Source organism: Phocoena phocoena, chromosome X (genome assembly GCF_963924675.1).
Source record: "Phocoena phocoena chromosome X, mPhoPho1.1, whole genome shotgun sequence".
Taxonomy (NCBI): Eukaryota; Metazoa; Chordata; class Mammalia; order Artiodactyla; family Phocoenidae; genus Phocoena; species Phocoena phocoena.
Window position 1 is genome coordinate 114,582,252 of NC_089240.1, and position 120,066 is coordinate 114,702,317.

General features: G+C 42.5%; 1 protein-coding gene across 1 annotated transcript; it reads left to right on the top strand.

Moving 5' to 3' along the window:
* Nucleotides 1–8,268: 8,268 nt before the first annotated feature.
* Nucleotides 8,269–83,604, top strand: ADGRG4 (adhesion G protein-coupled receptor G4). The gene is given in 30 exon segments (XM_065900270.1): nt 8,269–8,419; nt 8,896–9,510; nt 24,357–24,815; nt 24,818–24,977; nt 25,201–28,574; nt 28,577–28,861; nt 28,864–29,390; nt 29,432–29,730; nt 30,075–30,173; nt 31,404–31,458; nt 31,884–31,947; nt 33,785–33,829; nt 35,012–35,057; nt 36,531–36,694; nt 37,886–38,018; nt 39,995–40,113; nt 40,684–40,700; nt 47,633–47,678; nt 49,864–49,967; nt 52,279–52,400; nt 54,910–55,178; nt 58,339–58,417; nt 61,468–61,521; nt 61,671–61,728; nt 61,731–61,879; nt 62,127–62,158; nt 66,208–66,280; nt 67,369–67,571; nt 69,853–69,914; nt 83,467–83,604. Coding segments are annotated over 30 exon segments (8,001 nt in total).
* The last annotated feature ends 36,462 nt before the right edge of the window (nt 83,605–120,066 follow it).

Genomic DNA, 120,066 nt, shown 5'->3' on the forward strand with positions numbered 1-120,066 from the left:
GATGCAGGGCAGTGCACCTAGAATCTCAGTCCCCTAACCTTTGAAATACTTTCACATTTCAAGGAGAATCTTTGCCAAGAGAGGACAGGAAAACAAGTATAGAATATATCTGATGATTACTAATGCTGTCTCAGAAAATAAAGGGACTTTACTGAAAAAAAGTCATGCAAATTATCTATCTCTTAGAGTTCTAAACGTCTTATTCACTGCCTTTAATTTAATTAATTTATTTGTTTGTTTATTTATTTATTTATCAGCCACGCCTCGCAGCTTGCGGGATCTTAGTTCCCTGACCAGGGACTGAACCCGGGCCATGGCAGTGAAAGCCTCCTAACCACTGGACCCCCAGAGAATTCCCTCACTGACCTTTATTTTTTTTTCATGGTCCAAGTATGTGGCGATTTTTATTAAGAACAACTTTGGTTCTAAGAATTCCACCTTGAATTCTGTAATGCTTTCCTTTAAAAACAATTATACAAGAGCAAATACAAAGAATATTAAATTATGAAAACAAATCCATTAAGGCTCCCTTTATATATATTATATACACTCAAACAAGTCAAGATTTTTCAGAGTAGAAGAATAAAGTCAAATGTGATAGCTTAGAAATCAACACTACTTTACGGTGACTAGAAAACACTGAGCTATTTTAAGAAAACCGCAGAGTGGAAAAATGGAGCCATTTTTGTCCAAAAATGTGGCTCAAAGCACTGTCCATGAGTCCTAGGGGTTTGGACTGTACAGCATTGAAGTGTGAGGGGAGAATGATGCCTTTTTAAACTCAGGCTTATGAGCCGAGCTGATCTGGCAACTACAAAGAGCTTCTCTATCTGTACGTTCCACTGTTCACTGAGGAGACATCAGTGAACACTGATTCAATACAATGAACACTTGACACAATTTACAAGTCTTTTGGCCAGACCTTGGACCTAATCACTAATAATTTTGCAGATTTGCCTCACTGACTTTTTTTTTTTTTTTTTTTTTTGCGGTACACGGGCCTCTCACTGTTGTGGCCTCTCCCGTTGCAGAGCACAGGCTCCGGACGCGCAGGCTCAGCGGCCATGGCTCACGGGCCCAGCCGCTCCGCGGCACGTGGGATCCTCCCGGACCGGGGCACGAACCCACGTCCCCTGCATCGGCAGGCGGACTCTCAACCACTGTGGCACCAGGGAAGCCCAACCTCACTGACTTTTAAAATGGATGTATTTGTTACTTTTGGGGTCTGATGGGGAGAGGGAACTATCTCCTGATCTTTTGCCAAAGGTTCTCTAAAACAGAGGGCAGGGCACAAGTTCCGTCTGTAGTTCAGAATTTGTCATCCTATGCCAGATGCTTCACCCACAGCACTGATACTTTTGCACAAGGGACAGCCCTCCATATGCTCACCTGTCAGCTTCCAACTCAGTACCCTAATATAGGGAACAATGATTATATTCAGTAAATAGCAGTAAAGTACCTACTACGTGCCAACCATTATGCTGAGCACTGGAAACTGGCAATAGTGGCCAAGACTCCAGTTATACTACTGCCCAGAAAATCAGATAATACAAAAGTAGGAGCATTCTGGGAAAAACTGGCATTGTTTTATGCTCAGTGAATTCAATTCTGCTTTAAAAATTGCTTAAACTTGGCATCCTCAGGCAAAGCAGTTTTAGAATTTAGCAAAAAGCAAAATAGAATGACATCTTGAGTGAGTATTGTGGCAATATGGCAAGAGTATTATTTTCCCTCTGGCTCCGCCAGAGAAAGACCTGGGGCACATTCTCTTGCTATATCAATCTGCTAGAGAGTTATAAAATGGTAGCTGGCAGATAAAGATATCATGAGAAAAGAAAACTACACACCAATATCCCATATGAATCTAGATGCAAAAATTCTTAACAATATACCGGCAGACTAAATCCAGCAGCGTATTGAGGATTATCTACCCTGATCAAGTGGAATTTATATTAGGAATGCAAAGGTGTTTCAGCATATAAAAATTCATCTACCAATGTAATACACTACATTAATAGATTGGAGAGAAAAAAACATATGATCATCTTAATTGATGGAGAAAAAACATTTGACAAAATCCAACACCGTTTCATGATAAAAGCACTCAACACTCTAGAAATAGAAGGAAACTTCCTCAAGCTGTAAGGGGCATCTATGAAAACCTAATAGTGAACATCATACTTAATTGTGAATAGGTAAAATCTTCCCCTAAGATCCGGAACAAGACCAGAATGCCCACTTCTGCCACTTCTATTCAGTATTGTGCTGGAAGTTCTAGCCAGAGAAATTGGACAAGAGAAAGAAATAAGACATCCAAACTGGAAAGAAAAAGTAAAACGATCTCTGTTTGTAGATAATACGATCTTACACAAAGAACATCCTAAAGAATCTGAAAAACAGATGATTAAGTTAACAAACAAATTCAGCAAATTGCAGGATACAAGAGCAACACATAAAAATTAGTAGTACATTCTATGCACTAACAATGAACAACCTGAAATGAAGTTAAGAAAACAATTTCATTTACAATACTTTCTAAAAGAATAAAATACCAAGGAATAAATTTAACCAAGTAGGTGAAAGACTTCTACACTCAAACCACGAACATTGCTGAAAGAAATTAAAGAAGACCTAAGTAAATGGGAAAAACCCCATGTTTACAGATTTAATATTAAGATGACAATATACCTCAAAGAGATCCACAGATTCAAGGCAAACTCTATCAAAATCCCAATGGTCTTTTTTAGGGAGTTCCCTGGTGGTCCAGTGGTTAGGACTCGGTGCTTTCACTGCCGTGTGCCTGGGTGCAATCCCTGGTGGGGGAACTAAGATCCCACAAGCTGTGCAGCGTGGCCAAAAAGAAAACATTTCAATAAATAAAAAAAATTCCAATGGTCTTTTTTACAAACATGGAAAAGCCAATCCCACAATTCACATGGAACTGCAAGGAACACTGAATAGCCAACACCACCTTGAAAAAGAACAAAGTTGGAGGACTCACACATCCCGATTTCAAAACCTACTACAAAGTGCAATAATCAAAAGCAGTGTGTTATTGGCATAAGGATAGACATAGATTAATGGAACAGAATTGAGAGTTCAGAAAGAAACCCATACATGTATGGTCAATTAATTTTCCACAAGGGTGCCAAGACCATTCAATGGGGAAAAACAATCTACTTAACAAATGGTGATGGGAAAACTAGGTATGTAAACATATATGCATGTATACATACAAATACATGTAAACACATGTAAAAGAATGAAGTTGGGGCTTCCCTGGTGGCGCAGTGGTTGAGAGTCCGCCTGCCGATGCAGGGGACATGGGTTCGTGCCCCGGTCCGGGAGGATCCCACACGCCGCGGAGCAGCTGGGTCCGTGACACATGGCCGCTGAGCCTGTGTGTCCGGAGCCTGTGCTCCGCAACGGGAGAGGCCACAACAGTGAGAGGCCCACGTACCACAAAAAAAAAAAAAAAAAAAAAAAAAAAGAATGAAGTTGGACCCCTACTTCACACCATATATAAAAATTAACTCAACATGTATGAACAATCTAAATGTAAGAAGTACAACTATAAAATTTTAGAAGAAAGCATAGAGGTAAATCTTCATGACCTTGGATTTGACAATAGATAGATTCTTAGAAATGACACCAAAAGAACAAGCAACAAGGGCAAAAACAGATAAATTGGACTTCATCAAAATTAAAAACTTTTGTGCATCAAAAGACACTATCAAGAAAGTTAAAAGACAGCCTACAGAAAGGGAGCTATATGCAGGTCATATATCTCATAAGGTCCTAGTATCCAGAATACATAAAGACTGCTTACAACTCAACAATAAAAAGACAACCCAGTTAAAAATGGGCAAAGGGGGCTTCCCTGGTGGTGCAGTGGTTGAGAGTCCGCCTGCTAATGCAGGGGACACGGGTTCATGCCCCGGTCCGGGAAGATCCCACGTGCTGCAGAGCGGCTGGGCCCGTGAGCCATGGCCGCTGAGCCTGCATGTCCGGAGCCTGTGCTCCGCAACGGGAGAGGCCACAACAGTGAGAGGCCTGCGTACCGCAAAAAAAAAAAAAAAGGGCAAAGGACTTGAATAGAAGATATGCAAATGGTCAACAAGCACATGAAAAGATGCTCAATGTCATTAGTCGTTAGGGAAATGCAAATCAAAACCACAATGAGATGTCACTCACACCCTCGAGGATGGTTATAATACTAATTTAAAAAAACCCAGAAAACAACAAGAGTTGGCAAGGAGGTAGAGAAGTTGGAACCCTCATATGTTGCTAGTGGGAATGTAAAATGGAGCAGCCACTGTGGAAAACAGGTCAGCTGTTACTCAATAAGTTAAGCATAGAATTACTATATGACCCACTCCTAGGTATATACACAAAAGAAATGAAAACATGTGTTCAAACAAAATGAATAACATGAATGCTCATGGCAGCACTGTTCATAATAGCCAAAAGGTAGACACAACCCAAATATCCATTAATACATGAATTAATTTTTAAAATGTGGTATACCCATACGATGGAAATTATTCAGCCATATAAAGGAATGAAGTACTGGCACATGCTACAACATGGATGAACGTTTAAGACACTACGCTAAGTGAAATAAGCCAGACACAAAAAAGCCACATTGTATGGTTTCATTTATATGAAATGTCTAGAATAGGCAAATCCACAGAGACAAAAAGCAGATTAGTGGTTTCCAGGGGCTGATGGGAGGGGCAGATGGGGAGCGACTGCTTAATTGGTACAGGGTTTCCTCTGGGGGTGATGAAAAGTTCTGGAACTAGATAATGGTGATGATTGTACACCATCGTAAATGTACTAAATGCCACTGAATTGCTCACTTTAAAATGATTAAAATGGTGAATTTTATGTTCTGTGTATCTTCTCGATACAAATACAATGATGCCTGGCACTCCTGGGGGCTGTAACATAGTCATTTAAATGGGGTTTATGATAAGGTTTCCCCAACAGGGAAAACACTTATGTCATAATGTTAAGTGAGGAAAGCAGGGTACCACATTTTTCATACAATATGATCTCAGCCACATAGAAACGAGCAAAACCCATGCACAGAACCAAAACAGCAAAATAAATATTGTAAAATGTTAATGGTGGTTGTCTCTGGGTGGTGGAACTCTGGCTGAGTTTGTTCTCATCTTTTTACTTTCTAATACTTTCCATTTTTTTCTTTTAAAAAGCATGTACAGTATCACTTTTATAATGGAAAAAACACCTCTTTTTTTTTTAAAGTGGGGGAAACAATACATGTAATTTAAAACAAAAGGAAACAGAGGATAGAGGCGAAGAGACACAGAGGATGGCCAAATCAATTGCTTCAGGGGAGCAATCATGCAATTTGAACTTGAAAATTGCCAGGGAACAGATGGCAGCGTTCAAGCAGACATCTGCAATGGATAGTTAAATCATATGCAAAGACACAAGTGGCTTTTGAAGTGGGCCCTGGAGAGGCCCGCCAGAGAACACTGGTTGCCTGGCCAAACAGAAGGGCAAAGCTTCTGTCCCAACTCATCACAGCCCAGCCTCCTCCAAGCCCTGCTCAGGGCCTGGAGGCTGCAGCAAGGGCTCAGCGCAGACGTGCTTGCATGTGTGAGGGCGCAGAAGAGGTTGTGGAAGAAGAGGCCTCTAATAATGACAATGGCAAACATGGCAGCTGACATTTACACGGGGCTTCGCAGTTTATCAACTTTCTCACAAACGTGACCTAAACATTAGTTGTTGCATCAGTTTGTTAGTTATTGCATCAGCTTTCATAACGTCCCTACGAGGTAGGTAATTATTACTCCCATCTTACCGTGGAGGAATGAGGTTCAGAGAAGTGACGTGAGTTTAACATTCATATAGTGCTCACTGTATGCCAGACGCTGTCTTAAAAGCTTTCACATGGGGGAGGGATAAATTAAGAGTTTGGGATTAACATGTACACACTACTATATACACATTACCATATGTAAAATAGATAACCAACAAGGACCTACTGTATAGCACAGGGAACTATATTCAATATCATGTAAAAACCTATAACGGAAACGAATCTGTAAAACAATATACATATTATATATGTATATATATTATATATGTATACATAATATATATGTATATCCAAATGACTTTTGTGTGCACCCGAAACTAACACAACATTGTAAATCAGCTATACTTCATGAAAAAAATTTTTTTTTAATTTTAAATGCTTTTACCTGCATTCATTTCCCATGTTCACACAGCTAGGAAGGGGCAGAACTGGGACTTGAATCTGGCCTTTTTGGATTCCACTACACCACACTTCTGCTCAGATCTAAGCAAGACTTACCTCTGTCTGCAGAACCTTAAGGATGGCCACAAGTGGTTTCTATCTATCTGTCCTATGTATCTATGTATGTATGTATATATGTATGTATGTATCTATCTATCTATCTACCTATCATCTATCCATCCTTATTTTTCTGATTATAAATGTAACACATTGTTTATTAAAAAACGCAAATATTACTGAAATAACATAGAAAGTAAAAATCTCCCTAAATCTCAAACCTGAAGATACTCATTCTTATCTGGAGTGTATTCTTTCAGATTTTTTTCTAGTGTATGCCAGCACACACATTTTTCTCTTATTTTTGAAATAGGATAATACTATATCTATACTTATGTAACTCCCATTTCACATAATAGTAAACCTTGGAAATCTCTCCATGACTCTATACATCTACTCTGTTTTACTATTCCAGCGTATAGAGGTGACAATTAACTTCTTGAGACATAGAGATTCTCCTCTTTTTTTCTCAATTACAAACAATGCTGCAATAAATATCCTTGTACTTGCAGCTTTGTACACATGTATGTTTGTCTAGAATAAATGGATAGAAATGGAATTGCTGGGTCAAAAGCATATGCACAATTACGTACAATTAAAATTTTCATAGATATTGGAAGGCAAAAAATGGTATCTTATCGTTGTTCTAACTTGTGTTTTAAAAATAGTGAGAGCCCATCTTTTTATATTTCTGATTTAGTTACTTGCTTGTTCATGTCCTTTGGCAACTGGTTTTATACTATCTTACTGCAGAGAGCAGAGGCCCTTGTAGAGCATGTGAAATTATGATACATTCTCTTTTAAGGGACAAGTAAGCCCTGGAGATTTATGTTCACCATAATAACCATTCTTAAGTGTTGTATTTGACGTCATTTTGGAGGGCTGGACAGAAAAGCAATGTTAACCAACCATAATTGAGACTTGGGTTTCACAGCAATTATTGCCATGTGGGATTAACTCTTGATTTATTAGCCACATGAAAGATGATGATACTATAATCACATAAGCCAAGGACAGAAAAGAGTACTTGCTCATCCACCATGAATGGTTCAGAAATAGCTCCCTGGCAGGTGGATGCTATGAGTTCTGGCGTATGGTTCTGTGTGTGTGTGTGTGTGTGTGTGTGTGTGCAGGCGAGTATGTGTAGGCAGACATGTATTTATTTGCTTTTGGAAGATACTCAGTGGAGGAATGGAGGGAGAGAATTATGTAGGGCTAGGGAGTATCTAGAAGCTTTCATATGGGGACATCTTCCCAAAGCAGGGAAGTTGTCACTTCCTGCCAGCCTGTGTAGTGTGCTCTTACAGCTGTCAGTTCTAGAGTGGCGGTCCCAACATTACACCCCTAATTCAGAGAAAGGTTAACATTCCATTCTGCCATAAAGCTCTTTTTGCTTTGTCTTGGGCTGTGCTGGGAGTGGAATTAGGTTGATGTTCGGCAAGCCTCAGATATTTGCCTAGTGCCCTGGGTTGTGAGGTATGCGATGGTGATAGTATCATGATTCATTAATAGCTACCTATGAAACAAAGGGCATACTCAGTTTATACTTTCATAGATATTGCCAAATTGCCCGCCAAAAGACTGTACCAACGCGCATGTCCTTCAGCAACATTTGAGAGCACACATCATGTCACTTAATCTTCAAACAATCTTGCAAGGACAGCAGGTAGGGGTGTTATTTGGCGTAGACTATAGTGGTGGCCCTGGGTTGTGCATTCATGCAACACTGTGGCCCTGAATTCCCATTTTACTGAAGCAAACGGTGAGGCATCTGGAGGTTAAGTTACTTGCTCAAAGCGACCCACCTGATGAGCGTCAGAGCTGGGATTCCAACCCAGGTTGCCTGACTGCAGAGCCAGTGGTAACCAGGTACGTGGCCGTCTTGAGCCTCTTAAAGCTGCAGCCCCCTTAGTGAGGAAATGGAAGGGAGGAATCAGGATACACTCCGGGCAGCGCCCTTTCTCCCTTTCCTGAACGCAAACGGAAGCCCTGCGGCTTCAGCGTTGTCCATCCTTCAGGCCCCTGTCAGTGCCTCAGTGAGAAGCCGTCTCCAGAGACAGAATAAATCAGGTAATTTGGCTCAGGAAAAGGCATTGGGGAAATAAATTGCTGTTGCACCGTGAATACAAGAAGGCAGTTAGGTAGATGGAAATAGTCACCTTTTGATTATATGAGTGAGGATTATGTACAGCAAATTTTAAGTCCAAGCTACCTTTTCCTTGGTCTCCCCCCAACCCCACTTCTAACCGCCCCCTCAAAGTGTTCAGTTGGTGTGCGCTCTGGGAACACTAATCTAACTTTTCTTATTAGCCCAGGCAAAATATAATTAGGAAGAAGCTCTTCTGCCAAAGTCAAGTCACATGCTAACGTCAAATAGAGATGATTTTTGTATATCAACTATTTTGGCTTACTTGCACCGGTATTGACTCATAATAGTATTGTATAATCTGGATTTGGCTCTATGGCTAAAAAAGATGTTAAAATTGATTTTTTTGTTACAAAAAATTTCATTTGTTTTCTCTTTTCCCTCCCCCAAATGTGGACAGGTGCACTTTCACTAAAAGGAAAAAGGTTGGATTTTTATGGCAGAGCTGACACATATGTGAGCCTGACCAACACCATTCCCGAACTCAGTCGATTCACAGTATGCGTTGACCTGCGATTTGTGGGTGCCAGATCAAATGATTGGATGGCCTTCTCCTATATTACTAAAACTACTTTCCTGGGTAGAGAAGACATAGACCTTGGACTTGCAGGAGACCATCAGGAGCTAATCGTGTACAACTTGGGCAAGACCTTTTACATCCGTTACCACCTGACTCCATTTCAGTGGCACACAATATGCTTGATATGGGACGGTGTGAAAGGCAGATTAGAGCTCTTCCTGAGTAAAGAAAGGATACTGGTAATGATCGATCAGCCACAAAACCTGGCGCCTAATGGGACGCTGGTTCTAGGACATTTTCGCAAGAAAGGGGATGACCGTGTTAAAGACATGGTTCCTAGGTTCACCAGCAGCTTGTACTACTTTCAACTCTGGGACCACATCCTGGGAAGTGAAGAGTTTATGAAGTGTTTGAGCGGAAACGTGGTTAGTTGGGAAGAAGACGTTTGGCTCATCAACAAGATCATTCCAACCGTTGACATGAGAGTGCGCTGCGGTGAGTAACTGATGAATTGTCTTCCTTAGCAAGGGTAGTGGTGGTGTAGAACTCTTCTGCTTGCTACTATAAATAACCCACTCCTAGGCCCAGGCTCTGTCTTCCTCAGAGGGGCCCAAGGTTGCCACAGTTTTGTCGTCTACTTTTTAACGTAGAGCAAATAGTACTTTTTGTCTTGTATTTTGATATGATTTCAAACTTACAGAAAAATTGCAAGAATAGGACAAAATTTTTCTATATATTCTCTACCCAGCTTCACTGTTACATTTTCCCCATATGTTTTATCATTCTCCCTCTCTCTCTGTCCCCTTCTCTTTCCCCACTCCATACACACACACACACTCTCTCTCTCTCTCTCTCTCTCTCTCTCTCTCACACACACACACACACACACACACACACTCACAAATTGTTTCTTAATAATTTAAGATTAAGTTGCAGACATAGGGCCTCATTTCCCCTAAATATCTCAGTGTGTAATTTCCTGAGAATAAGGACATTCTCTCACATAACCACAGTACAGTTGTCAAAATCAGGAAATTTAACATTGATATGGTACTAATATCTAATTCATAGTCCATATTCAAATTTAGCCAATTGTACTAATAATTTCTCTTATAGTTATATTTTACTTGGTCCAGGATCCAATTCAGGATCATACATTGCATTTAGTTATGGTGTCTCTTTAGATTCTAATGTGGAACAGACCCTTAGTTTTTCCCTGTCTTTCATGATGCCAATTTGTCTCAATACCGGTGACGGTAACTTTGATCACTTGATGTTAATGATGACAGATTTCTCCACTGCAAAGTTACTCTTTTTCCATTATAATTGAGTAATTTCCTGAGAGATATTAGGAGGCTATATCAATATCCTCTTCTTATCAAACTTTCACCCAGTAGTTTTATATCTATCGACGATTCTTGCCTCAATCACTTATTACTATGATGACTGCCAAATGACGATTTTTAGAACTCCATCATTTTTCTACATTTATTAGTTAGCATTCTATTGTGAGGGAGAGTGTTCTCTTCTACATTTACTTATTTATTCCTTCAGTTGTTTATATGTTTATATCAGCATGAATTCATGGACTCTTAGTTTATTCAATGGGTTGCAATCTGTTGCTGTCATTTATTTTATCGCTCAAATTGGCCCAGATTTGGCCAGTGGGAGTCCTTCAGTCTGGCTCTTGTGTTCTTTTGACACATTCCCATTATTTTTCGAGCACTTCCGTACTTTCTAGCACAACAAGATGTTACAGGCTCATCTTGTAGTCTTCCCACTCAGCCCAAGAATCAGCCATTTTACCAAAGAGCCCCAGTCTTTGGTATTGATAATTGATAATACCAATATTTGATATTGATAAACCAATTCATTTTTCTTTTGAGAGCAATGACGTTGTGGGAGAACTGTTAGATGGAATTCTTGTAAGAAAACTGGGTTTTTGGAATTACACATGTATTTCCTCCCTTCTTTCCAGTTTTTAGGGGGAAATATAAGGTTGATTTTCTCTGTACAACCCCACTCTCCCGTCAGATCCAATCTTCTCCATCGTCAACAGCTGCAGTCCTGAAGCGTGGGTAAAGTCACTGATAACAGCAACAAGATAGAATTTTTTCTCATTTCCTGAAATGTTCACTTATTCTTAGAAGAATAGTATTTACTGTTCTTATGGATTTGGGAGGGGGTAGCGAGGGAAGGGGGGCTAGATCCATGCCTAATAGGACTCCTGCAGACTATGGAGATAGGTTTTCACCAACGGTCTGGATGCTGTTTGAGTTAATGGCAGAGGGTTTCTGTGTTTCTTTGAGCTCAGACTAATGCAAAGGAACAGGAAAGCCATTCCTTTGAGCTACTACCTGAAGGCATTTGGTTTTTCTCCTTTCTGAAGGCTTGAAAATGAAAGAGAAAAGTCCTAGCTGGCTCTGATTACAAAAGCGAGCTACTAGGTTAAGCCTGAACAGCTCGCTCAAAGCAGTTTAAGGTAACTTTATCATTGATGGAAGGAACCAGAAGTATGGCTCTATTAAATCCATATGCTTAGCAGTGGTCTTTGAAAACCTAATCTGGCCAGTGAATTGCCATGGCCTTTCATACCACTTTGCTGGTAAATGACTAAATCTAACTGAAGTGATAAAGTGTTAGATGACCCTCATTTATTTTGCTCTTTTGTACACTTTTTAATGTACAATCTATCCTCTTGGTCTGATTAAGTCTTGGTGGGCATAATATACAAATAATCCAATACAACAAACAAGCCAAAGAAAACATAACCTAAAATGACAATCAGTAAAAGGAGTAGAAAATGTTATTTCTACTATTCAGGTTCCTTCAAATGTTCTTTCCAAACCTTAGACAGGGTTTCCTAACCTGAGGTCCAGAATGGCCTTGACAGGTGAGCAAAGCCCTTGAGATGGTACGCGCCATTCTAAAAATGCAAGATGAATTTTTTCCTCCGGAGGACAGTCTATAGTCTTCATCATATTCTAAAAAAATGTAATCGCTGCCTTTTACTAGGTCCTTGCCATGTGTCACCCATCAAATCAGTAGTGGAGCTGGGATTTGCACAAAGATCTGTCCTGTTGCAAAGCCCATTCTTTTCACCCCACACACCTTGCACGACTGCCTCGAAGGAGTCTGTGGCCCCAAAACAGTCATGAGCCACTCTCTTAGAAGCTTCCTTTGAAGAGAATTGCTGGTGTTGATAATCCACCTGGGGAAATTAAGCTACCAGCTATGGTCACTGCCTGTTCACCACTGAAGGAGCTGTAACACCATAGAATTTCTTCTACCTCCATCTTGCTGTCTGACATCTGGGGAAAATGAAGGCAGTTATCTGAATAAATAGGAGTGGTTACTACATGTCTAGCTTCAGCTTTTGCCTAATAAATTGATATTTATGGTCCATAGAGGGATTATGACCTTTCAAAACTAAATTTTAATGAACACATTGCTAGGTTACAATTCTCAATAAATCTATTTACACATAAACTATATATGTGTATATTTATGTATTCATGAGAACAAGGCTTTGGGGGAACATTTGCTGAAAACCATGAATGCTACCTGGGTTTAATAAACAAGTATTCACTGTAGTTGGAGATGTCTCAGGAATATTTAAACAGTGCAGTGATAAATAATAATCATGGCAAAGGTGCTAGTCATTAGTAATTTAGTTTTGGAGTAGTTTTTAAGCATTTTTTCTTTATTAAAAAAATCACAAATGCGATAAATGATTGTGAATAAAACAAACTCAAACAATGCAAAAATACATGAAGCATAAAGTAAAACCTACCCTGCGTCCTCTCCACAGAGGTGTCTATTTTTTTTAGAAATTTTTTTCCTATGGATTTATAATGTGTGTGTGTATGCATGGGTGTGTATGGATGTGTATAGTTAAAAAAATAAAAATAATATATGCATATGTACATATAGGTTTACAATTTGATTTATTTTAACTTAATATTATCATGGACACATCAGTAGGTTTATATCCAGCTCATCCATTTTGGGGCTTCATATATCCATTTATAGATGTACTATAATTTATTGAACTAACTCACCACGGTTGAGCATTTAAATTGCTTCCAAATTTTTGCAGTTACAAGTAATGCTACAACGAATTTTCTTGTACACACATCTCAGTATACATGGGCTTGTAATTTCATAGGACACATTATTAAACGTACAATTTTAAGAGAAAAGGATATAAGCTTTTACAATTTAAGTTGGTTTACCTTTTTTGCTAGTTATTTTATTAAGTTAACTATTCATTAAAATTGATTTAGTTTTTACAGTAAAAGTAATAGACATGCATGGTTAAAATTCAAACAATGCATAAAGATATAAATTAAAAGTCTCCTTTCTCTTCGACCCCCTTACCCCAAGTGCTTCTCTCTAAAAGTAATGATTAAAAAGTTTTTATATATCCTTGCAGAAACAATTTAAAACTTGGGTTTGTGTGCAAATATTCTTTGTTTTTCTTTTTCACAGTTGGGATCATCATCACAAGCATAGACCTCTGTATCATTTTTTTACATTCAATGATATATTTTGCAGATATTTCCATATCAGAAAGTATAGACCTACCTGATTATTTTGGGTGTAGGGGTTATGATAGAGCTATGCTATAATTTATTCAATGATCTTTCTTTGAAGGACTTTTAAGTTGTATCCAGGTTTTAGCTGTGACAAAAATCTAATGTATTTTTAAAAGGTATGGATGGTGACTGGAATTTCTTGACGTGATCATTAGGGACTGATGAGAAGCTAAAATTCCTCTCTAGGTAAATTGAGAGTAATTTCCTAATCTCAGCTCAGACACGTGATCCAACAAAGGATTTGTTCTGACTTCCTATGTATGTAGGTATGTAGATTAAATCACTCTTAGTTAATGCATTTGAGAAATCCCTTCTTGGGAAAGAATGAAGTAACATGATTTGAGTCCATTCTGCAAAATCTACCCTGTATCAAAACATAGGGTCCCTGTGTGTGTGTAGCTATCGATTTGCTAAGATTTATTAATTAATCTAATGCTCCAGCTGCTTTGAATTACTTTATGAACTAACCATTCTTAAAATATGCAGAGATTGACTATATAGTTTATGTACTTTCTAAGACCTTTGGCCCACTATTAAGCCTTCTATCCAGTTATCAGCTCTGATAGGAAAGGTTTCATTGTGATGGGCTCTTCTAGCTAAAAGGCAATTTGGTTTTGCCCCTGTACATCAGTTCTCTGTGCTATCCTCATTTTTCATCACGCAAGATAAGCAAGAGCTGTTTGTAGTTCATTCAAACCTCCTAATTTGTAGTCTCCTGCACAGGGTGACATTCGCCTATGGATTCAGAGATGGAAGCTTCTAGCCTGTCTCTCTCTCTATTGCAGGATTCATTTTTCATGTCCTTGCCTGGAAACTGAATACAGACAACATTTTGAAAACAATTTTTTTTTCTCATCATGTTAAAGATGCTCATTTCATATTTTTTCTACCCCACAGGCAGATGTGTCTGTGACAGTTTCTGGTCACCATTATCTCTCACAAATCTAATAAACACGCTCTGAATTATATTTCCAGAGGTCGTGATTGAAAGAAAAATCAGATGCAAAATGTGGGCTAGAAAAACGCAAAGATTTAATATGAGGTGATATACCCAAATCACAAGCAGAATTTGGTACCTTAGCAAATGTTCTACTTAATATTCTGTTGGCAGGTACATCCGCAACAAAATGCCTCATAAATATGCAGCTACTCTATACCTCTGTTCTCCAGCTCCCAATGATTACAATAATACAATTTGGTCTAAAGTGAAGGAGCAAATGGCAATTAAGCCCACAGGCCCCTGTGAATTAGCATGGATTATCACCACTTTAAAATACAGAGACAGCACAGCTCATGCAGGTCATTTGTGCAAGTGATCACTTGTTCACAAATGGGAACAGGATGAATGCGGCAAAACATGTTTGTAAGCCCTTCAAAGATGGAGGCCAGACTCCATGGCTTCTGTGGTCCCTGCAGTACAAATGGACATTCAGTTATCATTCAACTACCTGCACGGTGCGGGCTTTTGCATTTGCTTCTTTTAAGTTGAATTTTTATTGAGATAACTGTAGGTTCACATGCAGCTGAAGATCTCTTGTACACTTTGCCCAGTTTTCCCCAATTGTAACATTTTGTAAAACTATGGTATAGCAACCAGAATATTGACATGGATACAATCCACTGATCTTATTCAGATTTCTCTAGTTTTACTTGTACTCATTTGCGTGTGTGTGTGTGTGTGTGTGTGTGTGTGTGTGTGTGTGTGTATTGAGTTCTATACAGTTTGATCACCTGTGTAGGTTTACGTGTCCACCACCACAGTCAAGATACTGAATGGGGGCTTCCCTGGTGGCGCAGTGGTTGGGGGTCCGCCTGCCGATGCAGGGGACGCGGGTTCGTGCCCCGGTCGGGGAGGATCCCACATGCCGCGGAGCGGCTGGGCCCGTGAGCCATGGCCGCTGAGCCTGCGCATCCGGAGCCTGTGCTCCGCAACGGGGGAGGCCACAACAGTGAGAGGCCCGCGAACCGCAAAAAAAAAAAAAAAAAAAAAAAAAAGATACTGAATGGTTTCAACACTGCAACCATCCATGGTGTTGCCCTGTTATAAACACGCCCACCTCCCTCCTTCCCTTTTCCCCCACTTCTGCTTCCCACATCCCTAACCCTTGACAACTACAACTAATCTGTCCTCTGTTTGTAAAATAACTACAACTAATCTGTCCTCTGTTTGTAAAATAACTACAACTAATCTGTCCTCTGTTTGTAAAATTTTGTCATTTCAAAAATGTTAATAGGGCTTCCCTGGTGGTGCAGTGGTTGAGAGTCCGCCTGCCGATGCAGGGGACACGGGTTTGTGCCCCGGTCTGGGAAGATCCCACATGCTGCGGAGCGGTTGGGCCCGTGAGCCGTGGCCGCTGAGCCTGCACGTCCAGAGCCCGTGCTCCGCAATGGGAGAGGCCACAACAGTGAGACGCCCGCATAACGCAAAAAAAAAAAAAAAAAAGTTAATAAATGGAGTCATGAAATATGTAACCTTTAAGGATTGGCTTTTTTTTCCACTTAGCATTATTCTCTGGAGAGTCATCCAGGTTGTTGTATGTATCCATAGTTTGTTCCTTTCCATTGTAGAATAGGATTCTATGGCATGGATATATCACTGTTTGTCTAGCCATTCACCTCTTAAAAGGCATCTGGGCTGATTCTAATTTTTGCCTATTACCAAAAAAAAAAGCCTGCTATGAACATTTCTGTACAGGTTTCTGTGTGAGAATAAGTTTTCATTTCTCTGGGATAAATGCCCAAAAGTGTAATGGCTGGGCATTATGGTAGTTGCACATTTAGTTTTATATAAAACTGTCAGATTGTCTTCCAAAGTGGTTGTGTCATATTCTGTTCCACCAGCAAAGTATGAGTGGTCCAGTTTCTCTGCATCCTTGCCAGCATTGGGTGTTGTCACTATTTTCCAATTTTACTCATCCTAGTAAGTGTGTAGTGATTTTCATTGTGTTTTGTTTTTTTTTTTTTTTTTGCAGTACGCCGGCCTCTCACTGTTGTGGCCTCTCCCGTTGCGGAGCACAGGCTCCGGACGCGCAGGCTCAGCAGCCATGGCTCACGGGCCCAGCCGCTCCACGGCATGTGGGATCTTCCCAGACCGGGGCAGGAACCCGTGTCCCCTGCATCGGCAGGCGGACCCTCAACCACTGCGCCACCAGGGAAGCCCTTCATTGTGGTTTTAATTTGCATTTCCCTGATGCCTAATGATGTTGAATATCTTTTCCTGTGATTATTTGCCATCTGTATAACCTCTTCAGTGAACTATTCATGTCTTCTACCGATTTTTCTCTCTTTCTTTTTCATTGAAGTATAGTTAATTTACTATGATGTGTTAGTTTCAAGTGTACAGCAAAGTGATTCAGTTATACATGTATATATTCTTTTTCAGATTCTTTTCTATTATAGGTTATTACAAGATATTGAGTATAGTTCACTGTGCTATACAGTAGGTCTTTGTTGTTTACCTGTTTTATATATAGTAGTGTGTGTATGTTAATCCCAAACTCCTAATTCATTGCACATTTTTTTCATTGGATTTTTTATTTTTAATGTGGAGTCTTGAGAGTTCTTTATATATTCTAGTCCTTTGTTGGATATATGCTTTGCAAATATTTTCTCCTAATCTGTAGATTACTCTTTTATCCTTTTCACGTGGGCTTTCACCAAGCAAAAGCTTTTAGTTTTGGTGAAGTACAATTTATTGATTTTTCTTTTTGTGGATCATGCTTTTGGTGTCAAGTCTAAGAACTCTTTGCTTGGTGTTAATTTGTATCCTCCAACCTTACTGAACTCACTTTTAAGTCCCAGGAGGTTTTTTGTGTTTTAGGTTTTTTTAGGTTCCTCGAGATTTTCTACATGGACAATCACATAATCTGCAATGCCTTTTTTTTTTAACATCTTTATTGGAGTATAATTGCTTTACAATGGTGTGTTAGTTTCTGCTTTATAACAAAGTGAATCAGTTATACATATACATATGTTCCCATATCTCTTCCCTCTTACGTCTCCCTCCCACCCTCCCTATCCCACCCCTCTAGGTGGTCACAAACCACCTACCTGATCGCCCTGTGCTATGTGGCTGCTTCCCACTAGCTATCTATTTTACGTTTGGTAGTGTATATATGTCCATGCCACTCTCTCACTTTGTCACAGCTTACCCTTCCCCCTCCCCATGTCCTCAAGTTCATTCTCTAGCAGGTCTGTGTCTTTATTCCCGTCTTACCCCTAGGTTCTTCATGATCTTTTTTCTTTTCTTAGATTCCATATATATGTGTTAGCATACGGTATTTGTCTTTCTCTTTCTGACTTACTTCACTCTGTATGACAGTCTCTAGGTCCATCCACCTCACTACAAATAACTCAATTTCATTTCTTTTTATGGCTGAGTAATATTCCATTGTATATATGTGCCACATCTTCTTTATCCATTCATCTGTTGATGGACACTTAGGTTGCTTCCATGGATCTTTAATCCCTATGGATCCTGGTTAAAAAGCTACTGACATTTGATTGGATTACCTCTATTTGGGATATGAGTGATTATTTAAGGAATATTGTTTCAGGGCATGGCTGTAATTGGGATCCACATTGGGTTTCAATGCCTAGGCTTGCAAGGGTGCCTTCATGTTTTGCTTTAGCACTGTGATTCTCTCTTCTAAAATTTGTGTCTGACTATTTTAGGTGATAGCTTTCTCTTGAGCAGTTCAGCATTTGCAGAACTTGGCTTTTATTATCTAAATTTGCTAATTCTTGATTCTTTTAGGTAGAGTCTCTTCTTTCTCCAGGGTTTGTGATGATTCTGTGTAAATTGAGGGCATGCACTTATGGGTACTGGATAATTGAAGCACTAGCACACACTGTCTTATTTCTTCTCTACATATTTCACCGGTGGAAATCTCATCTCAACACTGAACCTCTCTGGGCCTAATATCTCAATGACGGGATTGAATACAATCTCCAACACAGTGCTAAAATTCTGTGATTTAATTAAGGAAGATTTGAGTTTTTATTAATAAAGACTTTAGAGGAAAAACCTTGAGACAGTAACGTCTCTGGAAAAAAACCACTTTCATCTGAAAGATTCAATGGGAGGTTTGCTGAATTATACAAATCCAGGTTTTAAGTTAAAATGAACGTTGCATTCATTCCTAGGAGATATCTGGTACTTAAAATGCCACCTGTTTGGCAATTTTGTTCAACTCATTTGTTTTTCTTTTTCTCAGTCTTATGCTTCTTTTTGAGATGCTTACGGGAAGTGTCAATAACAATTAACATCTATAGCTCAGCCCTCTCCAGATAAAAATATCACGCCTAACTCCCATCCTCCGTGTTCTAATAAGAGTTTACTCGTTATGGATTTCTCTAACGGTGCTATTTGAATGCTGGATCAAAGAAGATTACTTAAGCTTTTGTGTTATGTAGTGTTTTATTGTCTTCCTAGAAAGTTAACGCAGCTCAATCATTAATCATTTGTAAAGGAATGGGAATTGTGAAATCTTCTCTCAACAATTAGTGCATTCATAGGGAGTGATTCAGGCCCTGGGATGCCACACTCTTCAAATGTGATATAAGTGACACTGTAACAGGTTTGCTAAGCCAGTTGGCTGTGGTAAAGCCATCTGCAAAAATGGGAGCCAAGATCCTGACAATTCTCTTTTTACTTGCAGTTATGGAAAAATTTGAATGCAGAAGCTTGAAATAAATATCGTGCTGCTGAAATGTACCGGTTTCTTGATACTGCCTAATAGGATGTGAATCTCTGATAATTGAAACGATGCTGTAAAATTAAGTAAAAAAGTACTTCTCATATCACTTTGAGTTTTCTTTTTATAAATGTGTGAACTTTTGTCTACTCATCTATACAGTTAGTTGCAGGTTTCTGATCGTCACTCATTCTACTTGCTGATGACCACGAAATCCCAAAGAATATCCCCCACACATCTCAGAATTTCTATATATGCAAATTAAAAGTAATTTTCATGCTCGAGACAGTGAAATAAGTTAGTAGATTGTCTACCACCATAATTATTCCTACATCATAGGTATTATGCTTCCCAGGTAGATAAATTCAAAATGCTAATTTCCCAACGGTAAATACGCATGATTTCATTTTGGGTGATTTGAACTGGTAAAAAATTATGACTCAGTGTTGAGTTTTACCATGCACCATTTTCACTTGGATGTTCCACCATCATTCCAAATTCCACTTATCTGAGCCTGAAGCGGGTGTTTTTCTTCCGAGTGAGGCTGCCCTCCCAATTTTCCTATTTCTATGAATATCACCACTGTTCTCCAAGTAGCCCAAAAGCAAAAGTCAAGTTCTCTGACATTTCTCTGTCTTCATCTCTTAAACCTCTTCACTAACATAAACTGTCATGTCAATTCTTCCTTTGCAATAGCTGTAGGATTAGGGTTCCCCACACTAGTCTCATCTCATTCCAAGCCTTCATCATTTCCACTTGTTCAGTTAGCCTGCAAATATTTATTGGACATCTACCACATGCCAGGCCCTGTACTAGGCACTGGGAATGTAATGGTGAGCAAGCAAAGAAAGATGAAGGCCCTACCCATAAAGTGTAGTGAGGAAGACAGGTATTAATAAGCACACACACATGAAAAACTGCATCTGTGACAAGTACTATGAAGAAGAGGTGTGAGGGTTGTCATAAGAGGTATGTCATAAGAGCCTAGAATAGATTGGTTTGACCTAGTTATGGAGGCAAAGGAAGGCAGTCTTCCCTAAAAAGTGATGCATGAGCGAGATCTGGAGGCAGAATAGAAGTTAATCAGATGAAGAAGGGTGGGAAGATCATTCTAAGTAGAGGCAACAGGACATGCAGTAGTCTTGTGGTGGGAAAATAATGCCAAGTGTTGCAGGACTAAAATGAGGCTGCCGGGCTGAAGCCCAGAAAACAAGGGAGAAGCTTAGTACAAACTGAGGCTGGAGAGGCAGGTAGAGCCCAAACCATGCATAGTTTTTTTAGGCTCTATTAAGAAAACTTTTTAATCCTATGAGTAATACAAGGCCACTAATGGGAGCTGAGTATGTGAAGGTGTGTGTGTATGTGTGAGAGACACGTGATCAAATCTGCATGTCAAAAAGATCATTCTGATTGCATTATGGAACAGATTGGAGGGGCCCCAAGAGTAGAGGCAGAATCTAGTTGGGAAGCTACTGTAGTAGTCCAGGTGAGAGATTGATGGTGGCTTGGTCAGAGTGGTAAGTGATAAAGGTGAGGCTAAACAGGTGGAGTAAAGAGCTATTTAGCAGGTAAGATCCATAGGACAAGATTATGGATTGGCTATAGCAGGTGAGAGGAAATGAAGGAGACAGAGGGAGAGGGTTTTGGCTTACACAATTAAATGTATGATTCACTGTGGGAATACTGAAAGAGAACCCAGTTTGGAGAGAGTTCAAGTTGGGGCATATTGAGTTGAGGTGTTAATGAGATATCCAAGAGATGATGTCAAGTAAGCAATTAGTTATGTAAATGTGGAGCTCAGAATAGAGATCTGATCTAGAGATATAACTTTGAGATTCATCTGTATATATGTGTAAGTTGGAATCCTAGATGTGAAGAAACTATAGAGGGACTTCCCTGGTGGCGCAGTGGGTAAGACTCTGTGCTCCCAATGCAGGGGGCCCAGGTTCGATCCCTGGTGGGGGAACTAGATCCCACATGCACGCTGCAACTAAGAGTTCGCGTGCCACAACTAAGGAGCCTGCATGTGTCAACTAAGACCTGGTGCAGCCAAAATAATTAATTAATTAAAAAAAAAAAGAAATTATAGAGTGAGAAGAAAAGAGGTGCTGGGACCAAGCCTTGGGGAGCCCTGATATTTAATGGCCAGGTGAAATAGGATGTGTCTGCAAAGGTGATAGCCAGAAGGAGTGGTCAGAGAAGTAGGAGAAAAACCAAGAGTGCGTTATGTCATAGAAGTCAACTCAAAGAATATCTTAAGAAGGAGGGAGTGGTCAACATTATCAAAAGCTGTTGAAAGGTCAAGTGAGATGAGGACTGAAAAGGTATCCATTGTATTTGTCTACATGGAGGCCATTGGTGGCCTTAGTGAGTGCTCTTCAGTTGAATGATGATGGCAGAAGCCAGATTACTGTGGGCTAAAGAATGGGTCAGGGGGGGCTTCCCTGGCGGCGCAGTGGTTGGGAGTCCGCCTGCTGATGCGGGGGACGCGGGTTCGTGCCCCGGTCCGGGAGGATCCCACGTGCCGCGGGGCGGCTGGGCCCGTGAGCCATGGCCGCTGAGCCTGCGCGTCCGGAGCCTGTGCTCCGCGGCGGGAGAGGCCACGACAGTGAGAGGCCCGCGTACCGCCAAAAAAAAAAAAAAAAAAAAAAAAGAATGGGTCAGGGGAGCATGAAGACAGCCAGTAGAGATCAATTTTCTTTAAAGAAGTTTGGGTGTGATGGGGAGCAGAGTGACAGGGCAGTACCTGCAGAAGGATGTGGTTTTTTTTAAATCTTATTTATTTATTTTTGGCTGCTTTGGTTCTTTGTTGCTGTGCATGGCTTCCTCTATTTGCGGCGAGCGGGGGCTACTCTTCGTTGCGGTGTGCAGGCTTCTCACTGTGGTGGCTTCTCTTGTTGCAGAGCACGGGCTCTAGGCACGTGGGCTTCAGTAGTTGTGGCACATGGGCTCAGCAGTTGTGGCACACGGGCTTAGTTGCTCCACGGCATGTGGGAATCTTCCCGGGCCAGGGCTCGAACCCGTGTGCCCTGCATTGGCAGGCGGATTCTTAACCACTGTGCCACCAGGGAAGCCCGGGGTTTTTTATGTTTTATTGCAACAGACTGGAACATGTTTTAAATCAGGAGGGGAAGGCTCCTTAGGGAAAGGAGGGATGACTGTTGGTGTCAGCTTTCTGAGACGGTAGCACAGCTAAGTTTCTACCTGATGACTTCCTTTGTTTTTTTCCTATGAAATAAGAGGAAAAGGTTACTTGATAAACATGTGAGGGTAAAGTTTGAGAATGGGGAAGGTTTTCAGTAGTTATTGCAGAGAGTAGGAGCATAAATTGACCAGAGAAAAGTGGTAGGCTGGATGGGCAGTGTGAAAAGCTTATTTGAAGTTGGTGATCATGAATTTATAGACATACTAATTTATCCTCCTGTGTGACTGTGCCCATCATTACATTAGAATGCAGGAAGAAAATATTGTGAAACTTCTGTTTATATTTATTTTTATCATATTCTTTTTTTTTTTTTTTGCGGTACGCGGGCCTCTCACTGTTGTGGCCTCTCCCATTGTGGAGCACAGGCTCCGGACGCGCAGGCTCAGCGGCCATGTCTCACGGGCCCAGCCGCTCCGCGGCATGTGGGGTCTTCCCGGACCGGGACACGAACCCGCGTCCCCTGCATCGGCAGGCGGACTCTCAACCACTGCGCCACCAGGGAAGCCCTATCATATTCTTTTGGCATATTTTGAGTATGTTTTTAATGTACATAATGTAAATTTATTATACATATGTATACATTATTATATATAATGTAATATATAATAATATATGTATATTTATGTAAATATATATACATAAATGGCATATGTTAAAGAAATTTTAATCTTGGGGTCCCAGATCAAAACATTTTCAATTTATAGTACTGAGATGAATAATAGGCATTTGACAACAGTTAATCATTTTTTGAGCACTTCCTATATGCCAGGTGCTATGCTAAGTATTTTACATGCATTAACTCAATTCTCAAAACAATTTTTTAAGGTCGGTGTTATTATCTCACATTACAGAGGAGGAAACTGAAACACAGAGAGGTTAGCTAACTAGTCCACGATTACATAATGAATAAATGAGGGAGCCAGGATTTAAAAATACATCTATTTGAATCCAAAGCTGGTCCTCCTTTTTTTGGAAGACTTTAACCACACAATCCCATTTCTGTCATAGATATAGGACCGTTCAAGTCATCTATTTCTTCTTAAGCGAGTTTGACCACTTGTCTTTCAAGAAATTGGTTCGTTTCCCAAAGTTAATCCTCTTACTCAGTGTGCTACTCTAGTATGCACCCCTCTTTTAGGAGTGCCTATATTTTTTTATGGAGACACGATGGAATGGATATCCTTCTACCTGTTACTTAACCAGGGCATTATGAGAACCATATATAGATTTTGGAAAGCAGAAAATCATCTTAAGAAAAACCAAGTAAAAAAAAAGAAAGAAGGAAGGAAGGAAGGAAGGAAAGAAAGAAAAAGAAAGAAAGAAAGAAAGAAAGAAAGAAAAAGAAAAATCAAGTACAGTTGGCCCTTGAACAATGTGGAGATTAGGAATGTCAACCCTCCAGAGCAGGGAAAATCACGTTACAATTTTTTTGTTTTGGCTGCGCCCCGTGGCATGTGGGATCTTAATTCAAACCCTGCACCCCCTGCAGTGGAAGCGCAGAGACTTAACAACTGGACCACCAGTGAAGTCCCCCCATTACAACTTATAGTTGGCCCTCTGTATCTGTGATTTCTCCACATCCGCTCTTCCACATCTGAGGATTCAGCCAACCGTGGATTGTGTAGTACTGTAGTATTTACTATTGAAAAAAAAATTGCGTATAAGTGGACCCACACAGTTCAAACCCTATAATTCAAGGGTCAGCTGTAATCACATGATTTGATTTATATCTGATACTTATCTCCTCTTAAAAATGTGAAAAACCATTATAGAGCTGTTTCTTAAATTGTCTCTGACTTCTAAAGTTGAATCCAAAGTGACACATGCTTTGTAATTTTTCAGTTGTTTCTGAAAATATAGCAATTCAGGCAACAACTACAACTCTTTCACAGCAAATAGATTTGACAACACCACTCCAAGTTACTGGACTAAAACCACAAAAGACAGTATATTCTTCTACCGTGGAGTCTAAAAGCATGCCTGTATTTGCAACTGATTATACAACCAGATCGTATTCCAATACAACATCTCCACCTCTGTAAACAATGACTGCACCAATTTTTAAAAAGACATCCATAGCTGAGACAGCTACATTCGCAGCAGACATTTTGTCTACTTCAGCATCCATTGCTCTGTCTACCAAGAGTACCTCCATAGGCCCTACTGCCAATTCCATGAAAATAAGTAAATCCCCATCTTCAGAGAGCACAAGGAGAACAAAAATGGCTGAATCCATTGCTACTGAGACCTTTCATCCGACAGTAGCTACTAATTTTCTGTACACGTGTGGATTTACCAAGAGTTAATTACATTCAAAACTTCAGTGACTGGATCTCAATCGGCTTTTAGGAGGACAACATATTTATTCTCATCTATTGAGTCGACATCCATGTCTACAACATCTTGACCCAAACACAAATCCACAGGTATGGGGGCACTCCCTATCTCCACAGCTAGCCAGGAGCTTCTTTTTTTTTTTTTTTTTTTTTTTGTGGTATGCAGACCTCTCATTGTTGTGGCCTCTCCCATTGCGGAGCACAGGCTCCGGACACGCAGGCTCAGCGGCCATGGCTCATGGGCCCAGCCGCTCCGCGGCATGTGGGATCTTCCCAGACCAGGGCACGAACCCGTGTCCCCTGCATCGGCAGGTGGACTCTCAACCGCTGCGCCACCAGGGAAGCCCTAGCCAGGAGTTTCTTGCATCTACAGCTGCTGGAAGTGTACCTCAGTCCACGGTGGACCAGACTTCAGCTACAGCTACTCACGTTGGGACTGGATCAGCACTGCCACCTGAGTCTGTGCTCCTCTCCACAGCTGTTCCAGTGGATTCTGTATTTCCTAGAAATCAGACGGCATCCACATTGGCAACAACTGATATGGAAATACCCTTTACAGTTTATTCAACTAGGTCTATTGAAATGACACCTGCGCTAAGAACAGTTGAAACAGAGCTGGCATTTACAGATTTCCAGGATGTCTCTTCACCCAGAGTGGAGGGCACAATATCTACCTCTGTGCCAAAAGAGGCCTCTTCCGTGGCCCTTTCTTTTAGGACATCCTCTCCATTCACCAGAGCTCAGAGTGTACAGACAGTTATTGATGCTGAGACTCCACATGCAGCCTTGACTACTGGGATCACACTTGCACCTACAGTGGCTGGAACTATGCTTTACCCCACAATCACTGGGCCAGTATATACCCAGAATACACCCCCTGGTGGTGAAAACATGCTTCCTCTGATTTCCACTAGATCAGCTTCCACATCCAAGGTGTCTGAGTCTGGTCCCACATCAGTAACTGATGAAGGTAACCATCTATCCTCCACCAATGAGATCATTTGGACTTCCAGGCCAGAACAGACCCTGTTGACATCAGCATTCCATGGGAGTACTTCTAATACAGAGCATTCATCCACAACTGCTAATATTATCATCCAACCAGAAGCATCCACAGAGAGTGAGGCCACGACCACCGCTGATGTTACTACCGACAGATATACAGCAGTTCTATCCAAATTGACATCTCCGTGGTTTGCTAATTTCTCCACAGTTTCTGGAGCCACACCTGTAACCAAACTGCCTGAGTGTAAACTTATCAGCTTACTACTAAAACCCACCTCTATGTCCACAGTAGCTGTAAATGAACTTCTTTCAACACCAAGGGAGACAGTTGTTCCACCAGTAGATAGAATATCTACCCTTGCTTATGTTGAACCAAATTTCTACTGTTCTGAGAACACGCAAACAGAGACAAATGGTACAATTGCATCTGGAGAGACAATAGCCCCTGTTGCAGGGTCTGCAACAGCACAAAGATTCAGAACTGCTGTGACAAGGAAAGAAACCACTTTCCATTTTCTTAAGGGAAAATAGACTGTAGCAGCGACAACCGAGGTTTCTCCATTTGCAACGATACTGGAAGCAACAGATGAATCTGTTTCCCCACTTCCTGATATGGAGAAACTGACTACCCAATTGGATAATACAACTGCAACTACTGAAGCGAGAGAAAGTTGGCTTTCTACAAAATCGGTGAAAACCACACCTAAGAATTCACCTAATGGAACTACAGAAATCTTTAATTCCACCCACATCTACACAGCACATTGGACTTCAGAGACTCTACCTGAGGGGAATCCAGCTCCATCTCCCACTTCTGGGAGCACAGAGACATTTTCTGAACCCCTGGGTGCTTCCAGCACAAGGATACTGAGGACGAGTTTTGCCACTATCCCTATAGACAGGACAGCTGTGTCCTTGACTGCTGGTGCCTTGTTTCCACAGCCTATAGCCACGCATTCCTCAGCAACCCCTGTGCCTATTACCCTTGTGTTCTCACTGCCGGTTAATGTCTCTGCTGTCACCTCTATGGTGCTGTCTGAGGAGACTAAGGTTACCATGCCTGGGCCTTCTACATTGGCCAGGGCTTCCTCCACATCTCTGCCCTCAGATATCTCAACTCTGTCATCAGCTGCAGTGACCACAGCATCGATGCCGCCATTGGATCAGAGCACTTCCACAGCCAGCGGTACCGTGCCTTCTCACAGAGACTCCATCCACACCACTTCAGAGGCCACAGGGATCTCTGTCAGGATGACACCCACGGCGGTTCCCTCTCTGGCAGAAACTCTAGTCCCCTCGCTGAGGCCTCCCACTCCTGTGGCAACTAAGGCTGAGACCACCATTCTGTCCCCGTCAGCTGACACGGTAACCCCTTCCACACCCACTCTTGGCTGCTCTAAAGCTCTCCCTGACAACACTCGTGTTGTGTCCTCCACTCATGTAACCTCAACTATGTCTACACCATTAGCAACCCAACCCATAGCTCAAGTGGAGGCGACTTCTACCCCTGCTCTCAGCTTTCCATACACTTTCAGTGGTAGTGGACATGTTGTTAGCTTGGCTACCGGCACCACAGACATTTCCATTGTTGATGACACTATGCCCTCACACATCTCTGCCAACAAGCTTATTACTTCGCTCTATGGTCACATTTCTCAATCTTCCACACATCTTGTAAACACACTGGTCCCCACCTTATTAGAGACTGACATTTCTACCTTATCTTCTGACAAGGAGCAGATGACCACCTCCCTGGGAAAGACCCCTAGAACTCTGAAGGTGACAGAAATGTCCTCATCAAAGAATCCTCTTATTTCAGACTCCCACAGTACTTCATCCTCGGAAATGACAAACACAGGATTTGCTGAGGGCATGAAAATTTCCAGTCACCAAACACATTCACTTTCAGAGACTCCGTTTGTGACTCCACCTAATGAGAGTCCAACTTCATCTCCCACTTCTGGGAGCGCGCACACTCCACCTACCTCAACAGCAGATGTCCACATTTCAGAAACGCCTCCCAGTCTTGGGAGGACAGCTCTCCCTTCACAAGCTCTGACAATGACCACGCTTTTGTCTCCTGAAAAAGAGAGCGTGAGTGCCCTCTCAGTATATACTCCCAGGACTGAGAAAAAGGTAGTAAGCACTACCTCTGTGACTCACCCGTTCTCACACCGCCAGGATACTTCATCTGCAGATACCATAACTTCTGGGACAACCAGGATATCAAATCCTGTAAACGATAACACAGCTCCTTCACACTTGCTTTCATCTAGGACTCAACCTGAGGTGTCTTCAGTTGCCTCTCCTATTTCTGAAAGCACACAGACCTCCTCTGAGACTCCGTCTCTTTCCACAGCTCGACTATCTAATGCCAATTTTACAACTATGTCTCCTGACAGGATCGTTACAGCCCTTTCTGCTCCAAATGTACCTACAGCACTTCTTGGGAAAACCGCTATGGCAACGTCCATTCCCATCTACCAGAGGTCCCCACGGCCAGTTAGTGTCACTGCCTTCACCTCCAAAAGCATTTCTGACACTCCCACGGTACTAATGACTGAATCTTCTAAAACAGCGCTCGCAGATTGTTTGAAAAGTCTTTCTGTAGCCACTTCTGGACCTGTGGCTGAGATGTCCTCAATGTCAGCTAATGACTCTGCGTTTCCACCTTCTGCTGTTTCTTCTGATGCTTCCACAACAGGTGGATCATTCTATACTTATTGTCTTCAACTACCCCCAGGCCTTCTATGACCGTGCAAACATTGACATTGGATGTCACACCTGTGACATATGCTGGGTCTACTTCAAAAAGCACCGTGGCTTCCTGTGCTTTCACTACTTCAGAAATAACCGAGGTGTCCTCCAGGATCACACCTACATCCTTATCCTCCCCAACAGAGCCAACTTCTCCTTCTGTGAAAACTATTCCGACCACTATAATGGCTGGGATAGTGACTACATTTGTAAGCACACCTGCCTCTCCTCTACTCAGTTCTAAGAACATGAAGGTATTTCGTCCATTCCAAAGAGCACATTTTCACCATTTCTATCAACAACACGACAACCATCACAACGATATGAGGCCACCACTCTGGGCATATTCTCTGGGATTACTAATAGCTCTCTGTCTACTGTAAGCAGTGGTAAAGTAACGGTTCTCACAAATACTTATTCCAGAATTGCCACCCCTGAAAGTGTGCTTTCATCTACTCCCTCAGAAAATCCCCATACTTCCTTGAATATTCAGGTTTCCCCCTCTTTGACTGGCTTTAAGAGCACTCCAGGACCCACAAAAAGTGTAAAATCCACCACTTACCATTCTTCAAGTACAGAAGAGATGACTTCCTTGTCAGAAAATACTTCAACAGCCGGGACAAAAGGTGCCACGTCTGTGAATGCACCTGTTTCATACCCTCCCTGGATTCCATCCAGTACAGCTCCACCCTCTTTGACATCATTTCTGTTTTCACCTCAAAGTACTGAAGCCGAGTTCTCTACTCCAAAGACTTCTTTTCCTCCTACATCCCAAATGGTTAATAATGGTTGAATGGTTGAATTGACCGCACCCGGTCTATTGGTGCCATGCTTCTACCTAGCCCTACAACAACATCTACATGGAGCAGAATCCCAGCTGCATCAGCATCCCCGACATTAGTTCCTCCTAAGCCCACACAGGACTCCGTTTTACATACAGCCACCACTACATCCACTGCTACTGGAGCCCCATCTCCACTCATACCCACTGGAGTAACACATCCTTCTACAGCAACTGTGTCTTCACTACCGCCTTCCTCTTTTGAGACAACCTGGCCTGACTCCACACCTTCCTTTTTATCTATGGAAACTTTGACTTCACCGATTGCTGTTAAGTCCAAAGTTATGTTCCGCAATATATCACAGAATGCGTGCACAATGGGATGTGTGTTCTCCAAGGGAGCCAGTTCTCTGAAGGCAGAAAGGTAAAAAGAAGGGTACAGGTATTTCTTATTTATTTATTTATTTTTTGCGGTACGTGGGCCTCTCACTGTTGTGGCCTCTCCCGTTGTGGAGCACAGGCTCCGGACGTGCAGGCTCAGCGGCCATGGCTCACGGGCCTAGCCGCTCCGCGGCATGTGGGATCTTCCCGGACCGGGGCACGAACCCGTGTGCCCTGCATCGGCAGGTGGACTCTCAACCACTGCGCCACCAGGGAAGCCCTAATCTCCTTATTTTTAATTACAGTTTCCTTCTACAATATTGAAATGAGCTTCTCTGTCTTTGATGAAGAGCTAAGGATCCCTATTACCAGGGTTGTAAAAGAATTTGCAAAAAATTGGTGAATAATCTTTTGAATATTTATGCTACCTAAAAAATACGTGAAAAAATATGACTGAGTAGATTAAAACTAGGCTACACTTTTTTTCTACCCATAATACATTTCACAGCAAATTGGTTTTGATTATTTTTGCTGCAAATTTATCCACTCTGTAATCAACACCATGAGGTTGTATGAGGTCTCTCTTTCATAGTGCAAATGCTAAAAGCTTTTATGGGATGTTATTATTTTAATTGGTTTAGAACTGTACATTTCCCTCCACTGACATGAATTCTGGGTCTTTGCCAAATTTCCCTATTTGGGGAACCTAGGAGAGCCGTGATAACATAGCGTATGCCATTATACTTAAAATATTTTTGTTTTCTGCATTTTCATTTCTTCTCTCTTTTACATAAGAGGTGTTTCAGTTATCCTTACATTTTTCTGATAATAAGAGTAATACGTAAAAAATTCAGAGACTAAAATCTGAAACCCAGAAAGTAAATATCCTCCCTAATATCGCTTCTTGTATTAACTCCTCTTACCAGTTTAAAGTATATTCTTTCAGATTTTTTCTATACATATAATAACAGTGATCCATGTGTGTTCTTTTACAAAAGTAATTAGAATCAGTAATTACGCTATTCGGCAACTTGCTTTCTTTTCACTTAACCCTGTATCTTTGAGCACATTCATGCTGGTAAATATAGATCTACCTCATATACTTCAACAGGATTTCACTGGATGGTTGTATTGTAGTATTTCTTTTTAATCCAGGCATCTTTTTGTGGACATTCAGGTTGTTTCTATTTTTTTCTCTACTTGGAAACAATGCTGACAATGATGCCCTTGCAATAAATTTGGGGGGCACTTGAGTATTTCTGTAGGATAAATTCCTAGAACTGGAATAGCTGGATCAAAGGACATGAATGTTTCACATTTTAATAGCTATCACTAAGTGACCTCCCACCAACAGTAAACGATGATGTCTGTTTTCCCTCTCTCCCCATCAGCATTTATTTTCAAGTATATACGACATGATTATAAGTGCTTGAAAATGGGGGGGTATATTCATCCACCAGGGCTGCCATAACAAAATATGATGCACTAGGTGGTTTAAATGACAGACTTTTCTTTTGTTTTCTTTTTAATTGAGGTATAGTTGACATACGACACTGGGTCAGCTTCGGGTGTATAGCAAAGTGGTTCAGTTATGTGTATGTTATTTTACAGACATTTATTTTCTTACAGTTCTGGAGCTTGGAAGTCCGAAATCATGGTGCTGGCAGGGTTGGTTTCTGGTGAGGCGTGTCTCCTTGGCTTGTAGATGGCCACCTTCTCACTGTATCCTCCCACATGGCATTTTCTGTGTGTGTGTACGCAGAGAAAGAGAGATCTCTGGTGTCTCTTCCTCTTATTATAAGGACACCAGTCCTATCAGATTAGGGCTCCACCCTTATGACCTCATTTAGCCTTAATTACCTCCTTAAAGGCCCTATTTCCAAATACAGTCACACGAAGGGGTTAGAGCTTCAACATGAATTCTGGGGGGACACAGTTCATCCCATAACAATAGGTGAAATGTAAATTGAAAAGCTGAGTGGAGAGATGGAGATGTTGAACCAACCGAAATAATGAATGCAGCTTAATGATCACATCATCTCAGGTAACGTTGCTGGGTTAAGAAAGAGCAGCAGGAATCCTCAAACTGATATGTTTTATCTTTTACAGTTGACTTCTATATTTCAGGACAGTGAATCTGTTCTTGCTAATCTGGCTGTTCAAATTAAATCAGGTATGTGAGTGTCGTCCACTGTGGGTCTGTTTCTATCCCGAGGGGATTTCCTTTGTTTTTGTCTGAGATTTAGAGACTGCTGCATTTTGAGTTTCATCTTCCCTTCTGAGTGTAAGTTCTCTTCGGAATGAGAAAAAAGTTTATATTGTTACTGTAGGGTATAAAGCCAATGGGAGAACAAAACAGAAGAAAGTAAATAGGGGAAACAGTAGAATTGGACTCAGTTACCCCCAATACCACTTTTAGCTTTAATATGCTATGATTGTGTGACTTAAGGGAAAAAAAAATCATGTCTTAAAGGGATGAAAGGCTAGGGATGGCCATTGCATGAGGATTTATAAGGCCTTTTACTTTTGGATAATGCACTTTCAGGAATTAGAAATTCCAAGGGAGCTTGAAATGTTTAAAGTGAGTAAGGAATGATGGTTAGTTCAAGACCTGCCTGGGGCACAGATTTGGAGAGGTGATTGCAGTGAAATTGGCAGGCACTGAGTAGTATCCAGAAGACCATGACAAAGGCAACTGGTCATCTGAGAACTATTTTCTCTGCTCCTGCCCTGCACGTATACTAGTCCCCTGTCAAAGGGACATCCAGAAGAATCCCTTTGAAAAATAAACATGGTTCTGGTATACCATGGTAAGCTGATTTTTTAAAACATTGAATGTGACTGCCTGTCTTCCATACCCTGGGATTTTGGTTTCTTTTGCATGTTCAAACACAAATGGGTTCAAGAAAGTTCATAGAATGTAATGGAAGTAAATCCACGATAGGTTATTAAAAGAAAATTGGAAATGTCTGGAGTATACAACATTCTTTTAAAGAACTGTGTCTATGATTTTTCTTTATCACCAAGGTAATACGTGGTCCTTGTAAAAATCTTAGAGCTTTACAGAAATATATAGCATGGATAGCAAAAATCTTCAGAAACCTGCCTTTCCCCACCTACTCTGGTTAACAGCTTATTTTATATATTTCTCTAGATTTGTTGCCATGTGTTTACTAAGAGAATGGGCTCCCACTCTACATACTGTTTTACAACTTTCTTTTCTTGTTTTAGAATACCTCATGTACATCCTCTCAGGCCAATACATACGGATCTAGCTTATTCATTTTGATGACTGCGTAGAATTCTTTTGTACGGGTGTGCCTTGGTGTATTTATCCAATTACCTTAGTGATGGACATTTCAGTTACTTCACTTTAGTATATATATTTTATACACCCCGGCCGATATAGATTTCTAGAAGTGGGATTGCTGAAACAAAGTCTTACCACCATTTTGGTGTGCAAATAATGACCCAGCTCTTTTAGAGTGTCTCTTTGGAGCCCTAGTATTATGAGAATTCCAAGCTGGGGGATGTTACTGTTCTGCCTGAGTTGTCTTTCTCCTGAACTTGTTCCCTCATGTATTTGGTACTATATTTCATTTTTCTATAATTTTTTTTATAAATTTATTTATTTATTTTTATTTATTTTTGGCTATGTTGGGTCTTCGTTGCTGCATGCAGGCTTTCTCTAGTTGCGGCGATCGGGGGCCACACTTCATTGCGGTGCGCGGGCTTCTCATTGTGGTGGCTTCTCTTGTTGTGGAGCACGGGCTCTAAGCACGCGGGCTTCAGTAGTTGCGGCACGCGGGCTCAGTAGTTGTGGTGCACGGGCTCTAGAGCACAGGCTCAGTAGTTGTGGCGCACAGGCTTAGCTGCTCTGTGGCATGTGGGATCTTCCTGGACCAGGGCTCGAACCAGTGTCCCCTGCATTGGCAGGTGGATTCTCAACCACTGCGCCACCAGGGAAGTCCCTCATTTTTCTATAATTTTTTGATGATTTTGGTACAGAGACATTACTGAGGAAGAAATAACCATGCACCGAACGTTTGTAAGTAATTTTTCAAAACAAATCTACTTGCAACCCATCCTATACCTGATTAGATATAGCTAAATAGCTCTTCCATTCAAGTGTATATTATCAGGCAAAGTTCAGTTGTGATAACTGAGGGTCAAATTACATTACTTTCTTTGGGATCTGCACAAGAAGCCACTAAGAAAACCATCCTCTGCTTTTCTGAACTGTCTATGTGGTAGTTTTTTGAGGCACATTTTTGGGGCTACAGTAGTATGGAATGATTTGGGGATTGTAAATGATAAATGGAATTTCTTGGTTGTAGACATCTGGCAAAAAAGCCTGGTTTTTCCAAGAGTGACACAATTGTTTGCAAGACAGGCATTCACGTAATAAATCCAGAGTGTGACAAAACCATCTTCCATCATCTGTTCCAGTGCCTCAAAGCTTTACAATGTTAGATTCTGAAAGAATTAGTATGCGCCCAGGGTTTAAGGTGTTTAAATCTGAGACAAATATTTTGACTATACAAAATACAGTCAAGCCTACAGTGCATTCCAAATTACCTGCCATCATTTAAAATACATTCTGTAAATACCTGAGTCAGAATTTAAAGATTGAACACAGTATAGATAACATCACATAAGTAAAATTCCTGTCAAATAATAGATGTAAAAAGCTTTTGGTGATAATATGGTCCCCAGAGTCAGGCTGCCTGGGTTAGAATCTCTGCTTTTCCACTTCCTAACTGTGAGACCTTGGGCAGCTTAATTAAACTCCCTATGCCTCGGTTTCCTCATCTGTAAAATGAGGATAATAATATTACCATTCCTCACAGGGCTGTCGGGAAGATGGAACGGGATAACTTACATACAGCGCTTAGCACAGGACATAGAGTGCAGTGAAATCTTGCTCGTGTTAAAATTATCATCGCCATGTTTGGATCCAAATCCTGTGAGCCATCAGGTGCGGGATACTGGGCAGATCATTTAAGTTCTGTGAGACTAGAAAATGGGGTGACCATCCCTGCATTACCTACCCTACAGTGTTGGTGTCAGGACTAAATGCATTGATGTTTTTGCAGGTGATTTTTAGATGGCAATGGGTTACATAAATGTAAAGTATAATTACGATCGTGGTTGTTAACGATAAGCCCCCTAGTCAATTGTGACGTTTGTTTAAAGATTTCAGTGACTACGTACTTTTCTTTTGCGTTATTTGAAACAGAGAGAAGGGCAAGGAATGGCTACAATTTCCCGTGTACCATACAGGTAGGAGCTGAGTTTATTCATAGCTGGTACATTTAGTTCTGATTTTCCTTCCATTTAATTCTGTATGTGTAGCCTGTTGGTCAGAGTTGTCAGAAGGAGATCAAAGTACCTGGTGGTTATTTTACAGATGCTGTAAATGGGCTCTTGCCTTCACGAAATAAGTTGTTTTGGTTGGTCACGGCACAGCCTAACAGCCTGCCTGCTGCCTCTTTGTAGTGAAGAGAAAATGGGGTCCAAAGTGGTCATAATTTGGGGGTAGGGCAATAAAGCATTTATTGTTATCAAAAAAGTCCAGGAAATACTGAGCAGGGAAATTGAAAAACAACATGGAAAGCAGGCTCGGTCCTGTTCAGACTCGTGGTCTGGCTCCTCCCGGAACACTGTCTATTGCTGGTCTGCTCGATGCAGCCCAAGAAGGACATATAGCCATAGGAGGCTCGTGGAAAGGTCATTAAAATGTTCAGGGTGCTAAGGGTAGAGGGTCTGTTCTACTCTTGCAGCAAGAGGAGAGGGTTAAAAAAGAAGAGTCCTCTTCAGACTGAGAAGATGAAAGCTGAGAAGATAGTCTACCAGGGGAATGGGTAGGATGAACAGGGACTTCACCAAATATGGATCAGTCGCGGGGGGTGGGGCATGGCTTCGATTGGACATAGAGAGAAATTTTAGGTAAACACAGGCGCATCTGATTTTCAAGAGCTGATAGGAAATATAGGAAATGTGTTCTTCCAAAAGATGTATCTACAAATGGAAATGGAGAAAAGGCATAGGTAAGTTTGTGAATCTGAAATGTGCTCAGTAATGGAGGAGTAGAGGAATTTAGAATGTTTGAGGACCTCGCTATAGAGATCGAGGTTAAGGACAGCCCTATTCTTTCATAACATATCTTTTAGTAGACAGAATATTCCGAAATGAAATATTAGGTCTTTGTGACCTTGGCTAAGGCTCAGTTCCTTCATCTGTAGAATGGGGATAATAATAGCACTACCTCATAAAGTTCTTGTGAAGATAACATGAATTAAAAACATGTAGAACAAGAGCTCTACAAATGTTGGCTACTGTTATTATCGTTATTATTCTATTATAGAAATAGGCCTTCTGCAGAACACAGCTTTACAGACTAATTGAGCATGTAAAAGGGTAAAAGGTTTCCTCTGAAGTAATAAATCCTGAGTACTCCATCTTCCCTATTAATTATCACAGACTCCTAGAAATCGCACGGCTAGTCAATTTCAACATAATGCAAATGTTGCTGACTGTTCTTTTGAAAATGGGTTTTGAGTTGTTTGTTTTGGATACGAGAAAATTTATCAGATGACTTCAATATGCTGTCTTCCATCATTTCTTGAGATTTGCCACTTAATAGCTGTAAAATGCTTGATATTTATGGACTACTAATTAAGTCATCTGCAACGCAGGCCAAGTTGCACTCTGTGGCCATAACTCCAACATCTTTTTTTTTGCTCTTCTTTTTAGCTGTGCTTGTCAGGTCATCATAAAGGCCAACTCTTCTTTAGTGCCCACCAAATTGATCAGCAGCATCAAAAGTAAAATACATGGCAACCTCACTCATGGAAACTTCACATCAGATCAGTTGATGTTATTAGCAAAGTCTGAACACGTTGCAGTGAAAAAACTAGGTAATTTCCATTGGGTATTTCCATATAAATTCACTCTTTGTTATAAAGCTCCAAATGCATACATAGTAAGAGATTCTGCCTTCAGAGGGGGAGAGAAACTGTCTTCAGTTTCCTTTCCACATCCTCAGTGCTCGTCTTGCCCTGGCAACCTTTCTACCTGGAAGAGCTTATAAAAACGAGTGCCAGAGGGGTTACCAGAGACCATCGATCCGCTCTGGATATTAGCAGCGACCAGTTCATCAATGGAGTGGGCGGACTGTTTCTCTTGCTTAAATACACCAGAGAGGGAGAGGAAGGCGTCTTACATCCTCACTCAGAGAGAAAACTGGGATGGTTGGGCAAGGCTGGCTGGCCCGCTTCTCCGGCCACCCTGATTTCTGGAATCAGGGTCATAAACCTCGTGGGTGGTCAGTAAAAACTGGGACCTTGGGAATTCCCTGGTGGCCCAGTGGTTAGGACTCCATGCTCTCACTGACGTGGGCCCAGGTTCGACCTCTGGTCGGGGAACTAAGATCCTGCAAACCGCGTGGCGTGGCCAAAACAACTACCTCCCCCCGCAAAAAAAAAAAAAAACCCTGGGACCTTACCACATAAACTTAGCTCAGGACATGTCTCCCTTAATGTGACAACACTTGGCAGCAAAACCTTGCCGTCAGCATCAACAAGAGAACAGAGCACCCTGGTCTGTACTACCAATGACAAACACACTGAGTTTTCTAAAACCAAATCCGCCCCAGAGCCCATTAAGAAGGGAGGCGCCACCAGAAAAAGAAGCCAGCCTTTAGCCTCCTGTCACTGCACCTCAAACTATTAACAACTGCCACTCAAAAGGAAGGCAATCGACAGGTGGGGACTGATTTGATTTTTTACTCTACATCCCTTTGCGTGGCTTGATTTTTTTCAATGCCTATGTACCATTTTAATAGAGCCAAAGCAGAAAAACCGGCCCATCAAGTGGTAGTTTTAAGGCAAAGGACCAAATGTGAGATCGTACTGGGAGCCTTATTTAAAAAAAAAAAAAAGATTCCATTTAATGTTATTTTCAGCCTGGTTTAAATTGCCTGGTAGAAAACTTTCCCCTTTTATTAGCTGATGTTTACGTGCAGGGTAATAATGTTGGGTGATAATGGATGTTCATGAAACTTTTAAGTGCCTTTTGCCCTTTCAAATGTGCATACATTTTCTCTGTAGAGCCCAGAAAGTGCAAAGCTGAAGAAACGGCCTCTAAATACAAAGGGACATATAAGTGGCTCTTAACCCACCCTACCGAGACAGCCCAAACTAGATGCATAAAAAATCAGGATGGAAACGCTACTAGAATCTGGTATGTACCAGCCGAGTTCTAATTGAGAGTTCAGATACATAAAGGTCTGCTTAATTGGGAGCATGTTTCCATGTCATTTGATCATGCTCCCTCCCTTTCTTTCTTTTACCTTGTGGACCTACTTAAGCATACACATGCCATACAATAACATTCCAGAAAAAATTTCAAAACAGAAGAGAAAAAAAAAGCACCCATAATCCCACGACCTGAACACAGCTTTTTTAAGTTGTCGTATTTTTCCATTTGGCCTTTCACCGTATGCCCTTTAAATTTTATGTAGTGGTATTCACCGTCCTTATGGCACTAATGTCATTCACCCTTTCACTCAATGGTTTATCAAACGTTTTCCATGCTTTACATTCATCTTCTTAATGACTTTCAAAAACCTGCCTCAGACGCTACCTCATTGATGGGCCATAATAATTTACTAAATCACTCTTCTATTGTTGACTTTAACATTTTCCTTTTTAAAATCATCAGCCCCTCTTTTCCTACTCTCTGCTACTGATTTATGCCATTAACTTAAGTGGGCAGGCCAGGGGGGCAGCAGGTTTTGACAAAAGTTTAAAAATTCTCTTTTGGAGGGTGACATCTTGGACTGGGTCCTACCTCTTCCTGCCTGCATCTAATCACTTAGCAAGTCATGCAGCTTTTGTGGTCATAATCAGAGCTCACATCTACCCTTTCTTCTCCTACCCCACTGCCACTCCCTGGGTGCCTACGATTAAAGTAGTCTCCTTGCCTTCTAACAGCCCACTACCCCCCCAGCTACACTCCACCAGCGTGATTTTCCTAAAGTCTGGCTGGCATCGTTCCAATCTCCCACGCCAGTTCCATATTGCTTCAAGAATTAAGTCCAAACCCCTAAAGTACTCATAGACCTGCAGGCTCCTTTCCCTAACATGCACTCCAGCCAACAAGGGCCATTGCCACTCTGGACTTGCATCTCTTTCTCTGCTTGTGCTATTTGCTCTGCTTGGTTGCAGGAGTGGGGGACACTTTCTCCATCTCTGTCCTTTTTTTTTTTTTTTTTTTTTGCGGTACGCGGGCCTCTCACTGTTGTGGCCTCTCTCGTTGCGGAGCACAGGCTCCGGACGCGCAGCCTCAGCGGCCATGGCTCACGGACCTAGCCAGTCCGCGGCATGTGGGATCTTCCCAGACCAGGGCACGAACCCATGTCCCCTGCATCGGCAGGCGGACTCTCAACCACTGCGCCACCAGGGAAGCCCCATCTCTGTCCTTTTAGCGTCCAGCTCAGCTCAAAAGTTGCAAATAAGTTCTCCTTGATTGATGGCTCAACAGATTCTGTTTTGTTTCTACACTTTTTCCATCTCATATCTTGCCTAATAAATGTAGTTACATTTACAGTCTCAAAGCACCAAGTTACAAGCTCCTCAAGGGACGAGACCTTGCCCTGTTTGTCTGTAGTACCTACTACCAGTCCTAGAACACAGAAGGTTCCCAATAAATGTGTTAGCTGATTTGAAATGAACTGGCTTGAATTGGATGGGGCATTGTGGAGGGTGGATGATGAAGGCCAATTGAGTCACAGAGGGTGCTATACTAACTGCCTTGAGTAAATTAATATGCTGAAATAGAGAACACAATTCTAACAGGAATTCCCTCTTAAAATGAGGGTAAGGGGCAAAAGTGAGGGTAGGAGTCATGTCCAGAGGGGCAAAAATCTCTGCCTTGATTCTCGGTCCGATGGATGTGGCCCTGCTCCATCTCAGCCTCTCTTGCCTGTTTATACCTCCTGCATGGGGACCCTAGATTCACTTGCTCCTCAAGAGCAAAGTTTTCTTCACTGTACAAACACTGGGCTACCACCTTTGCTATCTCAGCCAGGAGGCTGGGAATGGGCAAAGGGGAGGCATGCCAAGGGCACACCGTGTTCCTTCACCATTCGCTTTCAAAGTATTCTGGCCTCATCTTCCAACCATGAAGCTTTTTGTTATCTCTCCTCTCCTTTTCAGCTCAATCAGTATCAACACTGGCAAATCTCACTGGGAAAAACCAAAGTTTAGACAATGCAAATTGCTTCAAGCGCTTCCTAATAAGATTGTGGATCTTGCTAATATTACAATAAGTGACGGTAAGACTGTTCTGTACACGTTAGAGAAATAATGGAACTCAGTTTGCCTACTTGACCCGAGACCAGAGAGAGTACAGGCAAACCACCCGTAGGAATACCTACCTGACAACAATCCAATTTCAGAAACGAGGTAGTTACATTGGTGGAGGTGGGAGTGGAGCATGAGAAGTCAGAACTGTCAGTGTTTTTTGTTTTATACTGTTTTTTATTCTATAATTGTTGGCTAATTATTTTTGTTTTATTTTAATTTTTTAAAGGTTTTAATAGATAATACTTCATATAGTTCAATACTGAAAAAATAAAGAAATGTATGCAGCCATTCAGTTAGTATCCAAGGAGATATCTATGCATCTATAAGGAAATGTGTGTGTGTGTGTGTGTGTGTGTGTATTCTTCTTCCCTTTTTGTATGCGAAGTGGAGCGTGCTATACATGCTGTTCTGCACCTTGCTTTTTCCTCTTAACATTATATTGCAGATATTATCATACTAGTATATGATAATATAATACACATTCTTTTTTTCACTGAGTTGTATTAACTGCATGAATATGCTACAATTGATTTCTTTAGCCTGTTGCCTGCGGATGGTAATTTAACTTGATAATTACACTTTACTTTGAAAATACTGCTGTAATGGATATCATGCATGTGTCATTTTGTGCAAGTATGGTATTCTTGAAGCATAAATTCCTAAAAGTAGAATTGCTGGGTCAGTCATACTTTTCTTTAAGATAAATTATCTTTATTTGCTATGCCAAAACATTTTTGAATTGATAAAGCTGGACTTTACATTATCATTTCTTTTATTTCTTATTTGTCTTATTTCTTTTAGTATTTTTATTTTATTTTTTAATTTTTTAATGGTTTTCCTTTTTTTTCTTTTAGTATTTTTTAAATTGAAGCATAGTTAATTTACGATGTACAGCAAAGTGATTCAGTTATACATGTGTAAATATATATATTCTTTTTCAGATTCTTTTCCATTATACGTTATTAAAAGATATTGAGTAGAGTTCCCTGCGCTATACAGAAGGACCTTGTTGTTTATATATTTTATTTTATTTTTTTTAATTTTTTTTTATTTTTATATATTTTATATACAGTAGTTTGTATCTGTTAATCCCAGACTCCTAATTTATCCCTTCTCCCCCTTCCCCTTTGGTAACCATAAGTTTGTTTTCTAAGTCTGAGTCTGTTTTGTAAGTTCTTTTGTGTCATATTTTAGATTCCACATATTCGTGATATCATATGGTATGTGTCTTTCTCTGTCTGACTTACTTCACTTAGTATGACAATCTCTAGGTCCATCCATGTTTCTGCAAATGGCATATTTCATTCTTTTTTATGGCTGAGTAATATTCCGTTTACATATATATTATATATATATATATTATATATATATATACTATATCTTCTTTATCCATTTGTCTGTTAATGGACTTTGAGGTTGCTTCCATGTCTTGGTTATTGTAAGTAGTGCTGCTATGAACACTGGGGTGCATGTGTCTTTTCAAATAAATCATACTTTTGATGGTGTCAAAATGCTCTCTGTAATAATTGCACCAACTTAAACTCCCACTTGCAAAGTGTGAAAGTGCCTGTTTCAGAACATCTTCAAATCAACACAGCATGCTATCAGATTTTAGGATCTTGATTTGATAAGTATAAGTTAATCTCAATGTAGTTAAAATTTTTTATGGAGGTACTGACATCATAAAATTCAGCCATGTAATGTGTACAATTCAGTGTTTTTTAGTCTATTTGCTAGATTTTGCAACCATCACCACTAATTCTAGGACATTTTAATTACTCCTAAAAGAAACCCCATACATGTTAGCAGTCACTCTCCATTCTCTCCTCCCCCCAACCCCTGGAAACCTCCAATCTACTTTCTTCCTTCTTTTAATTTTATTTTATTGTAGTAACTACACTTTATGTGAGATCTACCTTCTTGACAATTTTTTTTTACATCTTTATTGGAGTATAATTGCTTTACAATGGTGTGTTAGTTTCTGCTTCGTAACAAAGTGAATCAGTTATACATATACATATGTTCCCATATCTCTTCCCTCTTGCATCTCCCTCCCTCCCACCCTCCCTATCCCACCCCTCCAGGTGGTCACAAAGCACCGAGCAGATCTCCCTGTGCTATGCGGCTGCTTCCCACTAGCTACTTACCTTACGTTTGGTAGTGTATATATGTCCATGCCTCTCTCTCGCTTTGTCACAGCTTACCCTTTCTGCTCCCCATATCCTCAAGTCCGTTCTTTAGTAGGTCTGTGTCTTTATTCCCGTCTTACCCCAGGTTCTTCATGACATTTTTTTTTCTTAAATTCCATATATATGTGTTAGCATAAGGTATTTGCCTTTCTCTTTCTGACTTACTTCACTCTGTATGACAGACTCTAGGTCCATCCACCTCATTACAAATAGCTCAATTTCATTTCTTTTTATGGCTGAGTAATATTCCATTGTATATATGTGCCACATCTTCTTTATCCATTCATCCGATGATGGACACTTAGGTTGTTTCCATCTCCGGGCTATTGTAAATAGAGCTGCAATGAGCATTTTGGTACATGACTCTTTTTGAATTATGGTTTTCTCAGGGTATATGCCCAGTAGTGAAATTGCTGGGTCATATGGTAGTTCTATTTGTAGTTTTTTAAGGAACCTCCATACTGTTCTCCATAGTGGCTGTACCAATTCACATTCCCACCAGCAGTGCAAGAGTGTTCCCTTTTCTCCACACCCTCTCTAGCATGTATTGTTTGTAGATTTTTTGATGTTGGCCATTCTGACTGGTGTGAGATGATATCTCATTGTAGTTTTGATTTGCATTTCTCTAATGATTAATGATGTTGAGCATTCTTTCATGTGTCTGTTGACAAGCTGTATATCTTCTTTGGAGAAATGTCTATTTAGGTCTTCTGCCCATTTTTGGATTGGGTTGTTTGTTTTTTTGTTATTGAGCTGTATGAGCTGCTTATAAATTTTGGAGATTAATCCTTTGTCAGTTGCTTCATTTGCAAATATTTTCTCCCATTCTGAGGATTATCTTTTGCTCTTGTTTATGGTTTCCTTTGCTGTGCAAAAGCTTTCAAGTTTCATTAGGTCCCATTTGTTTATTTTTATTTCCATTTCTCTAGGAGGTGGGTCAAAAAGAATCTTGCTGTGATTTATGTCATAGAGTGTCCCGCCTATGTTTTCCTCTAAGAGTTTGATAGTTTCTGGCCTTACATTTAGGTCTTTAATCCATTTTGAGCTTATTTTTGTGTATGGTGTTAGGGAGTGATCTAATCTCATACTTTTACATGTACCTGTCCAGTTTTCCCAGCACCACTTATTGAAGAGGCTGTCCTTTCTCCACTGTACATTCCTGCCACCTTTATCAAAGATAAGGTGACCATATGTGCATGGGTTTATCTCTGGGCTTTCTATCCTGTTCCATTGATCTATCTTTCTGTTTTTGTGCCAGTACCATACTGTCTTGATTACTGTAGCTTTGTAGTATAGTCTGAAGTCAGGAAGCCTGATTCCTCCAGCTCCGTTTTTCGTTCTCAACATTGCTTTGGCTATTCGGGGTCTTTTGTGTTTCCATACAAATTGTGAAATTTTTTGTTCTAGTTCTGTGAAAAATGCCATTGGTAGTTTGATAGGGATTGCTTGAATCTGTAGATTGCTTTGGGTAGTAGAGTCATTTTCACAATGTTGATTCTTCCAATCCAAGAACGTGGTATATCTCTCCATCTATTTGTATCATCTTTAATTTCTTTCATCAGTGTCTTATAATTTTCTGCATACAGGTCTTTTGTCTCCTTAGGTAGGTTTATTCCTAGATATTTTATTCTTTTTGTTGCAATGGTAAATGGGAGTGTTTTCTTGATTTCACTTTCAGATTTTTCATCATTAGTGTATAGGAATGCCAGAGATTTCTGTGCATTAATTTTGTATCCTGCTACTTTACCAAATTCATCGGTATTTGTTTTTCTCTTTCTGACTTACTTCACTCTGTATGACAGACTCGGCAGGCGGATTCTTAACCACTGCGCCAACAGGGAAGCCCCTGCATGACGTTGTTGATGATCACTATTAATTGTTGTTATTTACACTTAATATCTCATCTACTTCTCACAAGAAACCAAGACTCAAAGAGTGCTGTGATCTGAATGTTTGTGTCCCCTCAAAATTCTTGTGTTGAAATCCTAACCCCCAAGGTGATGGTATTAGCAAGTGGGTCGTTTGGGCAGTGATTAGATCATGAGGCTGGGGCCCTCATGAATGGGAATCATGCCCTTATAAAAGAGGCCCCAGAGAGCACCCTCACCCTTTCCACCATGTGAGGACACAGCAAGAAGGTGCCATCTATCAACCAGAAAGCAAGCCTTCACTAGAACCCAACCATGTAGGCATCTCGATCTTGGACTTTCAGCCTCCAGAACTTTGAGAAATAAATTTCTGTTGTTTATAAGCCACTTAATCTGGACTTTGTTATAGCAGCCCTAACAGACTAAGACAAAGAAGTTAAGTAGTTTTGCCCAAGGTCACACAGCTAGGAAGTGGCATAGCTAGGAATTAAACCCAGGATGTCTGACTCCAAAGTTCAAGTATTTAAGAGGTTCATACGTTAATGCCTGGGTGTGTTTGCATTTTCTAAGGATGCTATCCAAAGAAATGAATTTCTAATGGTCAAATTTTCACAGAGTTATTTTTGGGGAGGTTGTACTGAGCCAGCTTAAACATACCACATACCAACTCAAATATAACACATTATCTCTAGCTATGTCTGTATGATGCTCAGTTTTCCTGGAGTTCTGTAACTGCTCCCCCTCTATCTAAATTCTATTTGTTCCTGTGGGCTTAGCTCAAATTCCACCCAGGAAGTTTGCCTGGAGTTCATGAGTCCCTGCTCTCGTCCTCACCCCGCTGCTTGTATTCTTGTTTTACACCCCTGCATAGCTTCTAGACTGGTATTCCCAAGGAGGTTGTGGCATACATCATGGCTCAGGCATGTTTTATTTTCATGGCACCTAGCACAAGGCTAGGTACCCAACAGGTTTTCAGTAGCTATATATTTATTAGACTTTTTTTTTAATGGAAATAATAGGTTGGACCCAGGACAGGCCAGTTAATGAACAAATAATTTTAATAAAAATTAAGAATGTGGTTCATAGCACTCAGACCCTTTTGGTGAGCTTGTAATTTCTCTGTATCATCTCAGATGCCATTATTTTAGTCTTAGTTTCTCTCCTTTCTTCAGAGAGCTGTGCTTGTTTTGTAGAATAAAAGATAAACCTGTTTTGCATAGATTTCACACCTAATAAGTCATTTTTATTCACTAACACCTTCCACTGAAAGAGATTTAAGATCTTTGCCAAAATTAGCCTTCAGACGTCATAGTGCTAGACGAAGGAGGATTAGAAGTAGCCTACCATCAATTTCAGAACCGGAAGGGTCCTTATAATTCATCGTGTCCCATCTCCTCATTTTACCAATGAGGATATTGAGACCCAGAGAGGAAGGGACCTGCTGGAGGTGACACAGTTTATTCATTTATTCACCCAGTTATTTATTCAGTTAGGAAATATTTATTAAATTCCTACTATGTGTCTTGTGTGGTGCTGGATGGTGGGGGGAGGTTCTCACATGGAAGGGGGTGACCTGAGGCTGGGACCTGGGCCACTGTTTTGGGGGAGTAAGCACTTACAAGAGATGCCACCGTTTAACTACATCCCATCCCCACCCCCAAGTTCTGAGTCTCACAGCCCTGCTTTCACACTGCTTCTTCTAACATCTTTTAATCAAAATCTTAACTGTCATTACAACATACTACCTTAAGTATCGTTGATAAGACACCACTCCTGGAAAACACGTGCCTCCCCTTCCACCCCTCCACTAGCGGGCAGTCCTCGGGGAGAGGGACAAAGCACGAGGCAAGTACAATACGGCACAGGGGCTCTGGAAGCACGGGGATGGCACCTACCCCTGTGTGGGAGCTCAGGAAAGGCCAGCTGTAGGAGAGGCATCAGCTGAGACCCGAGGTTGAGTACCAGCTAGAAGATGAAAAAGGGTGAGGAAAGGAGGGAGGAGTGTTTCCGGCAGAGGACACTGCTTCTGTAAAGGTTCCGAAGTGAAATAGGTACAACTGGAGCCTAGAGCCAGAAGGTGGAAGAGTGAGCAATGGTTTACTTCCTTTCCCTGAACAGCCGCCATTTTGTAAGTCAAGGAAATAAAGCCAGAGAGCAGGTTAATTCAATCCTGGGTCACAGTGTGTTTCTCCAACTTTGGCCTTTTCACTACAGAAAACTACATCTCTTAGACTAAGTTGGGAGGGTTGTCGTGTGCCACAAATAAGACCCTGCACAGACAAATAAATATTTAAAAAAAAACATTGGCTACTTAACAGATGTGATTCCAAGACTTAATGAAAATTGTCCCATTCCAGGTAGCAGAGGTGTATTGTAATTGGGGCCTTCTAGAAATAATGCCTTAGCCTAAAGGGATAAATAATATAGTGGGTTTCTAGAACAATGGCAGATTGGCAGGGGAGTCACTGGGGGGCAGGTGGATCTTTTGGTTGTCCCATCACTCTAAATGATATTTAATTCCGTTTATTTTTGAGGGAGGCAAATCACTTAATTCAAAATAATGGAACATTTTTATCCTTTGATTTTCCATGAAGAGCATTAAAATATGTATTAATTATCACCAAAGGATTAAAACCATAGTCATATGGCATAACATAAAGAATATATTAATAAACGATCAAATTTAGCCATGGTATAAGAATGAATTACTATTCCATTCTTTGATGCTAATGTATGTCCAGTATGGAGTCTTACTAGCTTCCTTCATTGCCAATCTAAAGACCATATGGTACAGCATAGTTTTCATAGACCTTAATTCTAGAAGGGAAGAAGGAAGAGTGGGAGAGGGAACTTAAACAGAAATAGGTACGAAATGAAGCATGTTTCATGGGTAAGATCTCTTCATTTTGGCTGGGGCCACAGCTCTCCAAGCATCCCCCATAACCAATTTCTCATTGCCCTCCATTTCCTTGGAGATTGCAAGAGTGTTTCAGGAATGTTCACTAGGCCTAATGATAGGCAGCTCAATTTTGTATCCATAAGGCTTGACCTCAGCTGTGAGCCCCAAATTCCACAGTTCCACAAGAAACACCCACCTCACATCAGACCTGCATTGACCATCTACAGTCCCCTCCTGGACTTTGCACCAGGAGGACGTGGCAAATTCTTATGTTACCAAATGCTTTAAAGGACACATACCAGTTCACCATGCAGCAGTAACATACTATTTTCTCACTTGTAAACCCCAAGATTCTTGGGGTTCGTTTTAAAACCAACTCACAAACGGTCCGTCTGTGTGTGTGTGTGTGTGTGTGTGTGTGTGTGTCTAGTGTTTGAGAAAACATTGAGAAGAAAACACTTTGTGTGTAGTTGTCATTGTATGGTAACGATCACAAGGAAAGGTATTTGCCTCTGATTTTTCTTTTTTCTAGAATTATGATCAAGTTCACTGTGCCTTTTGGGACCTTGAGAATAACAGTAAGTATTTTTCTTAGCAAGCTTTGGCCTTGGTTCTCAATGAGACTTTGCCCCTGACCCTCAATGAGACTTTGCCCCTGCTATCTGGCAGTTACATGGGAGCGAGTTGTACTGAAGTTACTGTCTTATCAGACCCTACAGGGGACTCTGAATGACCAAGATATAAATATGGGTTTCATATCTAATTAGGGCATGGGAGTTTTTGTAAAACTTTCTTTTTGAGAAGAAACTTATTTTGGAGATCAGGAAAAAAAAAATCACATAACTCAGCAAGCTGGAAGAAACAAAGTTGCAAGACCCAGTACAGAGCAGTCCTGAGCTGTTTGAAGAAAGTTAAGGGATGAAGATCTGGCTCTCTTTATCTGTCTTTCCCATTAGACTTGCCACATTTTTCCTTCTTCTCTTCTACATTGACTGTGTGACCTTGGGCGGTCCATTTACTCTCTAGGGGCTTCAATCTTTTTATTTTTTCACCAAGGGGATAAGACTTTCTAGTTGGTCTCGAAGGGTCCTTCCTGCTTGGCTGGGTATGAGTCTTTGGGGACCATAAGAGAAGGGGTCGTGGAAATAATGCCATTTGCAGCAACATGGATGGACCTAGAGGTTGTCACACTGAGTGAGGTAAGTCAGACAGAGAAAGACAAATACCATATAATATCGCTTATATGTGGACTCTAAAAAAAATGGTACAAATGAACTTATTTACAAAACAGAAATAGAGTCACGGATGTGAAAAATTGGATTTTTTACATGGTTACCCGGAGGGAAAGGGGGGAGGAATAAATTGGGAGACTGGGATTGACATATACACACCACTATATATAAAATAGATAACCAACAAGGACCTACTGTATAGCAAAGGGAACTCTACTCAATAGTTTGTAATAACCTATATGGGCAAAGAATCTAAAAAAAGTGGTTATATGTATATGTATAACTGATTTACTTTGCTGTACAGCAGAAACTAACACAATGTTGTAAATCAACTATACTCCAATAAAAATTTTTTTTAAAAGAGAGAAGGGGTCGTGGAAGGGGATTGCTGAATGGGCTCCTCTTAAGCTTGTCATTGCCATTGGAATCTCCAGGGATATAGCCAAATCTCAGAGAATTCCACACGGAAGCAATGGCCCCTGGAATGCCAGGAGTGGCCCTGGGACCAGTCCTTCCACCTGTGGAAGCTCTGCCTGGGACTTTTCCTTTTTTTAGTATCCTCGGAGTTCTGGGGGAAATTCTCTTCCCATTCGACTCCCTGGCGTGTGGAATACTACTGCTTTCCTATAACAGAGATAGCGCTGTCCTTTTCTGGTCCCCTCCAAGTCGCCCAGGATAAGATTTCCGTAAAATGGTAGGCTTTGTTCCCCACAGCCTCCGTAACTTGATCTGTGTGTTCATAATGCCTCTTGCTGGGCTCCTCCCAGGTCATCTTTGGCCCCTACTCCTCTGTCCATGGATCCAGAACTTCTGGGATCTATTGTCATTATCCTGGATGGACAAATTTTGACCACACTTAGATGCCTGCCCTAGGATAACCCCTCTGGTCTAGTACTACTCTGGAGGTTTTACCCTAAACCTGGTCTAGTACACAAGCTCTACAGGTTCTTGAGGTATGTGGGTTAGTTCTAGAACCCTGAATATGCTTAGGAGTGAGAAACTAGGCAGGTGGCAAATAGACCAGAGGCTTTAATTGGCCCTGAGGAGTTCCAGACCATCATCTGGCTTAAATGCAAAGCACTTGAGACCATTTGAATTCTGGGTTGAGCTGGCTGTTTCAGATGTCTATTCCAGTCCCACCAAGGAGGCCCACGTGTCAGCCTATATTCCATAGCTCATGCCCTTCAAAACGTTCTAGACCTACCTGTTTCCCCTTTGTGCTCCTTGAAAAACCAGTCTTTACTCTGTCATTCCAGCATGGTGGTAGAACTGTTGTTCATCATTAGAGTCTGTCCTAATCTGTAGAAGAATGGGAAAAGTGAGAACCAAAGAAGTTATGCCATTTATGAAGTTCCCCGCAAGTCACTTTTGCCTATTAGACTTAATTTAATTTCAGTGTTCAATTACACGGCTATCCTGCTGTCTTAAATGATACTAATTATAGCACACTTCGGAAAGGTACATATAATGAAAAGTTAAACATTTCTGAGAAAAGCAAAATTGCTTTGAAATTCCCTTCTGTCGCTTGCAGAGGGGCAAGGTGGACGGAATTCGTCAGGCTGTAAAGTAAAGGAAGCAAACCTAAATCACACAATCTGTCAGTGTGACCATCTCACCCATTTTGGAGTCTTAATGGTGAGTTGTCTCTCAGTCACTCCTTGATAGAATTTTGACAACTTTTTATTAGATTACAGACCAGAAATATATGTGTGAACTAAGTTGTGGAAAAGTTCCACGCAAGTGGAAAAACAGCCCCCTACCTTGTTCATTCAAAGTAGAGCAAATCGAAACAAATATTTATTTTTCTCCTTATAAAATTAATGCCTGTGGGCTTCCCTGGTGGCGCGGTGGTTGAGAGTCCGCCTGCCGATGCAGGGGACACGGGTTCGTGCCCCGGTCCGGGAAGATCCCACGTGCCGCGGAGCGGCTGGGCCCGTGAGCCATGGCCGCTGAGCCTGCGCGTCTGGAGCCTGTGCTCCGCAACGGGAGAGGCCACAACGGTGACAGGCCTGCGTATCGCAAAATAAATAAATAAAAAATAACTTATAAAAAAAAAATAAAATAAATAAAATAAAATTAATGCCTGCTTGTCAAAATTCAAACATTCCAGAAAAGGTCCCTATAATCCCCCTCCCAAGAGATCACCACCTTTAACACCTTTATGTATATTCCTTCAGGTTCTTTTCCTGTGTGTATATTAATATATGTTTTTGTTTTATAAAAATAGGGTCAAATTATTCATACTGTTTTTACCACTTGCTTTTCACCTAACAATATATATTGGACAGCTTTCAGGCAAATACATGTCCATCTACTGAATTTTTTAAAAATACATTTATAGTATTCCACTGTGTGGATTTAACACAATGAATTTAACCAATCCCCTATAGGTAGACATTTGAGTTGTTACTGTTTTTCTCCGTTATGAACAATGCTGTAATACGCATTTTTATTTGTCTTCTAATATTGGTGTAAGCATTTCTGTAGAATAAATGGATGGAAGTAGAATTGCTTCCAATTAAAATATTAAATTGTAATAGATATTGTCTATTTGCACTGTAGGGAAGTGCATATTGTTTTGGTGCTCGTGGTACTTAACCAAACAAGAGTTATCTGATCAATTCGCATATCCAGGCTTAGAGCCTCGGAGTCATCGTTAACCTTTCTATCTCCTTCGTTTCCTATGGTCCTCCCTAACATCAGGACTTGATGCGTTTTCCTTCAGAATGGCTCTCAAATGTGTTTCCTTCTTCTCTATCCACCCTTGAGTACTTTGTTAGTTCTCCTAAATTACTTTATTGTACATAGTATATACTAGTATCTGAATGTGTTGTGTATGAGTTGTTTCTTCTACTAATGGTAAACTCCTTGAGGGCTGAGAGTCTGTTTTATATTTTTCTTTCTTTTTACCATATCTATTCAACAAATAAGAGGTGCTCCACTGATAATTATTGAACTTTAAGAATTTTGTTTACTCCCCTGCAAATTGGTTAGAACATTATGGCATGAGTCAAAAGACCAGGGCCCACAGTCCAGCTCTGTCACTAACTATCTATGTGATCTTGGTCGGGTTATTTCACTTGTTTGGACCTTACATTTGTCTTCTGAAATGTGAAAGATTGGAATAGACCAGGGTTTCTTAACCTCAGCACTATTGCTCTTCTGGGACAAATAATTCTTTGTCGTGGGTGCCGTTTTGTGCATTCTAGGATGTTTAGCAGCATTCCTGGTCTCTACCCACTAGATGCCAGTAGCACCCTCTCTAGCTGTGACAACCAAAAATGTCTCCAGACGTTGCTACATGTCCCTGGGCAGGGGCAAAATTGTGTCCAGTTGAGAACTACCAAAGTAGACCAGCACTTCTTAACCTTTTATGAGTCACGAAGCTCCATTACCATCTGATGAAAGCTATGGACTGTCTTCCCAGTACGATGCATACCATTCAAATAATTTTGCATACCATTTCAGGTCTTTTATGGTCCTCAGGTTAAGAAATTACTGGTTTATGTGATCTCTAAGGTCCACTTTGTCACTTAATTTTATGAAAATTATTTAAGGTCTAAGGGAAAGGAACATTTTTTGATGTTCTGTGCAGTGTTTTGGGACGCTCAGTACAGATAATAATTCACTTTGTATCCCAAATTCACATCTATTAGTTTGGTTATATTTGAAGTGTGGAACATGTTAATGACAATAAAACCAAGGACTAAATGTTCTCCCAGTACTGTTGATGGCTCTCCATGCCCTATACACAGTAAGTTGCACTAGGCATACTCAACCAACAATATACAGTGTTATCATATATCCATGTACATACTCTGGTTTTATAAGAGCTTTAACAGAGATGCTGTATATCCTGGGAACCTCCTGTTAGTGAGCACTGGAAGTGTTTTACCATAAACTTGCCCTGGCAAGTGTATAAAATACAACACATTGCATTCCCTAGGATTTATCCAGGTCTGCAGTGGATGCAGTGAATGAACGGATATTAGTGCTTATAACATACATCGGATGTGGCGTCTCCTCCATTTTCCTGGGAGTTGCAATAGTGACATACACAGCTTTTCAGTAAGTTGGTAGAGTCTTACTCTAAATTTAATTTGGTTTGATGGATGCTATTGGCATTGTGACCTTGTTAATTTCATGTTAGTTTCACAAAAAGTTTCTTATCACAATAGGGAGAGGCCAGATCCATTAGATTATGAAGTGGGCAGGTTAAAAACAAAACAAAACAACCAAGGCTTCTCTGAAAAAGAAAAAAGATTGTAATTAAATTTTAAGAAAGCAAGAGCTGGGGTAGGGAGGGTGGGAGGGAGATGCAAGAGGGAGGAGATATGGGGATATATGTATATGTATAGCTGATTTACTTTGTTATAAAGCAGAAACTAACACACCATTGTAAAGCAATTATACTCCAATAAAGATGTTTAAAAAAATCTAATGAATCAGAATTACTCAAATAAATAAATTAGTAAATAAATAAAAAAGCAAGAGGGTTGAGGTAGGAGAAGGTTTCTCTAACAGGATACAAAAACACTAACCATAAAAGAAAAAGTTGACAAATCAGACTTCATTAAAATTAAGAACTTCTTTTCATCAAAAGATACCATGAAAGTAGTGAAAAGGCAAACCACAGATTGGGAGAAGATATTCACAATGCATATATCTGACGAAGGATTTGTATGCAGAATATATAAAAACTACAGAGCAAAAGGCAAAAGAAAGACAATACAGTTAAAAATGGGCAAAAGAGGGCTTCCCTGGTGGCGCAGTGGTTGAGAGTCCGCCTGCCGATGCAGGGGACACGGGTTCGTGCCCCGGTCCGGGAAGATCCCACATGCCGCGGAGCGGCTGGGCCCGTGAGCCATGGCCGCTGAGCCTGCGTGTCCAGAGCAACGGGAGAGGCCACAACAGTGAGAGGCCCGTGTACCGCAAAAAAAAAAAAAAAAAAATGGGCAAAAGACTTGAACAAGCACCTCACAAAAGAAGATATCCACGTCTAGTCCTAACCTCTACCCAAATGGCTAACAAGCGTACGACAAGGTTCTCAAAATCATTACTCATCAGAAAAATGCTAATCAAAACCACAATTATACTTTTATGCCCCCACCAGAATGGCTAAAATTAAAAATACTGAAAATAGCAAGGGTCAACAAGGATATGGAAAACTACAAATGGCACAGACACTTTGGAAAATTCTTTGGCGGTACTTACTAAAGATAAATATCCATCAGCTGTTGACCCAGAAATTTCACTGTTAGGGAGAGATGATTGTATATGTCCACGGAAAGATATATACAAGAATATTCACAGCAGCTTCACTTATAGTGGCCCAAAATTGGAAACAACCCCAATGTACATTAACAGTTGACTAGTTGAATAACTTGTAGTATATTCATAAAATAGAATGCTTCACAGCAGTAAAAATGAATAAACTACCATTGGCCCTTGAACAACATGGGTTTGTTGTTCAAACAAACTGTGAGAGTTCGCTTACATGCAGATTTTTTCAATAGTGAATACTATGGGGACTGCATGATTCTGGGCTGGTTGAATCCGAGGATACAGAACCGAGGATAAGGAGGAGGGACAACTACAAGTTATAAGCGGATTTTCGACTGCTCGGAGGGTCAGTGCCCCTAACTCCCAAGGTTCAACTATACTTCTACATGATATAATGTAATATCTAAATCTCATAGACAGAGAGTTGAGCAAAGGAAGCAAGAAAAAGAAGAGAACATGCTGTATGGTTCCATTTATTTGAAGTTTCAAGTAGAGGCAAAACTAAACCTATGTGGATAGAAGTTAACTATTGGTTACCTCTAGTGGAGGGTATTGAATGGGAGAAGGAATGAAGGAGCCTTCTGAGACGCCGAAAATACTCTACCTCTTGATCTGTGTGGGGGTTCCACGGGTGTATTCATTTGTAAAGATTCAGTGAGTTGCATTCTTAGGACTTGTGTACTTACCCCAATTTAAAAAACCCATGTACACACAAAATGAAAATTGCAAAATTTAAATCAATAGACATATAATAGAAATGAAAAAGAATCAAAGGGAAAGATTTTTTTTTTAATTTGGAAAATACAGGATCAGTTTTCACAAGTACAACTGTGATCACTTAGTGAAACTTAAGGTCGTATTTCCATGATGCTAAATATCTGGATCTTTGGAAATACCCAAGTAGCTACTTGAAATGGTTTCCATAAGTCATCCTGCTATTTGGTCATATGTAGATCCAGCCTTGAGTCTGCTGAAGGAGTGGTGGGAGAACTGTAGTATCCAGGAAACTCTTTCCTTCCTTCTCTTCAAAAGAGAAAAAGAAACAGAAAAAAGGGGACTGCTTAGCTGACAGAGGCTATTATAATTCCTGTCAGTGAAGGTCACCATGTTTAGAATACTTTGACTCTACCTGGAAAGAGAGTGGGGGACTCGAAAATTCAGTACATATAAGATAATATGAATAATTTAATTTTAATAGGCAGTTCTTTTATTCTTTCACTTATTATGCAGATAAAACATGGCGATGCTTAATCAAAAACAGAGACCCTACCTAACATTGTGCCTTTTCCTTTAGCAAACTTCGAAAAGATCATCCTTCCAAAATCCTGATCAACCTGTGCACAGCACTACTGATGCTAAACCTGGTATTTCTGGTCAATTCCCGGTCATCATCATTTCAGAAATCGGGCCTTTGTATCACAGCCGCTGTGGCACTTCATTACTTCCTGCTCGTTTCTTTGACTTGGATGGGTCTGGAGGCAGTCCACATGTATTTTGCTCTAGTCAAAGTCTTCAACATATACATTCCCAATTATATCCTTAAATTTTGTCTGTTTGGTTGGGGTAAGTATACCTGCCACGGTCCTTGATGTCTTTGTTTCAAGCCTGTGTCTGTCTAATTCTAGCTCCATTAGACAAATTATTTGGGACCAAATGCTGTTATTATCATAGGTAAGGAGTTAAGGATTGCTTCACTGGTGTTTGGGTGGGCATTTCTTTTTCTGTATGTATTGCTCTATAAATTCAACTTTTAACCTCTATGGTGAGGAATCGGTCCACACATATTTACTGAGCACCTGCTTGTGTGCTGTGCTAAATGCTGGATCTACAGTAGTGAACCTGTCAGCTTTTATCCTCCCCTTTACTCAATTTACAATCCCAGCAAATACACACGGATACAACAGCCAACACTGAGGTAGCGCTCCATGTGCCTGACGCGGTTTGAAGTGTCTCGTTTAGTCTAACTGTCTCATACTCATTTAATCTTCCCGATACCTCTCTGGGAAAGGTTTCATCATTGTTCCCATTTAAGAGATGAGAATGCTGAGGCACAAAGAGATTAGGTAATTTGCCAGAGTTTACACAGCTAGTAAGTGGCAGAACTGGGATTTGAACCAGGGGGTCTGTCTCCATAGTTTGGACTTTGACCTCTAGGATCCAGTCATATTGTTTAAGGGCCAGGGAAAAGACTTGCAAGATGTGAGAGGGTGCTGGCTCAGACATGCCCCCATTCACACCACGCCTCATGACTGTCACCGTTCTGCTGCCCTGTAGAAGAAGCCAGGTAGGAACTCAGCATGAACAGTTCCTGACTTAAATGTCATTTCATTGGTTGGCTTTCCTGCATTCCTAACTGACATGGACAAGTCAGCCCTTCCCCACCCCTTGCCTATTCAAACCGGCTTTGAGGTTCAGAAAATGTGTTGGATCCATAAGGGATGTGTATTAAGTGAGATGCGTAGGATACCTGGGAAGATAGATTTTATCCTCCACTGCCTTGGTGAAGACAGTAGCTTTGCAATTAGCTACTCATCCTTTTAATGAGTTCATTAACGTAGTACATGCTTTCTTTGGATACACGGTTAGTGCTATTAGCCACGGTAATGTGGGGAGCAGAGACGGGCAAATGCTAAACAAAGCATGATCTAAGAAATGGTTTGAGTATAGTTTGGAACCCGTCAGAAATACAAAGCCAAAAGCAGTCAGAACACTCCCTTTTGTGCCTGGCAACCCTCACCTCGAGTCAACTGGAAGACTGAAAAATGTTGTGGAAGAGGCTTCATGAATAACCCAGAAGGTGGATAACCCACATCTGGCTAACTGTGCAGGGGCTGGGAATAGCACTCATTCCCCCGGCATCACTCATTCTCGGCTTCCTCGTCCGACCCTTCTTCCTTCACCTGCTCCTTCGTGTTGGTATTCCCCAGGGCTGGCTTCTCATCTCCTTGATCACACTTTCTGGGGTGCAGCGGGGAGGCAGGCAAGGCTAAGGCTTGGTAATTGGAGGCAGGAAAAACTTGAGGAGTGTCAAGTACACACCCAAGCCAAGGCCAAGCCATGGTGAAGGCCTGACCGGCTCAACCAGCAAAGATACAATGAGCCGCTTTCAGACTCAGTCGATGACTTATGTAGACGGTGAAAAGACAAGTAGCTAAAGCTGCCAGCTCCCAGGTCCTTTCTCCCCACACTACAAAGAATGACACCCAAACCAGAGAGAGCAGATGGCTGCCACACGAGTCGCAGGATTCCCTGCTGCTGACGAGCCAGCTCTCAGGTGAAGCTCTGTGGTTTCTACTGTGCAGCTCTGTTCTGAGGGCGCGGGGTGCAAAGCCCCACCCTGCCTCAGAGCCCGGGAGGCGATGAGAAGCTGCATCATGACAGCCTTCTGGGGAGAAGAGTAGGAGACGGCCTCGGAGCCCCTCCTCACAGGCCTGCCTCGTCTTCTCGAATTCGTGGAGGATCACAAGGCATTCCACCCAAACTCAGATCAGTCGTGGTACAAGCCTTTGCCTGCTTGGTCTCTGGATCCCTGCAAGGTCGGCCAGGGAGCCACTGCAGAGCTGGCCCGCTACAGGGAGTCTCAGAGCATTTAAATATTAGACAGATGCAATCAACTGTTAGGAAAATAAATATTAGTCTCTGTTTGTGTTTGAAGTTCTGTCTTCCTAATGCCGAAACAACCTGTTGAAAAGGTTTCATTCCTTTATTTAAATCCCTGTCGAAGGCAGTAGATATATTTGTCCACATTTTTTAATAACAAGTAGGCATCTTTTTTGGTTTAATTAGCAAAGTGTTAACACAGCTTGGGGACTGTCTCACGACTTTCTTCCTAAATGCGAGACCTCCCTCCATCCCTCCCTTCCGGCCCCAAACTAGTATTGTTTTCATCTGTGTCGTGCTGGGCCCTGTGCTAGGTGTGCCACACACAGAGCAGAAGGGACTGTCCTGTCAATCACAGGATAGGACGATGGAGGATTTCTTAAGATGCTTGGCACTCTGGGGTTTGAAACAGCTTTGGAAAGTGTCTTACAAAACCCCTAAAATGTGTGCAGGTGTTATGCTCTTAATTTAGGAGAAATACATTGTGAAAAAGAAAGAAGTCTTTTAAGTTTTGCAAATGTACAGGTAATTGGATTTTTAAACCCTGTGTCTATACTCATGTCACGTTTGACCACTTTGACTGAACTGATTGCTTTATTATACTTGGGCTGAATTGACTGATCGTTAACTGGTCGATCTAGTCAAAATGTCAAACTAGTAATGAGCGTGGAAACGGCTTCCCTGTCAGAAAAGCACTGAAGGCTGCAGCTGATTGCCTTTGCCCTTCCTCCAAGGTGGCCTAGACAAAAAGAGACCGGGAACTAAGGGGCAGTGTTGAAAGAGAGACAAATTGGCAGCCGATCCTCCGAGAAGAAACGCTTTATGCGAACTTGCATTCCCATGAACTAGATGTGCCAAGTTGATTTTTGGCACTTGTGCTATTTTTAATAACCAGTGGGTGCTGTACTGAAGCCATTGGCATGCTGTTTAGTTTAGCAGATTAGAGAACTCCTAGAAATGTTTAACCTGGAAGAATTCACAAACATTTTGCAAACAATGGTATTTTGATGCCCACACATCTGTGGCTCATTTAAAGTGTCTTAATGTATCAGTGCCAACACTCATTGATCGGGAGCCCTCCCGCTTCCTAATGGGATGCCTTTGGCTTGCTTTCTCGCTCTAGGAATCCCAGCGATTGTGGTGGTGATTATACTCGGTATGAAAAAAGATCTGTATGGGACTCTGGGCTCAATGACTCCATTGTAAGTACCAGCATGTCTGCTTCTCCAGTGGTAACGCTCTTGGCCATCAGGGTATGGTGAGGTGCTCCCTGGCCTGAGGCTTGGTCTTGACACTGGCTTCAGGGAGGAAATTGGTCTCAGCCTTTTTACCCTAACAAAGTCATGCGTGCACTGATACAATGGTTAGGTGTCTGCGCTCAGTATGACCTTGGTCAATCAACTTACTTTACCTCTTCCTTCCATTTCCTCCTCTGGGAAACGGGGATAATAATGTTTGCTCTCAGCGTTGGGTGCAGATTAAAATGACACCATGTATATAAAGTGCTCAGTATGTGGCCTGTTCCATCGGTGATACATATCTGGTAGCGATTATTAATTAATGAATAGTTTATTTATCTATTTAATTTTTTGACTGGTAAAGAGCTCTCAAATTTATTAAATGGGACTATAATAATGATGTAAATACAATGCAAGAAAACATAATAAATAAAAGAAATCAACATTATAGACATCCGGCTGCTATCATGATTAGAAAGCTTGCAGAACCTAGGAGTTGGAGCGGCCACTATAACGAAATACTGAAACGGGTTGGAAAACGTTTCTGTATTTCAACGACAAAGGTCTCCCCTGAAGAAGACTCCACCACTTTCCTCTGTAAATTGGCTCAGCTTTGTCGTCCTGTGGTTGTACTTTTCTTTCTTGCTTTTTCTTTGCTCTTTTTGATATATAAAGCCCATCTCTTTGGTTCTCTCAACCACAGGTGCCAGAGAGTAGCTATTCAAGTCGCTCTACCTCTCCAGAACCTTCTTTTACAGGCCTGTAGATAGTTACCATGCAGTCCTTCAGACTGCACAACCTCACTACACTTTGGATTGTTTTTTACTTACCCGTATCCATTCTCTGTACTGTAGCCTCTCAAGTTCTTTTTCACTATAGAGTTCCTCTCCCACTGGACTGGAATCAAATGCACAAGGTCTTGCCCTCCAAACTTCTTCGTCTTTCATATTGAGATGACAGTTTCCAGAGGGTCAAAATTATATTGCCCCTGCCAGCAGATGCCTTGTAATTATAATTGCTCCTTATCCTTTCTCTTTCTCCCTTTTCTCTTCCCTTCCTTTTCATCTCCTCCTCCATCCTCCCTCCTTGCTTGTTTTGTGACTTAAAGGGTCCCCAGTGTGTATCTAATGGTGATTCTTCTTCAAAGATCAAAAGCAAAAGCAAAACCAGAACAAAACCAACTCCACTCCCGCTGAAAAAGCCCTTTCATGTGTGAATTGGTTAGTAAGAGGCAGACTGCTCTAAGAGCTTTTAAAAAATAATTATATTTTGAAGAAGTAATACATGCACACGGTAGAAAATTCAAACGTACAAAAGGGTAGAGGATGAAAAGTGAAGTCCACTCCCAACACCAAGCTTCCCAGTTTCCGTCCCTTGATGCAACTCTTATTGCCAACAATCGAATTTGTGGAGATATTCTCTTGTACACTTTGTCACCCAAATAGTAGATATACACTGCTTCGTACTTAACAGTATGTCTTGGAGATGATTCTCTAACCAAATATATAGCGCTGTCTTTTTAAAAGAGTTTTCTATAGCCTCTTTTAAGGCTGAAGATGATATTCAGGGAAATTAAGTTTTTCTGGGTTTTTTTTTTTTTTTGACCACGAAGTTGAATGTCTTTATTGTGATAAGCCACAGACATTTTGCAATGAATGCCCAATTCATTGCACTTCAGATTGGCTAATAAGCATGTGCAGGAACGCAGCAGCAATATTTATTAAATCTAAAATCTTTTTGAAAATTTATTTTTAAAAATATTTATTTATTTATTTTGGCTGTGCTGGGTCTTAGTTGCAGCACGCGGGAATCTTTAGTTCCAGCATGTGGACTTCTTAGATGCAGCACGCATGCGGGATCTAGTTCCCCGACCAGGGCTCAAACCGGGGCCCCCTGCATTGGGAGCGTGGAGTCTTACCCACTGGACCGCCAGGGAAGTCCCGACAATTTATTTTATTGAGGTAAAGTTGATTTACAGTGTTGTGTTAATTTCTGGTGTATGGCAAAGTGATTCAGTTATACATATGTATAATAGTTTGCATTCGCTAATCCCAGACTCCCAATCCATCCCTCCCCCATCCCCCATCCCCCTTGGCAAGCACAAATCTGGGGAACCCTAAGTATTAGATTCTATTAGGGAAATTAAATGCTTTACCCCTACTCCCTTGAGACCCACACAAACACACACAAACTCACATACAGATGAAAGTATCCACACCAACGTGAACAATATGACCACAGGGGATATTCCTAGCTCTGGAAAAGAGGTCTCAGCTAAGTTGACACACAGTTAAATTAGTGAAGCTTGTCTATGTTCAAAAATCACAGGTAATGCATGTAGTAATTGGAAATGTTATGAGATGAAGTATCTGTTCCTATAAATCACTGCATAATTCTTCTTTAATAGAAACTGTAAAGCCGTGAATCAATCCAGTGACCAGTGTTGCCTTTTGGAATTCAAACCTGTAGCTGTGGTGCGGGGTTGAAAATAAACATCACGTTTGAAAGCAATACAGTTAGAGCTGTCTTCTTTTTGTTGAATTTTCATTAACTCTGATGATCTCATCGCTATTTGATATAGCAGTCCAAAAAGCCAGTCATCACCCGTGTCCTTTCACTGTGAAATTTATCATGCGAAGTAGAATTTATCCTGCAAATACAGGTGTAAGCCACTTCGGGGGGAATTACATAATTTGTTTTTCTGCTATTGAGGAAGAGAATAGCTTCCCAGGGAATTGGACTGAGAGGTTTCTGCATGTGTAGGGCAGAAATATCCTCTAGGATTTTTAACTTGACGCTGGGAAGAACCCTGGACTGGGGCTCAGGAGACTGGGGTTCTGGTGCCAGCTCTGCCTGCAGAGAGCATGAGAGAACTCTGTCGAATTGGTTTACACCCTAGGCCTAGGTGTTCTCATGTGAAATGAAACTGACTCAGTGATCATCAGAGTCGCATTAAAAATAGGAGTTCATGTTTCTCTACCTCAAAATGGCCTTCTCTCCTTGGTCTCTTCCAGTTGTTGGATTAAAGATGATCCTATCTTTTACATCGGTCCGGGAGGATCCCACGTGCCGCGGAGCGGCTGGGCCCGTGAGCCATGGCCGCTGAGCCTGCGCGTCCGGAGCCTGTGCTCTGCAACGGGAGAGGCCACAGCGGTGAGAGGCCCGCGTACGGTAAAAAAAAAAAAAAAAAAAAAATAGATGATCGTATCTTTTACAGTTCATATGATTGCCTCATATTTCTCATGAATCTCCCCACGTTCTGCACTGTTCTTTTGCTCAACCGAATTCCATGAAATCCCAAAGCCAGAAGACTCGACGGAAAATGATGCTGCATGACCTCAAAGGCACAACCGGCCTGACGTTCTCGCTTGGCCTCACCTGGGGGTTTGCCTTTTTTGCCTGGGGAGCTGTGAGGATCCTTTTCTTGTATCTTTTTGCCATTTTTTTTTTTTTTTTTTTTTTTACTTTTTTTTTTTTTTTTTTTGCTGTACGCAGGGCTCTCACTGTCGTGGCCTCTCCCGTTGCGGAGCACAGGCTCCGGACGCGCAGGCTCAGCGGCCATGGCTCAAGAGCCCAGCCGCTCCGCGGCATGTGGGATCTTCCCGGACCGGGGCACGAACCCGCGTTCCCTGCATCGGCAGGCGGACTCTCAACCACTGCGCCACCAGGGAAGCCCTCTTTTTGCCATTTTTAACACTTTGCAAGGTAACTGTTGCTTCTCTGTACTTTCTCTGGCTAGCTAAACCTCCATCAAGGTTTTTGCTGCTTTGGAAAATCTTACCTTTAGTATTCAGTATTTTTTCAAAGGAGGAAAAAATAATCCAAGGGGCCTCTGCTGCCTCTGCTGACAGGCAGTCACTAGAAACATTGGCTAGATGTTAGGGCTTCATTAAATGAGCCCACTCTCTCTTACTCAGGGATGTAGAGAGAAATCCAGATAGCTAACTCAACTGCAGCTAGTTGGCCACGTCTCTAGCGAACACTGATTGGCGATACACCCTACAGTATTCATTACATCAACACATTGAGCTCGTAAGTGTACAGATTCACACCTGTGTTGACATTTTGAAGTACATGATCCCATGGAGCATAGCAATTACTGGACAGTAGAAACATTAAACTGTTGACCCCATAGACTCTGGCCGCATCAGATATCCTCATATTGTGGGAAGGAGCCAGGTTAGGAAATTGTAGAGCCATAGAGGATTGAACGTGGAGAGCAAAGAGCAGTGGGCCACGGCAAGAAGCCAAGGTTCTGGTCTTGGTTTGGCTACAAATCAGTCTTGAAAACATCACCACAGCTGGTTGAATTAGATGACGCTAAACGAATGACTCTATAGCTCTTTAGTCTCCTGTCTGTTTTCTGGTGAAAGGAACAAAGGATTCATGAAGTTATTAAATGGTAGGCCAAAGATGGCATGAGGAGTAAAGGGTAGGGCTCTGGTTAATACACCCCTGATAATTGCTGCTGTTCATTATAATCTGACGTTGCTTATCTGAACATCTTGGCAGGAAGAGGCATGCAGCATGATTTCCTGGGCGTCTCAAAGTCCACCCCATGCTCTTATCCTCAAGTTTGGCCCAGCTCATTTGGGGTACTGGGGCAGGCTGTGAGTCGACTTGGGCAGTCCATTGAGTTAAGGTCTCCCTTAGTGCTCTTAACTACTTATTCATTCAATAAACCCTTTTACCAGAGTACAGGGAACTGGTGGTCCCACAGGGTGCTTCAGCAAGAAACAGTTCCATGGTCAAAAAATTTGGGAAATGCACAAAACTACCCCTCCCCATTCTTGAAATGACACAGTGTTCACTAGCATGGTACAAGCTCTGAGAAATTCTGCTGGGGGAAAATAACTTTAAAAATTTGTTTTAAATTGAACATTTTTTAAAACCTCAGAATCCTTTGTTATTGTGGTTGTTAACCCCTGAGGAACCTTGGGAAATATGAGTTGCTCTGCAGTTAATATAAGCCAGGCATTGGCAAGGTGCTGCAGGGCGTGGGGGAAAAATCCAAAATAAAGTATACTCTTTGACGGCAAGTCCTGTGATTCAAGAAACCATCTCATTTTAGAGCAATGCAGTGTATCAATTGGAACTTTTGTCCCACTGGATTCCACCAACCTTACATAGCCAATTCTGATTGGAATATAAAGAGACACAAGATATGTTGTTCTCCGTCCGTGTGCCATCTTTATTCCTTCTGACACTAGGGACAGAATTTTTAGGAGCTCTCCACACTACTGTCACGTGGTTTCCTTTGAGGCTACCAGCGCTTGGTTGTATCTTAGATCGTCAACCGAGGGCCCGGTGATGGTTCTACACTTTACTTCTTGACTTTACCTGGCCTCCACTGAGATAGCCTGGTCTCAGTGGCCTGATGCTTTGAGAACGAAGCTGCCTTGCTCTAGAATGTGGACAGAGGTAGATTCGTGAACTAGGTGCCTGTGTGGATTTCTTCCTAAGCAGTAACTCCAGGCTACTCTTGGGCTCACGAGTTCTGAGGAGAAACACACTCAACCTTATGGAAAGAGGGGTTAAAGGAATAGCTGACAAAAGAACCAGAAAGCAAAGAAGTTTAGAGCTTAAAGCGGGGGAGGGGTGTTTTGCAAAAACAGCATGTGCTCCATTCCTGTGGTGGAAGGAGAGAGTCGTGTCTAAGCGGGAAGCCTGGATGGGTAGATGCAGAATCCAATGGGAGATCTCCTGAGGACGAAAACCAAAGCCCAGATCCAACATCAACAGAGCCAAGCTGTCTCCGTCTGTCAGATGCACTTTATGTCAATCAAGCACCAAGCCTTGCTAGTTCCTAGTCCCGCCTACAAGGTAGAATGTGCCATCTTGCAGAAGGGGGTGTTTTCAGAGCTCTGAGTTTCAAACTCGAGTTCCATGGACACACACACACACACACACACAGGTCTCAAATATTCAAAACAAGAATGCAATGAAACAAGTGAACAAATTAGCCATTTAAAAGACAGATGGCAGGGCTTCCCTGGTGGCGCAGTGGTTGACAGTCCGCCTGCCGATGCAGGGGACACGGGTTCGTGCCCCGGTCCGGGAAGATCCCACATGCCGCAGAGCGGCTGGGCCCCGTGAGCCATGGCCGCTGAGCCTGCGTGTCCGTGAGCCTGTGCTCCGCAACGGGAGAGGCCACAACAGTGAGAGGCCCGCGTACTGCAAAAAAAAAAAAAAAGCAGATGGCAAGTTTGTAATTCTGGCTGAAGGGGGTTGCCCTGTGGTCGTGTGAAAAAATGATGCTGTTGCTGAGCCATTTCTGAAGGCGGGATGCACAAATAAAAATGCAGGTGACAAAAACCTGACATCTTCCTCCTGCCTATGTGCTGGTGAGTAAGCAGATCAATCTGTTATTGGAAAGAAAAAGGAAGGCTGTCAGGAAGAAAGGGCGAGCTGGCAGGCAGCTCATTGGAATTCACAGAATAACCTTTAAGTCTGAGAACTAGCTGAACTCCATGCAGGAAATCAGAGCAGTAAGAGGGGCTGGTTGTCGCTGTGGCCCCTTGTTCCTGCTGAAGCTGGAGGAGTTTTACCTGCTTGGAGACTGGAATTTGCTCTCATCAGGCTGCCGGACCACCTTCCAGGTAGCTGCTGCTCAGAAAAAGAGTGGAGGCTGCTGGCTTCCTCACCACTGTTGTTTGGTTACAAATGGAGATAACGCCCTCAGGGGAGGTAGTGGGGCTTGTCACTTGTCACCGTTTAGGCTCCAGATTGCTGCCTCCCACCTGGAATCAGAGAGTCTCAGCGCTGGGGCCAGGAAAGCCAGGTCTTCCCGATCCAACTTCCCATCGAGTGACAGGAAGTCACAAGCCACCACTTGAAACTTCCTAGAGACAGAGAGCTCCGCACTCCATAAAGCAGAGCGTTTAACATCCCTTTTCTTTTCTTTCTTTTTTTAAATTGAACTATACTTGCTGTACAATATCGTATGTTACAGGTGTAACATACAATTATGTATGTTACGTAATTCTTAAAGGTTACACTCCATTTAGAGTTATTATAAAATATTGGCTCTATTCCCTGTGTTGGACAATATATACTTATAGCTTATTTATTTTACACATAGTACTTTGTACCTCTTAGTCCCCTACCCATCCCTCTCTCCACTGGTAACCACTAGTTTTAATGTCTCTTTTTTAAAATTTGAAATATATTTGACATATAGCATTGTGTAAATTTAAGGTGTACAACGTGTTGATTTGATACATTGTACATCGTAATACAATTGCCATTGTCGCTTCTAATCAGCTCTGAATCTTATCTGGGTCATCCTTTCCCGGGGCGGGGGGTGGGGGGTGGGGGGTGGGTGGGTTGGAGAGAGAGAGAGAGAGAGAGAACAACATCTTTTATAACCTAATCTTGGAAGGGACATGCCATCACTTCTGCCATATTCTATTGGTACAACATGGGAGGAGACTACATAAGGATGTGAATGACAGGATATGGGTATCACTGAGAGCCATCTCAGAGGCTGGTTCCCACTGCAGACCTTATCTCTCAAGCTCTAGGACAGACAGCAGCCCAGGAGGAAGACTGCGGTTGACATGAAACCTTGATACAGACCTTCTTGCTAGCACTGCCATTGAGAGGGAGGCTAGAAAGGTGACCTCGGAAAGCTAGTAATGGCCTTGGGGTTCCTTAGAAGGAGTATTGATGGTGACAAGAGTAGGCTTGAGTCTAGGCATTGGTGACAGCGAGTGAAAGAAGCTGGAAAAGACTGACCTTCTTCTCCTGGCTAGGGTTCCTCATTTTTGTGTTCCACTGGGTGATGAAGGAGCATGTCTAGTGGATACTGGTAAGATGCCATTTGGGGTAAGGTATTGAATTTACAAGTTTTCCAAACTGATGAGATTTACTTGTCTCCTGACGAGTTCATACACCATCAGCATCAGATGGAGGCTGTTTCCATGTCAGGAAAAAGATTTGTGCTTTTGTGCGGAGATGAATGAAGTCAGGTGAAGGATGTGACTTCGGCCATATCTTAACATAATGAAGCTTCGCTTTTGGCCCAGATTCCTTGGACTGCTTGTCCTTGCTGTCACTTAAGTCTCAATTCAATTAAAAGAACATTGAGGGCTTCCCTGGTGGCACAGTGGTTGAGAGTCCGTCTGCCGATGCCTGGGACACGGGTTCGTGACCCGGTCCGGGAAGATCCCACATGCCGCGGAGTGGCTGCACCTGTGAGCCATGGCCACTGAGACTGCGTGTCCGAAGCCTGTGCTCCGCAACGGGAGAGGCCACAACAGTAAGAGGCCCGCATACCGCAAAAAAAAAAAAAAAAAAAAAAAAAAAAAGAACATTGATTGAGTGCCTACGGTGTTCCGGGCACTGGGTCACAGGGGCTTTCTGGCCTGTAGCCGACAGTTGACTGAGCAGATGTGGGAAGCAAGAAGTCATGGTGGAGGAGAGACCTTGTCAGCATCCCTAAGATGCCTGGCTGGTGGGCAGCCCAGATGGACCAGTGGCCCTTCCTGCACGGTGGGAGGTATAGTGGACTCTGGTGTTGCCTCTGAGAATATCTCCAGTTCAGGCAAACTGGTTTTCTATGCATCAAAATGCTCTTCCATCCAATTCAGGTAGCTTCGCTCAGTCTCAATGCGAAGCTCAGTTTATTGCCTTTAGGGAAGGCGATGCTTGAGCTAGAAGATGCTATAAGTAGCACAGAGATCCAGTTCCTTTTTGCTGGGCATGTCAGTAACCTGCTGGTCCCCGTGCTGGGCTCTAGGGAAAGCGGTCTTCCTTGGTAAGTGAATTGGCCCTGCCTGTACCACACATTATAGTTCAAACTTCTCACAACTTCATAGAAAACCTGCCTCCTTGAGGTACCCAGAATGAACAGACTGTACATTGGGCTTTATATTTTTAACAGGATCCTTAAGGTATAATTTACCCATTTGAAGTGTAGAATTTGATGAGCTTTCTGTTTTTAACTGTTTGGGCAGCAGCCGGTGTGGGCTCAATGTTGGGCAGAAACAGGAAAGACTGAAGAAAACCTTTGTACACAACTTGTTGGCACCGTCCGTCAAGTCAACTGCAACTAGTTCCATTTTCAAATCTTTAGGCTCCGCCCAAGGCACTCCTTCAAAAACAAGCTCCCCAAATGGTGAGAGAAAAGGCCACACTGTCTATACTTATATTCCAGAGGTATTGAATTAGTGTGAGGCCACAGACGTGGTCTTGGGAAATGATTCCTGCTCAAAACGAAATGCACGTGTGCATGAGTGCACCTGGGCTCACTCTGGACTGAGAAAGTGTGCATGGAAGCACCTAGTGAACTTAGCATGTACAAATCAGTGGGTTATTAGATTCATGGAGGAGAGAAGAGACTGGAGGTAAAGAAAAAAACTTGCATGGGTAATTGCAAACAATCGTCACAAACTGTTAAAATCCGAAGGCACCTCATACATTGTCTAGTGCAATCCCCTCATTTTACAGATGAGGGACCTTAAGCAGGAAGAGGAGAACGCCTTATGGACAGTCCCGTCAGCAGCAGAATTGGGGCCAGAAGCTAGTGGCCCCCAAGCTAGTGCTCATCACACCCCACCGAGAATACCGGCTGAGCTGTGCATTACTCTTAGAGGCTCACCTTCTTCCACAGGAAGCCAAGCTTCTAGGTGCAGAGACAGACGTGAGGTGGAGACGGGTGTTAGGAGGGAAAGTGTAGGGAAAGGATTGCTGTACAGGCCTAAAGTAAGCAGAAAGGCAAACTAGAGCAAAAACTTAAGAACTTCAAGGTGATGTTATGATGACTCCGTGTTCTGTGCTTCCAGATGGACCATAGTGCAGTGGCCTTTGGTTGCCTTTCTTAAAGACCAGAGTAGACTCCGGTTCACACACAGAACACCTCTGGTGGCCTAGCTGTAGTCATTCTCTCCATCTCAGTGCTGCTGGTAGAATGGCCTCATCCCCCTGTAGTTTTCATTCTATTGGCTCCGTCAGCAGTTCTATTTCCGAGGGCTGTAGGCAATCTGGAAGCAGTACGGTGGGTTAAAAAAAAAAGGCACCAAACTTAGAGTCAGAAGAGTTTGGCTCAAGTCACTAACCCCATGACCTTGGGCACATCACTTCCCTACTCGGAACTACATTCCCTCTACCTTCAACATGGTGGGGCGTGGGGGGCAGGATGAATCATCTCCAAAGGGCCTACCAGCTTCAGGACTGTGTGAGGCCACACCACTTTCCAGTTTAGGCTCATTGACTAGTGTTGGAGTCTCTGCCTCCATTTCTACGTGGGCAAGTCGGTGCATGTGAAGAAAATCTTTCCGTGGCCACAAGCATCCATCACATTTCTGGCCAGCTAACTTGCAGATATGTTGGTGCCCATGTGGAGCCACTGGGGAGCCATGGCATATAGAGGCACGAACTGTGGAAGGCTTTTAGTGGATAATAGTTGGATCTGATTGGGGAATATTTTCAAGAGGGTGAGTTAGGCTTGGCTCCCCTGCTGTCCTTGAGGGATATTGTTTCACCAGCAAATATACAGCCCAAATGGACATACTTTTCTTTGAAAGAGTAGTAGTAAATACCATGTCCAGGATTTTAATGTCGTTGGACCAAGCTATAGACCTGGAGAGCCCAGGGGCCTGCAGCCAGCACTGAGATGCTTGTCAGTTATGACTGTAACTCAGCCAGTGGGGCAGGTAGTCCAGCCTCTTGGGCCACAGGTTCTACGACTGCAACCTGGATGCTGCCATCAGACATATGGCAGCCAGAAACTCGATTCCATTGGCACTGAGTGAAAACTTGCACCCTCTGTACCACTAGGCACTCTCAAACTTGAGAAACAGCTGAACCTTCAGAGCAGGAATATCAAATTCATAGGGGATACAGATAGGTGTGTTATCATTTTATGTTGTCTTTTCCTGAAGGCCTCCGAGGTTTGTCCGTGACTAGCCTCCTCTAGGTTAAGGTTACTGTGAATAACATAGCCTGTTACTCACAAGGCGGGAAGAACAGATGCACTTGTAATTGCTTAACAGTACTGTCAGGATGAATTAATTCACCCCAAATTTAGATTAAACTATCCGAGGAAAGCACCACAACTTTTACTTCCTTTCTAATTCTTCTATTTACTCCTTCATTTGATAAACATGTCTTATGATTCTACTATGTGCAAAGTCCCTAATGCCACAGCTGAAAATGCTCTTTTTTTTTTTTTTTTTTTTTTTTTGCGGTACGTAGGCCTCTCACTGTTGTGGCCTCTCCCGTTGCGGAGCGCAGGCTCCGGACGCGCAGGCTCAGCGGCCATGGCTCACGGGCTCAGCCGCTCCGCGGCATGTGGGATCCTCCTGGACCGGGGCACGAACCCGTGTCCCCTGCATCGGCAGGTGTGACTCTCAACCACTGCGCCACCAGGGAAGCCCTCTTTTTTTTCTTTAATGCAGACAACTTTGACGAAGATCTCAACTGTTTCTCTCCTTTGAGTTGTGAAGCTGTACCTAATTGTGTGAGAAGAATATTACCTGTGGAAATCAAAATGAATTCCATTCACAAACAAAGATTTCTTCAATAAATCCCAGCCGAGATACCCACCTTCCCCTACCCCCAGATTGGGGAAAATGTTGATTTTGTGAAAGCATCTGCTTCAACTTTGTATTCTAAATATTATTTTGGAAGGGGCAGAATGAGATAGCACTTAGTGAATATTAAAGCCAGAATAATTCTCCTATTCATTGTAATAGTTGTTTCTTACATTTTTTGTAGAGAAGATATGAGCCTATAGTTATGATATGTTAGGGGAGAGCTGTCTACAGCGTTGGAGATTTTGTTTCGAAAACTCTTGTGTCTACATCCTGAAAGGAAAAAAAAAGATCGTGATCAGGTCCTTACAGTGCTGGGAGTCAAACAATTTCAGGCGGCAGAAGTTTCCAGGTACCCAGTTGGCCTGACACCCACGCAGGTAGTAGATAAGAAAAGTCACAAGGTCATACCTTTTGGGGAAAAAAAGATGCTATCCTGTTGGCTTGTCATGACAAAGCACCTGAAATCCCCTTTACTAAAGTTACTCTTTTGATTGAAGCCCCTTGTTAAAATGTCAACATGTTTTGTGAAAACGGTGACTCATCAATCCACAGACACCCATCAGTCCCTTAGTGGGGACGAACTTCTCAACCAAGACAGCCCCTGAGGGCACAGGAGGCAGGGTTCTGAGGAAGGGAACAGAACAGGAGCTGTCTGAAGCTGGTGGTTTTTCCTAGGGAGCAAAGGTCAGGGTGAGCAACAGTAAGGGATGGAAGAGAGCATCCAAAGGCAACGGAGTGACCCTGAGGATGAACTTTGCCTGCCTTACACTGTGTGGCTAAACATGATGTGTGGCCTTCTTTTTTTTCTTTTTTTTTTTTTTGCGGTACGCGGGCCTCTCACTGCTGTGACCTCTCCCGTTGCGGAGCACAGGCTCCGGACAAGCAGGCTCAGCGGCCATGGCTCACGGGTCCAGCTGCTCCGCGGCATGTGGGATCTTCCCGGACCGGGGCACGAACCCGTGTCCCCTGCATCGGCAGGCGGACTTTCAACCACTGCGCCACCAGAGAAGCCCTGAAAATGTATTTTGATCCCATCTTCTAGGTCCCTTCAGCTCTGAATAGGGAGGGCTCAGTTGTGGGAGAAGGAAATCTGCTTACATTCCCCATCTTACCATACTCTTGGCATGGTACTCACAAAGTGAGATTCATAGAAAAGGGGGAGGCGTATGCCATTCAGGGCCCTGCATTGGAGGACTCTGGTGTGAGTATTAAGAAAAGCCCCCAAAGAAATCAATAGTAAGTGGTAACTTCAAATATTGAAAAAAAATTCATCTCATCTAAATGCATAAGAAAGCTACAGATGTTTCTTTAACATATGTAGTCGTATGCAAATGATTATGTAAATTAAACCAAAAGTTGGGACTGGCAAATTCTCAAGTTTTCAAGATTTACTTATGTGAACCTAGTATTCATCATAGAAACAGGTGGAAGGTTTTTGCTCACACCTCCTATCACTTAGATGGGAGGGGAGGCAAGCCTGAAGGATGTGCTACATTAATAGGGGGAAGGCACTCAAATCGGGGGATGTACTAGATAGATGGTTAGATAGATAGATAGTTTTCACTTTCAAAATGTTAGCCAGCTCATCCATCGTGCTTAGCTGGTTTGGGGCAGCAAGGGGACTAGAAATGGAAATGAATCTGGGTTGCAGTGAATTTTGATGAAGGCCTAGTTCATGCAAAAAAGATTAAAAAATAAATCTTCAGCCCACCAATTCCCAGAGGAATGGAAAACTTTAGAGCAATTATAGGGGAAGAATAAAGACCTAGTGTAACAGCCTCCATCAAATCTTAGACACTGGCCCTTTCAGGGGTAGAGACAGAGGGGTATACTTTATAGTGGATCAGACTTCCCCAGTTGGTGGACCTAAAAAATCAAGTTGTGAAGGCTGACAGTGAGTTGGATTGTCCTCTAGGTGTTTTCCACCCCCAAAATATTCTCCCAGTCCTTCTTCCCATCCTTTATTAACCTCAAAATGGTTGTGTAACATACCTACTCCTCTGCACCTTGGCTTTTTTGATACTGTTGTTTTTGTTTTACATTTAGCAATATGTCAGAACATAAAGGGTTTTTTCTTTTAAGACTGCATGGTATTCCATTGTATGGCTATACCATAACTTTTTTTTTGCGGTACGCGGGCCTCTCACCGTTGTGGCCTCTCCCGCCACAGAGCACAGGCTCCGGACGCGCAGGCTCAGCGGCCATGGCTCACGGGCCCAGCCGCTCCGCGGCATGTGGGATCCTCCCGGACCAGGGCACGAACCCGAGTCCCCTGCATCGGCAGGCGGACTCTCAACCACTGCGCCACCAGGGAAGCCCTATACCATAACTTTTTAAACAGGTTTCTTAATGATGGTTTCCAAATGTTTGCTATTTCAAAAGAATGCTGCAATAAATAGTCTTGTACATGTCCCCCCAAAAAGAAATAGGTTTGTGGACTTGAGGTTGGGGGACTATTTCCTAACACTGGGACCAGTGGCCATACAGCTAGTGACTGCTTCCTTTTGACTGAGTCCAGAAATGTGAGCAAGTAAAGGTTTCAGGGAGGTCTGACATTCTTTTAAGCTGTTTATCTGACCAAGTACAGTAGTCATTACAGGTGCTTCCTCTGGGCCCAGCCCTATGCCAAACACCACAGAGGATGCAGTGATATATAAGCCACAGTGCTACCCATAAGAAACTGGGGCTGTCCTTGGGGTAATAAAACATCCACACCAGTAACAAATTGTAGTAACAAATGTTCACCCTTCAAACTGTGTGGTAGAGACCCTCAGGCATAATATACAGAAGTCACTTAATTATAAATCTAATTCCTCAAATACTTATTGAGAATCCACTATGTTTGAGGTGCTAAATAAGACAGATACAATTCCTACAATTGACTGGGGAGACAGGAAACCAAATGTCCAATAACAATACTGTGTGTGATACTGTCATACACTATTACTGGAGGTTCCAATTTATACAGCTGGTGGGAGGACAAATAGATACGGCCTCTTTGGAGAACTGTTTCGTAGTTTCTAATAAAAAATTAAACAACTCTATGACCCAGCAATTCCACTCCTAGGTATACGCCTTAGAAAAATGCAAACATACGTCCACAAAAAGACTTGTACACAAATGTTCATAGCCGCTTGGTATTCATAACAGCCCAAAACATGGAAACAACCCAAATACTCATCAGCAGTGAGAGCAAACAAATTGTGGGAGGCTCATACAGAGTAATACTACATGATAGTGAAAAAAGAATGAACTATGGATACACAGAACAACATGGGTAAATGTAAAATATATACTGAGTCAAATAAACCAGACATTAAAGATTATATACAGTATGATTTCATTTATATGAACAGGCAAAAATAATTGATGATTGTAGAACTCAGGATAGAGGTTATCTCTGAGAGAAGGGTATATACTGGGAAGGTGCAAGAGGGAAATTTCTGGGGTGCTGGAAATGGTATATATCTTGATCTAGATGTTGGTTACAAAGGAATATACACATATAAAAGTTCATCCAGCTGCACACTTAAAATAGAGCCTTTTATCCACTTTATGTATGCTGTCTCTCAACTGAAAAGTAGAAGGGAAAAACTTTTTGGAGGGTACTTTAGCAGTATCCACCCAAACTTAAATGTACATGTAATTATCCCCAGAAATCCAATTTCTAGCATTTTATCCTAGCATAGAAATATAAAGATGTATGGGCAAAGTTCTTTACAGCAACCCTGGAACAGTGAAAACTGAAAATAAACTAAAGCCCAGCAATATCATAATGGTTAAATAAATGTGGGCTATATATAATATGAGATAATATGCAGCTAATAAAAAGAATAAGTTACATCAGTATGATTAATAATGTAAAGATGTCCACAATATAGTTTGTGCTAAAAAGCAAATTGCAAAATAGTACATATAGTATGATAAAATATGTGTAAAAATAAAACCGTGTGTGTATGCATATCCATATATACGTAGCCCACAGAAAGTTTGTAAGGATACACACCCTCTTGTTAACAATGGTTTACCTCTGGGGAGAACGATTGGTGGGGACTTCCACTTTTTATTTTATATACTTATGGATTGTTTTAATTTTTATAAAATTAAAGCCTATATACTTTTTGTAACTTAAAATGTTAGTAATAAAAAAATAAAATTTTAGTAATGATCAAATACGTGTAGTGCTCTGAGTTTCCCTGTCTTGGCTGATATCATTCACTCACTGAGATAGTAACAGTAGAAGTAATCAAAGGGGGATTGTTGAGAAAGATGATGAATTCAGTGTTGGACATCTGGTTTTGAGATGCCTGCAGGACATTCAGGTGTAGATGTTTAGAAAGGAGTTGGATAGGTAGGCCTGGATCAGAGGGGAGCAGTTAGGGGTGGAGATAGAGATTTGGGGGGTATGGATGGCGATCAAAGCCACTGTAGGAATCAATGTGATTATTGAGGGATAGTATATAGCGGAATAATGGAAGCAAGGAGGCCCAGACATGAGGAACACGAAGGGGCCGACAGAAGCGGATCAGCCTGCAAAAGCCACCTTGAAGGAATGGCTAGAGAGGTAGGAAGGAAACCAAAAGTATGAGGTGTCATGCAAGCCAAGAAGGGAGAGATTCACAACAGACAAAGTAGTGACGATATGCTGTGGAGAGTGGAAATGTGAAAAGGGGAGAAATATCTCTTCAGGATTTAGTGACAAGGAAACTCTAGTGAGATCAGGAGGTTGAGTGTGTGGGGGGGCAAATGTAGCTCTTTCATGCTTAAGGAAACTTTTGTTTTTAATATGGAATTTTTTCATGGGAGTCAAACTATTGAAACAAATGCCACTACCCCCCCTCCTCACTAGCTGTTATTATTATTTCTTGTAAACATTTCACTAATTCTTAGAGAATGGTCTCATGGGAAGCTGCTCTGAAGTGCTTTTTCAGTTACTTGAGTCTGCGATCAGTGTGGTAAGTTGCTGGCAGGCATTCTGGTGAAAGACCCATCCATAGTTAGGAAGGATGAGGCCAGTGGGCGGATTCTAAACCTACACTGATTGCTCAAAAATATAGCTCTTTCTGGGCTTCCCTGGTGGCGCAGTGGTTGAGAGTTCGCCTGCCGATGCAGGGGACGTGGGTTCGTGCCCCGATCCGGGAAGATCCCACATGCCGCGGAGCGGCTGGGCCCGTGAGCCATGGCCGCTGGGCCTGCGCGTCCGGAGCCTGTGCTCCGCAGCGGGAGAGGCCACAACAGTGAGAGGCCGGCGTACCGCAAAAAAAAAAAGAAAAAAAAAAAAATATATAGCTCTTTCAATAAATTTAGTTGCTACGTTGCAGGAGGTGGTGGTGGAGATGGGGGTCACTGGAAAGGATTGAGGTTGAGACAGATTTTTTTTTAATATAGTATTAAAATCAGAAAGACTTGAACACATTTACATGGTGATGGGAAGTATCAATAGCTAGTTGAAGTATAGAGATTGAAATACTGAGGGGGAGAGGGTACAATTTAGCCAACCGAGCAAGGAAGGAGGGGATGGGATCCATAGCCCAGATGGACAGACACCTCCTAGAGAGAAGGTGAGACAGCCCATTGTAACAGGAAGGAAGGAGGAAACGGTGGGAGTGGATGCAGGCAAATTTATAGATTTGGTAATAGGAATTTAAGGTAGTTCTCATCTGATAGCTTGTATTTTCTCTCTGAAGTAGGAGGTGATGTTACCTGCTGAGAGTGAGGGGAGAAGTGATAAGATGGAGAAGGTTTAAAATAGCTGCTATGGAGAACAGGAGGAAGTGCTGAGTGAGGAAACAGAAGAATTTGTAGGCCTCCTTCAAGCTCCACTTGAGGTCATAATCGGGGGGATGGTGTGAGTTCATCTCCTGGGAGTGAGGGTAGAGGTGGAGGGTCTACACAATGTCAAGATCTCTGATCAACTGGGTTACTTGATTCAAACAACTAGTTAATTCAGTGAAGGAAACCTGCTAACATAATTACTTGGCACTAGAAGAGCCCAAATCGTGATTACATCCGCAGTGGCAGCGTTTGCATTGAATTCCATCACCAGAGGCTCTATAGCATGTTGGAGAAAAGGAGACTTAACAGTAGACCTCATTACTCTAGTCACAGCTCAGAAGCAGCTGCCTTTACTATTCGCACCCTCACCGACAATACTTTTCTAATTGGAATGTTTCTTTGTTTTTTGTTTTTGTTTTTTTTTTGCGGTACGTGGGCCTCTCACTGTTGTGGCCTCTCCCGTTGCGGAGCACAGGCTCAACGGCCATGGCTCACGGGCCTAGCCGCTCCGCGGCATGTGGGATCTTCCCGGACCGGGGCACGAACCCGTGTCCCCCGCATCGGCAGGCGGACTCTCAACCACCGCGCCACCAGGGAAGCCCTAAATTGGAATGTTTCTTATTGCAGCATTACTTATGGTGACAGGAAGTTGGAGCGGCAAAATGTGGTGGACACACGTTTGGGGGTCGTCTTCAGCAATTAGAAGCAAGGGATTAGATGTAGATAGAACAACATGTATAGATTTTGAAAACAATACTGGGTAAAAAAAAATAGCAAGAAACAGGATAATATTTACTGTAATACCATTTACAGAAATTAAAGACATTCATTGAAAATGATAATATGCATTTTATAAGAATACATACAAACAAAAATATAGTAATTAACCAGAAGAGAATGGTGGCCAATGAGGGAGGAGAGTGTGAATGACATGCTGGGATGGCCGGGAATAAATAAATTCTGTGTTTGATTAACTCAACCTTCTGCACCTAAGGCACTAACTAAATACAGAGGTAAATAAATCCAAACACTTCCTAATCTCTTGAAGACTTTGTTTCAAGCAACACCTTTATCTCCAACCCAGAATAATGGACTCATACAGGATCAGAGCTGGGGGAGAGCGTGCAGGTCATCTAGGGCTGCCCCTCACCTCACCACTTATTTTTATTGAGGAAGAAACTGAGGCTCTGAGAAGGGAAATGACTTGGCCAAAGTCACACTCTCAGTTGCAAAACTTAGACTAGATTCAGATCTCCCAAGCCCTGTACTCCTTCCCCTGAACCCTGCATATCCACTCGAGAGAATTCTCACTTGTTTTGTTGTCGTTGGCCTCTTAAATGAACTCAACTTCATCCTATGGTTTCTGTTTATTTTTTTTAATCTAAAAATAAAAGCAGGAAAAAGGTGTACTGCCCTGCTTTGCTTACACAGGGGAAGAGCGGTTAAAACCAGTGAAACTTATCCCAAGTGCAAGCGTTCTCAACAATTTTTTTAAAAGTCTACGACACACTTTTTAAAAACTTTTATTGGGATATGAGCTAGATTGAAGGGCTTTTGAAAGTTTACTAAACAAGGCAGTAATAATAATAATAATGTAGTCCCTACTTCACTGCTACGTCTCACAGGGCCTGGGATAGCATGGCGACATTAATCCACGTGTTTATCAGCACACGTCAACCCTGTGTCATGGTTTGAGTAGAACAGTTCCCTGCACTGACCACCCTCACTTATATACCCTTGAGGCATGTGAACATGCAATCTTTCTGGACCTCTGGAGTGATTTTGTTCTGTGACATCCATTTGATGTTGTTTGATGTTGCCCTATGCTTCTTCCCCCTTTGCAGGTTGAACTCCAGTCTCTTCTATATTGTGTGGTCTACTCAACACAATATTCTTTACGACGGTCATCATCGTGACATTTTGCATGTTTGGTCATAGTAAAAGTACATCACTTTCTTGACTCACCAGAGGGGTTCAGGGCACACCTGCTGAGCCCCACTGCCACAGGCTATAATGGAAGGCAGCAGAATGGAGTCATTATTAGTATCAGAGAGGCCAGGGTTTAAATGCTAGACCTGTCACTGTGTCACCAGCCCTTGGCAACATACTTAAGCTATTTAATACAATCCAACAAAAATTCATGGACCTATTATAGGCAAGGTTCTGTTCTAGGGGCTCGGGGGTACGGTAGCAAATAAAACAGATGAAAATCCCTGCCCTCATGAGCTGACATTTTAATAAGGGGGAGATAGACAACAAACAATTAACATAATAAATAAGTTAGAAGGTAGAAAATGTCATGGACTAAATAAAAAGTTGAGAAGTGTGCTTGGGTATTGGGTTGCTGGGGAGAGGGTGCAGGTTGCAGTATTAAATAGGGTGGTCAGGGTAGGTCTTATTGAGAGGTGACATTTGGGCAAAGAGGAAAGGAAATTAGCCATATGGCTACCAGTGGTGGACAGAGGTATTTCTGGCAAGATCAAGGAACAGGGAGGTGGCAGTGGAGGGGTGAGGAACGCTTGAATTCTGGATATATTTTGAAGGTGGATCCATCATGATTTCATGACAGATTGGGTATGGTGATTGAGAAAAATAAGATATCAAGAATGACTCCAAGGTTTTTGGCCTGAACAACCAGAAGGATGGAAATCCTGCCTGTAACTGATGAAAGGTATAGTTACTGCCCACATCTGATGAAAGGCAGAGTTTGGAACAGGTTTTCCTTCTTTCTTACTTGTTTATTGTGGGGAAAGATCAGAAACAGTGTTTTGGACACGTTGAGATGTCTATTAGAAATGGTAGTGGAGGATTTCCCTGGTGGCACAGTGGTTAAGAATCCTCCTGCCGATGCAGGGGACACGGGTTCGAGCCCTGGTCCGGGAAGATCCCACATGCTGCGGAGCAACTAAGCCCGTGTGCCACAACTACTGAGCCTGCACTCTAGAGCCTGCGAGCCACAACTACTGAAGCTCACGCGCCTAGAGCCCATGCTTGGCAACAAAGAGAAGCCACCGCAATGAGAAGCCCGCGCACCGCAACAAAGAGTGGCCCCCACTCGCCGCAACTAGAGTAAAGCCCGCGCGCAGCAATGAAGACCCAATGCAGCCAAAAATAAATAAATAAATAAATAGAAAGAAATCCTAGTGGAGATGATGTTGAGTAGGAACACAAGCCTGAAGTTCAAGGGATAAGTCTGGGCTGGAGGTACAAATTTGGGAGTCGTGGGTATAGAGATGGCCATGAGACTAGGTGAGACCACCTGAGGAAGGCGTGCAACTAGAGAAGAGCTCCAAGGACTGATTCCTGAGGCCCCACAGCATCAAGAAGTCAGAGATGGGACACAACCAGCAAGGGAGACTAAGGAGTGATCTGTGAAGTTGGAGGAAAAGTAAGACGGCGAGGTGTCCTGAAAGCTAAGGAAGGAAGTGCATGGAGGAGGGAGTTATCCACTGTCTTCAGTGCTGCTGACGGGTCAAGGACATCAAACCACATCTCACAAGATGACCTCCAAAGAACACATCAGCTGAGTTTTCATCACATCTGTGTTCCCTAGAATGTAGTAATTATATGTAACTACCAGAGGCCTAGGAAAAAAGCTTCTTTCAAAACCACAATCCTCTCTCAAAATGGGACAAGCATCTCCATTAGTGAGCATATCTCTTAAGTGTGACAAGGCCGTAAAGTTGGCCTCCTTTTTTCCTGTATATACATTATTTTTTTCCTCTCTCAGCCCCTAATTGCCAAGTTAAATGTCACAGAAGTAAACTGACATCTGAGAATTTTCTCCTGTCCAAGCCAATACACCTTCTAAAATCTTTTTAAGATGGTGAACAAACGATATTACATAAGCTACAAGTTGTGAAGCCTGAGCAGACCTGAAGAGAATTTATCTGTGAAATAAAATAAAACTTAAAACGAAGTTAAGCTGACAAGTATTGAATATATAGTGGTATACACAATAGTTAGCGTGCCGTATGTTAATTAGGCATAAGTGGTGAGCTATTAGCATGAGTGATTTGAATTAGTTATTCTGTTACACAGCCAAGCCTGATTGCATCTTTCCTCTTTGTTAATTTTCCAGGCACTAATATTTCTATTAATGATGAAGATGTTGATGTTCTCCAAAACATCACATTCTATCATGTTTGTTTACTTGTTAATTCCTTTCTGTTTCCAAGAAAAGGTGTTCTTCCTTTCTAAGAAACACACTTCCATCACCTCCTCAGGGATCTACCTCCATCAATTCCTTCTCCTCCATGACCCAAATCTGTCCTTTGCTCACAATGTCCAAACCTCTGGCATGCTAAAATTCCTTCCCCAGAATCTGTCTCCCCCACAAGCCAGCACCCTATTCTACTTTCTTCCAGCACCAAACCCCTCACAATCCCCAGTTTCTCATTTTTCAGTCCTTCTTCCTCCCCTGCACTACTGAAACTGCTTGCGCAAAGATCACCAAGGACCTACTAATTAACTTATCTGATGATTTCCTCTCAGCCCTTATCCTTTTCAACCTCTTGTAGCATTCCAAACTATTGACACCCCTCCATGCTAAAACTTTGTCCTGCCTCAGCTTCCTTGACACCATTCTGTCCTGGCTCTTATTGGCTTTTCCCCGAGTTCTCTCCTCAGTCCTCTCCTCTTCTTGCTTTGTGTATTCTCCCTGGGAGAGATAATTCACTCCTATGGCTTTTGTTAGCAATAATAGGCTTGTAAATTTCATGTCTGTATCTCTAGCCTAACCCTCTCTACTGAACTCCAGCCCTATATTTCCAACTCTTAATGGGCATCTAAATGACTCCTAGACACCTCAAAGTCAACATGCTCACACCCCAACTCATTAACTTAATCCCACCTTCCCAAATGAGAAATCTGGGCGGCATTCTCAAGTCTCTCCAATGTCTGGCCACCCACATTCAATTTGTTCCCCAGTTCTGAAATGCCTCTGGAGTCCTTACTTCCCTCTTCTTCTCCAGGTACCAAGAACTTGATTCAGTGTCTCTGCATCTTTTATATGAAGTCTCTCCTCCCCCATCAACTCTACTGGCTTCAACCACATGGAACTGCATAGCCTTCCCTGAAAGTGCAATAATGTCTTCCACTAAGGAGCAGAGCCTAACTTACTTATATTTCTCAAATGTATTTCTTATATTGTAGAAAATGCCATCTGTGTTCAACCTACAGTATATGCAGGCTCCAAGCCAATTATGCTGCGTTACTGAGCATTCAGTGTAAGGAAGCTCTGGGGCTGATGGGCTGCAATGTGCTTTGTTGTATTAACAGGGCCCTTTGGGTCCCTCGCTGGTCTGTGACCCCCTCCCTCTGCCCCGCTCTGGAAGTATTATGCAGATTAGAAAAGATCAACTAATGACCAGATATCATTCAGGGGACTCCTACCTTATTCTGTGCAGTGAAGATCTATAAAAGGAAAATGCCCGTTTACTCATCCAAAGCAAAATGGAACCCCATGGTAAGCTGGAAACTGTAGGCCTAATTCCCGGTAGCGGCCTTTCCCCGGTGCCCTCCACTCAACCCATTTGGAGAGAATGGATCTGATTGCAGTTCTCTCAGCTCATTGTAAAGGAGTATTCACATTCAACAAAGGTGTATTTTAAGAATATCTCTGTCACATTGTTACATTTTTGTTTCAGACAAGAAAGCCTAGCATAGCACAGTATTTCTTAGATCTTTCCTTCATTTCTCCAGCCATAGCCCAAATGCAGATCTTAACCACGTCATTCCTGAGCAATTATAAGGTCTCTCCACCTCCCATGTTAGTCTACATGATTCCTCTTTCCAAAGCCATTCGCTTATTTATCCAGTCTGCCTATTGGTTCATCAGTTAACAAGCATTCACTAACAGTTGTGCACTGGCCACTGTGCTAGGCCCTGAAATAAGGGAAGGGGAGGAAGATATAAAGTAAATCAGGGGACTTCCCTGGTGGCACAGTGATTAAGAATCCACCTGCCAGTGCAGGGGACATGGGTTCGAGCCCAGGTCCGGGAAGATCCCACATGCCGTGGAGCAACTAAGCCCGTGCACCATAACTGCTGAGCCTGAGCTGTAGAGCCCATGAGCCACAACTACTGAAGCCCGCGCACCTAGAGCCCGTGCTCCGCAGCAGGAGAAGCCACCGCAATGAGAAGCCCGTGCACCGCAACGAAGAGTAGCCCCCACTCGCCGCAACTAGAGAAAGCCTGCGTGTAGCAACGAAGACCCAACACAGCCAAAAACAATAAATAAATTTATTTAATAAAAAAGTAAATCAGACCCGCACAAAAGGTCCACAATTCAGCGCTGGAGATAGACATCTCTGCCTGGAGAGACTCCATTCTCCTCTCTGTGCGAACAATTCTTCGTGCTTCAACTCAGCACTCAAATATCACAGGCAGAGGGGTTTGCTGCTCCTTGGTGCTCCCCCAGCTCTTTGTTTACACCTTCACTGGGGTGCCTGTTGCAGTGGATTGAATATTCTCTCTTATCTCAAGACAGTGACCTCCTTGAGAACAGGGATTATGAGCTTTAGACGTGTAGAGCTTAATGCATCAGAGATGGCTCAAACATCGCCGAACGAAGTAACGCAAGAAGAGTTCAACTTCCTGCCACACTGAGTTCCAAGCAGAACGCCACCTGTTGAAGGGCGGGGGCTCTTCTTTATTCTGCGAGACCTCTTCTGCAGCCAGACAACCTGCTTGCCAGTCCATGAATAAACAATGATTCGCCTGTCTCCAGCACCCAGACATCCCATTCCTGGCCCACCTGTTTGTATCCCAGTGCTTCTCAACTTAAATGTGCACCCAAATCAGTTAGACATCTTATTACAATGCAGATGCTCAGTCAGGAGATCTGGAAGAGGTGCCTGAGATTCTACATGTCTAATAAGCTCCCAGGTGAAACCCGTGCTGCTGGCCCAAGGACCAGACTTGGAGTGGCGAAGACTCTAGCCAGCTTTCCCTATTCTTAGGCCTGCTAGTTATTTAAGTTAAGACTACCCCATACGGCTTTGTAGAAATGCCCAGCATCAAGGCACCCAGCGGAGGAGGATAATGATGGTTGAAAGCTAAACCGTGCTTACCAGGCTCTGCACCCTGGCACTGGCCACATCTGCTGGCAGGAAGGGGCACCTTCCCCCTGCCTTTTTTCTACTTCCCACAAAGGCTCTGTAAGCCCCGTGCACCTCCGGGACTGCATCCATCGGAAGGGAGCACCTTTTTTCTAATTCACACAAAGCTGCCCTATGGTCTAGCAGCCTCGGTCATGAGTGACACCCAGCCTACCCCGCTCCTGTATCTTTTGCTCCTTTCTGACTAATCAGTCAGGTTGCTGGTTCTGTATACAATTTGGTTTTGTTCTGTCACTTTCATGGGTGCCCCTGCATTTGTTGAAATGTGAGAAACAACAGGATGTTGTACTGTACTGTACTGTACCCTTCATCATAGGACTTGGGCTCCGGACCCAGCTCCTTTTTTACTCACCTCATGACGTCAGGCAAGGCACATAAAGCCTGTGAGCCTTGGTTTCATCATGTATCAAGTGAGGATTGTTAAGACCTGCTGTACCGGCTTCTCTTGGTTATTGTGAGGATCAAAAGTGATAACCTGGGGGAAAGCCCTTTGTAAATTGTAAGGTTCTGTACAAATGTTAAGGATTATTACGAAGGGGTTAGGTGGCATATCTTTAAATCCCTTTGTAATTCTCCCCAGCCCAGAAGCACAGTGACCTGCGTGCGGCGGCTTCAGAGCATACTACTGGTCGACCAGCTGACTCCACAGGCGTGTGCCCTGCAGATTCTCTCTAAAAAGCCCAGCGACTTTGGCGAATGCATTGTGTGCCAAATTTAGAAGGAACTGTAACTCAAGTCCATCAGCTTGCAGAGTCAGCAGGAAGCTAACATCTTTCATGCAATCACAGTGGTTTCACAGGAATCAGTCTGTACAGAAACACCAAAGTAAAGACACCAAATTCCAAAAAGTTGCTTTTAAAGGTAATCTTTCATTTTTTTCAGATTTGGAAGGTTGACTCACCTGTTTATATGCTAAAAAGAACCCCCTTATTTTGATTTCTGAATACTTTCCCTCCTAGTAGTCAAACTTATTATAGAATAAAACATTTTGATAATTGCTTTTTAATATGATGGAAGGTTGGAACCTTTTCCAATGACAAGGAAATGAGAGAATATAATGGAATGATGTCTTGTAATTTTTATAACTTCCAAATAGCAATGAGAGAGTCGTTCATTTATTCACTGAAGTTTCCTTCCAGAATCACAGAATTACTCCTACACAGCAATTAGGAGGGAGAGATGAATGTTTAAGCCTTAGCTGTAACTTCTTCTGGGGAGGAGGGGACTAGGTTTAAGCTGTTGGCAATGGGAAAAGCTAATTAACAAATAGAAAATTTTAGTTATTATTTTCCTATGTTCTGAAAAGCTTTTCCAAATTGAGGAGTTAAATAAACCATCGCTGTAATCTTCAACAGTTTTCTTTTAGAAAGGAAGTCAAGGTAAATAAATCTAAATGTTTATATTTTAAGTGTTAATCTTTACTTTAAAAATATGGTTCTTTGGAGAAAGGTTTCTTACCTATCACTTGTCAAAGTCCATGGCTGGGCAGTTCAGTGGGTAGGAGCCCAGAGCTAACAATTCCACATGTTCAGAACCTTGTGGGCCCCTCAGCTTCCCCCCTTCTCAAGGTTACAGCCAAGCCTGCCAGTGTGGGTCACAACTCACCAAGGGCACTGGCCAAGAGAGTGGGGAGGGTTTCAAACAGAGCCATCCTCGCTCCTGGAGAGACAGCTCAGAGTTGATGACTTACTCTTGGGACTTCATGAATTATTTCCTTGATTGCCAGAGAGGCCAGGACAATTTCAGCCTTCAGGTGCAGTAACTTTCTATCTTCGGCTCCTAGTCCATTCCTGTCCCTCCTTTCCTGATGGAGTTGCTGATTTTTCCTCCTTATCTTTCCTTTAGCTTACCTGGGAATATGTTCTCTCCCAGTCTCTCTATCTCTGCCTCTGTCTCTCTCTGTCTTTGTCTCTCTCTCTCTTACAGTAAGCCTCTTCAGATCTTCTTTAGAAGTCGTTGGCTGTTAGATTTAAGGACAGCTGACTCAACAGCATATCCCAGTGGGCAAAGCTTACCTTCATCTTCTACCTAGAATCTTTATTTTTTAAATTTTTTTGACACTTCTCTTCTTCATCTCTCCTTGACATTTGTTTTCTCACCTATGTACTTGACCAGTTAGTGCTGAGAAAAGAATAACAAAAAATTAATGAGAAAGGACATGTGTGTTAGTATCCCATGTATTCAAGCTCTTCCAAGAACATTACCGTTTTGCTGAAAGTTGTGTGCGTCTGTCAAGAGTGAAAGAGCAGAAAATGGGATTTTTGAAGATGGATTTTTATTTCTTACTGCTTTAAACCTAGAGACTAGTTGCTACGACAAAAATCACTCGCTGGCTCTCCTCTTCAGCAATGTCCTAATTTTATATTTGTCCTAATCTAAATATACGTGACTTTCAAGCTATGTCAAGTCCTTTTGGGAAAACGATGGTGTGCAGATAAAATGTTTTCTTTGTTTTGTTTTGTTTTGTTTTGCCTTGCCTGCTGTTTTAGTGTTTTACAGGCTATGGTGTGTCTCCAGCATTCATTCATTCACTCCTCATTCATCATTCATTCATTCATTCATTCAATAATCACTTAGGAAGAGCCTCACTTTGTGCCAGCTCCTTTGCTAGGCCCCGGGGACATAAAGATACACAAAAATTAAAAATCCCTTTCCTCAAGGAACTAGGTATAAGGAAGAAACAAAACTGCCCTCATAGAGCTTACACATTAGTGAGAGATGCAGACATGTTCACAAATAACTACAATATTACGGAGAATGTATGTGCTATGAAGGATACAAGTAAAGCTAATGATAATGCAGAGGATGCAGTGACTAATTTTAAGTTGGGGAGGATGAGGAAGGCTTCACAGAGGAGGTGGCTTTTAAGTAGAACCTTGAAAGATGAATTGGTTTCTCTGGGCCAAGGCGTAGGAGAGAGGTATTCCAGGCTGAGGGAAGAGTCTATGGGAAACCTCAGAGGTATGGAAGAACTTTCTGTGTTCACGTCGTTAGGTGGGGAGAAGATGATGAGAGAGGAGGTCGGGAAGCAAGTGGGAGCACTTGGAATACCAAGCTAAGGTAAGGACCACTCAGCACTCGGGGGCCTTCTCAACATGCTTCCAACCTTGCTTTCATCCTGATCCCGTCACTGTCTCCCATGGTCTCCCATTTTCCACCCCACTTCTGCTGGTGGGGGTGTAGTGACTGTACTGGTTTCCCTAGCATGACTCTCAATACCCATTAAGGACTTGCACTGGTACTTCTGCCTCTTTCTACTCCTGGTTGCTTTGGGTAATTCTCCATCTTAGCCTCCAGTCCTTGGGATCCAAATCCAACTGCCTTTGGCCTATGTCCTGGTTAATTCTCTGCCCCCGGGCCCAACTTCCCTACACTTGCAAGGAGGATCAGAGAACAGTACGATCAGGCAGGAACTCAGCTAGCAGCACAGGGCTGTGGGCTGATTACTGGTTTCCTGTGCAGGTTAACTAGCTAGAGGCTGGGGAGGGGGCGTTCTTGCGCCAAAGAATACCCCCAAGAGGCAGAATAAGACTACAGTTAATTTGATATTTTAGGAAATTGAGTTTTGAAAACTCAAGGTTCTAAACATAAGGACAAATATCACAACATTGTGGCACCAGTGAGTGGCTTCTTGGAAAAGAAAAAAAGCAAATGTGGATGATTGAAGGGGAAGTAAAGGTGGCCTAATTGTCACCTTAAATACAGTTATTTTCCCTGAGCTTTTCAGTAATATTGGGGGTGGGAGAAAGTTTGGAGACACATTATTGATATCTTCAGGCATTTCAATGAAATAGTTTATATTTATCCATCGTCATTTTTCTTCATTTTCTTTTCCTTTTTTTCCAGGTTAGCAGAATGAAGAACCTGTAGTGTGGGTCTGGGTAAGGCAGATCTGTATTTGAATTCAGGCTCTGCCACATATTAGAGGTGTGACCTCAAGCAAGGCATTGAATCTCTTGGAGTCGTAACTTCTTCTCCTGTAATATGGAGATAGCAAGTAGTACTTACTTGGTAGGGATGTTGTGAAGATTAAATAAGGTAATACATATAAGGCATTCAGCAACAGTGCCTGACACACAGTAAGTATTCAGTAAGTATTTATTTTTGCTGTTGTTATTGTCATCATTATCCTTTCATTGTGCCTCTTCTGATACCTTCATTCACAATTCTGTTCTTAAAATGTTATCTCCAAGGCAATCAATATTAAGGAGGCAGAATGGTTGAGATTTTACAGATTAAAGTAAGTATAAGGGTCACTGGTTATCTCTACTTAGAAGTTCAGTACTGTAACTGACATCAGTTAGAGAACAGCCATTGACCATCAAGCTCCCATTAATTTCTTTGAGATTATCCCCAACAGATAACCCAGGAGCAATGGATGCCCAGAGATATCAATAATGTGTCCCCAAACTTTCCCCCACCCCCTGTATACATAAAAAGGCTCAGGAAAAATGTATATTCTAGACTTAAACAGGAAACACCTGTTTCATTGGCCAGAGTTACTTAAACAATCTTTTAAGGCCTGCATAGTCTCAAGGGAGTTGTCTCTATATGCTTGGATTCCTGCACAAAGGATTGGTCCCCTAACTATTGTACTTTCATCTAAGAGCACTGGAACTGATTTGTGTCATACACGATTGCTGCTCTGTCCCAGGGAGGGCAATTTGCCTGGCCCAGGTAATTAATTGGTCATTTGATAAAATTATAGAACCCTCCCTTACTCGAAAACATCCCTTTTTAAAATATTCATAGCTGTCTCAATAGAACGATAAGTAAAGAAGCCAGATCTGAGAGAACTGAGGAATGAATGGTAGGTAAGAAAGTGGAGAAGGCACAACATGTGAAGACAACTATAAAACAGTTTTGCTGTGAAGGGGAGCAGGAAAATCTGAGAAGGGATGTGGAGTTATGGAATCTTTTAAGAAGGGAGATTATAATAGATTATGTTCAAATGCTGATGGAATGTTCTAGTAGAGATGGAGTGATTGAAGCTGTAGGAAAGAGGGGAATAAATAAAGGAGTCAAATCCTTGAGTGGGTGAGAAGAGTTGGGCAACAGCTTGCAAGAAGTGAGCTTGAAAGAAGGAGGTAGTCTTCACTGTATCAAGAGGAAGGAGCGGACATGTACAGATGAAGGTAGAATTGTGGATTTGGTGATGACACGATTCATTCATTCAATGAACACATACCAGGCACAGTTCTGGGCTCTATCTGAGGATAACGTGAAATAGACAAAGTCTCCCCTCTCACGTCATGGAGTTTTCATTCTAAGGGAGAAGACATATAATGAAGAATTAAAAACATAGAATATATAATAGAATTTCAGAGAAATACAAGTGTTAGGAGGAAACATAAAATAGGATAAGGAGTCACTGGGTGGTTGTGTGTATGGGGGGAGTTGAAGTGGTTATTGTTTCAAAGGGAATCAAAAAATGTCCTCTCTGAGGAGCAGAGCCCTAAAAGAATGTGAGGGGAGAATGTGTCAGAGAAATGGAACAATGAGCAAAAAATCCCTGGGGGAGAAACATGCTAGAAGCACTGATGAAAGAAGGCAAGTATTACTAGAACCTAGCAAAGAAGAATAGAGTCAGAGCTGGAAATGTGGGCATGGGAAGTTTATGATCATCCTTATAGGCCTTGGTAAAGACTTTGGATTACATTCTAACAGCAATGAGAAGCCTTTACTTTTATAAAGGATCACTCTGGCTACTTTGTAGGTAATGGACTGCAGAAGAGCAAGAGAAGAAGCAGGGAAACTAGGTAGGAGGCTATTACAGTAAGCCAGGTGAGACATGACTATACCTTGGACTGGGATGGTGCTGTGGAAGATGAGAAGTAGTTTGATCGGTCATGATTTTGATAGTAGAGTTGAATGGACTTGCTGATGGATTGGTGTGAAAGCAAGAGAGTAACCCAGGATGACGCCTAAGCTTTGGGGCTGAGCAAATAGGTAAATGGTGGTACTATTAACTGAGATGGGAATGACTAGGAGAAGAATAGAGTTTAGTGGGAAAATCTAGAGGATATTTTTGGAAGATGTTAAATGCAAACTCTATGTTAGACAACAAGTGGAGATGGAGAGTCAGCAGTTGGAGAGATGAGGCTGGAGCCCAAGGGAGAAGTCACAACTAGAGACATCAGTTTGGAAGTCATCAACTGATTGCTGGCACTTGAAGCTATGGACATTGATACAACGACATTAGATAGAGAAGAAAAGGAGTCTGAGGAATGAGCTCTGGAGCACTCCAACATTTAGAAGTTGAAAGGATGTGGAGGAACTAGCAAGAAATGCTGAGATAGGGACTTCCCTGGTGGTCCAGCGGGTAAAACTCTGCGCTCCCAATACAGGGGGCCCAGGTTCGATCCCTGGTTGGGGAACTAGATCCCGCATGCATGCCGCAACTAAGAGTCCACATGCCGCAACTAAGAGGTCCGCATGCCGCAGCTAAGACCCGGCACAGCCAAAATAAATAAATAAACAATTTTAAAAAAAGAAAGGCTGAGATGAAGTGGTTACCAAGGTAGGACAAAAACCAGAAGAGTGTGGTTTGCAGAAAGTCAATTGTATCAAGAGGGAGGGAAGGAGGGAACCACTGTGTCAAATGCTTCTGTGAAGTTGAGTAAGATGAGGGCTGAGAAGTGAGCTATTGATTTGACACATGGAGATCACTGGAGAGATTATTAAGAGAAATTTTGGTGGACTAGTGGAGATGAAATCCTGATTCGAGTGAATTCAAGAGAGAATGCGAGGAAAGTAACTGAAGACAGTGAAATTCTATAACTCTTGAGGAGTTCTGCTGTAAAGAGGAGAAGAGAAAAGAAGTGGTACCTTGAAGGATATTTGGCTTTTCTCTGATGAATGATAGAACACGTGTTTGTATGCCGAGGGTAATAATCCAGTACAAGAGGAATCTTGATGATGCAGGGGATGGGGCCATATATGTTGGAGCTGTATTCTCCAGTAGGCAAGAGAGGATGGGATCCAGTGTACAGGTAGAGGGGTTGGCCTCTGGTTTGTGTGCGATTGAATTACATGGCTAGAGAGGTAGGTAAGTTGGTAGATTTTGTGATAGAGACATATGAAATTTTCTTTTTATCATATCTATTTTCTCAATAAAGTAAGAAGAAAAGTCATCTTTTGAGAGAAAAAGTAAAGAGAGTCTTGGAGATTTAAGAGAAGAAGCTGTGAAATAATGGTCTGGAAGAGTAGGAGAGTAGCTTGACTAGAGAAATGTATACAGTAGGCCAGCCAGCCAGTACTGAGAGCCCACTTGAGGTCTTGGCAAAAATATTAAGTAAGATGAGTCAGTATGGTTGCGTGCTTTCCTTCAGACAGGCTTATCTGCTCAGGAGCTAGCACGGAGTAGGTGGAAAGTTGGGTTTAACCACCACTGAGGTTTTGTCAGGCAAGAATGATGGTGGAAGAAAGGGATCAGTCCTTTGAGAATATATGCAAGAGGGTGGTCATAGTATTGGAGTCTAAGCTTGGTAAGGAAGAAAATGAAGACATGAGAGTTTCAATTGGTTGGTGGAAAAGTGGTAGGGTTACTGGATTGGAGGTCTAGATAAGAGTCAAAGAATGGTTGGCATAGGGGAACTAGAAGAAGTGAGCTGGAAGGGTTGGAGGTGGCAATCAGAGAGATGCTTGAAGTCAAAATTTTGCAGATGGTGCATCTTTGGACAATGACTATGGGAATGAGTGGCTGAAGTGAGTTGGAGGAAAAGATCACAAAGAGAGAAAGGGAGTCATGGATCTGAGCAGCTAGAGTGTTGGACGGATCCTATACTTAGATGTTGAAGTCACCAAGAATATCAAGAGTTTGGGCTGAGAAGATGGTAATTCAGGTACTAAAGTCTTCAGTGAAAGACTAGGAATAGCTGGGGGAAGGGTATGATTGATAACTGAAGTAAGGAGGGGATTCCTGTAAGGGGGCTTCTATTATCTCAATGAAATATAAAGTGAGGTCATCTGCTAAGAATGAGGAGTATAGGGGCTTCCCTGGTGGCACAGTGGCTGAGAATCTGCCTGCCGATGCAGGGGACATGGGTTTGAGCCCTGGTCTGGGAAGATCCCACATGCCGCGGAGCAACTAGGCCCGTGAGCCATAACTACTGAGCCTGCACGTCTGGAGCCTATGCTCTGCAACAAGAGAGGCCGCGATAGTGAGAGGCCCGTGCCCCGCGATGAAGAGTGGCCTCCACTTGCCGCAACTGGAGAAAGCCCTCGCACAGAAACGAAGACCCAACACAGCCAGAAATAAATAAATAAATAAATAAATAAATAAATAAATAAATAAATAAATAAAGAGGAGCCAATCAAATTTAGAAGAAAAAAAAAAAAAAGAATGAGGAGTATAGCAGGTTTGAGGAGAGAGGAGAGACGTGACACGATTATTTTGGAGAGTGATAAAATGAATTTACCAGGGAAATGTACCAGGATTTCCTGGTGGTATGAAGTGCCATTTGATCCTTGTGATCATGAATTGAAAGTGAAGGCAGGCATCCCAGTTCTGTGATTATCTCCAGAAATATTTAGTGGCTCCGATGCTGAGTTCAATCAGAGTTGGACTTTTGCCAGGTGAATACGATGGGGGAGGAGAGAGAGAGGAGCGAGGGAGAAAGAGAAACCAGGGAGTTGCAAAGAAGTGATTATAAAAATGGCTCATGGAACCTAAGCTGGACAAGGAAGGAAGGATGGGAGAAGGTGAAGAACTTGAGAGAAAGTGATGGGGTGATGGATTGGAGGGCTCAATGAAGTTGGAGAATTTAGACGTGTCTGAATCCTAGCTTAGCTTCAAACCTGAATGAGTCTCCCCACTCCCCACACCATTGACAGAGCCAAGTCCTAACACCTACCCAGCCAATTGGATCCACCGTGTAGCAATCGATTGTTAAGACATTTATACAACGGTTGAGGCAGTGGAATATTCTAAATTCATTGGATAGTTATACAGCCTTTGACTTGACTTTAGCTATATAAACACAAGTACTAAAAACCCAAAGACCTTATAAAACCTCCTTAGGGTGGACTTTAGAATGGTTGAATCCATTCAGGTTTTGCAAACGTTGTTCCCTAAGGTCACACCAAACTTTAGGACATTCACAAAAATTGGCTCTGAGTCCTTGCACAGTTTTGCTACTGAAACTGTGAGAGTCAATTCCCTGCTTGGCAGTACACTTTATGGGGGCACAAGTTCTTCTAGGATCTGGGCTAGAGAGCATTTGATTGAGACCACTCTGGGTCCCAAATGCATTCTTTGATGACTTCAAAGTCAAGACCAAAGACACAAGTATATTCTCTCTCTCTCCCTCTCCCTCCCTTCCATCCTTCCTTCCCTTCTTCCTTCCTTTTTTAAAAATTTATTTATTTGCTTGTTTATTTATTGGCTGCATTGGGTCTTCGTTGCTGCACGTGGGCTTTTCTCTGGTTGTGGTGAGCGGGGGCCACTTTTCATTGCGGTGCGCGTGCTTCTCTTTGCGGTGGCTTCTCGTGTTGCGGAGCATGGACTCTAGACACGCAGGCTTCAGTAGTTGTGGCTCACAGTCTTCAGTAGTTGTGGCTCACGGGCTTCAGTAGTTGTGGATCACAGGCTCTAGAGCGCAGGCTCAGTAGTTGTGGCTCATGGGCTTAGTTGCTCCGCAGCATGTGGGATCTCCCCAGACCACGGCTCGAACCCGGGTCCCCTGCATTGGCAGGCGGATTCTTAACCACTGTGCCACCAGGGAAGTCCTCCTTCCCTTCTTTTTCTATCTTCTTCCTTAGAGTGAATTTTCTGTCATCCTGGGGCCTTCCCCCATTCCCCAGCCAGAGGTTAGGGCACTCTTTGTTTTCCTACTTTGTCCCAGAATTTTAATCCTAGTATGGGAGACTCAATCTCTAAATCCCTTTTGTGATTCTTCTCAAGAGGCCCAGCGGTCACCATACAGATAAGGAATCCTTATGTTCTGGCTTGTCAGCTCAGAGTTTCTCATGTGACTTTTCAAATTAGATTCCTACCATTACTCTTGCTTCACTTTTAAAAAACTATCAAAATACCAAGAGGTTCTTTTTAAGCGAGCTCACTATAACTGTATGTTAGCCAGTTCATTGGTTATAAAGTCCTTATAAGGAAAATAGTGCAACATGAGTTACAAATGAACTCTGCAACTAGACAGAACTGGGCTCTGCTGTGACCTTTGGTAAGTACCTCACCTCTCCAAGTCTCAGTTTTCTCATCTGTACCATAGGGCTCATGACCACTGCGAAGACTAAAGGAGACAACGACCCACGTAAATTACACAGCACAATGTCAGGTGCATTGCAATTGCTCTACGAATATTCTTCCATATTATTATGGCATAGAATGCAAGTACTACGAGAGCAGAGATTTTTTTCTGTTTCATTCACTGCTATATCTCTAGTGCCTGGAGCACAGTTTGGTACACAGTAGACACTCATTGACTATTTGTTGAATGAATGAATAATACATGTCTTATATAGTCTTTTGTAATTCCCACAGTGTTAGGTACTTGTAAATGTCTATTAATCCCATGAATCTTGAAATAGTATAGCTATAAAAACTTGAGAGATGGGCTTCCCTGGTGGCGCAGTGGTTGAGAGTCCGCCTGCCGATGCAGGGGACACGGGTTCGAGCCCCGGTCCGGGAAGATCCCACATGCCGCGGAGCGGCTGGGCCCGTGAGCCATGGCCGCTGAGCCTGCGCGTCCGGAGCCTGTGTTCCACAACGGGAGAGGCCACAACAGTGAGAGGCCCACGTACAGAAAAAAAATAAATAAAAATTAAAAAACTTGAGGGATTATGACCAACATTTTTATTTTACAGATGAGGAGACTGAGGTTCAGGGAAATTGAGTGAGGTGTCCAAAGTCACAAATCAGTTAAAGACAGTACGGATGGTTAAGAGCTCAGACTCCAAAGCCAAACCACATAGATTCAAATCCCTACTCCCACTTACTAGCTGTGTGATTTGGGCAAGTTACTTTACCTCTCTGTACCTCAATTTCCTCATGTGTGAAGTGGGGAGAATGAATAAAACTCCTTACTCATGGAGTTTATATGAGCATTAGACAAGTTAATATATATGCCTGGCATATAATAAGTGCTTTATGTATTAACTATTATTATTTATTAGTTATAGAGCTGAGAGTCTTCCTACTTTCAGTCCAAGTTGTTTCCTAGCACATTGCTTGGTTGAGGTAGGTATTTCTCCACTGGAATGAATTTCTCCAGCTTTCTAGAAAGTATATAATTGCTTCTGTGAAAGGCAGAGCAGATTAGCCTGCCTCAGATCCTCATCTTGTGTCTGGTGGTTTTTCACTGTAACATTTAGATCACAAATGCACCATTGTTTACCCTGTCACCTGGAATGGGAATATGTACTTTCCTTGGTGCCGATAGTGTATCTTGTACAAACGCTATTCAGGGTCTTCATCATCTTTTAATTCCTAGGGTCTGGCACACATTCGAGTTCAGTTAAATATTAGCTATTTGTTGAGGCAATGTACCCTCCTTTAGATCTTTTGTCATATGATCGTGCAGTAACAGCAGGAGTCAGTGAAGCTTTTTCTGTAAAGGGCCAAATAGTAAATACTTTAGGCTTGGGAGCCACTCAGTCTCTGCCATAGCTACTCAATTCTGTTGTGAAAGCAGCCCCAGGCATAAACAAATGGGTGCGTCTGTGTTCTCATAAAATTTTATTTGCAAAAATAAGTGACTGATCTACGCATGGGTCAGAGTTTGCCAACTCCCGGTTTACAGAGTAGCCAGAGGTTTAGAGACAGAAATGGATAAAAGCGATACATCTAGTTAGGAACATGTACTCGAATGAATTTTAAGCATTTAATTTTCATTAAACGAATGAACAGAGGTTTAAACCGTAAACAAATTCATTTGAATTCTAAGCTTTTCTGTTGGATGTTGTCTGGACCTGTGTTATCCATGTTGGTAAATGAATCAAACAACAGAGACTATTAAATTAAAATTAACAAGGTACAAATTAGTATGGGGACCAAGAGCACAATGCTTCCAAGTTAGTGCTTTTTTACTCTTTGGGGTTCTTACACTGGATTCTTTATGAGTGCCAGTAGTTGTAGACCATATGACTTAGGGCATGGTTGGTCAGGGGCTCAAAGGGACAGTAAAGCATGACTGGGGAGTCCTGCTTGCCCTCTACCTATTACTTTGACCCCAGAACGTACACAATAAAGTCTCTACTCTTGCTTTTTTAAATGTGGCAGATAACAACAGGGAGAGGGGACTTATTCATTTGACAACCAACTGAGCATCTATTCTATGACAAAGATTATGAGAACCTAGAGAAGGAAGCTAAAAGGATGAAAATATGCATGATCCCTGCCTTTACAGAGCTCCCAAGCCAGTGGGGTAGACAGATCAGCAAACAAGCAATAACCCTTTCACTGGAGTGTGATATTCTTAGCGTCGCTGGAAAGCATTGACTACTCCTAGAGTTTTAAAATCATATAGTATATTATTTGGATACTGAAGACTTACATGGCACTTTGAGGATGTTCACACCCAGTCGTTAGTATAAGCAAAATTAATTGCTATTATAACAGTTAATTTTATATGTGTATGGGTGTGCTTTCAGTCAAATCTCATCCCTAGAAACAATACACTCAGAGAAGAAAGAATGTTTCTCCTTTGGTTAGCTTATGAAGGAGCCATTAAAGATCCCAATTTGTCCGGAAGGATAACAAAGCAAAACAGACCTGGGAAGAGGCAGAATCCTTCATCCTCTCATGATCAATAATAGACTGCACAGAACAGGGTGCAGAAAATAAGGAAGAAATACCACTCATTATAAATATGTCACGACTAAACCCTATCTGATGTATTTGGCATAGGAGAATAATTGGAAATTCTATTTATGGCCCTATTTACACTTCAATTGTCAAAATTAATGATTCACTATAAGTGAGAGGCTTTGCCTATATTCATCACCATCAGTGCCTGTGACTAACTTAAAATGTGTTTATATTTCCATAAACCTTCATTTTCATTGCCAAGCCCCAGACTCAAATTTTATGTGCTAACATTCATGACCAATAGCCTAAAGTATTCCCTAAATCGGCAAATCCTTACCCTTCCAAACAAACATTTATTTAATAGGTTTTATTAACTACTGAACAGATAGAATTGTCTAGCATACGTCTAAGGAATGGCTATGAAACAAACCCTGAATGTCGGCCATCAAGAAACAAGAAATAAACATGTTTTAAAAATTAAATTTACTTTTGTATAAGTAATGCATTACATGCTATAAATTCAAAATTTACAAGAGGGTATACATACGTTGAAAATTCTATCATTTTCTTTCATGTAAAACCCTTCCTTATTCTTTTTTTTTTATGCGCATCCTCCGGTATACTTTATTTTATTTATTTATTTTTTACATCTCTATTGAAGTATAAATGCTTCACAATGGTGTGTTAGTTTCTGCTTTATAACAAAGTGAGTCAGTTATACCTTATTCTTTTTATGGCCGCAGAGTATTCTATTTATAGATTTAACATCATTTATTTAATCAGTCACCTACTGATTTATATTTTGCTTGTTTCTAATATTTTGCTGTTATTTTTTAAAATGCTGCAATGATTAACCTTGTGTGTAAATTATTTAACACATATATGAGTATATCTGCAGAATAAATTCCTAGAAGTGGAACTGTTTGGTCAAAAGGCATGCATATTTTGTTTTCTTTTCTGTTTTTTTTAAAGGCGTGAGTATTTTTATACAGAGAAAGTATATGCTTCTACCGGCAGTGCATGAGAGTGCTTGTTTCCCCACACTTTCATGAGTGAAATATGTCATTAACCTTTGTCGATGTTAGAGGTGAAAAATGGTATCGTGGTGGAATTTAGATTTGCATTTCTCTTATTACCGAAGCTGAGCATCTTCTTTTTTTTCTGTATGATTCCCTTTATATGAAGTTCTCCAAGAGGCAAAACTAATCCCTGATAATAGAAATCAAAATAAAGGTCTGGGGTAGAGATAGACTGGGAGGAAGCATAAGAAATTTTTCTGGGGAGATGAAAATGTTCTGTATTTTGATAGGTGGTGGGTGTGAACGCTACCTCAATTTAGAAAAAAGATAAGCACATAAGTACCTCGCACGGCATCTGGTTTGTAGCAGGTGCGTGGTAAGTGACTGCTGAATGAAATGACCGCTCCCTAAGTGATGAAGATGAGGGAGGAGGGATTCGTGCTGGACTTCTCCCGGGATCCACTGCCTCCCACGGGCAAGAACTAGCTGGGACCGAGGGTTGCACTTAGGACCTCCCTGAGCATCGTTTCTTATGTCAATAGCCATTTGTATTTGCTCCTCTGTGAACTGTTTGTTCATCTTCTTCACCTATTTTTCTAAGGCTTGTTGGTCTTTTTCCTATTGACTTGTAAAAGCTGTTCATTTAGGGAAATTTGCTCTTTATCTGATATTAATCCCTCTTCTCCCCAGTTCATTTGTCTCTTTACTTTGTTTAGGTGGTTTTTCCATTCATAAATTCTTTATTACTATGTAGTCTAATGTATCAATCTTTTTATGGTTTGGGCGTTTTCTGACATATTGAGAAGGTCTTCACTCCAAGAGTAAAAGCAACAGACATTGAAGCAGAGCTGTGATTCCTGAATCTTCCTGCAATCGAGTGTAAATACTATTTTACCTGTAACATCTCTACATCTGACCTCAGGCACTGAATGGAATTGATTGGGTATAAAGAATTCTGCATGGTGACGCTTCAGAAACCCAGTTGCTATGGAAATTTGATCCAGCTGTTGTTTAAAACACACTCATCACTTGTCTATTATGAGTAAAACACTGTGCCAGGCACCTTGTAGGATACAAGGAGAAAAAAATGGATCCTTTCCTCCAAAGAGCTTGCAGTATAGTGTGGGAGATAGATTTGGTTAGAAATATGGGGGGTGGGGGGGAAGGAAGAGGAAAATGGTGTGTAGGGATGAGGGGTAGGGCTCAATGTAGGTTGAGTGTCGAACTAGCTAGCTTTTATTGGTCTCCATATTGGATCACCAATGTTCTTTTCTTAAAAATTTATTTTATTAAAGTATAGTTGATTTACAATGTTGTGTTCATTTCTGCTGTACAGCAAAGTGATTCAGTTATACATTCTTTTTCATATTTTTTTCCATTATGGTTTATCACTGAATATAGTTCCCTGTGCTATACGGTAGGACTCTGTTGTTTATACATTCTTACTGGGTTGGCCAAAAAGTGCCTTTGGTTTTTAAGTAAAAATAAAAGGCACATTTTTCATTTTTACCAAGGACTTTATTGAACAACGTATTCACCCTTTTGTTCCACTACCTTCTGCCATTTTTCAGGCAACTTCATAATTCCATCTTCCCAAAACTTTTTATCTTTTTGAGCAAAGAACTGTTCCAGGTGCCTTTTACAGTCTTCCAGGGAATTGAAATTTTTTCCATTAAGAGAATTTTGTAACGACCGAAATAAATGGAAATCCAAAGGGGCAATGTCTGGCGAATATGGTGGATGAATCAGAACTTCCCAGCCAAGCTGTAACAGTTTTTGCCTGGTCATCAAAGAAACATGTGGTCTTGCGTTATCCTGATGGAAGATTATGTGTTTTCTTTTGACTAATTCCGGATGCTTTTCGTTGAGTGCTGCTTTCAGTTGCTCTAGTTGGGAGCAGTACTTGTTGGAATTAATCGTTTGGTTTTCCGGAAGGAGCTCATAATAGAGGACTCCCTTCCAATCCCACCACATACATACCATCACCTTCTTTGGATGGAGACCGGCCTTTGGTGTGGTTGGTGGTGGTTCATTTCGCCTGCCCCACGATCTCTTCTGTTCCACATTATCGTACAGTATCCACTTTTCATCGCCCGTCACAATTTGTTTTAAAAACGGAACGTTTTCATTACGTTTAAGTAGAGAATCGCATGCAGAAATACGGTCAAGAAGGTTTTTTCCCCTTAACTTATGTGGAACCCAAACATCAAAGCGATGAACGTAACCAAGCTGGTGCAAATGATTTTCAACGCTTGATTTGGATACTTTGAGTATGTTGGCTATCTCCCGCATGGTATGACGTTGATTGTTCTCAAGAAATGTCTCAATTTGATCGCTATCAACTTCAACTGGTCTACCTGACTGTGGAGCATCGTCCAGTGAGAAATCTTCAGCACGAAACTTCGCAAACCACTTTTGACACGTTCAGTCAGTCACAGCACCTTCTCCCTACACTGCACAAATCTTTTTTGCATTTCAGTTGCGTTTTTACCTTGCTTGAGATAATAAAGCATAATATGCCTAAAATGTTGCTTTTTTCTTTCCATCTTCAATATTAAAATGGCTACACAAAAATTCACCAATTTTGATGTCTTTTTATAAATGCACGCTGATATGACAGCTGTCACATACAATCTAACAAAATTGTTTTGGAATGAACTTAAAGACAACTAAGTGCTACTAGAACCATCGTAGGAGAAAAACCGAACGAACGTTTTCGGCCAACCGAACACATATACCAGTTTGCATCTGCTAACCCCAAACCCCCAATCCATCCCTCCCGCACCCCATCTTGGCAACCACAAGTCTGTTCTCTATGTCTGTGAGTCTGTTTCTTTTTCGTAGATAAGTTCATTTGGGATGATTGATGTTCTTATCATGCAGAGCAGGGGTTGGCAAGCTTTATATGTAAAGGGCCAGCTGAGAAAATTTTCCGCTTTACAACTATTCAGTTCTGCCTGAACAATGAGAGTATCTATGTTCCAACAAAAGTTTATTTATGGACACTGAAATATGAATTTCATGTAATTTTCACGTGCTGTGAAATATTATTCTCTTATGTTTTACTTTTTGTCAAGCAATAAAAAATATAAAGACAAAACCACTTAGTTCAAGGACCATACAAAAACAGATGGGAGGCCATATTTGGCCCACGGGTCATAGTTGGCCAACCCCTGATGTAGAGGAACGACCATGAAATTCTACACCAGGAGGAAAGACGATTTGGGGGGAAGCTATCAATTATTGAAACCCTCAAAAATAACTCTAAGTTTGGTACAAATCATTAGGTATAATATAAGCTACAAGGATAGATTTACAACACGGGGAATATAGCCAATATTTTATAGTAACTATAAATGGAGTATAACCTTTAAAATTTTCAATCACTATATTGTACACCTCTAACTTATACAATATTGTACGGTAACTATACTTCAATAAAAATAATAATAATTTTTAAAACTTTAAGTTCATCACGTTAAGTTTTGCAAAAGGAACGTGGAAGCAATGAATGGAAAATCAGTGAATACGTGACCTGCTGCTCAGATTCCTTCCATTAAACTGCCTTTCACCTAATATTTCTGTCAAAGAATCTAGAAACTATGGTGATTGATGCCATAGAAACACATAGCTAGCGAGCGAGCAGGGTGATGAGCGTGTGGATTGTGGCATGGCTGAGAGGCAAAAAGCTTTTTAGCTGCCAATCTCCAGGTTAAGTAATAGAATAAAATGCACTGCAGCTAGCATGCGGGGACCTTTGCTGTTTACAGAGCACTCTTCACGTATATTATCACCTTTAATTTTACTCAAAACTCACAATCACCCTGTGTGGTCGTCATTTTTATGATTTTACAAATGAGAATCTGACTCTTATGGCATTATTCACATTGCCCTATGCATAAGGACAAGATGTTCCTCAGGGCTAAGGCTAAGACCACAATTAGTAAATAATACGTATCTTCCTCCATTTACAATGGGGTTATGTCCCAATAAACCCATCATAAGTTGAAAAAATCATTAAGTTGAAAATGCATTTAATACACCTAACTTACAGAGCATCATAGCCTAGTCTACCTTAAATATGCTCAGAACACTTACATTAGCCTACAGTTGGGCAAAGTCATCTAACACAAAGTATTTTATAATAAAGTGTGGAATGTCTCATGTAATTTATTGAATACTGTCCTGAAAGTGAAAACAGAATGGTTGTCTGGGTACAGAATGGTTGTAAGGGTATCGGGTGTTTACCTTCGTGATCGCGTGGCTGACGGGGAGCTGCTATGGCTGCCACTGCCCAGCATCACGAGAGAGTATCTGACCGCATATCACTAGCCCAGGAAAAAAATCAAATTCAAAATTCGCAGTAAGGTTTCTACTGAATGCATATCGCTTTTGCAACATCCTCAAGTTGAACCATTGTAAGTTGGGGATCATCCGTAATGAAGATGATGATAGTAAAAGCATGCTGGTCACTGGATGTTGGTCACGTTCCAGACATTGAGCTAGGCAACTGACATATGATGGCTCATTTTGGCCTCACAACTGCCCGAGTATGGAGTCATTATGGCATTGTGTTTTCAATCACACGCTTTGGAGTCAGATAGATCCATGTTCAAGCCTTTGTTCTGCCACTTATAGCCCTGTGACCTGGGGCAAGTTACAGAACTTCTCCGATTTTCAGTTTCTTGATCTGTAAAAGGCAGGTGACATAATGCTACCTATTTCTTCTGGCTAGGGTGTGAATCAGATGGGATAATGAATGTAAAATTCTTAGCACAGTAGCTCACACATACTAAATACTTGATAAATCTTTATTATTACTACACAGAGCTTACAATAACTCTGATGATCCTGCAAAGATGATGAAGATAATTTAATGGAATCCACACACACACCTGGCATTCAGACCATTAAAAAAGCTTTGAAATCATTACAGACTCACAGGAAGTTGCAAAACTAGTAGAAAGATCCACACACTCTGCCCCCAGCTTCCCCCAATGGTGACATCTTATATAACTGTAGTACAATATCAAAATCAGAAAATTGACATTAGTGTAATATCATTAAAGACTTTATTCGTTTTCCACATTTTTTAAACCTACATTCACTCATGCGTGTATAGCTCTATGCATTTTCATCCCAAGTATAGGTTTGTGTAACCACTACCACGATCAAGATACAGAACTGCTTCCATTACCACAAAATAACTTCCTGGTGCTCCCTCTATGGATTTGCACCTAACCCCCTTCCCTGTTCCATGGCAACCACTAATCTGTTCTCCATCTCTGAAGTTTTGTCATTTCAAAATGCTATGTAAATGGAATAATACGGTATATAACCTTTTGAGATTTTTTTCCACTACATATGATGTCATTGAGATCCATCCAAATTGCTGCGTGTGTCAATAGTTCATTTATTTTTTTACTGTGTTCCACCATGTATGAGAGTTTGTGCAACCAACACTCATTGAAGAATATTTGAATTATCTCCAATGTTTGGCTGTTACAAGTAAAACTGCTATGAACAATAGTGTGCACTTTTTTGTGTGGACATTAGTTTCCATTTCTTTATGCCCAGGAGTGGGATTGCTGGGTCACGTGATAAGTGTATATTTAAAATTATAAGAAATTGTCAAACTGTTTTCCAGAGTATCTGTATCATTTTACATTCCCACTAGCAGTGCATGAGTGATCCAATTTTTCCACATCCTCACCAGCATTTAGTATTATCACTATTTTTTATTTTAACTGTTCTAATAGGTGTATAGTGATAACTCCTGGTGGTTCTAATTTGCATTTCCCTGGTAGCTAATGATGTTGAACATTTGTTCCTGTGCTTATTTGCCATACATGTCTCCTCTTTGGTGAAATATCTGCTGATATCTTGTACCCATTTTATAACTGGATGGATTGTGTTTTTATGGTTGAGTTTTGAGAGTTCTTTATATATTATGGATATAAGGCCTTTTTTGAATATATGGTTTAAGTTGTGGACTTAATTGTGTTCCCCCAAAACCCTGGTACCTATGACTGTGATCTTATTTGGAAATAGGATCTTTGCAGATATAATCAAGGTAAGATGAAGTCATACTGGATGAGGATGGGCCCTAATCCAATGACTGGTGTCCTAATAAAAAGAAGAAAATTTGGGCACAGACATTTAAGGAGAACACCATGTGACAAAGGAAGCTGGGATTAGAGTAATACATCTACAGCCAAGGAATGCTAAGGATTGCCAGCAACCATGAGAAACTAGGAAGAGGCAAGGAAGAATCCTTTGCCTACAGCCTTCAGAGAAAGATACTGACACCTTGATATTTGACTTCTGCCCTGCAGAACTGTGAGGGAATAAATTTCTGTTTTTTTAAACGACCAAATTTAAACCACCAACCACTGCGCCACCAGGGAAGCCCCTATTTATTTATTTATCTTAATTTTTATTGGAGTATAGTTGCTTTACAATGTTGTGTTAGTTTCTGCTGTACAGCAAAGTGAATCAGTTATACATATACATATATCTCCTCTTTTTTAGTTTTTCTTCCCATTTAGGTCACCACAGAGCACTGAGTAGAGTTCCCTGTGCTATAAGTAGGTTCTCATTTGTTATCTATTTTATACATAGTAGTGTATATGTGTCAATCCCAATCTCCCAATTCATCCCACACACCCCTTCCCCCCCAGTATCCATAAGTTTGTTCTCTACATCTGTGTCTCTATTTCTGCTTTGTAAATAAGTTCATCTGTACCATTTTTCTAGATTCTGCATATAAGCGATATTATACTATCCATTCTTTAGAAAAACAAGACCATGTGATCTAGAAGCTAGAGAGAGAGAGAGAGAGAGAGGTCAGATAAGATGCCTAGAGGGAGTAAGCTGGAGAAAGTGTATCTCACTGTACAGTGAGAGGACACTGTACCTCTCACTTCCCTATGGTTTTATGGTATATAGTAAGTCTTAACATTAGGTAGAGTGATCCTTTCCACTTTATTCTTTTTCAGAATCGATTTAGCTATTCTAGTTCCTTTGCCTTTCCATATATATTTTGGAATAATCTTGTCTATAGGTACAAAACATCTTGCTGGGATTTTGATAGGAATTGCATTAAACCTATCGATCAATTTGGGGAGAATTGACATCTTTGCTATGTTGAGTTTTCCAATCCATGAACAAGGTATGTCTCTCCATTTATTTAAATATTTGATTTCTTGCATCAGCATTTTATAATTTTCAGCATAGAGATCCTATACATATTTTGTTAGATTTATACCTCATTATTACATTTCCTTAGGAGTGATTTTAAATGGTTGTATTGTTAATTTCCTTCCACACGTTTGTTGCTACTGTATAGGAATGCAGTGGAATCTTGTGTGTTGATCTTGTGTCCTGCAACCTTGCTAGCTCATTAATTTTACAAGCTTTTCTTTTTGCTGATTTCTTGGTATTTTTTACACACTGTGACCCAGCTATTTTTTTAATAATCAGGATGCAAGTTTGCACTGATCTAGTGGTACATATTCAAGGAGGAAGTATCAGAATTATTGATATACCAGCTCAGGGTCATAACTCTAACTCCCCTTCACTCACTTAAGTCTTCTGAGGGTGGCGGCACATATGAGAATCCTTAGTTACAATTATTTATTTTAAAATTAACATTAACTTCCTAATATGAAGACAAGAGACTTGTCTCACACGCATGCATTCCTAAACTAGAATATGTCTTAGCAGCTAAGCTCAGTTCCATTGATCAGTCCGGGGAGCCATGTTAATTTCCTTCCTTCCTTCATTCAGTCAACAAACAATTAGTGAGAGCCTACTCTGTATAAAGTCACTGGAATAGATGCTGTGAACCCAGAAATAAACAAGATGCACATATTCTCAAGTGTATTTGCCAAGCAACATCTTGAGCTCAATTAGCCAGTGAGTTCCCAAAGTGTTTTATGATGTGGCATTTACATTGGGAAAAGCATGAGAAAGAACACTGTGGTTATAGTTCTATTGACATAATGCTATATCTTTGAAAGCAAAAAATTAAAATAATAATAAAAGCAAAAAGAAAAGGAAAAAGGAACAGCCACCCACCCTGTAGTTTGATCAATGTGGTCACCATCCCCCCAACCCTACTTTTAAAGGCCATGACTCATTCCCAGGGTCTTCAGGTCTCCCTTCTTGCTAGGAGATGATAATTTGACCCCCAGTTCCAGACTTAGCAGCATCTCCAGGCCCTAATATTGGTCTCAACCCTTGCCATACATTAGGAATCACCTTGTGAGATTTTTAAAATACAGATCTTAGGGACTTCCCTGGCATTCCAGTGGTTAAAACTCCATGCTTCCAATGCAGGGGGCACAGGTTCTATCCCTGGTTGGGGAACTAAGATCCCACATGCTGTGCGGCAAAAAAAAAAAAAAAAAAGAAAAGAAAAATATATATACACACAGATTTTAGGGATCCAGACCAGAGCAATTGATTCAGAGCCTCTGAGGCTGGGACCTAGGCACAGGTATCCCTTAACACCTCCTGAGATGATGTTGAGGTGTAGCGAGAACTAAGAATTACTGTAAATCTAGCCCAACCTGCTGGATTATGGTTGTGTAAATCCAGTCTTTGTGGACCAAATTGTATAATTGGATTTTGTTAAGGATCCACTTACTATGTTCCAGGTACTGTAGTAAAGCACTTTACACACATTGTTTTGCTTTGTCCTCATGAAGTATTTGAGTCGGGAGGTGGCTTGAAGGATGTCAGGGGGAAGGAAAGTTTTAGCTTTCCTCCCATCTCCATCATATCTCTGAAAAACAACTCCAAATAATTATATACAGAATGAAAAGACACGCTGATTCCTTGGTATTTTTTACACACTGTGACCCAGCTATTTTTTAGGCCGTCCCCTCCAACTAAACAACTGTGCCTGAGTCACTCCTGTATGGAAATCCAGGAGCTGCCACTGCTTCAAAACAACCACACGAGGTAGGTATTATCATCCTTACTTTACAGTTGAGAAAACCAAATCACAGGGCGCTGAAGTGATTTTCCCAAGATCACATAGCTAGCAGGAGAGCGGAAGCCATTTCTGTTCGTCCACTTCACCAGGGCTGGGACAATCCTGTCTTAGTTGTCACTGTATAGCCTGCATGTAGCCCAGCACCTGCACCTGGTGCATGATGGATGCTCTAAATGAACGGAAAGGCAGCAAAGTCACGCTCTTTACCACTTTGCACGTGCCTTGTCCCAAGGTCCAGGCTCCCTTGTCCCTTGCTTTAGTTACTGGATCTATGCTTCTTCCCCAAGCCCACTGTTCTACCTAGGACTCTCATCATTATGATCTGATTCAGCTCAGTGCTGGGTCTGCTGTTCTCTCCTGCTTAAAGGTATTGGATGTCAAAACACACCACTCCAGAGCCAATGTTTTCAAGTGATTCAGAGGTTTATTTTTATACATACGTCCCCAGAACCAGGTGCCTGCCCACCCGCACTCTCCCTCTCTCTCTCCCAGGGACTCCTCTCACTTTGCCCATCCCTGGGTGGGTGGACCCACTGGTTAGAGGGCTTTCTGATGTTCAAGTGGAGGGAAAGAGAGAGAGCACACCTGGCCCTGGGTGGGGATACACACACACACACACACACACACACACACACACACACACACACACACGTATGTGATAGGAGCCTACCTGCAGGAATTTTTAATAATACCGGGGCAGTCATCACATTGCAGGGTTTGGGGGGAGATCAAAAGAAGCAGGACAGGTTTCTTGTAAGGAAGTTATCAGACATAGTGATTAGAGCTGGGGCTTCCGACAGTTCCTGACCTGGCCAATGTGAATGGTTTGGTCAAATGTCATTTTGCCAGCAGTGACTTACTGTACTCAATTTTATTTTCCCACAATTACCCCCTGACATTAGGTCACTGTGCCAGGACTCTTGTAAGTATACTTGCATGTAGGTGCTGCTGGTTTGCCACACCCAGCTGAGTATGGAAAGTCCACCTGCCATCGGGAGGGACCCTGAACAAGGCGCACAGCCAGTCTCCCCAGGCTGCAGGGGATGCCCAGGAGAAAGGTCTGTAGGAGTTCCCAGCACCTCATGTAAAAGCTTAGTTATATTGTTAAGTGTTTTAGTTAGATGCTACATCTGTCTGGCTATTCGTGTGGCCAATTCTAAGACGTCCTGTTGTCCCAAGATTGTTTTCCCTGAGATTTAGTGGTTGCAGAAGGCTGAATCTCTACGTTTCCAGTACCAGCAGGTCTGCTGGGGAGCTTACAATTTTGGCCCCAATTTCTGCCTTCCAGGGGTTCACCAAAATGGTAGACTTATGGGACCATACCAAATCTACTCAACAATTGTCTGCCTTCTTCTAGTGAGTTCTAGTTACTAAGGCCTGAGTCCCACTGCAGTGGGGTGGGCCGGGCTGTCTGTCTGGCCATGGAAACAAAATGTAGGAGAGGGAAAGATAGGGTCCTCCTTCAGGGACTATGATATTCTGGATGGGCCCTTTTTTGTCTTTTCTCTCTTTTTCTTTTCTTTTTTTTTTAAATTTCAAAATAAACTTAGAGAAAAGTTGCTAGTACAATGCAAAGACTTCTGTTTTCTTCAGTTGACACTAAGTTGCTGACCTGTTGTCCCCTGTGTAATAACCAGGTCTTTTCGTTTTTGTATTTTGATGCTCTGACATCTGGGCTCTGGGGCCTTGCTGACCCTGGAGGGACTGCCCCCTCAGGATAGCCAATTCCTAGAGATAACAAACAACTTGTGGGTGAGGTCATTTCAATGTGAATCAACCACTCCAGAGTACCCCTCAACCAACTCTCCACTCCAGCCACGATCCACCTGCCCTAACGGCCCCAGGGCCAGGTACCAGACAAGCAGGGACAGCTCCTGCCTTGCCTATTCCTTCCAATGGAAACCTCTTGTATGTCATCAGCCTCTGTTGCTGTGGTGCTTCCCTCCCCCATCTGCCAGAGCCTCCCGTTTTGGGGGGAGAGGGGCACAGATACTGATCCCACTTCCTGCACCAGTTATGTGTTATGGTCATTCTTTACCTGCTGCTCTGGCCTTTACGCCAGGCCTGAAGTAAAGAAAAGCCCAGGGGTTGGCACCAAACCCTTCCAAGTGTCACCTGCTGCTGACTGCCTCCGGCCCTACCTGATCCCACCGTGTCTCCCTCATGGTGCCCCTCAGGCCCTCACAGCCTTGGGCAGCTAGAGCACACCCAGAAAGTTAGCACATACCAGGTCCACCAAGACGCCCTACCCACGTTTGCACCGAGTCTGAGAACACAGAATATTCTGCAAGAAACCAGCTGGAGAAGGCCCCCTTTAAAGCATAAAGGCCCCACCCACCTGCAGGAGGTCCAGCTCTGGGATCATGTGACCAGACCACCAGCCATCGCCAACACCGAGCTAAGGCAGACCGCACACGCCATCCCTACCAGGGAAAGTGAGCTGCTCTCTTGGGGGCCTTCCGCTGGTCCCCGGGTCAGAGCCTGAGCTACAGCCTGTTCTCCTGGGAGAGTCACCCTCACAGACCTGAAGAGAAGGGCAGGAAGGCAAGAGAGGGAAGGAGAGTGGCCAGGAGGAAGGAAAGAGCTGTTGGAGGGCGGTGGTGGGGGAGGACAGCCCGCGGGGTGTGAGATGCCAATGCTTCCATCAGGGATAGCCAACAGGGGCTGAGGTGTGGCCCCCTGAGAAGAAGAGGGTGAGCCCCTCTCGCAGACAGTGCAGCCGTGAAGCAAACCTGGGGGCAGGAGCGCCCCTGCAGGCTAGTCCCTCAGCCTGACCCCATAGCGCCCCGAGTTAATGCTCCCCTTCCTGCCCCCCCGTGCCTCAGCATGGGAGAAGGGAGGAGCAGGGGTGGGGTAGGGTCAGGGGAGGGAGGCCTTGCCCTTGGCCCCCAGGGCACACCTCCTTCCAAGTAGGAGTAGCCAAATAGTGGGAGGCTCCAGGCAGAAGGGGTTGTGAGGGGATGGGAGGGGGTGGGGGCGATGGAGACTTTCCCCAGCAACCAGAGAAAACGGTCCTTCTGAGTGGTGGCTCATCCACTTTTCCACTTTTTTTTTTTTTTTTTTTGGCTGCTTTGGGTCTTCGTTGCTGCATGCGGGCTTTCTCTAGTTGTGGCGAGCGGGAACTACTCTTCATTGCGGTGCACGGGCTTCTCATTGTGGTGGCTTCTCTTGTTGTGGAACACGGGCTCTAGGAGCGCAGGCTTCAGTAGTTGTGGCTCACAGGCTCTAGAGCACAGGCTCAGTAGTTGTGATGTGTGGGCTCAGTAGTTGTGGCTCGCGGGCTTAGTTGCTCCGCGGCATGTGGGATCATCCCGGACCAGGGCTCGAACCCGTGTCCCCTACATTGGCAGGCGGAATCTCAACCACTGCGCCGCCAGGGAAGTCTCGTCTCATCCACTTCTGATGGGTTTTAGTTTTAGAGACTCTGATAAAATGGGACAGAGATGAGAGAGAAGGAGGTAGGATGGACAAGGAGGGGCACAGCCCCCTTAAGCACGGCTGGCATCAGAAACGGCTGCGCCGTCTGGTTGCAGGTGCACTCTAAAAAGACTCCTGCGCGTCACAAAGCCATCATCCTTTCTCCACCTGTCCGTACTTTAGTTCCACCACTGCCAATTTAGTCCTGAGGTCAATACTCAATTACCCCCAGGCTCCTTCCTCCCTTGGGCCCTTTTCAAAGCCCTAGAGGACGTCATCTGCTAACTGATCCGTTTCCCTTATGAACCAGCACACAGTTTTCCCTCCAGAAAAGGTAAAGCAGGAACGCAGACCAGGCACTAGGGACTGCAGGCCCCCACTTGCATAAGGAGAAAAGCCAGAAGTATCGGTAAAAGGAGAAAGGCAGGCTGGTGTAGAGTGAGTGAGTCTGTTGGCATATTAGAAAAGGCCCAGAAAGGTTGTGCAAGTGGGACCAGGGCAACGATGTTTCCCTTTCTGTTCCTGTCATTCCACAGAATACTTCCAGAGGTCCCTAAACAGGGCCAGGCTCTGGCAAACCAGCCTGAGCTGTCTTCCAGCCCACCTCGCAAGGAAAGGATCACTACTGATGCAAATTTTTCTACCGCAAATCACCACCCACACTGCTCCCTTCCACATAGTTAAAGCTCAAACATGATAGAAATGCTATGAGTAATTCTAGGCACCTGCCTCTGTAAAGGCAGGCACACAGCTGCTGTGGCCCAGAAAAGGGATCTCCCACACCCGCTGGTCCAAGGCCAAAATGTGTTCTCACTGTTTCTACCACAGTCTAGAGGACCAATATCAGAGTTCCCGGTCTGGGTCTTCACACTAAGCCTCCCTCTCATAGGGGTAACACCTAGGAAGGGGCAGCTAGCGTGGACAGGGCAGCAAATTTGTCCCTGCCGTTGCCACCAATTTTTTGACTAACACCAAATCTCCTTGTCTGGGCCATCCAACCAAGTCTCCCCCTGGGCTTCCTCCCAGCCGCCTAGTAGGGGGAGGATGTCTCCTGATCCATGCCCCTTAACCAGTGCATGATTGCTTCTATTGGAAATAGATCAGACTCTGGAAAAACAGAAAAGCTGATGCTATTTCCAGTTCCCGGTCCCTGCAGAGTCCCTAAGGCAACTGTTCAATTTCAGAGGGGAGGGGTCCGCAGAGACCACAGGCACACCAGCAGAGGCTTGTGAAGGAGGCTCTAGACCTCATGGGGCACCAACATTTCCTCCACTGTTAGTTATTTTCTCTGGACCAGAGCTCCCTTTAATTCTCCCTTTGGTCTGTGTTCTACCCATCAATCAAGGGGAAGATGACTCTTGACCTGTCCCCTTAATAGTCAATACCCAACTGCTTCTACTGGAAATAGATCAGGCTCTGGGAAAATAGAAAAGCTGATGATGCTTCATGGCCCCAGCCGCTGTAAAGGCCCAAATGCAGCCGCCCCATCTCAGTCTATCCAAGGCAGAGGAGACGGCAGCAGAGCCGGCAGTGTAGACTCAACAGGGCAGAAAGGAGAGTGGAGCAGAACGTGTGGAGAGTGTACTGATCCTTGGGTAAAGAGGGTCAATCAGTTTCGGAAAAGTTTGAATCCTTGTTTTCTGGCTTTTGCTTTTAACCTCCTGAAAGCCATGATCACAAATCCACCTTTCTACTCTGTTGAGTCACTGCCAAAAATTCAAGGATTAGTCTTGGTTTATTAGTTTTAGAAACCTAGAGAGATAGTGTCCCCTTGCCCATAGTAAATTCAGCTGAAAGAGTAAAGCATTACCTAAATCCCTTACCCTAGCCCTGTAAAGGCCCTAACAGTTGTTTTATTTACAAGGGAGCTAAAGAATGGGTTGAGGCAGACAGCTCCACACGCCAGGCCTGTGAGAAGTGGAGTCTTGACTCTCAAGGACTCTGGAGCAGCTGTGTTGGCAAGTCATTGTTTCAGGCTCTCCGACTTCTCCCCCTTCCGTACTCAGGATTGTTGTCACCACATAATCTTTTCAAAGTCTTCCAAGAGATCATCTCTGAGATTACGTAAGTAACTGCGTATTGATGTGTGCTCAAACATGTGGTGTGTGAGAGAGAGATGTATGAAACAGTTCATTTCATTACCCCGCCATAAAAATGACTAAGGCAGGCTTGTTATATACTCTTAAAGACAGGAAACTTTGAGGTGGTCGAGGAGAGCCTTGCTTTGGCAGCCTTTCTCTCATCCTGCCTCTGTTAACCAACCTCAGGTTAATCTGGGGATGTTCATTCCCTAACCTCATGTCCATCATGGACCCCTACTTAGCCAAGGGCTGTGAGACTCAGAGACTCGGGACCTAAGTCCACGCGACCGCCTTGATAAGCAGCCTGGGACACAGGCGTTTCTCCCCAGCCTCACACCACGTGAAGGAACAAGCCTGCCCAGTGCCTCTGAGGGTGTGTCGGGCGTACCTGAATCCTAAACAAGGAGGAAGAATGAGAACTTTGGTCTGTCTGACAGACTGCACGGGAAAGCCATCTGGGTGAGGTCGGCTTCGGAGCGGAAAGGCCAGTTGTGCGGGGAGCTCCCAGCTGCGTCCTAACTGCCCCCTGCTGGTGCCGGGACCATATGCTCTGCCACCACCACCACCCCCGCCCGGTGGAAGGGGCTGCCCCCCTTGCTCTTGTACATGCCAGGTGAGGCAGTGAGCTATTTTGCACAGCACCCCGCTGGAAAGAAAGTGGATAGTCTGAAATGGAGGAAGAGCGTCTCAGAAGTAACAAGAGAAAGAAAACGGGAATTGAAGCACCACCTTGTCTTCGCAAGGCCATGGCAGTCTGTTTCGCTGGTCAGGAGTTCAGGGTCTACTTCTCGTTGTTATTTACGTGCATCTCCAGAGCTTCAAACTATCATTAGAATAAGATCAGATGCAAAGAATGCAGGCTGTTGCCGGTTGAGTGCATGCCAGAGCACCCCTCTTCTGGGCAGATCCCTGGTGCATGGGATAACAGTAGTAAAGCCGCCATGGGCCTGCTCCCTAGACCCTGAAGTCTATCGCCTGAGAGATGGGTGTCCTCGGGGTTAGCCCTGCCCAGGAAAGTCACTATACTGTTGTAGCAGACGCTAAAGCAGTTCCTCGGGCCTGTGAGAGGGGCAGTGCAGATCCTGTCACATCCTCCATTCCTGGGACTGTAGGACGCTCAACTATGTATTCAGTTCCAACTCCCACCTCATGTGACTGAGGATTGGCTTTGAGGCAAAGGGGTGTGTAAGGAGCTCCAGCCAGCATTTTGGACTTGGCTTCAAGCTCCTTTATTACTTTATGTGGCTCTGCGTTTGCCTTTAGTTTAGATGGCCTTCCATGTTACCTTTTTCCTACCTTATATAAACTCGGGCCTAAGTCCTTCTCTTAATACTTTACAAAGTACCCTTCATTTTCCTTCCTCCACGGGGAGTTCTCTTGTTTCTTGGTGGAGGGTAGAGGTGGGTGACTCACAGGTTGGAAGTTACTGTGAGGTTCGGGAAGAATCCCTGAAACAGCTCGGGTCACCAGTCCTTCGCCCCCCGCTTCCACGGACCCATCTTCTCTAATTTACACACCTCCCCTTCCTCCTACGGTCACTCAAGAAGCTCTAGCTGGTTAGCTTTATTGTCCATTCCTTCTCCCAGATGAACCCAACTCACAGAAACCAGGCTAGATCCCGCAAGTCGGAGCTGCCCGCAAGGGGCTGGGGTTCCCAAGGCAGTGCCAAAGGAATCTCCCCTGAAGAGCAGCCGGGTCACTAATCAGAAAGGCCAGGTTCTTAGAGAGTAGATCTAAACAGCCTCAGCTGCCCCTACACCATGCACCAGGGATCTGCCCAGAAGAGGGGTGCTCTGGCAATGCACTCAACTGGCAACAGCCTGCATTCTTTGCATCTGATCTTATTCTTTCTTCCAGTTCGTCCTTATGCTTTGTTCTTTTCTGTCTGGCCTTAAGGATGAATAAAAAGAAAATAGACCTTGGTACTAGAGGGCTCAGGCTTTGAATTCTGGCTCTTCCACTTACAAACATGTGTGACCCTAAGCACATTTCTTTACCTTCTGAGACAATTTCTTCACCACTAAAATGCAAAAGTCTATCACCTACCTCTGAGAGCTGGCTCCGGATTAAACGGGATAACGTGCATGGAGAACACATTACAGCACCCAGCGCACAGTAGGCGCTCAAGTCCATGGTGGCTGTTATTCCACCTCCAATCGAGCCTCACGGAAGTCTGGTCGTGGCCAAACGTGCATACTCTGCTCTTCATATCTGAACCTCGCGACTCTCCAGCTAGAACACTTCCCTCCTCAACCACGTGGCTTCTATCCCCCAGCATCGGCTCCAGCAAACAGGCTTTTTAAAGTTGGCATGGCCCTAGGAACCCTGTTTTGAAGCCCCTCCTTCCTATTTCCAGCCCCCCACGGCACTCCAACCAGCCCTGCTTGTACTGGGTGGGCCTGGAAAATGGGAACTGGAAAAGCAAAACAAAACCAGATATTCAGACCAAATAAGACTTGGAGACAATGTGGTCAAAGATAGGATGAGGTATGGGCAGGTTAAGGTGATGTTCAGAAATGATTCCAGGGTCACAGCCAATCTGCCCTAGTACACCCCTTAGGTGTGGTTCAGTGCACCTCTTAAGGGACAAGGTGTGTCTCGGGTGTTTTTAAAGGAGCCAAGCTAATCCAGACACCCACTTTAATTCTCTCAACCACAGGTGTAGTGTGGTGGCTGTACCCCTAAAATGTCAACCAAAATACAGAAGAAGGCTCCCGGAGTATCTGGTCTGAGATTGTGGAGAGGGGATCTGACGCCATCGTTCTTCGGCTAAAACATTGAAATAACTTCTTATTGAAATGACTTCTTATTGCCTTTCAAATTAAGTTCAGTCTCAGACCACAGCATTCAACTGTTTTTCACAAGTTAACCTCAACCTACCCTGCCAGGCTTATCACTTTGCTTCCTTTCCACCCACACTTCAACCAAACTGGACTGTTTATTCCCTGAACATGCCCATGTACACTCCCACCCCTGTGTCTTTGCTGTTTACCTTATTATTTTTATTTCAGAGTTTTGGTGTTCTTTTTTTTATTGGAGTATAGTTGATCTACAATGTTGTGTTAGTTTCAGGTGTACAGCAAAGTGATTCAGTTATACATACATACATATATATATTTTTTTCAGATTCTCTTCCGTTATAGGTTATTACAAGATATTGAATATAGTTCCCTGTGCTATACAGTAGGTCCTTGTTGGTTGTCTGTTTTATATAGTGTATACATGTTAATCCCAAACTCCTAATTTATCCCTCCCCCTTTCCCCTTTCCCCTGTTTATTTTTATTTTTGACTCCTTTCCCGTCCCTCATCACTACCTACTGAAATCCTCCAGACTCCCTCTGAAAAAATGGACTCTCCCATGAATCCCTTCCTGATCCCTCGGCTCTCCTCCAACGGGACAGAATTTACTTTCTATTTTCCTTGTGGCATGGATTCTAGCTAGAGCCTAGGTGCTGGGGTTGAGACATACTGGGCAGTCTGGTAAATTGAGGGAATGGTGGTGGGGCTAAGGGCCTCTGAGGAGATAAATCCTCCTGAGGGGAGGAAATAACCAAGCATGACAGAGCTACCTCAGGCACAAAGGCCAAGTCGGTAGTAGGAAGCCGTGCATTGGAGTACAATGCGAAGGCTCTTAACTGAATCTGCCCAGCCCAGCTTCCCTGGATGCCTGCTTCTGTCCTATCCAGGGACCTGTTTGTATCCAGGAAGGCTTGTCATGGCAGCAAAGGGAATGAGATCCTAACCCTCTCTTCCTAACACAGCCCACTGAGGTTCAAACGAATAAACCAGCGGCCCCAAAACTTTTTGGCACCAGACACCGGTTTCGTGGAAGACAATTTTTCCATGGACAGGGGAGCGGGGGCGGCGGGATGGGGAGGGTGGTCCAGGCGGTGATGCGAGCGATGGGGAGCGGCAGATGAAGCTTCGCTCACTCGCCCGCCACTCACCTCGTGCTGTGCGGCCCGGTTCCTAACAGGCTGCAGACCGCTACCTGTCCGCGGCCTGGAGGTTGGGGACCCCTGGCATAAATGATGTCTAATGGCCTGGAGTGGTCCCAAATGTGGTCAGATTCCTGAGAAGGAACAAGGAGGGTGCTCTGAGAGGAGGCTTTCCATAAAAGGGGAATGTGGACAGGCTCTCAGAGTCCAGATCATTGGAGGGCATCTGGTTCAGGACACGCAGTCATTCTGGATATCCTGTGGATGCTCCTCAAAAGGAAAGAGCTGCATCCGAGCCGCTAAAGGGTTAGAATCCTCCAGGGCCCAGGCAGTCTTTCTTTAGGACCCTTCTGAGCTGAGTCTGACAGAGTAGAAATGGCACCTTGAGAAACCATCTTGATGAGGATGGACCACGTCAGCACTCCGTGCTGGAACCAGTTCCAGCTGGTGGTTTGGTCGGGGCCACCTCTGATTAACGGGGCTGGTGGTTAGTAGCAAGGACTCTGGAACCAGCTACCTGGGTTCAACAGCTTTCTCATATGTAAATGGGGAGAACTGAATCGGTCAACTGAGAGCAGCAAATGGGACCACCTTGTTGTTAACAGCTGTGAAGTCCATTTCAAGAGGCAAGATTAGGTTGCCAATAACCCAGCGGACTAGACCAAACAAATAAAGTAGACGACTGATTCGTGCATGTGTGGAAGCCACCCTAGAGATGCTTGGGTCAATTTAAGGAGGGGAACCATTAGAATTCTTTCTGGAAAAAACATGAGTGTGTATGGGGGCGGAGTCTCAATGCCATTGTAATCTGGATACTGGAAGATGAGACTTTTTTTGAGGTATTTTTGGCCTACAGCATTATATTAGTTTCAGGTGTAATGCTTCAATATTTGGATATATTGTGAAATGATCACCACAATAAATTAACATCCATCAATATGTATAGTTTAAATTTTTTTTTCTTGTGATGAGCAGTTTTAAGATTTGTGGAGACTGGGACTTCCATGGTGGCACAGTGGATAAAACTCCACACTCCCAGTGCAGGGGGCCTGGGTTCGATCCCTGCTCAGGGAACTAGATCCCACATGCATGCTGCAACTAGAAGTTTGCATGCCACCACTAAGGAGCCCATGTGCCACAACTAAGGAGCCAGCAAGCTGCAACAAAGAAGCCCTGGAGCCGGAGCCGCAACTAAGGACCCCGTGAGCTGTAACTAAGGAGCCCGCCTGCCGCAACTAAGACCCGGTGCAACCAAATAAATTTACAAAAGTAATAATAAGACTCAAGGAGAACTTATTTTTTTTTACATCTTTATTGGAGTATAATTGCTTTACAGTGGTGTGTTACTTTCTGCTTTATAACAAAGTGAATCAGTTATACATATAGGAGAACTTATTTTTAATGTGCAGGCTTATCCTACCCTACCATACTGGCAGAGCCTCGCAGACCAGTGGTGCTCCCTGGAGAGGGACTGCCGTGCTCGGTGGGGCAGTGGAGAAGACCACGAGGCCTGGCAGAGTGACCCGGAGATGGTAAGGCACCCAGTGGAGCGGCAACAGCGCCCGTGAGAATATACTTGTTCATGAGCACATGGAGGACACTAGGAAAAACCTTGAAGAGTTAAACGATTGCCACCAACTCTAGCACAACCTGAGTCCCAAACTACAGCTAAGACCCCCATCCTTAGGGGCTGCCAGAAATACTTGAGGTGGAGGACTTTGCAAGAAGCTGAAGATCCTGCGTGAGCCCGTGTGTGTAGGTGCCCGAGAAACTGAGGTTTCCTGGTTGTGTCCTTACCTCCTCTCTCTCATTAAGTTCTTTGAGGACAAGTGCTATGTTTTACTTATCTCTGTATCTCCCCAAAGCAGGAGCCCTAGTCCTGGCAGACGGCTGCAGGGCAGAGTCTGGTGCCCGGTGGGGCGGCAGCAGTGCCAGCGAGAGCAGCCTTGATCCAGGCACAGGTGAGACTCTTCCACCTCGCCATCCCCCAACAGCATCTAGCCAGGGACTTACTATTTTCTTCTCATTTTTCAGCTCCCTTGAAGTATAATTTACATATCATGAGTTCACTTATTTTCAGTGTACAGTTTGAGGTTTAATAAATTTATACCATCACGCAGACATCATCATGCCACAGCATTACGGAACACTTCCATTATCCCCAAAGTTTTCCTTGGGCTCCTTAGCAGTCATCCTTGCTCCAACCTCCAGACCTAGGCAACCACTGATGTGCCTTCCATCACCATAGTTTCGCGTTTTCTACAAATTTCATATTAAGGAATTATACAGAGTAGCTAGTGTCTTTCATTGCCTATGTTTGAGATTCATCCCTGTTGTAACACGTATCGATAGTTTGTTCTTATTTGGGATCAGCGGCCAGTCTGAACTCATGACAGTTTAGTGCTAATATGTAGGAAAATCAACTCTCCCAAGTTATTCCAATCCTACGGTCAAGGTGAGAGTGGAATGATCAAAATGCATTTAATATGCAAGTTTCAATTTGCAAGAGTCAACATTTTTGTCTGGGACGATTCCCACTACAGATAACAGATCATGAAAGGGTTTCATGTTGCTAACTAAATAGCCACAGAATGGTAATACTTATGTCTCATAAAAAAGTAAAATTAATAACCAATAAACTGGATTTTAAAAATAATACTGTTCTTTTTTGAATTGCTGACTAGTAGTCCACGGTATGGATAAGTCACATTATGTTTACCCTATTGCTAACTGATGGACATTTAGGATGTTTCCAGTTGTTTTTTTTGTTTTTTGTTTTTTGTTTTTGCGGTACGCGGGCCTCTCACTGCTGTGGCCTCTCCCGTTGTGGAGCACAGGCTCCGGACGCGCAGGCTCAGCGGCCATGGCTCGCGGGGCCCAGCCGCTCAGCGGCACGTGGGATCTTCCCGGACCGGGGCACGAACCCGTGTCCCCTGCATCGGCAGGCGGACTCTCAACCACTGCGCCACCAGGGAAGCCCTCCAGTTTGTTTTGATGAATGATGCGTCCATGCACATTTGTATTCAAGTCTTTGTGTGGACATATGTTTTCATTTACTAGGGTAGATACCTAGGAGTGGAATTGTGTGGCCTTTATTGACTTAGAGTCCCTTAATAGGGATTACGCTGCAGGAAGCTGAAAGTAAACCCCGTGAAAACGGGACACGTGATTAAGGATATGTGAGAGAATTTTAGGAAAAGGGAGGTTACTGAGAGGTAGAAACGCACTAAGAGATAAATTTATCTACTTCATAATTTGTACCTCAATATTTAGGAAGCCTAAACATTTTATCTGATGCAAAACTGCCTCCATCTATTATAATTGGAGACTCATTGACCACAGCATACAATATTAGGCATGTGTGGGTGGACAAGTACAGTGGTCAGGGCATGAAAGGCACCGAAATCTGAACAGCCTACGTGGTTGTTCACTTTTTCGGAGCCATCAGTAATTATGACAAGAATTTGCTTTAACGAAAAATTCCACTTAAAGATTCGAGTGGAATTTCTACTCCTTGTAGAGCCTACCATTACATAATTTTTATTTTTTTTAACCTGGTCTCTGCAGAGACCATTCTGAATAGTAGTCTCCTCTTGAAATATGGAACTATACCAATAAGGTTTTGGAGCAAGAAATTATGAGGGAGAACAGAGAACTCTGTGATGGCAGGAATCACTATTACATAGATCCAAATACAGCCACAAGTCAAACTTGTCCTCTTAAAATTGATCTAACCCAGTTAATTAATAACAAAGAAATCCATCCTGTTTCCCAGACAGAATTTGACCTTGAGTCATAGGCCAAAAGTTTAACCACTTCGTCTTTCTCCCATTGGAAAGATCACCTCAAGCACCCTGAGTCATTTGAGCACAGGTACCCGATGGTTCAGTAGATGTGGCTTACCCGGGACTGAGATTCATACGGAGGATTTTTGAAGTATCCATCACATCACAGAATTCCTTTTTCTTTATTGAAGACCTACAGAAATCTCTCTTCGACCTCAATATCAGGAAAAACCATGCTTCTCCTGAACAACTGGACTGTTTTCATTTTTATCCTATGTAAGTGGGAACCTGTTAGAAATGAAAATGCTCAGGTTCCACCCCAGACCTATCAAGTTAGAAACTCTGGACGTGAGACCCAACAATCTGTGTTTTGTTAAGCCTTCCTGGTGATTCTGACGCAAGCCAAAATTTGACAACATTAACTGAATTGGACTGAAACCAGGAAGACCAACTTTAGAAAATTGGTAATTTATTTGTTCAATGTCTCATACTTCCTTTTGAGTTAAAAGGTTACATTAAGGGCTTCCCTGGTGGCGCAGTGGTTGCGAGTCCGCCTGCCGATGCAGGGGACACGGGTTCGTGCCCCGGTCCGGGAAGATCCCACATGCCGCGGAGCGGCTGGGCCCGTGAGCCATGGTTGCTGAGCCTGCGCGTCCGGAGCCTGTGCTCCGCAACGGGAGAGGCCACAACAGTGAGAGGCCCGCGTACCGCAAAAAAAAAAAAAAGGTTACATTAAGGTTGTATTACAATTGCTTAATCTACAACCAAGTAGTTGGTTTTGAAAATCTAGGATGATAATATTGGCCAATTGTGTACTAAAAACAAACAAAAAGGGATTTCATCATCTTGTATAGGCTAAGTGCCCTGCAACTTGAGCTACAGACAATTAACTAGACACGGTTATGCTTTGTGCGTGAATTACAGGGTAAATGAAGTAGATATTAAAGCAGATGAACTTAAATGATCTATCACGATTTACTTGTTAGCCTGGAAATCTCTTGTTCTTTAGTTAATAAAACACACAGAAAACCTAAGTCCACGATGCCAAGTGAGCAAATATGGCTCATTGTCAGGAACTGAGTGTTTTTTAGCTCTTGCCGCTTTCAGAGTCCAGAGGGAACCTGTTTCCATCTCAGCTCTGCTATGGAATGCTTTGTGTGACCTCATATGAGATA